Below are 144,179 nucleotides of genomic sequence, written 5' to 3'. Positions count from 1 at the left end.
TTTAGCATATGATTATTAAAGGGAAGTATGGGTTTTTATATAGACCCTTTTGTTGATTTACCTCTGTCACCATCCAGAGCTTTTTCTCTGTATAGTGAGTGGCTATTATGGTGGGTTCATCTTATTTTGCATTGGATCAAACACATAAGTAGTGTGTTTGATTCAACACAATATTAATGCGCACATTTGTGACAAAAGCTATAGTAAAGGCAAAATGTATAAGGCTGTACGAATTCTTGCTAGCTGCAATGTTGTTGCTAAAGTAAAGCATTGGCTTCTACTTCTGAAATTAAATGGGATATTTTTGTTGTCCCTTTTTGGCTTCTGTTAAACAAGAGTGTTTTGTAAATGTTTATGGACTCTGTGCTGAATAGATGTATAAGGTAGATTGTACAGCAATGGATGCAACTATGTCAGTTCAATGTAATTGTGAAATATGTGCTCAAACTATGCTGCTAGCATCTGAGGCATTACACTACCAAACCGAGAGGTACGTTGTAAATACCTGGAATTATATAAAAGAAATATAGGATGTTTATGTTTTCCTGTTATGTAGTATGGTAACATGAACCTCAACAAAACATAATTTAGTAGTTAAGTATACCTTGTTTTCAAGTTCTGTAAAGCTCCATTTTAAGCTTAACGTGGACTAAGTTACATTATCTGGTTTCCTGTTCTTTTAATGATTTTTTACACCAAGGGTTCTCAAACTGGGGGGTCGTGACCCCTCAAGGGGTCACGAGGTTATTACTCGGAGCATCGTGAGATGTAAGCCTCCACCCCAAACCCCGCTTCACCTCCAGCATTTATAATAGTGCTAACTATAACAAAAGTGTTTTTAATTTATAAGTTGGGGTCGCATTCAGAGGTTTGCTGTGCGAAAGGGGTCATCAGTACAAAAGTTTGAGAACCACTGCTTTACACAACCATTAATTTTAATAATTGATTATGAACTAGGGACCTTGTGAAGAGGTCTTTTTTGGTTAAACTTCTATATCTCTAAGTAAGAGTTCCCCAGTCCAATCGCACATGAATGTTTTGGGGATCTAATCCTTGCTCAAAATAAATGTCATAATTTCCTCTTTCTTTCCATATACTCTCAATCCCTTTCCCCTAAAAAGTATCAAATAAAGTAGTCATGACTCTTCTGTAGATTTCATTCTGTTTGAAGACGCAGACTTGAAAGATGTTCAGAATTCTAGCATAGACTATCTAATTAAAATGGACATATATTCACCTTTTTGTGGGAGGAACTCAGGATACAGCAGGGCTTACATTGGGCTCAAAAATCTTTCTTTTGTGGAAAAGTCCTGTTGAATTTAAGAAGGACGAAACCAAAAGAGATCTACAGAAATTATTCTAACTAACCTATAGAATTTGATAGAGAATTCTCTTTTTGTTAGAATTTTTAAATCAACCTATAGGATTCAATAGAGAATCATACCCGTGCTATAGGAATCCACAGATTGGTTTAAACATTTTGTAGAAGGAAGATCAATCTCTCTTACATTTTTTAAGATTATTCCACAGGGTCATTTTTGTTTCTCATTTCTTTTATTCAGAGGTAGGTCCAAACTGATACCTGGATCAGAATGCTGTGAATTTAAGGGGCACATGGTTCTGGATCCAGATGTGAATATATACTTAAAAAAAGATTCCTACTCCAAACACTACCATCTCAATCCTCAACTTGTGGGAAAATTCAGATTCTGATCCTATAATAGAACTCAGCATCATGAAAAGGCCTCATCGCTACTTTTAATTACATCTAATCTCATTATTACTTATTCTGGTCACTTTCCAGAAAATTGTGACATTATTTTCTAGCCACATTTGGTACATAACAATTTAAAATTAATTGTACAGGTCAAACTTATTTAATATGTCTAAGAACGAATGTTCCTAAAGATAGTCACACTTGAAGAAGCTTTCTACCTAATACAAGCGAAAAGTAAAAACATCAGTGAGACATGGTAAATGGTTTAAATCTGATAAATGAGAACCCATGATAACAATAAAAAAATCTCATGTAATTCTGGAAAATGGTGTTATTGTCCTAGAAAAAAGTCACTACAAAATTGGGTGCTTTTATTGTGGGAAAGTAGAACTGAACCAAAAACCCATACCTTCAAGCCCTCAAACTTCAGCAGAGTTTGATGTTTGAACCCAGATTCTGATTTGAACTTTGCAAAAGGCTCCTATCTATATTATGGGTCAGCCAAAACCCTAAATCCAAAATATCTTCCAATCCATTTGTTTCGGGAGAGTATGGAGTTGATGTAACCTGTTTGATACAATTTCTTTGTTAAACAGCTGAAATTCTTCTGAGGTGAATTGAGTTCTGTTCATACTGATAATCTATTCAGAAACTTCTGTCCATGAAAACAATTATCTTAACACTTCCATTGTGTGCAGTGAGTTAGTTGAATTCATACAGAATACTTCAGGCCATTTAGACTGAGCATCTACTGCAATTAAAAAAAGTGTATGTCCCATAAGTGGTCCAGTATAATCTCCGTGGATTCATTACCACGGTGACTCCCAAGAATTCAAAGGAGCATGTTTAAGCATGTGATACATTCGATGACAAACTTGACATTGTTTTGCCATTTCCTTCACATGTGTATCAATCTGTGGACACCACTCAAAATTCCTGGTAAGGACTTTCATTTTTAAAATTCCCAATTCCACTCTAGTACTACACATTAGGCAACCTTAATATATATGTATTTAACTGTTCTTTTCAAGCAAAGAAAGCTGGAAGTTGTTTGTGTGCATAAGCCATCCATTCATTAAATATTATAAATTTCAGCCATTACTGGATTACTTTTCAGTTTTGTGTTTTACCGTGGCATTTGTCACTGGCAATGGTTCAATTTGTGCCAGTTTGTGTGTCCATTGACACTGCAATTTCTAGCGTACATTTTAGAGTTAAATCAGTCTCAGTAAATTACTGGTTTTGGATTGCTTCATTCTGCATACCGCACTCTACCGATCCCTTAATTCATCATTTAAACTCCCTCCAAACTGGCAATGCTCTTTTAATTTCCAGACTTTAGCTATATATTCAGAAATTTTTACATTTTCTTTTTGATTCCACTTATAAAAGCAGAAACACTCTTCAATCACCAGTAGCTTTGTGGAGAAATGATTTTGTAGAATTTTAACAATCTCAGCAAATATTTTGTCTGAGGATTTAATCGGTGGTGTTAGGCTACATAGCGGGTTATACATTTTAATACTCATCACACTCAGTAAAACCACCATCCTTTTTCATCAGTTATACTATTAGTAATTCTATACTGTTCCAGTCTCTTAATACTAGTAGGCTGGTTCTCTACTAAGCTACTAAAGAAGTCTATTTTCCTCAAACAACCAGACATTTTTAACCTTTAAAATATAATGCAAATATGCAGTTAAATCTGAATCCCAAAGGCTGTAGGCTCCAGTTTCCTTTGTACTTTTACTGAGTTTCTGCAATCACTCTCTGCTTCACTGTATTCCTGGATTAGAATCCCATCCTCATTACCAAGTGTTGTGTCTTTTATTCTTTATACAATAAATGTAATATGAAGGAACCACATCAATACAATGGGATTCAGATAACTGGTTTTACCAACTATATACTTACTAGCATATAAATATTTGGGATTGGGAGGGAATTTCCTCCCCACCCCGGGTCAGATTGGCAAAGACTTTATGGGAGTTGGGGTTGCCTTCCTTTGCAGCATAGGGAACAGGTCACTTGCAAGTTTAAACAAGTATAAATGATGGATTCTTTGTAACTTGAAGTCTTTATATCATGATTTGAGGAATTCAGTAACTCAGCCAGAGGCAACAGGTCTATTACTGGAGTGGGTGGGTGAGGTTCTGTGGCCTGCAGTGTGCAGGAGATCAGACGATATGATCATGATGGTCCCTTCTGGCCTTAAGGTCTACATAAGGCCTACTTACATATAAACACTGCTGCTTTGGCAGGATTCTGGTTGCTCATATTCCTCTTTATAATGCTATGGTATGAGATCTCACATTATTGTCACTCTCAGATTTTAATTGAAGTCTAGTGTCTCTTATTAGTCCTTAGGTGTAAGATAAATCCTTTTCTTTATACTTTTTTAAGTGATTAATTTAAAAATAGTTTAATAACTGTTAAAGAACAAATGTCTATAGATAAGAACATCGTATTTCATATTCATTCAGTAACATTATGTTTCATATTCATAACAAGAGAAATGCCTATCTTTAAATAAAGTCAAAGTTGAGTAACAACATCCAAAGCTAGCAAATGTGAAATAAGGCTAATACTTAGAGCTCTGCGTAGATAAAAAATTTGTATCCACATCTGATCTGCAATCTGCAAAAAGATCTGCAGACATCCGCAGATTTTCAGGACTTTAGATATAAAATTTACATCCATATCCATCTGTGATCCACAAAAATGGTCTCTAGATATCCGCATATTACAATACAGTATCTCTTCTCTTAATGTTGTAATTATGTTCCTGAAAAATTATACTTTAAGCGAAATGATGTTAAGCGAATCCAATTTCCCCATAAGAATTAATGTAAATAGGGGGATTAGGTTCCAGGGAAATTTTTTTCACCAAAGACTATATATATATATATACACACACTTTTAAAATAAACAATTTAATACCGTACACAGCAATGATGATTGTGAAGGTTGGCTTAGGTGATTAAGTCAGAGGATGGAAGAGAGTGGGATATTTCCCAGGGAATAATGCCTTACTGCTAAATGATGAACTAGCACTTGGCTAAGGCCTCAAGGGTTCACACGTTGTTAATGTAGCCTCACACTCTACAAGGCAGCACGAATGGAGGGAGGGGAGACAGCATGGCAGAGAGAGACAGAGACACACACCGTGTGTGTGAGAAATGCGCATTGCCCCGTTAAGTACACTGACTCCACTCTAAGTACATTGCCTTTTTAAGTAGATCAGCAAGTTGAGACAGCATCTGCTGCCAGCAAGCTCCCTCTGTCCTGAGCCCTGTCATGTCCTCCCTCTGCTCTGTGGAGCTGAGGTAAAGGGGTGGGGTGGGGGGCAGGAGCAGGGGGGAAGGGGGACATCTTGTCATTATCACCCCTCTTTCCTCCACCTCTGCACAACAAATAGGAGGTTCCCAGGAGCAGCTCCAAGGCAGAGGGCAGGAGCAGCACATGGCAGTGGCGGTATGGACAACTGAATTGCCTGGTAATTGATAGCCTGCTTGGTGACTGCTGCACAGGGAATTTAGGGGAGCTGATAGGGGGCTGCCAGTCCACCCTGGTTCCAAGCCCCCACCAGCTAGCTCCAACAGGCTGCTCTTCCTGCAAGCAGTGGACAAAGCAGGCAGCTGCCAAACAACGTTATAAGGCAGCATTGCAGAACTTTAAACAAGCATGTTTTCTAATTGATCAGCAACATTACAACAAAACAACGTTAACCAGGACAAATTTAAGTGAGGTGTTACTGTAATGTGAAGAAAAGAAAAGGCTAGAAATATATCATGAATTAGGGGAGAAGCAACACCCTTAACATTGTCTCTATAATGGAATAATATCCTGCAAAATTTCATTTAAAAAATGAAGCAAGACTACAACACAGTAATAAACAGAGAAATATAGGTAACAGTGTAAAGATTTTTTTTTTGCATTGTATTGCAACAACTCAAAAATTACCATTTTGTTTTCAATTTTTTAAAACTGATCACCAAGTTTCATCCCGGAGAGAATTTTATAGGTGTTGCAAACCCAGAACATAGGACTTTCTAATGGAAAGGCTGATAAGATCATTAACTCAGGCTAGTTTAATAAAAATTAAAGAATATCCTTTGTTGGATATTTAGTCCTATTTGGGCTCATAAAAAAGGGAATGGGGAGGAAACTAACAGGGGAGAGAAGCCATGTGAGGTAAGATTTAGGAAGACACAATTTTAAGTATTGAAATATCTCTTTCTACAGATGAAAAGCAAAGGCTTGATGCTGCCCTCTGGTATGCAGTGATCACTGATATGCAAACACACACACACACACACACCCCTAGGGTGACCAGATGTCCCGATTTTTGGGACTTTTTCTCATATATGCTCCTACTACCCCTCACCCCATCCCGATTTTTCACACTTACTGTCTGGTCGCCCTAACACACACGGTGACTTTGTAAGACACATGAAAATGAGCAATCATGTATATGTCAAATGCAAATATGAATACTCACATAAGAAGAAAATATTCTGACTCACATATATGTACACTTCTGCCCTCTACTGGATACAGTATGTCAGATCTGCACATTTCCATATCAGTCCTCTCTTATGGCCAGGGCAGTTGAGCTGTTTCTTTAAATAACTTGGTAGAGGCCTGTGTTTCTGCCTGGTTCTAGTCCCATTACTGGATGTACTATATGTGGTCGGTAGATGAGAGTCATGACTATAGTCCCAATCTTGCAAGCTTTTGAGCACGAAACTTCTGCAGTGGCAGGACTGAATTCTGAATATTTAGGAAGATCTATAGCAGATTCATGTCATAATTAGGGCTGTCAAGTGATTTAAAAAATTAATCATGATTAATCATGTGATTAATTGTGCTGTTAAACAACAACAGAATACCATTTATTTTAAATATTTTTAGATGTTTACTACATTTTAAAATATATTAATTTCAATTACAGTACAGAATACAAAGTGTACAGTGCTCACTTTATTTTTGATTACAAATAATGCACTATAAAAAATGTTTTTTTCAATTCACCTAATATAAGTACTGTAGCGCAGTCTCTTCAGCAGGAAAGTTCAATTTATGTACAAAAAAACTGCATTCAGAAACAAACCACATAAAACTTTAGAGTCTACAAGTTCACTCAGTCCTATTTCTTGGTCAGCCAATCATTCAAACAAATAAGGTTGGTTACAATTTGCAGGAGATAATGCTGCCTGCCTCTTGTTTACAATGTCACGTGAAAGTGAGAACAGGCATTCACACAGCACTGTTGTAGCTGGCATTGCAAGATATTTACATGTCAAATGCGCTAAAGATTCATATGTCCCTTCATGCTTCAACCACCATTCCAGAGGACATACTTCCATGCTGGTGATGGGTTCTGCTTGAGAACAATCCAAAGCAGTGTGGACTGGCACATGTTCATTTTCACCATCTGAGTCAGATGCCACCAGCAGAAGGTTGATTTTCCTTTTTGGTGGCTTGGGTTCTGTAGTTTCTGCATCAACGTGTTGCTCTTTTAAGACTTCTGACAGCATGCTCCACACCTCGTCCCTCTCAGATTTTGGAAGGCACTTCGGATTCTTAAACCGTGGGTTGAGTGCTGTAGCTATCTTTAGAAATCTCACATTGGAATCATCTTTGCATTTTGTCAAATCAAATTTTTATCAAATAGAACCCATCATCAGCATGGAAGCATGTCCTCTGGAATGGTGGCCAAAGCATGAAGGGACATACAAATGTTTAGCGTATCTTGCACATAAATACCTTGCAACACCGGCTACAAAAGTGCCATGCAAATGCCTGTTCTCACTTTCAGGTGACATTGTAACTAAGAAGCAGGCAGCGTTATCTCCTGCAAGTTGTAACCAACCTTGTTTGTCTGAGTGACTGCAGAATAAGAAGTAGGACTGAGTGGACTTGTAGGCTGTGCTTTCACAATAAAGAGACTGCACTTCAGTACTTCTATGAGGTGAACTGAAAGATACTATTTCTTTTGTTTATCATTTTTACAGTGCATATATTTGTAATAAAAATAATAATATAAAGTGAGCACTGTGCACTTGGTATTCTGTGTCGTAATTGAAATCAATATTGAAAATGTAGAAAAACATCCAAAAATATTTAATAAATTTCAGTTGGCATTCTATTGTTATAAGTGTGATTAATCACAATTAATTTTAACCGTGATTAATTTTTTTGAGTTAATTGCTTGGGTTAACTACGATTAATTGACAGCCCTAGTCATAATGGATCTAGGATTCACATAGGCTATCTTTGAATTAATGAATCTGCTTGTTCACTTTTCTCCTCTAGATCATTAACAAAATGAACAAGACACTAAATAAACCTGAGTCTTTGTCTTCAGGCAGGATATCACACAGATCTATCATTTATTCTTCCCTCTCTATGCCCTGAATGGTGATAATTGAAATAGTTGCTCATACTTATTAGTGCGTTTATTAGTTGGTACCAGAAGAGCCCAAAATGAGTACATCTAATCAGCTGATGTCTAAATTAGAGAGGAATGTACCAAACCTCCCAGCTCTAAATGTCCCTGAACATTGAGAGAGATCCAGAATTTGAATCCAGATCTGAAATTTTCACCTGACTTTAACACTGCTATAAGTGGAACTAAAACCATGGAAAAAACTTTGGAATGTTCAAAGTCTGTCCTTGAATTTTGTAGTGTGAGCTCATCTTTACTTTGAAATTAGAAGAAATAATCACAGAAAGTAATTATGCTATAGACTAGAAAAAAATTGAACTGATGGAATCCACTCAGGAGATCAAGAAAACACTTGGAGAGATTTTTAGAAGCTGATTTTATTCTCTCACCTCATAATGTAGTAATATTATCTACAATTCATCTTTTTCACAATGACAAGCCTTGTTAAGACGCTGGCCATGGTCAGTGGGCTTGACCATCATCCAGGCAAACTTGCATAAATGTTCCTTATTGCAGTCTTTTTGCCAGTAAATAACATTCCTGCGGTTTAGATTTGCTCTGGCACAAGAATCATACCACCATCCTCCACCTGGAATGCCATTGTACTCTAGTTTGGCACAATTCTGAAAATAGTTATCATTATCTCTGTCTTTTGTAGTGAACTTCTGATTATCATGGAGATAAGCTTCTGTGTCCTGGGTCAGGGCATCAGCAGCATTGCCTTTGTATAGGCCAAGCCTGATCTTGTATTGAGACTCTTCATCTTCAATTTTGAACGGTTCATACTCTCCCCATTTGATTTTGGCATTTAGGTCTACAAGTTTGACCCTAAGTGTATATGGCCTTGAGGTGTTAGTTAACTGATACACATATTCATTCCCTAACCAGTAGTTGTCATGAACTGAGCCAAATCCATACTTGTAGTCAAGCCATATCCTATCAAAATCCACAGTGCTATTGGCTGTAATATGTTGAATTACCGTCCACCCACCATCTTGCATATTACAGTAAGCAACAATAGGCTCTTTCATTGGCTGAATGACATAAAGACCATCCTTGGCGCTTCCTTCAGAGTGCTGAAAAATCTCATAACAATCCCTGGCATATTCTATGGGGGGAAAAAGAAAAGCATGTTTAACATTTTACTCTGCTCAACTTGTAAACCTCTCAATTCTGTTCTTTTAACTTCAGAATGAATGAATTATTATCCTATCAGTATTTGACAAGGACATAATATGGTCACATACTGACTTCAGTCCATACATGGGACACCCACTAAAATCAATGGAAGTTGCACAGCAGATGTTCAGGGCAGAATGTGCCCATAAGATGGTGAGGGAGATTTTCAAAGGCAAAAAAGAAATTACTTGCTCAACTCCCATTGTCTTTCAATGACTGTATGGTACTTAGCTACCCTTTGTGTCTCTGAAAATCTCTCCTGTATAATACAGACTAATTGACTAACATAAGACATACTAATTGATAGGAAATAGGGTGTGGTATATAGAACTTAATTGGTTATTATGAAAAGGGCAACTGTATTCCTGAGATGCTGAGATAGTTCCGGCAAGCCATGTCTTCCAAAGACTTATCAAACACCAAACAGGAGAAATCTGCCCACAGCTAAATATTCAAAGTGAGAGTTCAGAAAAGACCCCCTTTTGCCCAACTCTCTAGAACAAAACAAAAGGATGGCTTTGTGCACCCAAAATATGAGTACTTCACAAAGATGTCTTTTCCCAGAAAGCATTTCCTTTTTCCCACAAGGAGAATCTGGCTTCCAGTAAACTCTAGCTCCAGATTATCAGAGTCCTCCACCTGCTGTTGCATAGTGTTCTGACAGGATGACATAATTCACAGCATCTGGGCCCCTTGTTTCTGTCCACATAAAAGTCCCTAACAATCCTTGCACTGACCATACATCTATGGTCTTTCCTTTCCTCAGGGAAAGATCAATTAATATACTGAAGCCTGTCAGGGTTGAGACCATCAACAGACCAGAGGGACACTAAAGAACTGAACACCAAGAAGGCGTCTGGAAGAAAACACATTCTGGGAAAAGATAGGGATTAAAACCTTTTGTAAGTAAAGTGGTTTTAGACTTTTAATATATTTCGAGATCTGTGAATAAGAGGCATTATAGAAGTTCTAACTAGTATTATGAACATTTATTACTAAGTACAGTCTTTGACCTTCAGATGCCTATTAATGTTTGTGAAGTACTCAAAGACTATGGTAGTGAGTGTCATAGAAAAAAAAGATAGTAAAGGCTATAAAGTAAAATAGTGCATACATCCCTGCCACTCCCTCTCTTGCTGAGTACCTTTCTCATTGTTGTTACTCAATCTCTGGTAGCCTCCTGGAGGGAGAAGGTGGGCATTAGCAAGTACCATAGCTTCTTCAGCACTTGTCCACACTGCACATTTAAAGAGTAACAGCAGAATAAATCCCACTGAACTTTTCAAATTCATCTTTCTTCTGAGTCAATCCCTCTGCAGAGATATACACTAAAAACAAAACACAGGCTGACATTTAAAATTAAATGAGTTTTTACCTGCAGAAAAATAAACTCTTGAAGGCGAAACAGAAACCCTGCTTTCAACACAGCCAGTCTGTGCCAAAACAGGCTTTTCACCTCTCACACTCCCTGCTTTCTCAATGTGTCCCATTGAATTTCTGGCAGATCATTTTTATGATGTGTAGTACTGTATCCCATCACTTAGAGTACAGCTCATCTTGTTCTTTTACACTATATCAGTCAATGCGACATAACACAATTTTGCATGTGATAAAAATAGATAGAGAATAATATAATGATAAAGTTTAAATTTAAAAAGCACCTCTCACATTTATCAGATCTGATGCTCGGTATTCCTTGAACCTGATCTGTACTGGTACTAGGGGACAGAAGGAAGAGCTAGCACATGCAAAACACCAGCTCCACTTGCTGTCTATGCATGAAGCAGTATTAGATAGCATGGTGTACTAACAGATGAGAATATTTTCAGGCACCAGCGCTCACCTAAGCACATTTGGACTATAATTTGTATAAAATTCCACCTGTGGCTTCAAGGGACATGTCAGGTAGGCTGAGGTCAGGTAAAGAAAAACAACCTGTGGATTTGGGGTTTGAATAAATGAAGCAAAAAGGGCTCCCCTTCAACCAGGCTTTCCCTAAATAAAACCACAAGGCGTTTCTTCCAGTCAGAATTCAATAGGTTAAATAAAGACTTTTTCATAGTCACATTTTCCCCTCCTCCCTGGGTTATCTGACTCCTAGATTAGTAACAGTTACTGGCCCTAGTTAAATCTAAAAGAAAACTCTGCATTATAAACTATTCAGAAAACAACTAAAGAAAAGAGCAGCAGGCAGACAGCTTACCTCTCGTTTCAAATGAAGCCTGAGAAAGAAATAGCTGAGCACCAATCAGTGAGCTAATTCTTTGGAACTGTACTTTGCCTGCTGCTGAAGTCCAGATGAACAGCTTGGCCCTATCTCAAAAATCAGAAAGCCAGCAAAAGTGCATCTTCATGATTTCATTGTGTGTTCTTGGACTAGTGGACTTTACTCTGACACATTGCATTTGCAAGCAAGCACATCTGAACTAAAAACCTACAAAGTTCCATGAAGCTTAAAATGCCACCATTAAAACTGAAACCTCTGTGATTAGGGAGTGTACACAGTGCTGGAGAACAGTGAACATTTAGGAGCCTATGCAACAAAGCGCTTAAGTTCATTCCTATTCAGCATAGCACTTAAGCGCCTGCTTCATTTTGAACAGATGCTTAAGTCTCACTGACTTCCATGATGAGTAAAGTGTATACTGAAAGTTAAGCATACACTTTGCTGTATCAGTAATGTTCCACATTTTCAGACTTTATTTGTAAAAATAAATAAATTCTGGGAATTTTTCAGTGGTTATTTTCCAAACATTAAAATCGGGATGAAATCAGGTTAAAAAAATGGGAAAATCAGGAGAAAAAATTAATAATAAACATTTTACTACAGTATAACTGACACTTTTTTTTATGTACAAAGATATATTTTGTCTCTCGCAGAGCTGTTAGTTTTTCCAGAAACCCTGGTTTGCATACACCCACATAATTTTCTTCACAGTATCTTCACTCATGTTGACCCTCTTGCTGTCCTGGAGGTAGTCTAACTTTGAAATAGATCCAGGAGGTACAGTCAAAGCTCACTGTGCCACTTTGCTGAAGTTGGGAAATGTGTCTTGCTGACTATTCCAAAAAACCAGCTCATCCAGTTTCACATTGTCAGGATTAGGCATGTTCATGTAAACAGTAAATTCCCCTTTCAGATTTGAAATTTCATCTTTAGTGGCGAAGAGTTGAAACACTGGCATAACACGAGTAATCTACTGCAAAATTCACCTGGAGGAAGGGGTGCAACACTCGGATGACATTCCAAAAAGAATCTTTGGCACCAAACACTTCAGGGTTCATATTACTGGCCATGGTTGTCTCTCATTTCTTGCTGAGCATTGTGCTGAAGGTTTTGAATATTTTTGAGGGTTTTCTCATGTTCCGGGGTCAGAAGGATTCTGGAAACAGCTGGGTTTTCTCGCCATATATTTCCCCTGCAGATTTTGGTAACTGGCAGTCAGCTCTGCACTCATTTTGACTTAAAAATGCAAATGCTTAAAAATGGCTCCGAATCCAGCGATGCAAGATTTCACGTCTTTAATTTCTTCGGTAGCAGTATTACTGACAGCACAATGTTAATCAGATGAGAAGGACAGGTAATATATAGCAGCTCTGGTTTCTGATTTGAATTTAACCTCTCGTGCAAACTTAGTCATGTAGGAAGCAGAATCAAAGTTAGTTGTGGCCACATATTCTCAAGTTAGTAGGTACATCTCAAACATGTCAGTTATTGCTGCATCGACAAAACATGTGTCAGCTGAGGGGATGAATGTCACGTCAGCACAAAACAATGCAGGTTTATTTGCATTGTAATAAAAACATGAAAACAAAAAGCCAATAATTGAATGGTCCAAAGCATCAGGAAACTTCTCAAAAATCAGACTAGACACCACATTTCTGTGGTAGAAAGGGAGAGCCTGAGACATAAGGCCGGTATAAGAGGCCCTGTATGAGGCCTGAACTAAAGTAGGGTCAGATCCAGGGCCGGCTCCAGGCACCAGCTCAGCAAGCAGCGCTTGGGGCGGCCAAGGGGAAGGGGTGGCACATCGGGCTCTTCGGTGGCTGGTCCCTTGGTCCCTCTCGGAGGGAAGGACCTGCTGCCGAATTGCCGCCGAAGAAGAAAGCGGCGTGGTGGATCTGCTGCTGATCGCGATCGCGACTTTTTTTTTTCCTGCCACTTGGGGCGGCAAAAACCCTGGAGCTGGCCCTGGTCAGACCCTGCTAATATAAAGCAAAGTTAGCAAAAGTCAGGCTGTGAGCAGAAGTCAGGCTCTGCCTGCGTGCAAGCTCACAGAACCTGGCAAGAACAGGGCTGGTATTGCAAAAACACACACATTCTTGAGAAATACTAGGCACAGGACACTCACTCAAACACATTCCAAAAGGGTGGTACCTGAACATCCTGATACCAAATATGGTAAAACACACTCCCCAAAGATAACAGGAACATGTTGACCCCTCCTAAAGATAGGGTCAAGATGACAGTGTGATGGACAGACATGTATTGATTGAACCAAAATGTACAATGCAAAGGGTTGGTAACTAACTACGTCAGAGGGATAATACATAACTTGTTTATATTGGTGCATAAAGAGGGGTCTCAGAGGGAGTGTCTTTGGCCAACCAAGGGGGGACTGGAAAGTCCTACCATTCACTGAGCTGAATCCATACATGTCTTAGTATCCCTGTAGAGTCTGCCAGATGATAGTACCGTGCTTTATCATCAATAAACCTGTCTGGGTGCCTTCGCTACTAAACCAAGTCTTGTGGTCTTATTGGGAAGTTCTACTGGATCCTGCTGTATGGGCTATCTGGCCAGAGCCAGTGCAGCATGCAGAAAGAACACACACACAGCCAACACCTGACAACAATTACTATCAATTTAGATACTAAAGCATTATCATTTTCTTTCAGATACTTACGAGTCAGGTTGTCTGCATTAGGAAGGGTTTTTGATGCTGGACAGTACTGATGCACAAAGTCACCAACTGGCCACTCTGCAATGAACCGTGGTTATCTGGCAAAACAAAGAGCACGCACAAATTCATTGACATAATCATGCTGTGTCCCCTCTTTCATTAAAGCCCTGGTGAAAGCTCCTGATATTGACTGTTCATCCTGAAGCTCACTTTCTTCTTTAAGTTTCTTGTGTCACTTGCTTTCAACATGCTCCTTTTTTCTGTTAGTGCAAGCACTGACCTCAATGCTGCAGTACTAGCAGTGCAATGCATCCTCTTCACTCTCATCTTCACTTTTTTTGAAAATTTCTAAGCACCGATTTTCTTGTTGGTATTCAGGCATAGATTTGCATTTTCACCCCATGTTTACCTTTTTACATTATCTTTATCTGTGGAGGACTGATTAAATTCAGCACTGCACAAAATGGATGCAAAGAAATAGGTGGACAGCATCTCCTTGTGAGTCAATCATAGCGCAATATTAATACTGTTTGATTTTCCAACCTCTACGGTGTGTGTGTTCTATGTTTTATGTTGCGGAACTGCTTTAATCTCAGAGCGGTAGGCCACAAGCATTAGTATTTAACAAAAATAAGTACCACTTTTTTTGAGTGGATTAATAAATGGGTGTAAATCAGTAAAAACTGAACTCCTTTTAAAAAAATGGTATTTTTTCAGTGAAAAATTGGTAAAAACTGAAAACACAGAACACTATGTATCAGGCATAGCCTTAAACAGGACATAAAAATTAAAAAGAAAAAAGAATAAGGGGTTTGACTAGTAGCTTATATTCTATTTTATTTGAAGTATCAAGAAATATATTAATTAAGGGTAAAAATCTGTGCCATAAGGTATGAAATAGATAACTTTTGTATTCTCTATACCTGGAAATAGTTCTGACCCTCCCTGCATCTCTTCCAGATTATCTTTAATAAAGCATTGTTGAAACCACACACAATTCTGTGCGCTCCTTGATACTGTCTGTATTGTAACTGACAAAATCCATCCTTGTGCAGAGGGCCAGTCTGCACAAGATCTATGCAACATGTAAGTCCTATTTAAACCCTATTTTGAGTTCTTGTTGTGGTCTATTTGAGTTAGATTGTTAGATTGCAGCAGTCCTTCTACAATACAAACAACTCGGGTATCATGTGAGTCGTTCTGTTTCATACATATATTAAGCAAAAATATATAAAAGATTGGTTCAGGAAAGGTTTGCTTATTTTTGCAGTTACATTTAAAGACACTTTCATTGGTTTTAATGTAATTTCAAGTGTGACCAAAGCTTTAATAAACACCTAGTTAACTTATTAGTTTTAAATTTTATAAGCTCCCTCTCTCTCGGTAAGAGCTATTGTCTAGTAATAAATAAAGTCTTAATAACAGGGCCAGATCTAGCTGTAATGATGCTATAGGAGAGGACTGGACTTGGTACCTTTCTCCCCTGGTCACTTCAGAGGCATCTTAGAATTCAATGCACAGGCTGGAGTGATGATTTACTGGTAATCCCTGTGGCAGCCAATAAAGATAACACATCTTTCTTTGTGTCTCCTCCTCCCCCACCTCTTCTATCATTATTTCTGTCTCCTTCCATCTCCACATTTCTCTCCTTCTCCACTTTTTGTGATTCTCTTTTTGCAAGTCTTTGTCATTGTTCCATTCCTTCAAGCTGGAAAAGCAGAAGTTAAGTGCGAAGCTTTGTTATATTAACTATAATAGACAAAGCATTTGGAGTCATCTGATTCCCAGAGAAGCAACCATTCTTGTGTAACAAAAGCTTTTGAAAACTACTAAAATAATCACTTATTTTCTTCTACTGTTTAAACTGAAAATAAGCAGGACCATATTCCCACCTCCATCAACTCTGGCCTGGACAAGTTTTAAAAATAAGTATCCATTCTTGAAAATGATGTATACAGTTTGCTTTAGGATTACTCCATTTACTACCGTGGCTTAACTGATGGTGTATAGATTTTATTTATGTTTTAAGTAAACCATTGTTATAGTGACCTACTGACAACTTTCAATAACCTCACAGCTCAACAACAGCAGATTTCTCCTCTGAACAGGATCATGGTAGGTGGAGGTTTTATTTATTCCTGGGATGCTTGTTTGGTTTTAATCAGACTGCGAAGAAAAATGACTAACGTTTCCAGTTTGCTTCTCTCTGCAGCCCAAACCATATGGAAAACTTAGGACCAAATTCTATCTTCAGTTCAATACCCTGATGTCTGCTCTTGCACTGCATGGAATCTGATTAGGATGGGTCAGTTTCTTTCTTCATTAAGCTCTTAAACTAGCTTCAAGGAGAATCTGACCAGAAAGTGCTACCCTAGTCAATTTTTCTTTGTAACAAGGATTTCCAAAGTCAGAAACTGACTAATCCTCTGTATGCAACGACCCTTCCACAGTGGCAGAAATGGTAGCAGAAATAGATTTAAGCATGGTTTTAACAGTGCAGACCAGCTATAACACTTAGCAAACTAAGGGTCTGAACGAATAAACCCTTGCTCATGTGAGGAGTCCCATAGAAGCACTGCTTTGAAAAGTGGGCCATGAAAACCAGGCCTGCATAGGGGTCTGACTCACTGAGTTGACTCCGAATTTTTTTATAGCTTACTAAATATATTTTTAGATATTGATGTTGTAAATGGAATCAATAAATTACATTTATTTCTACCATTTAAAATACGTTGTATTTCTCTCACAAACTTATACTAATCTTTTGAGTTTCAGAGAAAATGCATGTGCTGCCTTCTTTTCATTCCTTCTGTATTTTAGGACTTGCATGGGGCATTGTGACGGCTTGCATGAGACAGAAGAACAAAAAAAATGTCCCACTCACAGCAATGATTACTCAGCCTTGAATTTCTGAGATGACAGAGGTGTGTGAAGAACTTGCTTTGGTTGACACTATAAGGAAGTTGTTATTAAACTGCTGGAGCATGTTATACATATATCTAGTTTCATTGAAAAAAGAAGTCTTTCACATGCATTAATGATTTGTCAGATGAACCCTAGTTCCATATTTTACACTAAATTAGAAAACTCAAACCCTTCTCTCTTGGAAACATTTGAAATTTCAAATGTTAAGAAATCAACTTTTTTCTATCTTAAATTCTGAAATGTTCCAAAACTTGCAATGGGAACTAAAAACATGTTTCCCAACCTAAAATATTAGAATTATTTTCTTTGGTTCTTCAGCAGTTCAGCCTGGGAGTAGTTCTAATGCAGTGGGAACTCTCATATAGTTGTAAAGACCTCAATTCAGCAAAAAGCATTTAAGCATGCATTTAACTTGAAGCATGTGCTTAAGTCCATCCTTATTCAGCTAAAACACTTATTTGATAAATCATTGCATTATTAATTGATTATTTTATTTGGTAGGTAAGGATGTACGTAGTTCTGGCTGAATACCTTAAAACAGTATGTATTAAATACATTATTAATAGAAAAGCAGTCCATTAATTGAGCCCTATTTAACCAGCTCTGATGGTCAATTTAAAAAGTTCTACTCCAGGCCAGCCACACAGGGATATAAGTTTGAGTCTTTCATCCCATAGCAGCAGTGGCTGGGAGCTCTCTTGCACAGTCTGTCTAATAGCAGTGTGGAGAGCATCTGGAAGAAACTCGGTGTAGTCTTCCTCGTGGGGGACACACTGTCACAGGAAGGTCTTCGAAGGAGGTCGGAAGAGTAAGGTACCCATGAACATGATGGAGGTTTTAGAATCTGGTGCATTAATGTTTGTGAGGTGCTCAGATCCTAGGGAGATGAGCCCCTCAGAAAAAATGCATTTATGCATAAATCAATAAATGCTCTTTGTTGCCAGTCTCTATAACAGAATCAGCCAAAACTGCGTACGCAAACTTGGAACTTTAGGAGAGTTCACATCTGGATCTGACTGTTGTGGCTCAAGCTCTCATTTATCAGAATCACTTCAGCTGGGTCAGCCTAATGGTTGGGCAGTAGTAACTCTACCTGACTACTGGAGTTCCTGCCATACGTGGGGTCTTGGGTGATGATCGCTTGGAGGAGACTGCCAGTCGACCATTCTTAATGCAGAAAAAGTGCTGCAAATGCAGCTACCTGAAAGACAGGACCTAAGGATATGGAGAGAATAGTGCTTTTCTGTAATGAAAGGGTATGAATTTTTCACAATCCAATTTCTGCAAGCTTCATTTGGACTGGACATTAGGAAACTGGATATTAGGAAACATTTTTTCACTAGGAGGGTGGTGAAGCACTGGAATGGGTTACCTAGGAGGTGGTGGAATCTCCATCCTTAAAAACCTATAAGGCCCGGCTTGACAAATCTCTGGCTGGGATGATTTAGCTGGTGTTGGTCCTGCTTTGAGAGCGGAGTTGGACTACATGATCTCCTGGGGTCTCTTCCAAACCTAATTTTCTATGATTCTATGACATACCCTGTGTTCAGTGGCTGAGATGATGATTACCATTGAAGCCAGAAGAAAAATATCTGCTTGGGAAGCAGCATTGTGCAACATCACACTGATATCCTCAGATAGAAGATACTATAAAAATATGAAATATTAACACACTTCTAGTAATATATTAATATTGTTTTTTCTCTACCAAATCAGGGCAAAGAATTTTTTGATACAATTCAACACAGCTGTACTGTTGTTGCACTGGCATTTGGGGTCACAGTGTATTACTGTAAAGAAGTTAAATGAAATGTGTGCGCGCGCGCGCACACACACACACTTACAAAAAATGTAGCATTAATTTAAGTTTCCAGTTAAAAACAAGTACTCATAAGAATAAAGAAAACAGGTAGTTACTTTCACAGCTTGCAGGAACACAGGTTATAGCAGAAACAGAGATTATTTCATATTCAAACTTCTGATGATAAACTGTTTTAATACTCTCAGTAAAACACCCTATTAGTGTAGCAATATACTTGACTTTACATAGCTTATTTGAACTCCTGACTTGGAACATGAAAGAATATTAGGCAGTATAAGGATGCAGACACAAACTATAGGCAAGGTATTAAATATACATGAAGAAGCAGGTAATATGAACTCTATTTAAAGAAAAAAACAGTGCTTAAATCATGCTAGCAATTAGTCTTTGAAACTATAATTGTTTCCTAACAAGAGTGCAACTGAGAAAAGACAAAGTTCAGCCGGGAAAAACGAACGATGCATCTATTAACAATTTATTGCATGACAATAGTAATAGAGCAAATGAGTTCCAATGGGTATATTTGGCCTGTCATAAAATACTCATAACAAACTAAGTAGGAAAGATAGTGTAGATTTTCTACACAATTAGACTTTTTACTAATAATATTGAATTCAAAGGTGACATAACCTTAGTCCCAGATTTGGACTTTAGCGTCCAAAATATGGGGGTTAGCATGAAAACCTCCAAGCTTAGTTACCAGCTTGGACCTGGTACCTGCTGCCACCACCCAAAAAATTAGAGTGTTTTGGGGCACTCCGGTCCCCCTGAAAAACCTTCCCTGGGACCCCAAGACCCAAATTCCTTGAGTCTCACAACAAAGGGAAATAATCCTTTTTCCCTTCCCCCCTCCAGGTGCTCCTGAAGAGATACACAGACACAAGCTCTGTGAAACTACACAGAGTGACCCCCCCCCCCTCTCTGTTCCCAGTCCTGGAAACAAAAAGTACTTTCCTCTTCCCCCAGAGGGAATGCGAAATCAAGCTAGCAATCCAACACACAGATCTCCCCTGATTTCTTCCTCCCACCAATTCCCTGGTGAGTACAGACTCAATTTCCCTGAAGTAAAGAAAAACTCCAACAGGTCTTAAAAGAAAGCTTTATATAAAAAGAAAGAAAAATAAGTACAAATGTTCTCTCTGTATTAGGATGATACAACACAGGGTCAATTGCTTAAAAGAATATTGAATAAACAGCCTTATTCAAAAAGAATACAAATCAAAGCACTCCAGCACTTATATTCATGCAAATACCAAAGAAAAGAAAACCATAGAACTTACTATCTGATCTCTTTGTCCTTACACTTAGAAACAGAAGACTAGAAGGTAGAAAGTACTTCTCCAAAGCTCAGAGAAAGCAGGCAGGCGGAAAACAAAGACAAAAGACACAATTCCCTCCACCCAAAGTTGAAAAAATCCGGTTTCCTGATTGGTCCTCTGGTCAGGTGCTTCAGGTGAAAGAGACATTAACCCTTAGCTATCTGTTTATGACACGCCCCCCAAATTGCAGACAGTGGGGAAGCTCACTGGCGGCGATTTCCTTCTAGAACTTGAAAATAAACAGATTAATACAACACATAGACCTTTACATATACTCCTAAGTATATAACTAACAGACTTCTACATTTTAAGAACACTTTTTAACTACTGAATTCTGGGAAACTCTCACGGGAGAGTGCATCAGCTACTTTGTTAGAAGCTCCTGTGATGTGTTGAATTTCAAAATCAAAATCTTGGAGAGCTAAACTCCAACGAAGAAGTTTCTTGTTGTTCCCCTTGGCAGTATGAAGCCACTTTAGTGCAGCATGGTCAGTTTGTAGTTGGAACCGCCGTCCCCAAACATATGGGCGTAGCTTTTCCAGGGCGTACACAATGGCATAGCATTCCTTTTCACTGACTGACCAGTGACTTTCCCTCTCAGACAGTTTCTTGCTGAGAAACACGACAGGATGGAAGTTGTGATCTGTTGCTTCCTGCATGAGCACTGCTCCTATACCACGCTCAGATGCATCTGTTGTTACTAGGAATGGCTTGTCAAAATCCGGGGCCCTGAGCACAGGGTCCGACATGAGCGTTGCCTTAAGTTGGGTAAAGGCCTTTTGACACTCATCAGTCCACTTAACTGCATTTGGCTGGGTCTTTTTGGTCAGGTCGGTCATTGGGGCAGCGATTTGGCTGTAGTGTGGTACAAATCGCCTGTAGTATCCGGCCAAGCCTAAGAAGGATTGGACCTGCTTCTTGGACCGTGGGACAGGCCACTTTTGGATAGCATCTACCTTGGCCTGTAGGGGGTTTATGGTTCCTCGACCCACCTGGTGCCCCAGGTAAGTCACTCTGTTTTGGCCTATTTGACACTTTTTGGCCTTAACAGTTAGTCCGGCCTGCCTGATGCGCTCAAAGACCTTTTCCAGGTGTAGTAGGTGTTCGGGCCAGGAGTCTGAAAAAATGGCCACATCATCGAGGTAGGCAACTGCAAATTCTCCCAGTCCAGCTAGTAGACCATCTACCAGCCTCTGGAAGGTGGCGGGTGCATTTCGAAGGCCGAAAGGAAGGACATTGAATTCATACACCCCCGCATGGGTGACGAATGCTGACCTCTCCTTGGCAGGTTCATTTAGCGGTACTTGCCAGTACCCCTTGGTTAAGTCTATTGTAGAGATGAACTGGGCACGTCCCAACTTTTCCAATAGCTCATCGGTACGTGGCATTGGATAGTTGTCCGGACGAGTTACAGCATTTAGCTTACGGTAGTCCACGCAAAAGCGTATTTCCCCATCTGGTTTGGGTACCAGAACCACTGGAGATGCCCATGCACTGGTAGATGGGCGGATTATACCCATCTGTAGCATGTTCTGGATCTCCCGTTCTATAGCAGCTTGGGCATGAGGAGACACTCGGTAGGGTGGGGTTCTGATTGGGTGAGCATTACCTGTATCAATGGAGTGGTATGCCCGTTCAGTCCGTCCTGGGGTGGCTGAGAACAATGGGGCGAAGCTAGTGCACAGCTCCTTGATTTGTTGCCGCTGCAGACGTTCCAGGGTGGTTGAGAGGTTCACCTCTTCCACGCCACCGTCTTTTTTCCCGTCGTAGTAGACACCGTCAGGCCACTCAGCATCATCTCCCTGGACTGTAAACTGACAAACCTGTAAGTCTCTGGAATAGAAAGGCTTGAGAGAATTAACATGGTACACTTTAGGCTTTAGTGAGGAATTGGGAAATGCTATGAGGTAGTTTACAGCTCCCAGGCGCTCTTGGACCGTGAATGGCCCTTCCCATGATGCTTCCATCTTATGGGTCTGTTGCGCCTTCAAGACCATAACCTGGTCTCCTACCTTGAAGGAACGTTCTCTGGCATGTCTGTCATACCAGGCCTTTTGCTCTTCTTGAGCATCCTTTAGGTTCTCTCTAGCAAGGGCTAAAGAGTGTCGGAGGGTGCTTTGTAGGTTGCTTACAAAGTCCAGAATGTTAGTTCCTGGAGAAGGCGTAAACCCCTCCCATTGCTGCTTCACCAACTGTAATGGCCCCTTAACCTCGTGACCATACACAAGTTCAAATGGTGAAAACCCTAAACTGGGATGTGGTACAGCCCTGTAGGCAAACAGCAACTGCTGCAACACTAGGTCCCAATTATTGGAGAATTCGTTGATGAATTTTCGTATCATGGCCCCCAAAGTTCCATTGAACCTTTCCACCAGGCCATTGGTTTGATGGTGGTACGGGGTGGCAACCAAGTGATTCACCCCATGAGTTTCCCACAGTTTTTCCATGGTCCCTGCCAGGAAATTAGACCCTGAATCTGTAAGGATGTCAGAGGGCCAACCTACCCTGGCAAAGATGTCTGTTAGGGCCAGGCACACAGTGTTAGCCCTGGTGTTGCCTAGAGCTACTGCTTCTGGCCATCGGGTAGCAAAGTCCACTAAAGTCAGTACGTACTGCTTTCCTCTGGGCGTCTTTTTTGGGAAAGGGCCCAGAATATCCACAGCTACTCGCTGAAATGGGACCTCAATTATGGGGAGTGGCTGGAGAGGGGCCTTGACCTGGTCTTGAGGCTTTCCCACTCTTTGGCATACCTCACAAGACCGGACATACTTGGCAACGTCCTTGCCCATCCCCTCCCAGTGGAAGGACTTCCCCAACCGGTCCTTGGTTCTGTTCACCCCAGCATGGCCACTGGGATGATCATGGGCTAAGCTTAAGAGCTTCCCCCGGTACTTAGTTGGAACCACCAACTGTTTTTTGCGGCTGCCATTCTTCCCGGTGTCCACCAGAAAGAATTTCCTTGTATAAAAGTCCTTGGTCTATAACAAACCGGGATCGATTAGAAGAGCTGAGAGGCGGTGGGGTGCTCCGTGCCGCCGCCCATGCTTTCTGAAGGCTGTTATCTGCTTCCTGCTCAGTCTGGAACTGTTCCCTTGAGGCTGGGGTCACCAGTTCTTCCTCAGACTGTGGACTTGGGCTTGGTCCCTCTGGAAGCGATGTAGGTGATGGGGTTGTTTCCGTTGCTGGTGAACCGCTCTCCGCTGGTGCACCTGAGGGTATTTCAGGCTCTGGCTGAGCCTTTTGGGTATGGCTGTCTGTTGCTTCTGCCAGTTTTGGCTCGCTGGCGCCCTCTGGCGTTGAGTTTGAAGATGGGGTTGCACTTGCTGGTGCTGGTTGCTGTTCCAGTTCCGGGCCTGGGACTGGAGATGCTGGGTCTGTTTCAGTGGTAGGCATGGAATCCGGGTCCACTACCTCTGCCTGGGTCTCTGGTAACACAGACGGGGCCTCTGTGGACGGCTCAGGAACAGGAATGGGTCTGGAAGCTTGCCTGGTTTGGCTACGTGTAACCATTCCCACTCTCTTGGCCCGCCTCACCTGGTTGGCCAAGTCTTCCCCCAGTAGCATGGGGATAGGATAATTGTCATAGACTGCAAAAGTCCACATTCCTGACCAGCCTTTGTACTGGACAGGCAGTTGAGCTGTAGGCAAGTCTACAGCTTGTGACATGAAGGGGTAAATTGTAACTTTGGCCTTTGGGTTGATGAATTTGGGGTCAACGAAGGATTGGTGGATAGCTGACACTTGTGCCCCCGTGTCTCTCCACGCAGTAACCTTCTTTCCGCCCACTCTCAAATTTTCCCTTCGCTCCAAGGGTATTTGAGAGGCATCCGGGCCTGGGGATCTTTGGTGTGATGGTGGTGTAATGAATTGCACTCGCATGGTGTTCTTGGGACACTTGGCCTTGATATGTCCCAGTTCATTACACTTAAAGCATCTTCCATCTGATGGGTCACTGGGCCGAGGTGAGTTACTGGAGACTGGTGAGGTTGAAGGGTAGGGTATCTGTGGCTTTACTTGGGTGGTATGTGGGGTCTTTGGCTGTCCTCGGTTGTAGGGTTTATGGTCTGTGTGCCCCCTGGGGTAATCGTTCCCCTTGACAGTAGCTTTCTTGCTTTCTGCCAGTTCCATCCATTTGGCTCCAATCTCCCCCGCCTCAGCGATATCTTTGGGATTTCCATCTTGTATGTACCGTGTGATGTCTTCAGGAACACCATCCAAGAACTGCTCCATTTGTATGAGGAGGTTCAGTTCTTCCAAGGTTTGAATGTTGTTTCCTGTTATCCAGGCCTCATAGTTTTTTGCAATGCAGTAGGCGTGTTTGGGAAATGACACCTCGGGTTTCCACTTTTGGGTTCTGAAGCGCCGACGGGCATGATCTGGGGTTATCCCCATTCGGTATCTGGCCTTGGTTTGAAAAAGTTTATAGTCATTCATTTGCAGCTTAGGCATTTCAGCTGCCACCTCTGCTAAAGGTCCACTGAGCTGTGACCTCAATTCTACCATGTACTGGTCTTCGGGGATGTTGTACCCAAGACAGGCTCTTTCAAAATTTTCCAAGAAGGCCTCGGTGTCATCACCTGCCTTGTAGGTGGGAAATTTCCTGTGCTGTGGAGCAATATTTGGCGCCGGGTTGTTAGGGTTGGCTGGCACAGGCAGCCCAGCTTTTGCCAACTCCAGTTCATGTTTTCTCTGTTTTTCCTTCTCTTCATTCTCTTTTTGTTGTTTTTCCATTTCTTTTTGGTGTTTTTCCATTTCTTTTTGGTGTTTTTCCATTTCTCGGTGGTGGGCCGCCTCCTCTTCTTCTTGCTTCCTTCTGTGGGCCAACTCTTCTTCTTCTAGTTTTCTTTTGTGTGCTGCCTCTTGGGCTGCCTGTTCTCTTTGGAAGGCTGCCAGTTTCATGCTTTCTTCCTTTTCTTTCATCTCCATCTGTCGCCTGTGTTCAGCTTCTTTGATTTGTACTTCGGCCTCAATTTTTGCCTTAGAAGTCATGGTTCCTGTTTTCTTGTGTTGGGGTGCCCTCCGGTGTTTATCTTCTGAACTGCAGGTTCTGTTGCCTCCTGAAGTCTGCCTAGCAACAGTGCTTTTTTCCTTTTCTCTCTCTAGCTAATGTTCAATGAAAGGAAACCAGAAAAACCACTTTATTTGCATGCATATAAGTGCTGTTACTTGCCTCCTAATGGGAGGGCTATTGCATGACAAAAGACCCTCAACAGTTTCTTAATGGCTTCTCGCTTAACATGCAAGCCACAAACTGCCAGAGAGAGCAGAAAAAAAAAATCTCTCTGGTTCCCTTTTAAAACCAACTGTTTCTCTCTGCTAAAAAGCCCTTAGCAGAGAAGAGAAAAATATAATATTCCTACTGGCTTCTGGATTCTGTCTATATCCCACCAGCTGCACACCATGACATAACCTTAGTCCCAGATTTGGACTTTAGCGTCCAAAATATGGGGGTTAGCATGAAAACCTCCAAGCTTAGTTACCAGCTTGGACCTGGTACCTGCTGCCACCACCCAAAAAATTAGAGTGTTTTGGGGCACTCCGGTCCCCCTGAAAAACCTTCCCTGGGACCCCAAGACCCAAATTCCTTGAGTCTCACAACAAAGGGAAATAATCCTTTTTCCCTTCCCCCCTCCAGGTGCTCCTGAAGAGATACACAGACACAAGCTCTGTGAAACTACACAGAGTGACCCCCCCCTCTCTGTTCCCAGTCCTGGAAACAAAAAGTACTTTCCTCTTCCCCCAGAGGGAATGCGAAATCAAGCTAGCAATCCAACACACAGATCTCCCCTGATTTCTTCCTCCCACCAATTCCCTGGTGAGTACAGACTCAATTTCCCTGAAGTAAAGAAAAACTCCAACAGGTCTTAAAAGAAAGCTTTATATAAAAAGAAAGAAAAATAAGTACAAATGTTCTCTCTGTATTAGGATGATACAACACAGAGTCAATTGCTTAAAAGAATATTGAATAAACAGCCTTATTCAAAAAGAATACAAATCAAAGCACTCCAGCACTTATATTCATGCAAATACCAAAGAAAAGAAAACCATAGAACTTACTATCTGATCTCTTTGTCCTTACACTTAGAAACAGAAGACTAGAAGGTAGAAAGTACTTCTCCAAAGCTCAGAGAAAGCAGGCAGGCGGAAAACAAAGACAAAAGACATAATTCCCTCCACCCAAAGTTGAAAAAATCCGGTTTCCTGATTGGTCCTCTGGTCAGGTGCTTCAGGTGAAAGAGACATTAACCCTTAGCTATCTGTTTACGACAAAAGGAGAAAGAGACAGAGTTCCTCGTTGTTTTTCCTCTTTCGTCGTGTGTGCTACTAAAGAGGGTGTTTCATGTATTCAGGGCTGGAGGTGGGGTGAGAACAGAATATGACCTTCGGTATCATGTACTGGTACATACGATAAAATTTTGCATAAAGAGCTTTAAAAGCTCTACAGACATTTTATTCCATTTTTTAAAAGCAGAAAATGTAAACACTGAATTTTTTTATACTATTTTCAGTGAAATTTGGCTGATTCTGTAAAATGCTGCTGTATTTTTCTTATTGTACCTAGATCAATAGGGCTTTGGAGAAAGTAACATCTATCACAACATAAACTTCAAAGGCTAATAAGAAAGCACAGAAATCTGGACAGTTCCATTCAGGCCAGATGACCTCTTATCGGTAGGGAGGTGCCTGGTGATAAAAATAATTGGCTGACGCACTGAAAGAGTTGAAAGTGCTAGTAATACATACTTACTTTTTGCCAGCACTATCTCAATAATATGTTTGTCAGAGTAAGTCAAATGAGGCCCTTGTAATCTGTGTAAAGTGTAGGGCAAATCAAAGTGGAAAAGAAAGCTATGTACACATTATGAGTATGCAATCAGTAGGAAAAATTAAAAATATCAATTGAGTAGTAGCTTCTGCAGTAGAATCTCAGTGCTAATATAGAACTACCCTATGAAGTTTCCAAAGGGGCCTACGGGAATTACACATCTAATTCCCACTGACTTTCAATGGGATTTGGGTGCCTAACTCCACTGGGCCCCTTTAAAAATCTCAATCATGGATGTTACATTTAGGAAAGGATCTTTTGGCTCATTCAGCCCAATATACTACATCTAGTAAGGAGCCTGGACTCCTCTCTGTGTGTGGACAACCTTTCTCTGAGCACCTTTGGTAAATACGATAACCAATGCAGCTCACTAGGCAGTATTACTCTTTCTGTAATGTTCCACCTGATGGAGCACAGCTGTCAACCCTCCACTCTCTTGTAGTCTTAAGGGGCTGTGGAAAAGGGCTTGTCTACTCACTGTACCAGGCATTAGGAGTCCCAATCCTGTTCCCCAGCTTCTGTAAGGGCTATCTGCCACCTTATTCCACCTCCAGTTATGGTTTACCTGGGAACTGGCCTCAGCACTGATTGAGTACCTGCACTGGACACCTCACAGGTTGCAACTGCTTGAACTTTTCTTCTTAATCTACTGCACCAGCTTCCTGGGCTGTTATGAAGCCAAAAAACCAAAAACCCTACCTCATGCCAGCCAATCTAGCAGTGAGGGGAAAATTCCTTCCTAGTACCTAAAAGGTGACTGTCACAATAGCCACAGCAGACCTCAAATCCAGTCCTACTCTAATCCTATGGGTGGAACCTGATCTGGGCATGTAACAGTGCCTGAACTGGGGGAAAGGACTTATTTGAGCTCTCTTTGTGTGTGCAGAGCCAATGAGCTTGCACTGCACCCCTCAAACCAGCCAGTCAACTAGAATGCCCAGCCACTAACTACTGTCCCTCATCCCACACCCACAAGGAATCAGAGCTCCCAGAAGGTGTGTTTGTGGGGGGAGGAAGACCTTGAAAGCTACAGAGCCCTCTTTCCCCTTCTATCTCAGACACCCCCTCAGGCTGCAGGGGGTAAATGTATTCTAATACAAACATCCCCCAGGTTATGCAAACCCGACTTATGCAAATCTGCAATTACGGAAAAAGTTCCATAAGCTAGAAATAGGGTTGGTTTTTTCTGGCGCATAAGGCTGGGAGCGTCTGTATCTAGGTGAAGTGTGTGCCTTTAAATGTTCTCCCATTACTTGTTTTCATATTAGCATTCAGTATAAACAACTTCACCTACCTTTAGTATTGTTGCTCTTCTGATACCTGTAGTCACCTATCTTCTCTACATTCATCTTTAAAGTTTCAGTTCAAAGTGCAGCTATGATAAGAAAAAATGACACTTGAAATCTATTCCTTTTGTGTATCCTTCAGTGTTATCTGGGCCTACCTGTGTGGCAGAGTAAGTTTTTATTGATTTTTACTGTTAGCTGTGCATAGGCAACACATTTAAGAGGGATGAGCTGGGTTGGATTCTATTTTGTGCATCTATAACAGAATTAAGTATGTTCCAACTGCATGGAAAAATTCTGTCATTGCAGCTTCACAACGGTATTGAAAACAAAGGATTGTGCAAGTATCACTCGGGGCATAATTTGAAGAGAAAGGTGTTACAAGAGTTTAAAGGTGGGCAGAATTTGGCCTGCAGAATCAGTAACACTGATGATGAAATATGACTTTGGATCCCAGATTACTTTTGCAGCATTGGAAGGTAACCGCCTCCTCCCTCTTTTTACCTGGAAACTCAGCATACCTGTGATGGAGTCACAAGGACAGAATAAACATAGAACACTACAATGCCATTTCTACAATTACTTTTTTGAGTAGAACTGCACTTTAAGTGTCATTTTTTAAAGCTCAATAGATTTAAAATATGACAGGTTACAAAGATATTTATTAAATTTAAATATCCTTACCCAGATCCTTATAAACATCTTAGATTATTAAAACAAAATGTTTAAAAATCTAATTAACTTTTCACCATTTATGCCGTTTACTTACATTCTGCATTTCTCTTGGCTTTGACAATGCAAAAAGGCTTGCGAGTTTTTCACTGGTTAAGTGCATTTCTAAACAGTCACATTCAGATTAGCATGCACTAGCATGATCATGCAGGGATGGTTGCAAACACTGGGCTAAACTGTGCCATGTAGGCAGAGCCTTGCATTAAGGCACAATCTTTTTCTGAGTGACAGGTGCAGAGAGTGTCTCAACCTTTTAGGATGGTATAACAATACCTAGCTCGTATACAGTGCATTGCACCAGCAGATCTTAAAATGCTTTACAAAAGGTGGTGAGTACTGTTATCCTCCTTTTACAGATGGGGAAACTGAGGCAACAGGAGGGAAGCAATTTGCCCAAGATCACTCAGTAGCCAAGCTGGAAATTGAATCCAGATCTCCTGAGTCCTACCCCAGTGTCCTACTCACAGTCCACTGACCCTCACCTCATACAAAAAGGGGAGGCATGGCCACTGCCTCCCCCTTGTCCCATCTGGATGTTTTGCACCACCAGGCACACAGAGAGGTAACACTGCACTTTCCCAGGTGCAGGAACTATGACTGTGACAAGGTCATGCATGGGACTTGCCCACAAATACTTGCACAATGGCCAGACACAGTGTAACCAACTGTCAGTGAATATTGTTAGAACAAAACTAGTTCCTGCAGGAATTAATATTTCTTCAATCATGAGAATACTTTTATTGTTCTAAGGTTTTTTAAATCCCCAAATTTGAGCCAAATCTGACTTATCAGTGACCCTTTATATTCTTTGTCTTCCTTAAATCCTTATATCATTTTGGTGTCCTCAGCGTGAATTTTCTTGCCTTTCAATATCCTATTAAAGAGCAGCCTCAAGAATCAAATTTTCCCCTAAGTATATAATTTTTGAATAACTTAAAAAAAATTAAATCTCCTCACATTAGTTTGCCTGAAGCTCAAAAACACTTTGTTCTTTCTGTATTTACTATGCTCCCTACACCTGTCAGTTATGGATTTAATCATTTCCAAATCCATGCTCTCCTTCACTTCATTGACAAGTATATTTAACCGTGCTAGTCACAGTACAAGTCCTTTTGGGACCACCTTGATACGTGAGAATGGAAGGAGAGAGGCAATATCATTTATGTTTTATTGCTATCTATCTTTCAGGCAAGGTTTTTTTTACCTGTTAGAATCACAAAATACTTGCGACATTTCTGAGGATGATAAATATCACATCACATGTTAAGGAATCTCATTTATCATTTGAAAATCCTTTGCACATTAGGCTTCAAAGTGTCCACGGCAATAAGATCAAGGTCAGGCAAGACATTCATTTGCTCGCTGAAATCTCCTTTTTAGTACCTTAAAAATGCTGATACTGCCTTTAATTTCTAGTGAAAACACTGAGTTCCAGTTCTTTTCCATCAAGTCACAAGCAACTCCAGCACTACTGCAGCCTGTATGCAATTTAGTTCATTTTAATTCAAGGCTCCTACCTGACTGCACACCAGATTCAATAACACACACACACTCCAAAAAACACTTTCCTGGCTTGCATACAGAAGCCCATCCAAGACTATTAATTAACCCAAAAACATATATACTGTGTATGTATGCATAGAGTGACATTATTTACTAACCTTCTAAAAAAAAAATCAGACCTCAGAGACTTATAAAATACACGAAGATATATACACATTCTTAAAAGTGGTGGATACATATTTTATAAATGATTCATACATTATACATAATTTGTAGGAGATAATTAAAAGGACATAATCGACTTGAAATCCAGTCCACTAAGACAAAACGAATTAAAGCAGTCTTGGGTATTATGTATGGGTCAGATATCCTCAGTCTATTTTTGTGGCTTTACAATCACATTTGCTGTTTTTTTATACACTTTTCTCTGATCCCTTGCTGTTTAAAAAATCCCACAAAAAGAGAAGAGGAAACTCACTGTACAAGGGAATCAGGACTTTTTATAGTTGGGTTTCACTGTCACATGCATAAACAGAATTTTCTCAATATTTCAGTTATAGTAACTGAAGGTGTTACTTCTGATAATTGTTAAATAATTTTCAGACAAAATCGTAACTTGTTTTTTTTTAAGTTGATACTGTCCCAATATGTAAGCACACATAAAAACACAACAGAAAGCGGCAGCTGCGAATGATTCAATCTTTAAAAACTAGAGTTGTCAAGCAATTAAAAAAATTGATCGCGATTAATCGCACTGTTAAATAATAATAGAATACCATTTATTTAAATATTTGTGGTCGTTTTCTACATTTTCAAATATATTGATTTCAATTACAACACAGAATACAAAATGTACAGGTCACACTTTATTTTTGATCCCAAGTATTTGCACTATAAAAAAAAAAATGAAATAGTATTTTTCAATTCACCTAATACAAATACTGTAGTGCTCTCTCTTTATCATGAAAGTTGAACTTACAAATGTAGAATTATGTACAAAAAAACCTGCATTCAAAAATTAAAATGTAAAATTTTAAAGCCTACAAGTCCACTCAGTCCTACTTCTTGTTCAGCCAATCGCTCAGACCAGGGGTTCTCAAACTTCCTTGAGCCATGACCCCCTTCTGACAACAAAAATTACTATGTGACCCTAGGCGGGGATAGTAGGGGAGGGGGTCCAGCTCAAACCCTGTTGCCCCAGGCTAAAGCACTCGGGCTTTAGCTTCAGCCCCAAGTCCCAGTGAGTCTAATACTGGCCCTGGTGACCCCATTAAAATGGGGTCCCAACCCCCAGTTTGAGTACCCCTGGCTCAAACAAGTTTGTTATTTGCAGGAGATATTGCTGCCTGCCTCTTGTTTATAACGTCACCTGAAAGTGAGAACAGGCATTCTCATGGCACCGTCCTTGCCGGCATCGCAAGATATTTATACGTCAGATGCACTCAAGATTCATATGTCCCTTCATGCTTCAACCACGATTCCAGGGGATGTGTGTCCAAGCTGATGACGAGTTCTGCTCAAGAACAATCCAAAGCTATGTGGACTGACGCATGTTCATTTTCATTATCTAAGTCAGATGCCACCAGCAGGTTGATTTTCTTTTTTGGTGGTTTGGGTTCTGTAGTTTCCGCATCTGAGTGTTGCTCTTCTAAGACTTCTGAAAGCATGCTCCACACCTCGTCCCTCTCAGATTTTGGAAGGCACTTCAGATTCTTAAACCTTAGGTTGAGTGCTGTAGCTATCTTTCAAAATTTCACAGTGGTATCTTCTGTGCATTTTGTCAAATCTGCAGTGAAAGTGTTCTTAAAATGAACATTTGCTGGGTCATCATCCGAGATTGCTAACAACATAAAATACATGGCAAAATGCAGATAAAACAGAGCAGGGGACATACAATTTTCCTCCAAGGAGTTCAGTCACAAATTTAATTAACATTTAAAAAAAAACAAAAACAAGCGCCATCAGCATGGAAGCATGTCCTCTGGAATGGTGGCTGAAGCATGAAGGGACATAAGAATGTTTAGCATATCTGGCATGTAAATAACTTGCAAAATGCCATGCAAACACCTATTCTCACTTTCTGGTGACATTGTAAAGAAGAGGGCAGCATTATATCCTGTAGATGTAAACAAATTTGTCTTAGAGATTGGCTGAATAAGAAGCAGGACTTCTAACTTCAATTATGACACAGAATACAATATATGAAAATGCAGAAAAACATCCAAAATATTTAATAAATTTCAATTGGTATTCTATTGTTTAACTGTGATTAAAACTGTGATTAATCATGATTTTTTTAATTGTGATTAATTTATTTTAATCACGTGAGTTAACTGCAATTAATTGGAAGTCCTATTAAAAACATATTTTGGCTTCTGCATATTCACTGCTTACTAATCTCTCTCTTCACTCTTGGAAAACCACTTCTAAATTAAGCATACTCCAGCAACAATTTACGCATTAAATTTTTACACAAATTAAAAAACTCCCCATTTTCCTTCTTAAAAGATCCTACCAACATGAAATAATTGGATATTGAGTTCACTGTAGCTTTTAAGAGCAGTCTGCTACATGTAATCCTTATGCAATCATAGGCCCAGTAGCCACTGAGATTGAGATTTTCAAAGCATCTTCCTTCAGTTAAATATCAGAGGGGTGGCCGTTAGTCTGGATCTGTAAAAGCGGCAAAGAGTTCTGTGGCACCTTATAGACTAAGGTGCCACAGAACTCTTTGTTCCTTCAGTTAATGGAGGCTGTGTGTTTAAATTGGCTAGACTGCTTTAGAAATCTCGACCTGTGACTATGTAAAGGGCTGATTTAGTTAATGTTTGTACAGTACTTGGTATGTGTAAAGTGCAACATAAATGTTTAGTATAAATGTCTGATTTTATATATTTTTTTCGTTGAGAACTTCGTATTAATTAATGAATTTATCCTCACAATACTTCTGATAAGGAAAAAAATTATCTATATTTTACAGGTGTGGATCTGAAACACAGAAATATTAAGAGGCTGGCCTGAAGACACAGGAAGTCTGTAGCAATGTCAAGAACCCTTATCTCCTGAATATCAATCCTCTTCTCACCACTATCTTACTTAATCTCAGCCTGCCCTTCCTCTACTAAAATTAGTAATTAATCTTCAGAACATCCTTGGGAGGTAGGTATGCATTATCATCCACATTTTACAAATTAGGTAGGAGACAATTACAAATTGTTTAACACACAAATGTAACACTCAGTTTTGAAAATAAAATTTCTCCCCCACATCTAGATAACAGAAAGATCACCAGTGACATCTTTGGCAAAATTATTTTGTAAGTGCCTAAATCACCCATCACAGTAATACCCAGAGCTTCTTACATGCATGTCCAGTAGATAGTATGAGCCCTAACAGTTCTTCCTTCTCTCCTTCCATCCAACTTTTCAAAAGGGTCATTGAGAATATCCATAAATGAGATGGTGGAACTGTTCTGAAGAATGTCAGAATAATCTCCAGTTGAAACATGTACCATATCCACTGACTCTCCACCCCAACAGTCCTGCTGTTGCCAGGTGGTGACCCTGTTTTCTGTTAGTTCAAATAGCCTCACTGAAGGCAGCTATTATTCTGGGGGTATGGAGTAAGAAATAGTCCCTGAGATGGCAGGGTCACAGCCTATTCAAGGATTTGTATACGACCGCAAACTGGACAGATAATAGACAATAACTACAGATCACACAATATACTAGCAGTAATTGTGCAGGAGAAAGGCATTCTTGATGAAGGGTCTGTGACTATGAAATGAGCTTGTCAGATCACTTTTATGGACAGCTCCAAGTAAAACATGAGGTAAACAGTAACCAATGCCATCTCCAGATCAACTGGAGACAGGAAAAAAAAAAGGCATTATTTGCTACTTCTGTGTCTGGGGCTAGCTCAGCAGCAACCCAAAGATGGGCTCTGCATACCACCATCAGAACTGGGGACAGATGCCCTCACTTATGGGGAGGAGAAAACCATGCCAAATGGCAATTTTTATATTGAGCCTGAAACAGTGCAACTAACAGGAGTCTGGTGCCTCTGTCTCTGAGAAGGTGGAAGTGGCATGGGCCAAGGGATGTGCTGCCACTTCCCACAGCCCCCATTGGCCTGGAACAGCAAACTGCAACCAGTGGGAGCTGCGATCGGCCAAACCTGCGGATGACAAATTGCTCCGGCCCGCCAGCAGACTTCCCTGACGTGCCGTGTGCCAAAGGTTGCCAATCCCTGATGTAGGTCGAAATATACAGATTGAACAAATATTTTATTAGTTTCTAGCTTTTATGTTTCCTAGGCTATAAAGGTCTACCACAATAAGATAATTGATGTTTTCGCTTTATGCTGCCTGGCAGCTGCTTAAGTTTCAAGTTTATTAAAATCTAACTTTAATGTATGTGTGGACAGATGGAAAGAGTGAGCTTAATGTTTAACCACCCCTCTTATTCCAAGTACAGTTGAAAAGAGTGATTTGCAGTTACACAGTACTTTAAGCCTCAGTTTGGCTATGTTAAAGCACCTGTCAAGCATTGGCCCAGCAGTTTGGAAAATGCTGATTAAAGCTCAGAAGAGATATGAATATCAGGATTAATTTTACTTCAGTTGTACAGTAGTCAAATTTTAAATAACTGTTTTAGATACCAAACAATCATAACCACTGTATATGGGTCCTACTGCTTACGACATTAGCAGGCAATGAGAAACAAATGAATTATAAAAGCAACTGAAACTGATATTTTAAGAATAGCTAAATTGTTGAGCTCTTTCACTAAATTAAAATGTTTGGGACATGACATAAGTCCCTGCAAATATTTGCTTCACCTTGAAACAATTATTCTTTATAAAGCTTAAAAATGATTTACAGATAAAGCCACTAATGCAAGTAAGCAGGTGTTCCAATAATTTTAATTCTACAAAATGTTGGTAGAGTGGAGAATAGTCAATTGTTTACTCCATCTGAATTTAAATCACCTTTAAAATTTGCTTAACACTGAGCAGCTTGAGAAGATTCTCTTATTTCATTCATACAAAATGAATGAGTGATTCTAGAATAGCTTAGCAAGTCAGGATGAAGAAGAGGAGAGTGTTGTCAATAAACGACCACATGCAATTCCATTTACCTTGTAATACAATCATTTTCTATTGTGGAGTTTGATATAAACTGTTTTAAAAGTTGATATAAGTGGGAGTCAACCTACCTACAGTACTTGTAAAATTATTTGCCCTGTGTTTGGCTTCAAGTCTGCTTCCTAGACAAACTAGTAGCAAATACAGTAAGAGAACTGGTAAGAATCAAGTAAGTTTCAGAGATAAGGCATTCAGTGTGGCCAGTGTAAGCGGAAGGACCTGAGCTGCATTCTTCTTACTGTATGGCTATTGGAGATCCATAAATAACTTGACAGAGGTCATGAGCAGTTTTGGAAAAGGATGCTTGCCTGCTCTTGTGTTGAAGTTCTGTTGCAGCTGCTGAATAAGTAAAATGAAATGGAAAAACCCATGAACTACTATTCCACTCAAACAAACCTTATTAAATGTACATACAAAATAAAGTAACTAAAATACATAGTATATTCAAATACTTCTAGCTGGCAGAGCCTGTTCTTTCCTCGGTAAGCTCAAATGACAATTTCATTAAGGGAGAAACTTTATGCACTTGAGAACTAGATAGAAAAATGTTAAGCTCATTTTTAAAAACAGAACTCTTTCTTTGAAACCAAAAGTTGTTGTTACATATAGTGAGATTTTGTCTAGGGTTTAAAACATATTAAATTAATGCGTAGCACATCATATAATTTAATTACTTTAATGTCATTTTCTACAGAGCAATATAGTTAATTCAGTATCATCAATATTGACTTTATACACATACAAGATTGAAGCCATGTCCTCCTCTGCTTACTGCCAAGTACAAAACAGCTTAAATAGGCTAAAAAGCTACATCACACACAACAGCTGTAGCAGAGCAATTGTCATGTTGGATCAAGTTTACAGTAGTGGTGTTTTGAACTTCCAAGACCCATACAGATGATACCACACAAAAACAGTTGTGCAAACTCAGGCGCAGGAGGAAGAAACAACTACCTCCTTTTTCCAGCACCACTTTTCCCTGTTTTACTGCTCCCACTGCCAGACTTGCTGGAAGACTTTGAAGAGAAAAGTCTTGTCATGAATTCAGAGACATCGGGCAGTTCATGGTTGGAATTTAGCATATTCATTGACTGCTCCATTTCCTGCACACAAAAATCAGACAGACAATCTAAGTGTAAACTATTGACTATTTAAGGTTGTTTCTGTAACATCAGTTGAGCAGGCACATCAAGTAGCTTTGCAATTTCCTTGATTGTGTTGTGCTCACTAGAGAACTAGTGCATAGCATCACTATAAAGATAATTTATTTGTGCAACCACAGCCAAACCCCAAACTACACAAAGAAACTTGAAAAACAAAAAAACTAAAAGCACTCAGTATAGCCAAGGAAACCATGCCTCAAGTAGCCTTACAGGGCAGATACTATTATATAACAACTATCAATTTTTCAAAGCTTACTGTAGCTAAGATACACTGATCCTCTGCACAATACTATTTTGATTCATCTTAAGATTTAAGCTCTTTATATTTTACGATCAGTGTCCTCTTCTGGACTTTACATATTTTTAAGTTTTGCAGATTTGGCCCAAAGGTTTTGAAAACTAGTATTTACTGCACATCCAGCGGAAATTTTTAGAATTGCTTACATAGCTACCAACTGCTGAACAGCTAGTTTACAGCTCTGATCCACTGCCTTAATGTCTTCCTTTTCTATGTGCAGAAAAGGATCTTAATGTGAGGACATCTATCCATCTATGCTTACCATAGCTTTAGATAGTTTAGCATAAATATCCTTTCATTTTGAAAGAAACAAGTTATCTTCTTTTACAAAAGGAAATTAAATATTTTATTAATAAAGTTAAATTACTTTTCCAAAGTTCTATAACTTTTTATATTTTTATTATACCCTTAACATGAGGGACAGGAAGGCAATGCAAACATTCAGAATTGTCTTATAATTCCAAGTAAGAGCTAGCTAAAAGTTAGCTGGGTAGCCTGTTGATATTATACCTATTTTTAATACTTATACAAGAGCACAACTTATTACCTCAGCGTTACATATTAAGTATCACGCAAAGAAAACAAAAGAAGCTGTCAAAGAGTGTAGTAAAAGCTCCTTTTTCATAAGTGAATGAGTTTTATGTTTATACTGCAGGGCTTAATACGTAGCCACCTAAGGCAAATGTCATTTTTCATTTTATTCTACCTCTTAGATTTTAACTCTTTCCCATTCCTCCAAGATCATCTCAATGCCAATCAAGCTTCTTTCAACTTTGAATTTTTTATTAACAAGCCAAATTACCACGTTAATAAAAACTAAAAGATGAGAGTAGCTTATCTGCCCACAGCAGTGGATGAGTGCATGCACTTCATAAAGAACAACAGTTCTTGTTTTTTTCTACAACAGCTTCTAGGATTTAACCTACTTCAACAGCATTTCATAGGTAGTTGGTCTACTTTCAAGTTTTAGCTTCTATCAAAGTTAAACCAGAGGCATTAAACACCTTCTGATTTTTGCTTTTAATAGGTATCACTTTAAAGAGGTCTGGACACCTGCAAAGTGCTACTAAAGACAGTGGTTTCTGAGAAAGAGGAGTTGGAACCAACCGAATCCCAAAAGAAGCAGCCACCCAAAGACAGACAATGAACATTTCTAGATAGTAGAAAAGATTTAGTAAACACCTGGAATCTCCATTTTGTCCTAGCTTTCCGCTATTTGGCATTTTGCATGGTAAAAGGACAATAAATTAGGATCATTTAAAAATAAGTGGCTATATTAAGTGGCTCCATACCATAACACCACTGTGACACCAGGAGTAGTTAATAGCCCAGTAAACCACACATTTTTGGTGGTGGCACAGGAGGGTAAGAGAACACTAAGTCTTATGCCTCACAACACACCTACAGGATTCTATAAATAGTATACAAAAGCAAGCCCTGTTGGGTCTTCAATACTTCATTCTAACAGTGAAGAGTAAAAATCAGGAGATTTTCAAGAGAACTAGGTGGGGAGAGACTGGGGCATTAATTGCTTTTTGCAGAAGGTCTGTAAAATATCAGACCATAATACAATTCACAACTGTACATAATTAAATTAAACTCTGTGTTTTGACCCAAGTGCAGACTTATAGAACTGATACTAGAACCCAATAATGGTATTTGCAACTCAGGCTTCATCTACACTACTGGGGTAAGTCGACCTACGTTACGCTACTCCAACTATATGAATAATGTAGCTTAGGTTGACTTACTGCAGTGTTTACATCATGCTGCGTCAATAGGAAATGCTCTCCCATCAGCTTACCTTATTCGACCGGAGAGTGCCCTGCGGTCGATTTTGCGGGTCTTCACTAGACCTCATAGACTCAGACTTTAAGGTCAGAACGGACCATTATGATCATCTAGTCTGACCTCCTGCAAAATGCAGGCCACAGAACCTCACCCACCCACTCCTGTAACAAGCCCCTAACCTATGTCTGAGTTACTGAAGTCCTCAAATCACGGTTTAAAGACCTCAAGGTGCAAAGAAGCCTCCAGCATGTGACCCATGCCCCGCACTGCAGAGGAAGGCAAAAAGCCTCCAGGGCCTCTGCCAATCTGCCCTGGAGGAAAATCCCTTCCCGACCCCAAATATGGCGATCAGTTAAACCCTGAGCATGTGGGCAAGACTCACCAGCCAGCACCAAGGAAATAATTCTCTGTAGTAACTCATATCCCACCCCATCTAACATCCCATCACAGACCATTGGGCATATCTACCTGCTAATAATCAAAGATCAATTTATTGCCAAAATTAGGCTATCCCATCATACCATCCCCTCCATAAACTTATCAAGGTTAGTCTTGAAGCCAGATATGTCTTTTGCCATCACTACTCCCCTTGGAAGGCTGTTCCAGAACTTCACTCCTCTAATGGTTAGAAACCTTTAGACTTGAAATTAGATGAACTTCCTAATGTCCATCGCAGCAGCATTGATCTCTGGTAAGTGTACACATGGCTTCAGTTTTCACTGAATGAAGACAGCTGTCTATTAGTGCACCCCATAAGGCAACTTCCAGTTTGTACTGTGTTTCTTTTTTGTAACTTAATATCTCATCACCGTTGTTTGCTACAAATCTGGAATCCACCAATGTTTTTGATATCCACTCATACTGAGCATACTTACCCGTCTCATGTCAGGATCACTGGTGTTGACAACTTTAGGCAGCAATACAAATATCAGTAATGGAAGAACCATCATCATAACCTAAAAATGAGTGAGAAATTCAAAGAACATTTCCTTAGTTTGAGTCATTGCTCAAAATATTTTAAGACAGACCTCAGTAAGCTGGAAGACATCTGACACTGAACACCTGAGAATGAAGATTCAGTCTTAGTTGGAAATCCATATTCCAAAACTACTGAAGACTTGGCTCAGTAATCTAGTAGTTCTATAAGGGGCCAAGTAGGAGAGTTCAGTTTAAATTCTGGACTTCATGATTCATTGGCAGAGAACGGAATGTTTCAAATGGAATATTGTTAAAGCCTTCAACCCCTGATTGCTACAACAAAGCAGTGCACTCTAGGAGCGTGGAGGGCAACAAAAAACATCATGAATTTTAAAGACAACTGACCATGGGGAAGTTCCAGTGGATATAGCCCAGGGATTGGCAAACTTTGGCATGCAGCTCGCCAAGGTAAGCACCCTGGCAGGCCAGGATGGTTTATCTGCTGCGTCCACAGGTTTGGCCGGTCGCGGCTCCCACTCCTTGTACCACACGGCTTCCCACAGCCCCCAATGAGAGCTGTGATAGGCCGAACCTGCGGACGCGGCAGGTAAACAAACCTGAAGGGATGGGTGTGTGGGGAAAAGGAGGCTACAAAAAAACCTGTCATTTATTGAAAAGACAAAAACTGAAATGAAATTAGAATTTTGGGGAAAAAAACTATATCAGATTAATCTTTCGGGTACACTTGAGCAGGAAGCCCAAGAGATGGATGTATGTCAACTCGGATCCTACCTACACCTTTTATGTGGTGTGTGCACATTTGGCGTGAAGTTTTTAACACAAGTGAAAAGTTGGCTAATAAACGGACTGTAGTTGGGAGACTGTAAAAAGGTAAGAAATGAACAAGAAAGAGAGAAACATGCCAATTTTTAGAACTCATCACCTCCTAGAAAAGGTGTCATTACGATCTGTGACCTGTTCCATGGTAGAGAAACCCAACAAAATGGAGTTTCAGGGAATCACAGCTCATTCCCATCAGCAGTTCTATAGCAAATAAAAGACTTCATTTTCCTGAAAAGTTATTTCAGTGTTTTAGGATAGTCACAGAATCGGATGTACTGACATGTACACTGCCACATTATAGGTCACTAGGGAGGTACATAACTAAGGATTTTCAGCAGGACTGCAAAGAATTTAAATAAACTTTAGAAAGCAAGGTTAGAGTGCATGCCAAGTATATCAAAGTGGTTGAGCTCTCAGATTCTTTAGAGACTGAATTTAAAATAGAAGTGGATTCCTGAAACACTGGAAGCATATCTTTTGCCCAGTTCTGTTTATTATAATTCAGAAAGAACTTTGCCTATGAAAAGATCTGCAGGCCTAAAAGTAATCCAGACAGTACTAATTAGCTTAAATTTAAATCTACAGTCAACATCCTTTGAGGAGCAAAAGCAGCAACATGTGTGTGATGATGGGCGTGTCTTGTATTTCCCTTAGTACCCTCCTATTCTACTGAAGCATGGAAACTCTCTGGGATATTAAAAATAGCTAAAAGGATTTTGGTTGGGATTTATCATTTTTCCTGCTAGACTAATAATGATTAACCCAGGATATAACACAATACCCTAAAGATTTATCTATTTATACATAAGACACTATATATGTATAGTATGTGTGTTTTGAAACTTGAAGACACTATTTAGTCACCAAATTAGTTGTACAAAATGTAAAATTGCAGTTACACGTGCTTTGCAATGGATGCAGATACTTAAGCTATAGGTTTTCCCATCTTAGACTGTTCCAAGTCTTAATTCTTTTAAAACTCTATTAACGTAGAACTTAAGCATCCTGAGCATAGTGCACATAGAAATCCGACGAAATGGGTCTTCACCCACGAAAGCTCCTGCTCCAATACGTCTGACAGTCTATAAGGTGCCACAGAACTCTTTGCTGCTTTTACAGATCCAGATTAACATGGCTACCCGTCTGATAGTGCACATACAGAGCTTTGTTTATATTTGGGACTGACATTAAGAGAAATAGTGTGCATTCTGGTTCTTCTGATTTGAAGACTCTTTAAAAAACAAGGCTATCAAATTAAAATAATCACATTTACAACTATAACATTGTCCAAGACAAGAAAATATTAGTACCTAGAGAGCCATAGCATTCCTTTAACCTATTTTAATACAAAAATGAATGCTTCAGTGTTTAGGATGCATCATATTTTCATATATTTGTCTATAATCTCCCCCTAGATTGTGATTTTGTTCCCTGCATGTTAGATTTTAATATGTTCTCTTATATTCTAATTTAAAAAGTGTAGAGAAAAGAAATAATGTTTTAATGATTTGAACTGGGAAAACAGCAGACCGCTTGATCCAACAGGAGATTAATATTTTACTGTGAAAATTCATCATCTATATTGGTTATTTGCAATTACAGTTATGCTTAATGCTGCAATACCTGCTCTTATTAATGAAAAAAGCAGCAAAAGAATCTTGCTGCTGGCTGAGGTGGTGACATTTGAAGTCAATATTGCATCACCACCCCACAGGCTTCATCTAATTATCATCAGTAATAAGCATTTTTCAACAACCATAAGCCTGCAATTGCTGTCTGGCTGGTGTAACCATTCATCTCTAGAGATGCCTCTTTTCCTATCGACAATATATCTAAAAACCAAGATTGTTTTACTGAGATTTGCAAACTGATTATGTATTTTCTCCATTTCCACAAGTACCAAGAATTAATTTTTTTCTTTGCTTGGCGTTCCAACTGCCATGGATGGATGCTACCCTAAATCCACTCTTAAAAAGCTTTAAGGTAAAATCAGGAGCAAATAGATTTGTGTGCTGCATTTATACATACCATAGGGTTCATTAGAAAGTCTGTCCATCCCCAAGACTCTCTCTTTATGAAGTAAGAAGGGGGTCCAGAAGATTTCATCTGAAGTGGGTATGGCAGCCTGACTACTTCTGACGTTTTGATGTAATTCACATATCTTGCTCTAGTGAAAAAATGAGTATTTTTAAAGCATTTTTAAAACCCTCCCCTCTAACTTCACAAATCCTTATTTAATATTCCCTCTAGTCAAAGCTTGTAACAAGACTACAAACTTAAACTGCTACGTGAAAGTGTGAACCATAGAAGACATTTGTCCAGATGTTACTCTCTGAGCAATACTCATCATCCCATCCACTAATAATATCCCTTCTAATCAATTATGGTAGAATGTAAAATTTAAAGTGGACAGGTAAGAGGAAGGAAGGGAAAAAAAAAAAAAGATCAGAAACAGTAGAACCATTTGTTGGGAAGTGGTTGATGAAGAACTATTTGTGTTAACTTATTAGTGCTGGTCAGAAAAGATTAGTCAGCTAACTTTACCATGAAACAATTTGATTAAAGCTTCAGAAAAAAAAAATCAGCTGCGACTCTAAGGTCTTCTTCAATACAGTTATGGAGATCTCAGTAACCAGCTAACTGGTAAACTTGGCTTGTTAAATATAACTGGAAGAACACATTCTTCTGGGTACTCATTATCATAATCAGATCAAATATGGATTACAATGTTAACAATTTCTGAAGTGTTTGCTTAAGCCCCCCTTGCCGGGAAACAAGTACATTACATTCACCAAAACTCATTTTCAAGTCTGGCATTCGACAGGAACAAATATTGGAACAATCTAATTCAGTGATACTCAGACCTCAGCGGTTCAGGAGCCAAACTAGCAATCAACATTACCCAAAAGAATCACTGTAGTGTGAATTCATTGTTTAAATATAAATGTATAGTACTATAGAAAATGAAACAGTATGACGGGAAATTTTTATATCTTATGTATTTTATTCTCACAGCAAAATGATTGACCAAGTATTATTTTACCAACTACAGTTGATTAACAACATCATAAAAGCATCCTGATTGGTTAATAATTAAATCACACAGTGTTTTAATATCATGTAATGCAAAGAGCTACAGGAGACACATTAAAAGAGCCACTTGCACCCGAGCCTCTGTCTGAGTACCACAGATTCTACTTACTTCTAACAAACAAACAGCCCCACCTCAACTCGGGATTCCTTTTTAAAAATACTTTAAATTTTTAGAAGTAAAATATGTCATGGTTGTTAATAGGATGAGACATCTAATGAGACTGTAGGTTTAAGTTTTCAAAGTTTGGTAACAAAATCTTGAACTATTATGGTGAGTTATTCCAGTAAGACAGACAACATTATGATATAAGTAATTGAATGCAAAAACTCAGTTAATGCAATATTCAATTTGAAACGTTAATCTTTCAGAACCAGAAAATAAGCATTACAGTTCCCATAGGCACTTTTGTTCCGCCTCTTGCGCTTATCACTTATAACAGGGTTTTCCATTGTATGATCACTTAATACGTGAAGTTAAAGATGCTACATATGCATACAAATTAAAGAAAAAGTGCAATTTAAACATGTTTATTTCATTTTACTAGTTCAAATAAATCCCTCTTATTGGACAGGACAGCTATTTCTTTGTACTATTTGCTGAATAGTGTACAATAATGTACAGCAGTGTATTAGGCTATGTCTACACTACACAGCGTTTAGCGACACAGCTGTGATGCTACAGCCATGCCACTAAAAGGTGCGCAGTGTAGCCGCTGTCTGTCAGCAGGAGCAAGCTGTTCATATCAGAGCTTATCATCACCAAACATGTGTCTTTTGGGGGGTTGTTTTTTCAACACCTTTGAATGACAAAAGTTTTGTCTTTCACTTGCCAGTGTGTACTAAGATGCCCTATTGCAGGGGTGGTCAACCTGTGGCTCCGAAACCACAAGCAGCTCTTCAGAAGTTAATATGTGGCTCCTTGTATAGGCACCAACTCCGGAGCTGCAGCTACAGGCGCCGACTTTCCAATGTGCTGAGGGGTGCTCACTGCTCAATCCCTGGTTCTGCTATGGGCCTACCCTTCACCCCTTCCCACCCCATCCCCTGAGCCTGCCATGCCCTCACTCTTCCCTCTCTCCCCCACCAGCCTCCTGCTTGCCTTGAAAGAGCTGATCGGGAGGTATGGAAGGGAGGGCTGATTGGCGGGGCTGCTGGTGGGTGGGAGGCACTGGGAGCGGGGAAGTTGATGAGGGGCTGCTGATGTATTACTGTGGCTCTTTGGCAATGTACACTGGTAAATCCTGGCTCCTTCTCATGCTGGCCACCCCCGCCCTTCTGTAATGCACACAAACAAAGGACATAGCTAAAGTTGCTGTGGATGAGGCAAGCACAGACAAACAGTACAGGGATCTGTGCTGTGGTCTAGTAAGAGCACTTCAGAATTTAGGAACAAGTGTGGCCCTTCATTCTCCGTACTAACACGGCAACCTGCTCCACTCCTGGAGTAAGGATGTGCATTCTTAAACAACTACTTTAGGCTGACTGAAGGAGAATGAACAAAACAGCACAGAGACATTCCAGGGACAGAGAGAGGGAGACCATCTTCCTGACTCAGACAGAAAGTAACCAAGTAAGACAGAAAGGGGATACAGACTAAAAATGGAAAGAAAAGAATCTCAGAAGACCTCTGGAAGCCTCTCAAGAAAGAAAGGAGGTAGAGGTTTTAGGGGTAGATTTTATTTCACGTTTCCTGCTATCAACCCAATAAATTATTGAAATGGTGAAAGGAAATAAAACTCTTCCAAATCTTTTCCGGTCACTCATGTTAAAGTTGTAAGAATAGGGAGAAAACAAAAACAAAAATAAAATAAAGCTAAGCCTTTGAAGCTAAATTTCCATCAATAAATAACTTTTTGAAAAAAGATATAACAACTGAAACTTAAGATCTAAAATGGAAGCACCAACTGTGTCCTAACTACAGTGAGTTCATGCAACACTAATAATGCATGATCAGCCAGATTAAATTTGTTTAAATGGATCGATGCAGAAATAATCTGAAGGTCTCACCTCATTTTGCCTTTTGAAGTTATGTCCACTCGAACCGGTTCAAACCTATAAGCTGGGGATATAACTTCCACTACATAAGATCCAGAAGGTACATCATGAACCACAAAACTTCCATCTGTCCTGAGGAAAGAAAATATTCATCATGTTTCAATATACAAGAGAGTATTACAACTGACTGATTTTTAAAAAGTGATGTCACCTGATCATTGTCATTCAGGGACATTAAGGAGCAGACTATAAATTTCAATAGATACTATAGAGTTTACAAAAAAAATAATAATGATGGAATCACCGATGACATCACAATCAGGTTGCCAGAAATAAATTGGTGGAAGCTTTGCAACTGTGACCGACTACTTGTACTACCGTTTTTGACAGCTACTTTACAACATCTGTGGAACAACAGAAGGCAGCTCCCTTTGTCCCTTGCCTGCACAGCTTATCTGACCTCGTGGGGCACTGGGAAGGCTGGACAAGCGAGAAAGGTGGTCTGGTTCTGCCCATAATTGTGTGTGTTTTTCCTGCCCCGGGGAGGGGAGGAAGGATTAATACCAGCCTGCCAACGCTCATGACGAACCCTACACCATCAACCGGGGGAAGGTGTGTGGGGAGGGAAGTATGACTTGAGTGAGGGGGCGCAGCCACGGGCCAGGCCGCCTAAGCATCAACAGGACCAGCCGGGAGTGACGGGAGGGCGGCCCAGCAGGGCGCGCTCAGCCTGCAGAGGCCGGCCAAGTGTAAGGCGTGTGGAGACGTAAGAGGACCCGTGTCTGGGAGGGATGTTTGCGGCACGAGCCGGGCAAGCGTCAGTCCAGCCCCTGCTCCCTAGATCGCCCCTGCCCCGCGAAGGGCTGCGACGCAGCTGTGTGCGGGGGGCTCCCGTCAGTCACCCCCTGCCAGCCCAGGGAGAGGGTAGCAGAGACCGCAGGAGGGGCGATCCATCGGCGGGTACCAACGGCCCTGCTGACCCCGGCCTGGTCGCTCCCTGCGCCCCTCCAGCCGCTCACTTGAGGAAGCCGACGTGCTCCTCCCCGTCCACCAGCACCCGGGCCGCCGCGATCCAGTCCTGCGGCTTCACCCCGGGCACCACCGCCCGGCCCTCGATTTTAAACCGCTCCCCGGGGCCCGGCCCGCCAGGAGACTCCCCCGCCCCGGCCGCCTCTGAGCCCCACGAGCCGCCGGGCAGCACCGACGCCACCAGCAACAGCAACACCGAGTGGAGCTGGCCCGGCCCGGCCGCCATCACAGCCGCCGCTCCCGGTAGTAACGAGGGCGGAGCTAAAACAAGTGGGAGCGCAACGGCCGCCTCCCTCAGCGCATGCACCAAACAGAGCGACGGAGGTCAACGCATGGGCAAAAGAGTGCCGAGGGGGAAGAGGGCGGCCGCGCAGAGCATGCGCAGACAAAAGGACAGCCGATTACCCGGCAGCCAGAGACTGAAACTTATGGCGCATGCGCCAGAGGAACGCCTTTGCGAACTAAGCCGGCCTGCGAGTCACGTGGCGGAGGACAGTCTCTGGAGGGGTGAAACGATTGGCCGTGGCGGTTACGCTGGAGGACGTGTTGACGTTGCTTTACTGACGCGAGGTGGGTTTGTGGTGGGTGGGGTGTCTGTACCAGGCAGGGATGGTCTGAGAGCATGGATGTGACCCTGCGTGTGTCGTCATCAGGCCCTTTTAAAGCGCGGCTGGGCATGCTGAGGGTGACTCAAGTAGGGTCCTTCAGGGACAGCGCCACCTAACGGCTGAAGCTCGTAATAGTCGCCCGCTTTTCACATCCATCTAGTACCTCGCCCCCGCCAGGTTTGTGTCCCAACCGCTGACAGTGTTTGCACTGTCAGGCTGTCGCTGAAGCTGTACACGCGCTCAGTTAAGGGTCTCCGCATCGCACTGCTTGTGCGGTTGCACAGCCATAATGCATAACGCTTGGTCACCTGGCTGGGGTCAGGCTGGAACTCGTGACTTCTCTCCTTCAGCATCTGCCCTCCTTCTGGCTGCACCGCAGATGTCGATGGCTTCTGGTGAACTCTCCATGATGGCTGAGCTGGGCACTGAATTCCTTTTCTTTCTGACAGCTGGAGAAGTGGCCCATCCTTCGTCTTTGTTCAGTTTGACACAGGGCCGCCCAGAGGATTCTGGGGGCCTGGGGCCATCGGCGGCAGGCGGCTCCGGTGAACCTCCCGCAGGCGTGCCTGCCCAGGGTCCGCTGGTCCCGGAGCATCCGCAGGCACGCCTGCGGCAGGTCCACCGGCGCCGCGGGACCAGCGGACCCTCCGCAGCCATGCCTGCGGGAGGTCCACCGGAGCCGTGGGACCGGCAAGCGGCCCCCCGTGCAGCGAAATGTCTAGAGCCGGTGTAATGTCACTTTGAGCAACCCTCCCGTTTTCCAACTAGCTTCAGTTTCTGCCACATAAAGAAACCAGCTGTGCTCCTGCTCAGGAATTGCTGCCGCCTGGTCCATGAGCAGAAGTGAGGGCAGAGGGCAGCGGCGACAGCAAAGGTTATTGGGCATGCTCAATTCATCTGCGCATGCTCAGTGCAGCCAAAGTGGGGAAGCTGGAGCGGTCACTGTTTCTGTCGTTACACCGGCTCTGTTCGGCGGCGGGGCCCGGGCCCGGGCCCTCCCGTTCAGGGACCCGCCGCCGAAGTGCCCCGAAGACCCGCGGCGGGGGCCCCCCGCCAGCGAATTACCGCCGAAGCGGGACCCGCCACCGAAGTGCAGCCCGCTCTTCGGCGGTAATTCGGTGGCAGGGGGCCCCCGCCGCGGGAATTCGGGGCACTTCGGCGGCGGGTCCCTGAACGGAAGGGCCCCCGGCCGCCGAATTACCGCCGAAGACCGGGTTGCACTTCGGCGGCGGGTCCCTCCTCGGCGGTAATGCGATGGCGGGGGGTCCTTCCGCCCCGGAGGGGAAGGACTCCCCCGCCAGTGAAGACCGGGAGCAGAAGAAGCTCCGGGGCCCGGCCCCGCAAGAGTTTTCTGGGGCCCCCGAGCGAGTGGAGGACCCCGCTCCAGGGGCCCCGAAAAACTCTCGAGGGGGCCCCTGCGGAGCCCGGGGCCTGGGGCAAATTGACTCTCTTGCCCCCGCCCCCCCGGGCGGCCCTGGTTTGACATGAACACAGTGACCCGTTTCTAGACCCGGCAGCTATCTAACTGAGTGACGTCTCTTGTAAGAGTGTTCATAACGTAGTCACTTAAACATTTTCTTTGGCTAATGGAATTTGCCAGAATCTGCTTGAGGCAGCCAGTCTGGAGCATACTGTAGCTTCTTTCATTTTGGGGAGGAAGTTTTCAGGTGTTGGGAGGATATATTTCTCTCTCACAACTGCTTCATTATGTCTTTTAAGATCCACACAGATTCATATTTTTCCATTGTTCTTTATAAGTGGTACCACTGGGGCATACCATGTTGTTGGTTCAGAGATTTTCTTGATTATGCGAATCCACTCCAGGCTCCTTAACTAAGGCCATGTCTACATCTAAAATTTTGCAGCGCTGGTTGTTACAGCTGTATTAGTACAGCTGTATAGGGCCAGCGCTGCAGAGTGGCCACACTTACAGCAACCAGCGCTGCAAGTGGTGTTAGATGTGGCCACACTGCAGCGCTGTTGGGCGGCTTCAAGGGGTTTCGGGGAACGCGAGAGCAAACCGGGAAAGGAGACCAGCTTCGCCGCGGTTTGCTCTTGCGTTCCGCGAACCACCCTGCAAAACCGCAGGGAAGGAGACCTGCTTGCTCGGGTTCGGGGAACGCGAGAGCAAACCGGGAAAGGAGACCAGCTTCGCCGCGGTTTGCTCTTGCGTTCCGCGAACCACCCTGCAAACCGCAGGGAAGGAGACCTGCTTGCTCGGGTTCGGGGAACGCGAGAGCAAACCGGGAAAGGAGACCAGCTTCGCCGCGGTTTGCTCTCGCGTTCCGCGAACCCCGAGCAAGCAGGTCTCCTTCCCTGCGGTTTGCAGGGTGGTTCGCGGAACGCGAGAGCAAACCGCGGCGAAGCTGGTCTCCTTCCCCGGTTTGCTCTCGCGTTCCCGGAACCACCCTGCAAACCGCAGGGAAGGAGACCTGCTTGCTCGGGGTTCGGGGAACGCGAGAGCAAGCCGGGGAAGGAGACCAGCTTGATTACCAGAGGCTTCCTCAGGTATGCTGGGATACCTGCTTATTCCACGGAGGTCAAGAAAAGCGCTGGTAAGTGTCTATACTTGATTACCAGCGCTGGATCACCAGCGCTGGATCCTCTACACCCGAGACAAAACAGGAGTACGGCCAGCGCTGCAAACAGGGAGTTGCAGCGCTGGTGGTGCCCTGCAGATGTGTACACCTCCTAAGTTGCAGCGCTGTAACTCCCTCACCAGCGCTGCAACTTTCTGATGTAGACAAGCCCTAAGGTTCCACTTTATGAAGTAATGGGATAGGAATCCTGCAAAGTGTATGTACACTATATGGTTTAGCATTTTCTCTTAAGGTTATTTTTACTGGATCTCCTTTCAAAAGTTCAATATCACCAAATAGTCAATCGAGTTCTTTTACTTTTCTTACTAGGCCTGTCATGGCTGTCATGCTGCATCAGAGAAAGATGTTGGTCTGTGGTCCTTTCATCACATGTACTCTGAATGCATAGCTTTTGTCTTTACATTGTTTCTGTGGTGAACTGGCCAGTGCACATCAGAATAACTCCAGGGCTAGTCAGAGCTGCATCAGGTGACTTCAGCTCTGGGAGGGGTTGAAGATGGTTGTAAGTCCCATCTGAGATGACTGTGATATCAGCTCCTGACTCAAGTTTTAAAGTAAATAGTCTTGCTATGAATATTCAGTCTCCCCAGGCAAGCTCTGTCATCACAAATGGTAGATCCCAGAAAGAATGGCTTCTGATTGCCTGTAATATGAATCAACTACCTGACTACTTTGATGAGGTAAACAACTGTAAAATGTCCGTATTTTGAGCATTTATTACACCATGTGCCTCTGGGTAGACATGCATTATCTCTTGAGATATAATTTTTTCCTTCAAACCTGAAGAAGAGCTCTGTGTAAGCTAAATAGCTTGTCTCTGTCATGAATCGAAGTTGGTCCAATAAAATATATTACCTCACTCACCTTGTCTCTCTAATATCTTGTAACCAGCACAGCTACAACAACACTGCATACAAGTATTATGTTGTTCAAAGAGGATTAACCTGTCAATGACAAAATCTGACATTACATGAAAACACCATGTTTCATTAAAGCATCATTTTGAAATCTGATGACAGTGCGGTCCATGCAACTGATTTTGGGACTCCCAGAATTGTCCTACAGGCAGTGTTTATGAGATGTGAGTTCTATAAACTTAGCACATTTAGACAAAAGTGGGAAGAACTAGTAATCCCAGTGACTGACAACTTTGTTCCATCAGATAAATTCTTAAAAGATAGCACTCCAGCACTTCAGTGCTGACCAAACCTGGGAAATAAGGGCAGATCATTTTAGTCAGTTATAACTGTCAAACAAGCACTGGGCTGAGGGAATAAAGGCCAAGATAAAGAAGGGCCCTATAAAGTACTACTGATAACTTTAATTTGTATCCTTTAGTGTATTGAGAGGCAGTGTAGTTTGATGAGAACTGGCACAAATTTACATCAATCCTTCTCTCCAAAGGAGAAAGTGTGCAGCTGCATTTTTCATTAGTCATAGCCCCTGAATCAATTTAAAGAGAAACCCACTTAAGAGTGCATTGTTACATCCTAGGCCACTGCAAAGACATTAATGACCATGTTGGAGTTTCCATATGAGAAAAATTATCAAATTTTCCTGATTTAAACTGGAAATGTTTGTAACTCCTCTTGATCACTGTTTTCTGGGCCTTTATGTTGAGAGCAGTCAAGAGTGACCTCCAAATTCTACCCTGGTCTTATCAGTGAGGGATGCACTCTCTGGATAACAGACACGCAAACTGCCAACAAGCTGCACAAAGGGCTTCTCCAACTCACCAGTATATCCTCAGTCTTGTCTGACTGAGTCTTTTCAACCAGATGTTGCTCATTCAGTAAACTGTCAGCTAGACAGTCTGATAATCATCTGACAGTTTATAATCAGGAGGCATAGAATAATGTAATGTTAGCATTCTGACAATACTGCAACCTGAATCTCCATATTTTTGCCTCTAGCAGTCTAATGCACAGATTGAACAGCAGAGGGGACTAATAAAATATACAAGCGTAAGAATGGCTATACTGAGTTAGACCAATGGTCCATCCAGCCCAGTATCCTGTTTTCTGACAGTGGCCGGTGCCAGATGCTTATGAAGGAATGAACAGAACAGGGTCCTTTATCGATTGATCCACCCCATCACCCAGTCCCAGCTTCTGGCTGGTACAGGTTTAGGGACACCTGGAGAATGGGGTTGCATCTCTGACCATCTTGGTTAATAGTCACTGGTGGACCTTTCTTCCATGAACTTATCTGATTCCTTTTTAATTATACCTTTGGCCTTCACAACATCCCCTGGCAATGAGTTCCACAGGTTGATTGTGTGTTGTGGAAAGAAATAGTTCCTTAAGTTTGTTTTAAACCTGCCTATTAATTTCATTGGGTGACCCCTGGTTCTTGTATTATATGAAGGGGTAAATAACACTTTCTTGTTTATTTTCTCTACACCACTCATGATTTTCTAGACCTCTATCATATCCCCCTCAATTGTCTCTTTTCTAAAATTATTAGTCCCAGACTTTTTAAACTCTCCTTGTAGGAAAGCTGTTCCATACCCCTAATCACTTGGACATCCCAGAATGCAACATCAAAATAGTCTTTATAGTTCATGAAATCCATATTATTTATAATAGAAGGATATATTTTGGGATACTGTTGATGAACCAAGAAGTCCGAAGAGTCCTTCACAGGGGGAAAAATAGTATAGAAAAAACCTTAGTTAAAATTTATTTCTGTTCTGAATGTTCTTTGCAACCTGGTTATTAGTAACATTTGCCACATAAATATGGACTTAATTTTCATTTGTCGCTTGCAATTCATCTTTAATAAAGCAGCTATTTTTTAAATTCACTTCCAGACTTTTAAGTACTATAATGCCAAATACCTCTCTATGAAAGGGTAAGCAGCCAACAGCCTAACCCTCCTTGAGTTGACTCCCAAAAAGTTTGTTTATACTGAGAAACAGCATCTAAGTTGTTTGACACAGAAATCCAAGTAAGCACTTTTGGGTCATGAATATTCATGAGAAATTAAGATCCAGGACTGATAAAACAGATCAGACATACTTTTGCATAGAAATTTGTGTATAGTCACTCTAGAAATATGAAGAAAAATGAAAACGTTAATTATCGGCTCTTAATTAAAAGTAAAAGTGGCAGTCCATTCAATGCTCAAATCCTACCACAGGAAAAGGGTAGTTACTGTGGTTTTTTTATAATTAAAATACAGTTCTGAGTCCATGTCATCTCATACTTCTTGTGGTAATAAAACACTTCACCTGAAAACAAAAATATATGTACCTATCCTATCCCCTCTCCCCAGGCCTCTTGACTGGAAACAAGAAAGATTCCAGGTTAGACGGATATTGTTGGGTCTCTACAATTTGTTTCCATCATTTTACAAGCATTGATTGTTGTTATGTAAAGAGATAACATAAACTTTTGCCCATGGAGAAAGATACCATCAGATGATGTTTCTCCTTTGAAAATCTACTTCCTCATTTGTTATTTGTTGAAGAAGCTAGAGATTGTAGAGGGCAATTTGGCCAAAGAATTCTGTCTTGCAGGTATTCTTTTAGCAGGTTTTCTTTTAGCAGTACTCTTGCCAGCAAGTTAAAAAAGTATGGATTCGATGAATGGACTATAAAGTGGATAGAAAGCTGGCTAGATCGTCAGGCACAGTGGGTAATAATCAATGACTTAATGTCTAGTTGGCAGCTGATATCAAGTGGAGTGTCCCAGGGGTCTGTCCTGGGGCCGGTTTTGTTCAACATCTTCATTAATGATCTGAATGATGGGATGAATTACACCCTCAGCAAGTTTGCAGATGACACTAAGCTGATGAGAGAGGTAGATATGCTGGAGGGTAGGGATTGGGTCCAGAGTGACCTATACAAATTGGAGGATTGGGCTAAAAGAAATCTGATGAGGTTCAACAAGGACAAGTGCAAAGTCCTGCACTTAGGACAGAAGAATTTCATGCACTGTTACAGACTGGAGACCAACTGACTAAGCGGCAGTTCTGCAGAAAAGGACCTGCAAATTACAGTGGAGGAGAAGCTGGATATGAGTCAGCAGTGTGCCCTTGTTGCCAAGAAGCCTGTCAAGGTTCCTTCCCCACTCTGAACTCTAGGGTACAGATGTAGGGATCTGCATGAGAACCTCTAAGCTAAATTACCAGCTTAGATCTGGTTTTACTGCCACCACCTAAATCCTTTAAGAGTTATTTGGGAAACTCTGTCTACCTTCCCCCAAGACTATCTCCCTCCCAGTAGTCTTAAGAGACTTCTCCACCAAGTTCCTGGTGAACACAGATCCAAACCCTTGGATCTTAAAACAAGGAGAAATTAACCATTCACTCTTCTTTCCCCCCACCAGTTCCTGGTGAGTGCAGATCCAACCCCCTTGGATCTTAAAACAAGGAAAAATCAATCAGGTTCTTAAAAAGAAGGCTTTTAATTAAAGAAAGAAAGGTAAAAATCATCTCTGTAAAATCAAGATAGAAAATAACTTTATGGGGTAATCAGATTCATGGAACCCCCTCTAGCCTTAAGTTCAAAGTTACAGCAAACGGAGGTGAATCCTCTTAGCAAAAAGGAACATTTACAAGTTGAGAAAACAAAGATAGAACTAACACGCCTTGTCTGGCTGTTACTTACAAGTTTGAAATATGAGAGACTGGTTCAGAAAAATTTGGAGAGCATGGATTGATGTCTGGTCCCTCTTAGTCTCAAGAGCGAACAACCCCAAAACAAAGAGCACACAAACAAAAGCCTTCTCCACACCAAGATTTGAAAGTATCTTGTCTCCATATTGGTCCTTTGGGGTCAGGTGTCAGCCAGGTTACCTGAGCTTCTTAACCCTTTACAGGTAAAAGGATTTTGGTTTCTCTGGCCAGGAGGGATTTTATAGTATTGTACACAGGAGGGCTGTTCCCTTCCCTTTATAGATATAACAAAGCCTAACAGCATATTGGGCTGCATTAGTATAAGCATTGCCAGCAGATTGAGGGAAGTGATTATTCCCCTCTATTCAACACTGGGGAGGCCACATCTGGAGTATTGTGTCGAGTTTTGGGCCCCCCACTACAGAAAGAATGTGGCCAAATTGGAGAAAGTCCAGTGGAGGACAATGAAAATGATTAGGAGGCTGGGGCATGACTTACGAGGAGAGGCTGAAGGAACTGGGTTTATTTAGTCTGCAGAAGAGAAGAGTGAGGGGTAATTTGGTAGCAGACTTCAGCTACCTGAAGGGGAGTTCCAAAGACAATGGAACTCTGCTGTTCTCAGTGGTGACAGATGACAGGACAAGGAGCAATGGTCTTAAGTTGCAGTGGGGGAGGTCTAGGTTGGATATTAGGAAAAACTTTTTCACTAGGAGGGTGGTGAAGCACTGGAATGGATTACCTAGGGAGGTGGTGAAATCTCCATCCTTAGAGGTTTTTAAGGCCCATCTTGACACAGCCCTGGCTGGGATGATTTAGTTGGGGTTGGTCCTGCTTTGAGCAGGGGATTGGACTAGATGACCTCCTGAGGTCTCTTCCAATCCTAATCGTCTATGATTCTGATTCCTCAGCAAAATTGTTTACAATCAGTATATACAACCAGTGAGAGGAGTTTTATAGTATCTACCTCTTACGGTTTCCTGACACAATTTTTTCTTTTGAATTACCATCCTCAGTGAGACAGCTACTGACTGTTAAAGTTGCAGTCATCCCCACTAACCTTGGGGAAGTGTTGTTCTTATCTCCTATTCTACTGCTGGATTTCCCTGAAAGAGTCACAGATTTTTTTATATATAGGAGATTAAAAACTTTTGCATGCAGGCAAATCTCTCATGTAGAAAATCTAATTTCTTGAGCAGCTCATGTACAGCTATTTCCCAAGGTAGAGGACTAGATTGTGAAGGAAACAGCTCACAGTAAACATCAATTAGTGATTATTTCAAAAAGGAAACTTTCAGCAATGGTTAGTTACTTTGATAAGAAGGGAATCGGGAAATTTTTGAGTAGGAGAAGGAGAGAAGTCTTTTATTAAAAATATATTACAGTATATTACAATAACAGCCCAAATATTGTAATAAGAGCAATGTACACTGTACATTATACTGTACACTGTTTTGGACCAGGCAATTTTTTACTACAGAAAATACATAATTTCTTTTGTGGAACTAATCAGATGTGTGAAGACATCAAATCACCAACTCTCTTTCCTCCACTCCAAGCAGGCAATTTTAAAAGAACATGTAAAGTCTGAAATGGAGAACAGAGGTATGAGTCCAGAATTAGACACTGAATTACAAAAGGTATGGTGTTCATTTACATCAGTTCTCACAACCAAATAACTTTACTAGAAGTAGATCTAGTGTTTACACAGATACACCTCTATCCCGATATAATGCTGTCCTCAGGAACCAAAAAATCTTACTGTGTTATAGGTGAAACGGCGCTACATCAAATTTGCTTTGATCTGCGCAGGCCCCCCCACTCCCCCCGGAGCACTGCTTTACTGCGTTATATCCGAATTTGTGTTATAGCGGGTTGCGTTATATTGAGGTAGTGGTATAGTAGAAAAGAAATAATAAAAGTTGCCTACTAACAGTATTTCTCTAAACTTATTATTAAGAGAAATCATTGTGTCATCTACTGGCAGCTATATGTGTGTTCATTTAACACTAACATTCTTTTAAATTAAGAACAGGAGCAGAACAGCAAGTTAATATCAGAGTCTAGACACAGTTATAGTCTTTTTGCTCTTCTGAACACCTGTCATAAACAGATAGCTAAGGGTTAATGTCTCTTTCACCTGAAGCACCTGACCAGAGGACCAATCAGGAAACCGGATTTTTTCAACTTTGGGTGGAGGGAATTGAATGTCTTTGTCTTTGTTTTCTGGCTGCCTGCTTTCTCTGAGCTTTGGAGAAGTAGTTCTATTTTCTAGTCTTCTGTTTCCAAGTGTAAGGACAAAGAGATCAGATAGTAAGTTATATGGTTTCTTTTCTTTGGTATTTGCATGAATATAAGTGCTGGAGTGCTTTGATTTGTATTCTTTTGGAATAAGGCTGTTTATTCAATATTCTTTTAAGCAATTGACCCTGTGTTGTATCATCTTAATACAGAGAGAACATTTGTACTTATTTTTCTTTCTTTTTATATAAAGCTTTCTTTTAAGACCTGTTGGAGTTTTCTTTACTTCAGGGAAATTGAGTCTGTACTCACCAGGGAATTGGTGGGAGGAAGGAATCGGGGAGATTTGTGTGTTGGATTGCTAGCCTGACTTTGCATTCCCTCTGGGGGAATAGGAAAGTACTTTTTGTTTCCAGGATTGGGAAGGGAGAGGGGGAGTCCCTCTGTGGAGTTTCACAGAGCTTGTGTCTGTGTATCTCTCCAGGAGCACCTGGAGGGGGGAAGGGAAGGATTATTTCCCTTTGTTGTGAGACTCAAGGGATTTGGGTCTTGGGGTCCCCAGGGAAGGTTTTTCAGAGGGACCAGAGTGCCCCAAAACACTCTAATTTTTTGGGTGGTGGCAGCAGGTACCAGGTCCAAGCTGGTAACTAAGCTTGGAGGTTTTCATGCTAACCCCCATATTTTGGACGCTAAGGTCCAAATCTGGGACTAAGGTTATTACATGGTGGCAGCGGTGGGATGATAGACAGAATCCAGAAGCCAGTAGGAATATTATATTTTTCTTTTCTCTGCTAAGGGCTTTTTAGCAGAGAGAAACAGTTTGGTTTTAAAAGGGAACCAGAGAGAATTTTTTTTTCTGCTCTCTCTCGCAGTTTGTGGCTTGCATGTTAAGGGTCTTTTGTCATGCAATAGCCCTCCCATTAGGAGGCAAGTACCAGCACTTATAGGCATGCAAATAAAGTGGTTTTTCTGGTTTCCCTTCATTGAACATTAGCTAGAGAGAGAAAAGGAAAATTAGCTAAAGGCACTGTTGCTAGGCAGACTTCAGGAGGCAACAGAGAACCTGCAGTTCAGAAGATAAACACCGGAGGGCACCCCAACACAAGAAAACAGGAACCATGACTTCTAAGGCAAAAATTGACGCCGAAGAACAAATCAAAGAAGCTGAACACAGGCGACAACTGGAAATAAAACAAAAAGAGATGGAGATGAAAGAAAGAGAAGAACAGATCAAAGAGGCAGCCTACCAAAGAGAACAGGCAGCCAAAGAGGCAGCCAAGGAGGCAGCACACAAAAGAAAACTAGAAGAAGAAGAGGTGGCCTACCGAAGGAAACAAGCAGAAGACGAGTTGGCCCACAGAAGGAAGCAAGAAGAAGAGGAGGCGGCCCACCACCGAGAAATGGAAAAACAACAAAAAGAAATGGAAAAAACAACAAAAAGAGAATGAAGAGAAGGAAAAACAGAGAAAACATGAACTGGAGTTGGTAAAAGCTGGGCTGCCTGTGCCAGCCAACCCTAACAACCCGGCGCCAAATATTGCTCCACAGCACAGGAAATTTCCCACCTACAAGGCAGGTGATGACACCGAGGCCTTCTTGGAAAACTTTGAAAGAGCCTGTCTTGGGTACAGCATCCCCGAAGACCAGTACATGGTAGAATTAAGGCCACACCTCAGTGGACCTTTAGCAGAGGTGGCAGCTGAAATGCCTAAGCTGCAAATGAATGACTATAAACTTTTTCAAACCAAGGCCAGATACAGGATGGGGATAACCCCAGATCATGCCCGTCGGCGCTTCAGAACCCAAAAGTGGAAACCAGAGGTGTCATTTCCCAAACACGCCTACTACATTGCAAAAAACTATGAGGCCTGGCTAACAGGAAACAACATTCAAACCTTGGAAGAACTGAACCTCCTCATACAAATGGAGCAGTTCTTGGATGGTGTTCCTGAAGACATCACACGGTACATACAAGATGGAAACCCCAAGAATATCGCTGAGGCGGGGGAGATTGGAGCCAAATGGATGGAACTGGCAAAAAGCAAGAAAGCTACTGTCAAGGGGAACGATTACCCCAGGGGGCACACAGACCATAAACCCTACAACCGAGGACAGCCAAAGAACCCACATACCACCCAAGTAAAGCCACAGATACCCTACCCTTCAACCTCACCAGTCTCCAGTAACTCACCTCGGCCCAGTGACCCATCAGATGGAAGATGCTTTAAGTGTAATGAACTGGGACATATCAAGGCCAAGTGTCCCAAGAACACCATGCGAGTGCAATTCATTACACCACCATCACACCAAAGATCCCCAGGCCCGGATGCCTCTCAAATACCCTTGGAGCGAAGGGAAAATTTGAGAGTGGGCGGAAAGAAGGTTACTGCGTGGAGAGACACGGGGGCACAAGTGTCAGCTATCCACCAATCCTTCGTTGACCCCAAATTCATCAACCCAAAGGCCAAAGTTACAATTTACCCCTTCATGTCACAAGCTGTAGACTTGCCTACAGCTCAACTGCCTGTCCAGTACAAAGGCTGGTCAGGAATGTGGACTTTTGCAGTCTATGACAATTATCCTATCCCCATGCTACTGGGGGAAGACTTGGCCAACCAGGTGAGGCGGGCCAAGAGAGTGGGAATGGTTACACGTAGCCAAACCAGGCAAGCTTCCAGACCCATTCCTGTTCCTGAACCGTCCACAGAGGCCCCGTCTGTGTTACCAGAGACCCAGACAGAGGTAGTGGACCCGGATTCCATGCCTACCACTGAAACAGCCACAGCATCTCCAGTCCCAGGCCCGGAACTGGAACAGCAACCAGCACCAGCAAGTGCAACTACATCTTCAAACTCAACGCCAGAGGGCGCCAGCGAGCCAAAACTGGCAGAAGCAACAGACAGCCATACCCAAAAGGCTCAGCCAGAGCCTGAAATACCCTCAGGTGCACCAGCGGAGAGCGGTTCACCAGCAACGGAAACAACCCCATCACCTACATCGCTTCCAGAGGGACCAAGCCCAAGTCCACAGTCTGAGGAAGAACTGGTGACCCCAGCCTCAAGGGAACAGTTCCAGACTGAGCAGGAAGCGGATGACAGCCTTCAGAAAGCTTGGGCGGCGGCACGGAACACCCCACCGCCTCTCAGCTCTTCTAATCGATCCCGGTTTGTTATAGACCAAGGACTTTTATACAAGGAAATTCGTTCTGGTGGACACCGGGAAGAATGGCAGCCGCAAAAACAGTTGGTGGTTCCAACTAAGTACCGGGGGAAGCTCTTAAGCTTAGCCCATGATCATCCCAGTGGCCATGCTGGGGTGAACCGAACCAAGGACCGGTTGGGGAAGTCCTTCCACTGGGAGGGGATGGGCAAGGACGTTGCCAAGTATGTCCGGTCTTGTGAGGTATGCCAAAGAGTGGGAAAGCCTCAAGACCAGGTCAAGGCCCCTCTCCAGCCACTCCCCATAATTGAGGTCCCATTTCAGCGAGTAGCTGTGGATATTCTGGGCCCTTTCCCAAAAAAGACGCCCAGAGGAAAGCAGTACGTACTGACTTTAGTGGACTTTGCTACCCGATGGCCAGAAGCAGTCGCTCTAGGCAACACCAGGGCTAACACTGTGTGCCTGGCCCTAACAGACATCTTTGCCAGGGTAGGTTGGCCCTGCGACATCCTTACAGATTCAGGGTCTAATTTCCTGGCAGGGACCATGGAAAAACTGTGGGAAACTCATGGGGTGAATCACTTGGTTGCCACCCCATACCACCATCAAACCAATGGCCTGGTGGAAAGGTTCAATGGAACTTTGGGGGCCATGATACGAAAATTCATCAACGAATTCTCCAATAATTGGGACCTAGTGTTGCAGCAGTTGCTGTTTGCCTACAGGGCTGTACCACATCCCAGTTTAGGGTTTTCACCATTTGAACTTGTGTATGGTCACGAGGTTAAGGGGCCATTACAGTTGGTGAAGCAGCAATGGGAGGGGTTTACGCCTTCTCCAGGAACTAACATGCTGGACTTTGTAAGCAACCTACAAAGCACCCTCCGACACTCTTTAGCCCTTTCTAGAGAGAACCTAAAGGATGCTCAAGAAGAGCAAAAGGCCTGGTATGACAAACATGCCAGAGAACGTTCCTTCAAGGTAGGAGACCAGGTTATGGTCTTGAAGGCGCAACAGGCCCATAAGATGGAAGCATCATGGGAAGGGCCCTTCACGGTCCAAGAGCGCCTGGGAGCTGTAAACTACCTCATAGCATTTCCCAATTCCTCACTAAAGCCTAAAGTGTACCATGTTAATTCTCTCAAGCCTTTCTATTCCAGAGACTTACAGGTTTGTCAGTTTACAGTCCAGGGAGATGATGCTGAGTGGCCTGACGGTGTCTACTACGACGGGAAAAAAGACGGTGGCGTGGAAGAGGTGAACCTCTCAACCACCCTGGAACGTCTGCAGCGGCAACAAATCAAGGAGCTGTGCACTAGCTTCGCCCCATTGTTCTCAGCCACCCCAGGACGGACTGAACGGGCATACCACTCCATTGATACAGGTAATGCTCACCCAATCAGAACCCCACCCTACCGAGTGTCTCCTCATGCCCAAGCTGCTATAAAACGGGAGATCCAGAACATGCTACAAATGGGTATAATCCGCCCATCTACCAGTGCATGGGCATCTCCAGTGGTTCTGGTACCCAAACCAGATGGGGAAATACGCTTTTGCGTGGACTACCGTAAGCTAAATGCTGTAACTCGTCCGGACAACTATCCAATGCCACGTACCAATGAGCTATTGGAAAAGTTGGGACGTGCCCAGTTCATCTCTACAATAAACTTAACCAAGGGGTACTGGCAAGTACCGCTAGATGAACCTGCCAAGGAGAGGTCAGCATTCGTCACCCATGCGGGGGTGTATGAATTCAATGTCCTTCCTTTCGGCCTTCGAAATGCACCCGCCACCTTCCAGAGGCTGGTAGATGGTCTACTAGCTGAACTGGGAGAATTTGCAGTTGCCTACCTTGATGATGTGGCCATTTTTTCAGACTCCTGGCCCGAACACCTACTACACCTGGAAAAGGTCTTTGAGCGCATCAGGCAGGCCGGACTAACTGTTAAGGCCAAAAAGTGTCAAATAGGCCAAAACAAAGTGACTTACCTGGGGCACCAGGTGGGTCGAGGAACCATAAACCCCCTACAGGCCAAGGTGGATGCTATCCAAAAGTGGCCTGTCCCAAAGTCAAAAAAGCAGGTCCAATCCTTCTTAGGCTTGGCCGGATACTACAGGCGATTTGTACCACACTACAGCCAAATCGCTGCCCCATTGACTGACCTGACCAAAAAGACCCAGCCAAATGCCGTTAAGTGGACTGATGAGTGTCAAAAGGCCTTTACCCAGCTTAAGGCGATGCTCATGTCTGACCCTGTGCTCAGGGCCCCGGACTTTGACAAGCCATTCCTAGTAACCACAGATGCATCTGAGCGTGGTATAGGAGCAGTGCTCATGCAGGAAGCAACAGATCACAACTTCCATCCTGTCGTGTTTCTCAGCAAAAAACTGTCTGAGAGGGAAAGTCACTGGTCAGTCAGTGAAAAGGAATGCTATGCCATTGTGTACGCCCTGAAAAAGCTACGCCCATATGTTTGGGGACGGCGGTTCCAACTACAAACTGACCATGCTGCACTAAAGTGGCTTCATACTGCCAAGGGGAACAACAAGAAACTTCTTCGTTGGAGTTTAGCTCTCCAAGATTTTGATTTTGAAATTCATCACATCACAGGAGCTTCTAATAAAGTTGCTGATGCACTCTCCCGTGAGAGTTTCCCAAAATTCAGTAGTTAAAAAGTGTTCTTAAAATGTAAAAGTCTGTTAGTTATATACTTAGAAGTATATGTAAAGGTGTATGTGTTGTATTAATCTGTTTATTTTCAAGTTCTAGAAGGAAATCGCCGCCAGTGAGCTTCCCCACTGTCTGCAATTTGGGGGGCGTGTCATAAACAGATAGCTAAGGGTTAATGTCTCTTTCACCTGAAGCACCTGACCAGAGGACCAATCAGGAAACCGGATTTTTTCAACTTTGGGTGGAGGGAATTGAATGTCTTTGTCTTTGTTTTCTGGCTGCCTGCTTTCTCTGAGCTTTGGAGAAGTAGTTCTATTTTCTAGTCTTCTGTTTCCAAGTGTAAGGACAAAGAGATCAGATAGTAAGTTATATGGTTTCTTTTCTTTGGTATTTGCATGAATATAAGTGCTGGAGTGCTTTGATTTGTATTCTTTTGGAATAAGGCTGTTTATTCAATATTCTTTTAAGCAATTGACCCTGTGTTGTATCATCTTAATACAGAGAGAACATTTGTACTTATTTTTCTTTCTTTTTATATAAAGCTTTCTTTTAAGACCTGTTGGAGTTTTCTTTACTTCAGGGAAATTGAATCTGTACTCACCAGGGAATTGGTGGGAGGAAGGAATCGGGGAGATTTGTGTGTTGGATTGCTAGCCTGACTTTGCATTCCCTCTGGGGGAATAGGAAAGTACTTTTTGTTTCCAGGATTGGGAAGGGAGAGGGGGAGTCCCTCTGTGGAGTTTCACAGAGCTTGTGTCTGTGTATCTCTCCAGGAGCACCTGGAGGGGGGAAGGGAAGGATTATTTCCCTTTGTTGTGAGACTCAAGGGATTTGGGTCTTGGGGTCCCCAGGGAAGGTTTTTCAGAGGGACCAGAGTGCCCCAAAACACTCTAATTTTTTGGGTGGTGGCAGCAGGTACCAGGTCCAAGCTGGTAACTAAGCTTGGAGGTTTTCATGCTAACCCCCATATTTTGGACGCTAAGGTCCAAATCTGGGACTAAGGTTATTACAACACCAGATTCCTCCAGCTAGTTTTATTTCTGCTAGGGTGCACAGGGGTGCTGAGAGAGCCATTGAACCAAACCGCAGACCCTGTATATAATGGAAAGCACTTCGTGTGGCAGCACCTCCAGAATCCGTAATTCCAGCACCTATGCAGGTGCAGAGTAAGTGCATGCTTTATCTTTGCACAGGCTGCATAGTGGCTGTGCTCCTGTTTGCTCCTGTAGATGTACCAGTTTCAGATACTGTACAAAGCCTTGGAGCTCTTCACTGGGGATGTGAAAATACACCTACTTCCAGAGCTTTGCTATGCCTAAAAGGTACATTAGAGTCCTAAACTCTTTGTAAATTCTGTATCAGTCAAACAAATCTTTGCATTTCTAATGCGTCAATCACCATAGTACACAGGCACCACATAAAAAAATTTCAGAGAGTGGAGTAATTTCTCTCTGAAAGGACTATTTATCCCTCCCTTGTCTGATGCCACTTTCTGAAGTGGGATCATTCTTCATTCTTGTCTTGTACATTTACCCTTCCCTCAGCAGCTCCCATTTTTTTCTCTCACTTCATCTCTGTTTTTGAGGAAGGGAAGTGTTTCCGCTCTTCTGACTGGACACACTTGGGAAACAAACAACTATATTTAACCAGAAAAGAGAATATTTTAATATTTTCTTCATAACAAATAGCAATTGCTATAGTTAAGATTGCAAAATGCTTTCTATTATAAGACTGTTCTGAAGTGGTCAAAATTTTCTGAAATATTCAACTTCAATATACCTTTAGCAGTTTTTGAGTTATGGGTGAGGGAAAGAAAAATAGATTCCTTCTGTTTAAAAAAACCCAACCCCATATCACATACTAACCACACTACAGCCAAAATGGATAGATTTTGAAACATGGCATTGAAATAATCCTCACTAAGTACTGTGTGTCTTGCTACGTTTGAAAAAATGATTTAAACATTTTTTTTACTTTAGTGAGAAGCCCATGTGCCTGTACCTACTGTAGAATTATCTCTGTTAGAGACAGTGATTGTACATGCAGCAATTTAATAAATACATTATGCATCAAGCATCAGTTATGAAGCAAAAAATCTTAGTGTGTGGAAGTGCATGTGCACTGCACATGTAAACACATTGCTCTGTTGTTGCTTATACAGACACAGCATATGATGATTCACATAATGCTAGAATGATATATTCACTATTACAATTTGGATTTCCTAAAATATAAAAAATCTGACACTTTCATCTGATCATATGTATGTTAAATGATATGTTAATTTTATGTTCCATTCAAGTTCCAAGTACATAACACACATCTTTTGTGTCTTTAGCCACAAGGTGGCCTTACCATAGTACTATATATTACATCCTAACAGGATGATTAAAGTGCAATCCTTTCTGCTTTATTATGGTGTGTTGCATGTGCTACCTCGTAGTAAAAGATTTGTCTGTGTTTCAATTATAAACCCTGGGTGAGAGTCTCAAACCACTTATAGATCTTGTATGCTACATAATAGGACGGACTAGCTTACAGAGGCTCTAAAAGCCTCAGTTTTGGCCAGGGGAGAATTTCCCCGCAAAGGAACTGAGGAAAACAGACCCAGTCACTCTTCTGAAAATCCTTTTACAAGCCCTGGAATAGAAGGTATGTCCGGGCTGTGGCTGGCAAGCGTATCTTGAATATGGGACTGTAGTATTATACATTGCACAGAGTCAGGTCAGCATCAAGTAGGCACCCAGTCACAGGCTGCTGTAATTTGGAGAGCCCCCTTAGGGTTGTCTAAATCAGCAGTTCTCAACCAGGGGCCTGGGCCCCCCTAGGGGGCTGTGAGCAGGTTCCAGGGGGGCCACCAAGCATGCCCAGTGTTAGACTTGCTGGGACCCAGGGCAGAAAGCTGAAGCCCACAATGTGGGGCTAAAGCCCAGGGCTCCCAGCACTGCTACTTGGAGCTGAAGCCTGAGCAACTTGGCTTTGTAGGGACCCCTGTAGTATGGGGTCATGTGCAATTGCCCTGCTTGCTACACCCTAATGCTGGTCCTGGCTTTTATATGCAGAAAAACAGTTGTTGCACTGGCAGGCCATGGAGTTTTTATAGCATGGGAGAGGGGCAGAGACACAGGGATGGACTCAGAAAGAAAAAGGTTGAGAACCCCTAGGCTAAATTATGCCAAGGGCTGCTTCTGTCCTAGGAGCAGTTTAGAACTGGGAAGTACACAAGTGGCTTAAAGCCACATTAACTCCACCTCTCCCTGGATTGCAAATTTTGTGCCGCACTTCTCTTCTAGCAGCACAAAATCTCATCCTGTTTTCTAAGGTAAATTAAGGCTCAATCCAAAAGCTATTAAAATCAATGGGAGTCAGTGGAATTGTGCATTTACAAGTTAGACTATGACTCCTACCGTTTAATTCTTTACTCGGTCAGTACTTTGGTTTAGTCAGAAATAAAATAATAGAATTATGGATCAGTCACTTTCCTGAGAAGCAGCAAGGGCTATTTATTGGACTAAATTACATTATTACAGTAACCATCAGAGTCAGAAACTAATTTCTGCCATGTGAAAGACGTGTCACCTTATGTAATTCTGGCTCATATCATATGACTGGGGAGAAGAAATAAAGTTCAGGCTCTTACCAGGATGCCAGTGTGTCACTTTTATCACATGCTGTCAGATGAAAACTTAATCTCTGGCAAAAACAGAACAAATGAAGCCACTTCAATAGCTCTCTGATCACGTGGCCCTTTCTAGTTTGCAAAACAGTACTTTTTTCAGTATTCTGTTTGTCCACTGAATAATCTACCACCTAGAGCCTGTGTTAGCTGCTCCTAGAGCTTTTCAGTATCAATGACTGGGTGGGCATGAGTTACTTCTGTCCCTGCACAAGCATTGTCAGTAACATTCTGGATGTCCTCCTACTCCTTGGCTTTGTTTAGATGTCTTCTGTTCCTCCTGTAGGACAGGTTCTTAGACATGTGGATATACAACCTTGCTTCTAGTGGTGAGAATTTATCAGCCACTTTCTGCTTGGAATCTAACTCTTGCAATAGGACTAATTGTTTGACAGTCTCCGTGTTATATTCTGTGTCCCAGTTTCCTGAAGTATAGTTCTTTTGCAACTACTGTGAAGTGAATTATCTTTGGCTAAAGAAGCTTGTTAGATTTTGGCCCTAAGGTTTTGTTAATCGTTCTGGTCCATAAAGTCTTTGAACTGTTGATCTCAATGTGGCATTATGAAGTGTGTTGTGACAGTCTAACAATGCTAAGCATGGATCACCAGGGTTTTGTAAAAATCAATTTATTGTGTGGATTTTTCTGCTAACCAATTTGTCTGTGAATAGTAAGGGCTTGATTTGGTGTGACTGAACTGGTAGGTTGAAGATAATTGCTGAAATGAGCTACTGTTGTGTATTATGGGCCATTATCTATTATTAATACATCTGGAATCCAATGGCAAATTAACTAATTTACTGTGTGTTATTATTACATTGCTACTCGATGTATTGTGTTGGGCAACAGCTTAATTTAAAATGTGACTAGTAATCTATTAACTGGCACATGAAATTGCAAGCCCATTAGCAAGAATTTTTAATGAAGCTGTAAACTCAGGGGTTGTACCATATGACTTGAGAATTGCTAACATAGTTCCTTCTTTAAGAGAGGGGAAAAAAGTGATCCAGGCCTGTCAGTTTGACATCTGTGGTATGCAAGGTCTTGGAAAAAATTTTGAAGGAAAAAGTAATCAAGGACATTGAGGGCAATGGTAATTGGAACAAAATACAACATGGTTTTACAAAAGGTAGATCATGCCAAATCAACCTGATCTCCTTCTTTCAGAAGGCAACAGATTTTTTAAACAAAGGAAATACAGTGGATCTAATTTACCTCGATTTCAGTTAGGCATTTGATACGGTTCCACATGGGGAATTATGAGCTAAATTGGAAAAGATGGGGATCAATATGGAAATTGAAAGGTGGGTAAGGATCTGTTAAAAGGGAGACTACAACGGGTCGTACTAAAAGGGGAACTGTCAGGCTAGAGGGAGGTTACTAGTGGAGTTCCTCAGGGATTGGTTTTGGGACCAATCTTTTTATTACTGACCTTGGCACAAAAAGTGGGAGTGTGCTAATAAAGTTTGCAGATGACACAAAGCTGGGAGGTATTGCCAATACAGAGAAGGACCGGGATATCATACAGGAAGATCTGGATGACCTTGTAAACTGGAGTAATAGTAATAGGATGCAATTTAATAGTGAAAAGTGCCAGGTCATGCATTTAGGGATTAATAACAAGAACTATTGTTATAAGATGGGAAGGCATCAGCTGGAAGTAACAGAGAAGGAGAAGGACTTCAGAGTATTGGTTGATCACAGGATGACTATGAGCCGCCAATGTGATATGGCCAGGAAGACAGCTAATGTGGTCTTAGGATGCGTCAGGCGAGATATTTCCAGTAGAGATAAGGAGGTGTTAGTACCGTTATACAAGGTACTAGTGAGACCTCATCTGGAATATTGTGTGCAGTTCTGGTCTCCCATGTTTAAGAAGGATGAATTCAAACTGGAACAGGTTCAGAGACGGGCTGGTAGGATGATCCGAGGAATGGAAAACCTGTCATATGAAAGGAGACTCGAAGAGCTTGGCTTGTTTAGCCTAACCAAAAGAAGGCTGAGGGGAGATATGATTGCTCTCTGTAAATGTATCAGAGGAATAAATACCAGGAAGGGAGAGGAATTATTTAAGCTCAGTACCAATGTGGACACAAGAACGAATGGATATAAACTGGCTATCAGGAAGTTTAGACTTGACATTAGATGAAGGTTTCTATCCATCAGAGGAGTGAAGTTCTGGAACAGCCTTCCAAGGGGAGTTGTGGGGGCAAAAGACATATCTTTTTTCAAGACTAAGCTTGATAAGTTTATGGAGGGGATGGTATAATGGGATAGCCTAATTTTAGCAATTAATTAGTCTTTGACTACAAGCAGTAAATATGCCCAATGGCTTGTGATGGGATGTTAGATGGGGTGGGATCTGAGTTACTACAGAGAATTCTTTCCTGGGTGTCTGGCTGGTGAGTCTGCTCAGGGTTTAGCTGATTGCCATATTTGGGGTCGGGAAGGAATTTTCCTCCAGGGGAGATTGGCAGAAGCCCTGGGTTTTTTTTGTCTTCCTCTGCAACATGAGGCATGGGTCACTTGCTGGAAGAGTCTCTGTACCTTGAAGTCTTTAAACCATGATTTGAGGACTTCAGTGGCTCAGACACGGGTTTGATACAGGAGTGGGTGGGTGAGATTCTGTGGCCTGCGTTGTGAAGGAGGTCAGACTAGATGATCATATGGTCCCTTCTGAGCTTAAAGTCTATGATCTATGATTCTAATAAGAAGTAATCTGTCTTGTTTAATTCAGATAGACATTCTGTGACAAACTTGGACCAAGGGTTCCTTCTGCATTCTGTTCCTTCTAATTTATTGCAGATTTTGCACTTGAATACTTTATCTGTGGTTGACGTGTACATACCTGGCCAGAATTGTTCATCTTGTGATATGTTATATTTCTCAATATCCAGATGGGCACTGTGGATTAATCTTAGCATTTCTGATTTTATGTTGGGTGGTATTAAGATACAGTGTTCCAGGATCCCATCATATGCACCAGTTTCATTTCCAGAGCCCCAATAACATTTTATGCTTGGAGATACCTGGACTTTTTCAATTGGCTATCCATCTAGAATTATTCTTTCAAGCTGTTGTAAAGTTGGGTCACTCTATATTTTTAATAGGAGCTTGTAAAATTTTGTTTTAGAAATGAGTAGTGCTTGAGTCATGTTCAAACTCCTCTTTTTTCAGCTTCTTGTTTCCACTATATATAAATGTACTTGGAAGCTGGTTCACCATAAGAAATTCTTTCTGGTCCTCTGGTAAAATCCTGGTTTCATTAAAGTCAGTGAAAGTTTTACCATTGACTTCAATGGGGACAGGCTTTCACTCCTGTATTTCACATTTAACTTTTGCAATTTCATCATAATTTTCCAAATGGTTGGTAATCCTGAGAGCTGTAACATCTGTTTGATCATCTGCATTTGGAGACTTCAGCCCAAGAGCCTTCCTGTTCACTATTTCAAACTTTATTAAGTGGTATCTGCCTTTATACAGACATACCAATGTAGGTTTCCCCTGAGGGCTCATTTTGTGCTGACTGTACAAAATGAGCAGTTTTCAATTTTAACTCTGGGTAGTTACTACTAACTTTGTATTTGCACTCAGCTTCAGTGCCTTTTTTGGAATTTAATTTTTGTTAATGTATTTCCAGTGTCACAAACCAGTAATTCATGAGTTTTAATTCTGGTTCTGCCACAGACTTTCTGAGAGACCTTCATTTGAATTCTCTTTGTTTCGGTTTCCCCAGCTGTTAAATTAATTAGTCTAATAATATGTATCTATTGTTCAAGGGTGTTGTGAGAATTAATTTTTAGTTTGTACAGTAGTTTAAAAAAATCTAAGTGCTAAGAGTTATTATTCAAACAGGATAAGAACATTGCAGAGAAGCTAAAAGATAACTTTCTATCAGTCTTCACCACAGAAGGATGAGGAGATAACTACTTCAGAGATATTCTTTGCAAGTAATAAAGATGAGGCACTGTCAGAGACTGTGATATCAAAAGAAGAGATGTTGGAACAAACTGATAATTTCAGTTACAGTAATCAGGACTGGATGGTGTTCATGCAAGAGTTCTGAAAAAAAAATAAAGTGGCTGTACTGCTAATTAAAATATATAATCTATCATTAAAACCAGCTACTATACTGGAGGGCTGGAGAGTAACCAATACTGTACCTCTTTTTTAAAGAAAGATTTCAATAGGTTGTACTGGGAAATACAGACCAGACTTTGCTTCAGTATCAGATAAAGCAGTTGAAAAAAAATTGAAGACAGATTTGTAATTCATCTAGGTGAATATAATATGACAAGGACAAATTAGCACAGCTTCTGTGAAGGAAGATCATGTGTGCAACCTATTATAGTTGTTTGAAGGTATCAGCAAAACTGTAGATAAAAAAGAACTGGTAAAAACAGTTTACATGGACTTTCAAAAAAAAGTCTATTATAAAGACCCTCAAAAGAAATTACAAGGATATTGAGAATTCACAGAGTGAAAGGGAAAGTTCTATCTTGGCTTAGAAACAGAGAGTGGAAAGCAAAGACTGGAAATAAATGGTCAGTTTTCATAATAGAAGGTGGTTATTAGTGGATTGTCTCAAGGCTCTTTATTGGACTGGTGTTATTACCTGGAAGATCGTGGTGGTGTGTGTTTGTGAATGAACTGGCAAATTTTGTGAACGATACAAAATTACTTTATTTAGTCAAATCAAGATAATCTTTTGATAATCTGCAGATGCATCTAACAAAGGTAGACAGGCAATACAACAGCTGACATTCATCGCAGACAAATGCTTAGTAATGCATATGGGAAAGAACAATCTGAAGTACTCAGACAACCTGTTATCTTCACTGCTATAGTTACAGAGCCATATGTTACCAAAGTACCAGGCCTAGCTATGGTGACTGCATCAGTGGAAAGTCATTAATGCTAGAGTCTCAGGCATGGTCTCCTGATGGACACTGGCACTAGGTTGCTTGACCAGAAGGTTGAGAGAAGACAAGAACACGTGAAGGGAATGATTGGAGACACAAGGAGTAAAAAGATAGAAATGAGGTGAGAGAAGTCTGGGCTGAAAATGTCCTCCATATTATATTAGTGGGTAAGTCAAAAAATACCCAATGAACCCCAAAATGTGACATTATCAGCACAGCGAGCTAAGTAACTAGGGGAAAAATAGATAGTTGAAAGTAGTATTCAAAATTCTGGGCATTATTTTTAGTTAATAAGTAAAAATATTGTGCAAGAACTATATTGTTGAAGAGTATCACCCCCCCCCCTTTTTCTTTAGATAAGCCAATTTATAAAAAACCAAAACAACCTAAGTAAACATCCAGGAATAACATTCATCCTGTTAGTATGCTGTATTCATGCCTCTAGACTAGTGTTGATGCATGAGGAATACATGTCAGGAGAACATAAAATGACTAATGAACACACCACTGCCTTGCGTTATTTATATTTTTAGAACAAGATATCAACATGATAGAGTTTTGATTTGTAGCCATATGGTGAGAATTCTGAGATATTAAGGTGTCATTCTGGACACCAGGAATGCCACTTCTGAAAGCATTTTTTTTTCTCATTTGGGTGAATGACAAGGTTTGGTTGGAAGTTTGGAACTGAGCTGAGCGGGTGTGCTCCAGCTCAGAGTGGCGGAAGAATGTGGAGTGGGAGGAATTTGGGCTGCCTTGTAAGCCTGGAGGAAAGGAAGACTGGCATCTTATGTTGCACAATTCTTACCAAATATCACATGAACTACATCCACCCTTCTCATTTACATCAGATCCGAATCCTGTCTCGTGAGGGTAACTGGATTACTTGCATGAGTTAGTATATAAGGATTGTAAGGCAGTATGTAGAATTTTTGCTGTGATAATGGAGAACCTGAGGCACATAGCTAAAGATCCTAAAGTGAGACGAGGTGGTGACAGCCGCAAAGGGTAAGGGTGAATGAAAGTTGGTGATGGAATCATAACTGATATAGTTTTTTAGTTAACCTCCATATTTCCTGATTTGCATGTGTGTGTGTGTGTTTTAAAGTAACTACAACATTCTAATAATATTTTTGGAAGATAATAGGTATCAATTTACAACCTTAACTTTATCTTACTGAAGGTAGTGTGTGTGTCTGATAGACAATATATAGTGTATATGAAATAGACAAACATGTAAGTGATGGAAGAAGTATAGGCCTGATTGTCAAAAGGGCTGAACATCCCCAATTCTTATTTAAGTAAGGTGACCGGATGTCCCATTTTTAATGGGACAGTCCTGTTTTTGGGGACTTTTTCTTACATAGGCGCCTATTACCATCCACCCCCTGTCCTGTTTTTTCACAGTTGCCATCTGGTAACCCTACACTTAAGTGAATGAAAGCTGTGGGCGCTTAGCACTTCTTTAAAAAAAAAATCAGCTCAAACATATGACTTACTCTCATAGCTGTGGTTGAGGTTAAGATACTGTAAGAACAAAACACCATTGTCAAAAGTATAGTATTCTAAATACTGGCCTGGTTAATTGTATGGAATCCTGAAAAGTCACTGTGGAGAATAAAGGCGTGCTCTGTATTACTTTTTGTGCACATGATGTGCACCTAATTTTAGCTGCTTGATACTATCTTGTTTGACTGCAAGGAGTTAAATCAAAGGATGTGACTGGGGGAGATAAAATAGGAAATAAAACAATGGCAAAGATATGGTACCAGAGAGAATACCAAGATTCCTTCATGAAACAATAGGGTATTAAGTGGAGAAAGTGCACCTACCTGGCCCAAATCTAGGCTCAAAGGAGATACTCTCTAGCCTAGGGAGAAAGTGGGGAACTGAGTAGGTAGCAGTAGCTGGAGATGAGTCTCTGACCATTCACAGAGGCTGCCATGGGGGTTGTCTCACTCCCAGCCTAAAAGTAGGAATGTTTGGGGTGAGCACAATTTACCTAACGTGTGCAATGAAAGGATAAAGTGTAGGTAAGAAACAGATGTATAGGCCTTTTAAAAAAACCCTGTCCCAGCTTGCTATGTACCATTGGGTAAACAAACAATACATTTGTTTTGATAAAACTGTTTTGAGTCTCTTTAATCTGGCTGCTGGGTATAGGTTCCCAAAGAGAAGTTTTCTTGCAGGTGTCAAATAGTGTTGGGCCTCTTATGTTTACATGATGGTGGAGAAATATGGGGGCTGCAGCCCACAGATCCAATCCCAGAGAGCTTGAACTACAGGGTGCCACTACGGAGAAGTGGAGGAAGCCAGGCCGATTACCCAAAGAATGCATTCAAGAGAGACTAAAAAGGGTCTAAAGTGCAGCCCACCTGGTAACTCCCGGAGTTACATTTTGTTTATTCTGCAGAATTCAGTGAGTGTTTTAACAGCCATAATGGATGCTTGCCATTCCTAACAGCGTTGATATGAAGTCTCCTCTCCATTTCTGGGTGAATCTAACATATGTACAGTACTTATTAACTCACAATGGCTCAAGCTATAAATGTGAAACCTGAATTTCTTCTCTGTTTAGGGTAAGTCAGAGCTTTATATTTTAACAAATGTGTGTAAGAGTAGCTCAGACCTGAGTTAACAGTAACTAAGCTTGTTAATGCCTTGGCATGACTTTTATTACCAGCAGACATGCAAAGAACTGATTAAGGTTTTTCTTGGTCTCCATACCCTCTTCACATGTAGATATTCAGAGTGCAGTGAATATCTGACAAAGTAACACTCATTTTTTCCCCATTGATTAGAGCAGTCCAACAGGCCACTGCAGTTGGGTCTACTCCGACTCAGCCAAGCTCACAGGCTTTCATTACCCCTCCCCCACCTCATTCATGATGGAGTCCCTTATCATTCCTCTTTTTAACCCATACCATCTACCTTCTAGGAAGTTATGACTGTAGCGAACATTCTCTTACGAGCAGAGGCAGTGACATCTGCTGAAGCAGGCATCAGTGTTGCTCATTTAGTAAGTTGATAGGTAGTACTAGGCAATCATTATTGCTCTAGTAGTCCACTTGCATTCAAGCATATCACGTCCAGCAGTCAGATTGACACCTTTTGCACCCCCTACGCACAGCATCTTTAGTGCCCCCTCTGCCTACAGCTGACCTTTGTGTTTTCTATAAACAATGAAACTAAAAGAAATATAAACGATAATTTAAATACAGTAGAACCTCAAAGATGCAAACACCAGAGTTATGGACTTACTGGTCAGTTGGCCCCCTGTGGAACCGGAAGTCCTCAATCAGGTAGTAGCACAGACCAAACATTATAAAAAAAAAAGGCAACTACTGCACTGGGCTTCTGCCATTGGTGGCTGGGGCTGCAGATGCCGAATGGAGGTGGGAGTCAGGGCTCTGGCCTTCAGACTCTCAGGAGCACTGGGGCTCAGGGCTTTAGACAGTGGGGGAGTGCTGGGGCTTGGCACTTCAGCCCCATGGCTCTGTTCCCTTCAGCCCCATGTGGGGGACCAGGGTTTGGGGCTTTAGCTATGAGGGGAATGCCAGTTTCAGCCCCAGTGCTTGCTCTGTAGTTAAAACTCCAAGCAGAGAGCAGCGCTGCGGAGCTAAAGCCCTGACCCCTAGTGCTCCCCCTGGTATAAAGTGCTGAGCCCTAGGGCTCCCATAGGGCAGAAGACCTAAGCACTCCACCTGGAGTCCTAGCACTCAGGGAGTCAGAAGCCTTAACCTCTCCCCTCACCCCATAGCTGCACCCCCAACCTCCCATGTGGCTGAAGTCTGTAACCTCTTCTGCAGACTTATGAAACATTTCAGTTATGGACAACCTCCATTCCCAAGGTGTCCGTAACTGAGGTTCTATTGTATTCACTTTTAACTCACTTTTAACTTTTAGGAACCCCTAGAACACCGGTGCCCCTAGGCACGTGCCTACTGTGCCTAAATGGAAATCCAGCCCTGCTACAGCATGCATACAAATCCCATTGACTTCGGAAAGGCTGCTGACCCTTTAAGCAATTACAGCAACCCTTTCTAAACTATTTGTTTCACTTTTGCTGGTTATGTTTTTGTAATAAACTTTATACATACACATTTAAAGGGGTATTGTCAACTTAATCACATCTGCCAGTTGTTAAAGCCTATTACAATTCCTACAATTCTCTGTTCGATTTTTTTTTGAAAGTGGATTACTTTGCACATGTGACAACTTTTGTTGGATTCCTCAGTTGATTACATAGGTCTTTCAGATAGCAATACAAAAGAATAACACATTTTAAAGCCCACAAAAATTGGCTAGGGTATTCAGGAGCAGATCTAGTACTAGCAACCAATTTAAACTTTTTAAAAAGAGTAAATTTCAAGATTTTTAAGTTACATGATAGTTTAAAATGACTTGTAAGCAATTAAAAAAAAAGATAGTAGGGTGTGCACTTAGTCTAATAGTCACACACCTACAGTGGAAGACTTAAAACATAGCATTAGCTTGAGTTTTGCACTCACTTTAATTATTGCACAATACCCATGCACCTTATATCTCATTGCTTAAATTATACTACTCAGCTTTAAAGAACAGGGTGTTTGGATTGTACTGAAATTATTCTCTCTTTGTTAATGCATCACACTTACATGTAGAAATCAACAACTCGCCCTCTCACTTCCCAAAATAGACAATTAAAAGACTGTGTTAAAGAAACAAAGTACAAGGAAAATGTAAAGCAGGCCTATTTGCCAAAAAACAACTAACCAAAAAAAAACCAACCCCCAGTTAAGACAGAATTGCTGGAAAGAAAAAAGTACATGAAAGCCATGCTTACTATGCAGGAAAAAAAAAGTGTTTTAAAATGGTAACAACAGCTAGTGGTCCATCTACCCAACAGCTGCCTAAAGTTTAGCAGTTGAGCTGAGCCAGTGAAGTGTAAGAAATCTTTAAAATATTTCTTCCAAGTAGACACAACCCAAAATTGCACCGATTAGAACAGTTCTGTGATCTGCATTGTATTTGCATAAAGAGGTGTTACTAAAACCACAAAAGCTACAAAAACACTGCTGCTAGTGGAACAAAAAAATTGTCACATTAAAAAATACAATTTAAAACTAGAATTACTGTGAATAAAATGCTAATCCCCTTTTCATCTGAATAATTAGAAATTTTCATCTTCAGAATGCTTTGCAAATATTACCTACTTAAATCTTTGCAAACACCCCATGCTATACTCTGTTTTACACGGGAGGAAAATGAGGCAGAGGGTAAAAGTGACCTTGCCCAAAGCTGCAAAGCAAGTCAAGTGTCAGAAACTGGTTTAGAACTCCCAAATTTCTTGTGTGCAGAGGTATTCCCAAAACACAGGAACACACCTCCCTGTTTCAAACGTTCAAGTCCTGTGCGCAGAAGCAGACCTGAATGACCATTGCAAGGTTAATTAACATTTGAATATTTTACAAGTATATTTGTGGGTTTATAGGAATTAATTTCTAAATTACGAATGTAGTTGGTCTCTAACTACTGTTTCTAGTATTTTTTTTCCTCCGTAAGATTTTCATTTCCTCACTTTTTAGCCACTCAAATCACACAAATGCAATATCCTTACAGACTGCACAAACTAACTTCTTTAAATGGGTGCTAAATGTTGCATGTATGGATCGTGTGGTGTCACAGAACTTGCATCCTATGGTTAAGGCTTCTGATGGAGGAGATGAGACACTCAAATTAACAGCAGTTATTCTTGTATAATTAATTGTTTAAAATAAACATCTTGTAGAATATCAGATGTAGATTTTTTGGGGAGGGATTTAATAGTGGTAAGTACTATGGCAAATACTTTTCTCAAATGTATATTTAAAAGATCTATGTTAATTTAAAATGAGAAATTCTGGTGGAGCAGGGACCATCTTTTTTTCTGTGTTTGTATAGTGCCTAGCACAATAGAGTTGTAGGCCATGACTAGGTCTCCTAGGCATTATGGTAATATAGAGAACAGAATAGAACAAGGATCTTTCTAATCCAAAAAGCAGGGACCATATGAACATTGGCAATCCAAGTATTCCTATGGTTTTCTGCTAATGTACCCTCAGCTGTTATTCTAGAACAACTTCTAAGTTTGAGAGATAATTTAGTTTCCATGTTCATTCAATCCTTGTTCTTTGCCAAGGCTGCCAAAAAAGGTGCAATTTGTGTAGTTTTTATGATATGGATAGCTGTTCACTAGGAAGCTGACCAAGACATCTCACATCTGTTAAAGCTTCCCCCCTACCATGGTAAAGAACCTAAGCTAGATTTGAAGAAATCTTATACAGAAGTTGGAGCAGTTTTACAATGGTGGTCTAATTTGCATGTTTCTGTATTCTCTTGTCAATTTTTGACAAGAATATTTAGTCTGTGTATTTATTAATAACTGGATATAAAAAATACAGAAACAAATATACATAGCTACTACACTCCCAACTTTCTACCTTTGATATTAGCGTTGAGAGTTTGGACACCCTCTCACGTTGTCAGAATAAAATGTAGGCCTCTTTTAGATACATGTGGTGTGAAACAAAGCTGCAATCCTGGGCTGTAAATGACTAACACAACAGAGCAAGTGAATCTTTTCTGGTCATTACTCCTTTGTTCTTTCTGAATAGTGCAATACCAAATCAATAGGAATGCAGCTTATAGAATGGAAAAGAGCTGTCAGAAGGGGGCAACAGTCTAGTTAAAACACTCAACTTCGTAAACACACTCTTGGAAAAATCAGTCTTATGTTTTGGGATATCAAAACCACAGAAAAAATATTTATCTGTGATTTTAGGAAGATGTAAGCTACAGAATCTACCCTTTGAGGTAAGGGTTTTCCACTTCTAGATGTTTATTATTTTAATTGCTATTTAGGAAAAGGCATGTTCCCTTAACTCCTTCAAAATGAGTTATACAGTAAAGCTATTTTGTGCCCACTTCGTTAGCTTGGGAAAAGACAAAATGTTCAGTCCCCAGCAAAGTATTAGTAGAACTTAGACATGAATTCATACACAAAGTTTAAAGCGGTTCTTTGAGAGGTTGCTTTTGCATAGTTCTGAGTTTGCCCGAGGGCTTCTCCATCGTCAGTTTAGGGAATGAGCAAGCTGTTTTGCAATTCATGTCAAAACTCTTACTAGGATAGCCTCAAGCCCTTTCTGTCAACATTGGAGTGAAAGAACATTCTCCAATGTGAGGTCTTGTTTTTCAGACCTCATTAATTTCATATCAAGGGATGTAATATAAAGAACACATCTGTGTGAGAGCCTCAGTCCTCAAGTAGGTACATGCTTTTGTCACATGCTCTAAAACATTAATCCAGCACTTGCAAGTTTTCTCCTCAGTGAATCTGGTATGTAAAGCAAGTGTATGAAGGCCTAAAACATTAAAGAAGTGAAAGGGAAAAAGCTATTTCTTTTTACTAGCTGCAGCACACCTTGAGTAACTACTACGAGGAGGTCAGACTAGATGATCATAAATGGTCCCTTCTGACCTTAAGTCTATGAGTAAAAAGATGGCGGGGGAAAAGAAATGGCACAATAATGATAGGCTTGCAGTTGACCAATAAATATCAACTGAGGGCAACAGGGTGGAGGGAAGTTTATTTTCTCACTGAATTATTCATTGGTCCAGTGAGGACTCTTGAATAGATAAATTAAGACAGTTGCTACACAAGGATTTTATAAGTTTATACAAATGCTGACATTTTTACCCATTGTATCACTTTTTTGATTTGACATTACACACAATACATTCCATTATAGCACAACTCATTCCCAGCCAGTTGTGAAAAGCAAATTGCAGGCAGCAGACTAATCCTGATAACTTGCAACTAAGCTGCACCCCCCTTCACCCCCCCCTTTTTTTTTTTGAACATTTAACTAGTTCTGAAGCAGTCAAAATATTTATTGCTGGGTTGATAAATGAAGCTTTGGTTAGAATTCTGTTGATACCAGTGACCAAGAATTTTGCTCATTTCACAGTCTAGTAGCTCCCTAACAGTCACAAATTAAGAGATGCACTCATTCAGATAAGGCACGGATGTGAAAGACACTGCATTTTTAATACTGTACTCCCTTATAAATGCTGCGGAAGCAGAACTTTTGGTGGAAAGACATACATTGTTTACAAGTCAATTGCCCAAGTTGGTTCTCTAGGCAAGTCTTATCTTTACTGCTGGCACAAGGGATACAAGAGACAATCACTGTGCTCTTAATTAATCTGGTTAGAGATCGATGACCACCTGCAACATTCATTTGAAACCAACACCTTTGTTACTATAGTCAAGCTGGATACTAACTAAAAGATGTGCATTTTACTTATAGTAATTATCCCAGTCAGCCTCTGAAAGGCTTCTATCCATGGAGGTTATGGATGATTTTCTTTCTTGCCACCAAATCTAGGAGAAAACCTGACAGTTTTCATCTCTTTTAGAGCTCACTACCCTTGCAGAGTGATTCAAAACTCTAGCAATTGCACATCAAAACGAATCAGAAGAAAGGAATTTAAAGATCTTTATGCATAACAGAGCAGCAGTAAAGTGCACGAGAACATCTTTACTTTACAGTTTCGCTAAGTATTCATTCTATAATCCCGGTTAACATACACTGGAAAGTGACTAGTTTTAGCAGGAAATTCGGTTTCAAAATTACATGAGCATGAATTACAGTTCTTGATAAACCTCTAACAATAGATGGCACTCAATTCTTCCAGTAAAAGGAGAACTTTGGTTCAAATTAACTTTTTAAATTCTATTAGTTACAGTAATCTGAATAAATTACAAAAGCTCATTAGTGAAGAAAATCCAATTAAGGTCTACTTCAGAAATAACATCTCAAGAACAAGATCATTGGATGATGTCAACAGGTAAATTTAACTTTCCACAATTATATCTGAAGTTGTCCTAGAGCAATGTCAAGTTTGGGAGCTGATCTAAGTCTCTTGTTCCTTAGGATGATAGTGTTGTTGAGATGTTCAGAGCCTTTGGAGGGTTAAAGGGTATTTACCTATACAAAAGATAAACATCAGATTGATAAGACACTTTTCTCCTCTCAAAAGTTAGTGACCATGATCATGCACATTAAACTCAAAACGAAGTAATACTCTAGAGCCTTACGCTTCCCACAATGAAAATTTATACTCTAGTTGTTTCATTTGCAAAGCAGAGGAGCCTCTACGCATATAGGGGAAGAAAAAAAAATAAGTTGCAAAAACACACCTATGAAGCTACAGTAATTATAATTACTGATTTAAGCACAAAGACAATTTCCATAATATTTTTAATTAAAAAACAAATGTAGTCATTGGCTGGGTACATGCTACAGATCTACATTTCAGCTTCTCTTTTAAGTGCACAGTTGACACTTCATAGAATTTCATTGTCACTAGTCACAAAATACAAGAGAAAGTTGCCAGTCTAAAAAACCCAAGATTTTCCATAGCTGTTAAGTCAGAGCAGTTAAACTAAAACATCATAATCAGTAAGAGAAAATATAGCTGTAAACTGTGCTACTGAATTTGTTCCATTGTGGATCCATTTAGATTTAAGGTAGCCTGAATTTATCAGGAAAAAACAGACTTTTAACAACTAATTTTGTAAAAGCCATGTGTTAACTTTTGTTAGAGGAGGTAGCCTACAAGTTGTTAGATCTGAAAAAAATACAGGTCTATTCTGGCTGTAAACACTGCTAGAGCAGTAGATATAAATATCCATAATAAAAAGTAGTGTGGAAGAAGTTGTTCTAGGGGAAAAAAACAGGTAAAATGATCTGAGCTTCAAAAGGAAAAACTGTAGAAACATTTAGTACATTTACTCATCTGTGTAGTTTAAATGATATAGAACTGAAGATTAATATATTACAAATCCACATACAATAAAAAAGTGTTAGCTGTATAAATTCACCAGTCTGTTGACATTTGCAATGTGCATTTATCCAAACAAATTCAGGTATTTTTATATGCTAGTTATGTCATATACATCTGACGAGTCTCCAAAGAACAGATATAGTGGAAATATTGACTTGATTTTTAAAAAAAAATGTGCAAATGCTTCACAAATGAGTTTTACACAATGTGAACCCCTGATTTTTATAGCAGTTTTTCATCATGTCTTCATTTGTTATTCTAATAGATATATTTTGTATCTTAATAAATTGGCTTTTTCAAACGTTAGTAAGTAAGGCATCTTGCTGTATACAGTTTCTCAATAGTGCAAACAAAAACCATCTTTAATATTTTGATTAAAACAAGATACTAAAACATTTCAAAGTTTTTTCAACATAACTGGAAAATAGCTGCACATTTTAACTTTTCTTGTGAAACAGTTTAAAACCCTCTTATGCCGGCGACTGGTCTTGTTGGTTCCTCATAACTGGTTCTGTAGTTTTGTCTTCATGATGGTAGAATTTATATTCCTTTATGCAATATCGTAGTGAAACACAGCACCAATTAAAATGACTTTACCAAATAACTGAACAAATCCCAAATACAGCAAAAGGCATATAGTTTTCATAGTACACTTTCACCTCACTGAAGTAAAAGCTGCTCCTATTAGGCATTTTCCACTTCAATGTGAAGTAGATTGTTAGGATTTTGTTAGTGGTTTCATTAAACAGTTTTTGAAAGTCCATTCCTCTTCTGTCAATAGGTCTTAGAAGAGAGATATTTTGGAAATAGTGTATAAATCCACAGATATTTAAAAGGATTATTTAGCCAAATATGCACTCCTCAGTTCTCCAAGCATCTCAGTGTAGCTGTAATAAATAAGCACCTACATCCTGAAAAGGAGAAAGAAGAAAAAAGTTTTGTCACATTAATTCAGTACTGGAATAAAGAATGCATAAGGTAGGATGCATACTGTAATCATTTCAAAGTATGCTACAAAGACATTGTAATTTGCACTGCAGTAGTGCCTAAGAGCTCTAATCATAGACCAGGAGCCCTTTCTGTAAGATGCTGTACAAACATAGAACAAGTAAAAGTAAGGCCCCAGTTTATGACTACACCTCTACCTCGACAGAACGCTGTCCTCGGGAGCCCAAAAATCTTACTGTGTTATAGGTGAAACCGCGTTATATCAAACTTGCTTTGATCTGCCGGAGTGCTGCTTTATTGCGTTATATCCAATTCGTGTTATATCGGGGTAGAGGTGTATTTCAAAGTAAAGTACAGGCAGGACCCTGTCTGCTGAAAAGCACATTGGACCAAATTCCACAGCAACATCAGTGTGGTCTGTTTCCCTTCTCCCCCATGCATGCTCACATCTATGGCACATAGCTGAAAATACTCATTACGTAAAATTACTAGACTATTTTCAACAATATTTTTCTTCTGCTATGTTCTCCAGGCATCCTGGCTCCAATCCCTAGATGTCTGCTCCCCAGTGTTGTACAGGTGGGCTAAGAACTTCTTTCTCCCCACACGTGGCACAGAAAGGGGGCGTGTCTGTAGCCAGCTTCAACGGCTCATCTCTGAACTTCGGTTACTGAGCTGCTCTTCAGGTAGCTCAGCTGACCAGCTTAAACTTTTTTTTTTTTTTGCGCCTCCCACCACTCCAGGGCTGCAATCTGGACTCCAGTTCTGCCTCCTTGACCCCCTACTGCCTGGCTACATGGAATACTGCAGGGCTCATGCATTCCTTGTGGGGAAAGCTGGAGTGCAGCTACAGGCAGGTCCCAGCAGGGCAGGAAGACATAACATATCAGGAGCCTGCATGCATCAAAACGGCAAATTCCCCAATCATGAAACTGTAGAGTTCACAAGGCTCCGACTGAGATAAATGAGGTAGGTCATAGCCTAACATAATAGCTTTAGGGGTATCTGCAGACTCATGAAGACAACACTGAACTGATTTATGCTCTGGTCCTTTATGGTTGCCAAGATAATTTTGAAAACATTGAGTAAGTTTAAAAAAAAGATGAGCTTCTGGAATATAGTTTTATGACAGAGATGAATTCTACAAAGGGTCCTGACTACAAGCAAACACCAACACTGCTACCTCACAATAAAAATGCATATTCTTTTGTAAAAAGTCACTGCATCTCCATTTTTTCCACTCCAATGAACAGGCAGCTAGTGAAAAGTTGTTTGGTGGGTGGGGTAAGTACTATATGAAAAGCTCACAGCTATGCATTTCTAAATATTAGTCAGTGGAAACGTCCTCCCCTCGCAGATTTGTCCTCTTACCCTCTTTCTTGGGCTCAGGAACCTCTCCTTCACTTCATTGCTCAAATCATGCAGCTGAGCCAATGCCTACCCTCCCTCCTTTCCCATACTGGATCCATGTCAGAGCTCTCCTGGGAAGAGGGCTTTGGCTAAGTGCAGCCCTGTGGGTCCCAAATTGGTTTGTGTGAGGAGTACACGGTTCTACAGCTCTGACTGCCAAGAGCAACACCCGCAGAATTGGCTGCGCAGGCACTTTTCTCCTCAGTGGGCCTGTCACTGCCCTAGGCTGAAGAGTTGCAATTAACAAGCAGTAGGGGAAGGCAGATATTTAGCGTGCTTTAGAAAGCTGTGGGCTGCTTTCCCCAGCCCTGAAACATTTTAACTACCAAGCTTGTTACCCTCTCTCTTTGTCCAAACTCAAAGATGCAGCAGGTATTTAAGATTCTCTACCCTGCAGTACACATATATTGGTATGTCAATATTCAGAAACATCTCTCTCCTTTCCTGTTCTACGTACTAATCTGCATTTTTCTACTGCACTCATAATATCCAAGTGCCTTACTAGTATCAGATAAAAAAACCCAACATATCTCTCTCTCCCCAATTGCGAGGCATTTTTTTTCCTTTGTAAATAAAATGTTTATGGGAAAGCCAAACTAGATCCCCATGTCACTGCTAATAGATGAAACTGTAAAGCAGACATTTGAAATTTCTCCAAACAAACTTTTCTGATTTATATGAAAATTAAATGAAAAATATTTCCAGATTCTACATCCTGTAACACTTGTGGGATGCATACAAATTTGATGTCAAGTTAGATGGATATTCAGTGTTACATGGATTACTGAATATCTCTGGAAACAAATTACCTTAGCTATATTACCAGTATATCCTGGAACCAGAGTCAGATGATTTTCTTGTTCCCACAATCCACTTAGTTGTTGTTTTAAAATCTGAATATTTCTGGAAGAGAAATGTAGACACTCAGCCACAAGTGCACTTTGTATTTATCTAAATATCACTCTGGTAACAAGTGTTTTACGGTAGATATGCCCTTAGAAGACTCGGTATTAGAGAATGTTATTCTATATCACATTAGTGGCAATATCAAGGCAGAATGTAGACTTCTGAACTTATTGTTTAAAGTGAAGTTCACCAGTTTTTGTATTACTTTCATTTTTTGTATGAGTTTTGCATTTATTAAGACTCCAATAAAAAAATCACTGAGAACCTTTACAAAAGAAAGTTTTGAAGAACACTGCTTGCTTCACAAAAATATATCAACTTATTTTTAAAAGTCAGACAAAGTAATTAAAACATGCAATATTGTGCAGGAGTAAGATTCACAACACACATAAGAGGAGGTTACTTACTGTAACGGGATGTTCAAGATGTATGGCCCCTATCTGCATTCTACATGTGGATGTGCATGTGCGCCATACGCCTGAGTCCAAAAGTTCTCTCCAAGCAGTGTCCGTTGACCCGCACATCAACAGTATGTCTCCTTCTGTTCCTGACCAAGGGCATAAGGGGCACCGCGGGCGGACGCCACTTCAGTTCCTCCTTTCACCGCAGTGCAGTCAAGTCCGAAGCAGAAGGGAAGGAGGAGGGCAGGTAGTAGAATACAAGTAGGGACCACACATCACAAAGAACTTCCACTTACAAGAAGTAACCTCCTCCTCTTTGAGTGATGGTCCCTATGTGTATTCCACATGTGGGTGACTTGCGAGCAATGATCAGGATGGTGTTGGATGTGAGGAGGCTGATAGTAGAGCCACTTGCAATATAGCTCATCCCATGGCTATGTCTGCAGCTACCATGTGATCTAGGGCATAATGTGTTGTAGACGTGTATACAGACCACCACGTTGTGGCTTTGCCACAGAACGACAGCTAACGAAGCCAAGGAAGTGGCCTGTGCCCATACAGTATGAGCTGTAACATCTCCGGAGGGTGACTTTCGAAAGGGTTTAGTACTTCGTAGGTAGAACATCAGGGCCTGCCTGACATTGAGGGAGTGTAATCTCTTGTTTGTGGGGAGCCATGTGGTTTTGGGCAGAATACAGGTAAGTGGATAAACTGGTTGAGATGGAATTCTGACACAACCTTGGGGGGAAGTTTGGGATGTAGTCTGAATGAAAGTTTGTCTTTGTGGAAGACCATTTAGGGAGGATCTGCCATCATGGCTGCTAGTTCATTGATCCTTCTGGCTCAAGTGATGGCAACCAACCAGGAATGCCACTTTAATGGAAAGGTGGGTCATGGTACAGGTTGCCCAAGTTTCAAAGGTGGTCTTGTGAAAACTCAGAGGATGAGGTTTAGGTTGCCAAATCCACACCTCAGTGGGAACAATTAAATTTTGAGCAGGCCTTTCATGAATCAAACCATCATAGGGTGTGTAAAGATGGAGTATCTGTCCACTGGGGGAAAGGGAGAGGAAGGTGCTAGGTACCTCCAGGTGCACATGGATCAAGCTGAGAGCTAAGCCCAATGTTTCCAGGGCAAGGAGGTAATCTAGAATGATCAGGAAGGTCACCATTACTGGTGGTGTCAGTGGGCTCACTCCAGAAAGTGACGCCACTTCACCTGATGTGTTCTGGTGGATAATTTTCTGCTCTGGTTCTGCAGGATCTGGGCAGAATATGCACTATCTATGTCAGATGCTCATCCAAACACCAGACTGTGAGGTGACCTTTGAGCCTGCCCTGGTCTTGCGTGAGAAGATCCGGAAACAATCGGAGCATGAATGATGGTTGGGTAGATCTTCAGGAAGTTTGTGAACCAGAACTGTCAGGGACAGTAGAGTGTTATGGGGATGACGGTGGCTTTGTCCCGACACAACTTCCTGAGAACTTGAGGTAAGAGGGGAAAAGGAGGGAAGGCATATGGGAGGCCACCCGTCTCAAAGTGATGCTCTCTTGCTCCCGTAGAGTCTCTTCCCATGGTGCCCCTAAAGCAATACTTAGGGAGCTTCAGATTCACATATGACACAAAGAGGTCCTAGGTGGAGAGGGTGGTCAGTGTAGTTCCCATTGTGGAGAGTCCTGCTCAGTGCTTCTGCCAGGGAATTCTGGGTGCCTAGAAGATACACAGCCTCTATGGTCACCTGGTTTCTGATGCATCAATTCCACAGTCTGACTGACTCTGAGCAGAGGGAATGAGACTTGGCCTCCTCCTGCCCCCTGCTTGTTGATTCAGACCACCGTGGCAATGTTGTCTGAAAGGATTTGTATGTGGAGATCGCATATGAGGGAAAGGAAGGCTTTGCAGGAGAGATGGACTGCCTGTAGTAGTCTGGCTTCCCTCAGTGTCCATGTGACCTGCACCATGCCGTGGTCCAGTTGGGCACCCCATCCTGGAAGGGAGGCATCCGTCATGATGGTGGCCTTCGGAGTGGAGGATTGAAGGGGATCCCGATCATGACCTTGATGGGATTGGACCATCAAACAAGAGAGGTCAGAACATCCAACGGAACAGGGACTCTGGAATCGATGTGGTCCCTGGTCACTTGTAGGTCAGGTGGAGCCAGGTCTGTATACACCACAGGCGGAGTCTTGTGAGGGGCGTCATGTAGGTGCAGGCTGCCATGTGCCCCAAGAGAGGCATTAGCGGACTATTGTGTGTGGTTCGCTGCAAATGTAGCCAGTCAGGGTGCTCATCCTTGTAAAGCAATTTGCCAGGACAAAGGCCCATGCAGCAACTAAGTCCAGTCTCCAATAAAATTTATTGTCTGCATGGGTGACAAAACGGACTTATCTTCATTCACACAGATCCCTAGGGAAGCCAAGAGTTTTTGAAGAAATTGGATCATGGAGAAAAATTGTTGTCACACATGTCCCACTAGGAGCTAATCATCCAAGGAAGGGAACAGCACGTGACACTAACATCTCATCGGAGCCGCTATGACCGCAAATACCTTCGTAAAGACCATGGTGCTGTCACTATTCCTAAGGGAAGGATGCAAAACTGACAGTGTTGATGTCCCATATGAAACGAAGGAATTTCATGTCAGACAGATAGATGTCTATATGAAAGTGTGCATCTCACACAGAGAGCTGTGAACCAAGCTCCCTCCTGAAGGGAGAAGATTATCGATGAAAATGTAATCATGCGGAATTTCAACTTTCTGATTAATGTATTTAGCTGATGAAGGTCCAGGATTGATCTCTGCCCTCTGCTTTTTTTTTCAGGATGAAGAAATATGGTGCATAGAATCACCTTTCTTGGCATTAAGTGGGACAACTCTCTATCACACCCTGTTTCCCATTGAAGAATCAATTAGTGGGAGGGATCCCTTGAAGGGATGGGTGGGATCGAAAGACTCTATGGAGTAGCTGTGATGGATGAGAAAAAAAAAAAAAAAAGAGAAAAAAAAAAGGCAAAAAGGGAAGATGGCTCCTGAAGATGACTGGCAATGAGGTAGTTAGCATCAGAGACTGAAGCCACAAATCTCTGCGCAGCACTAGTCCAGTGGCCAAGAAACGGGAAGCAGTGTTGGCTGGCATCCACTGCTGTCTGGAGGGTCACCTTTGCCACCTGTCTCCCCATATCCACTAGGGCCTGGAACTGGGCCTGGTCTCACACAGGGAACTTCTCCCTAAACTCTGCCAGCCTGCCATATGTGTTGAAGTTGTACTTAGCTAGCACAGCCTGGTAGTTCATTATGTGGAATTGCAGACCTGCCGATGAAAAGGCCTTCCTGCCCAGGAGGAGTAAATTTTTTTTGACTCTTTGTCCAGTGGAGCGTGCTGATGGGCTCATTCTGCAACCGTATGAACTAGTGAGTTAGAGGCTGGGTGTGTGAAGAGGAAGTCAGCTGCTTTAGCTGGCACAAAGTAGCATCGCCCAGTTCTTTTCAAGGTGGAGACACATAATGCTGGAGTGTGTCACAGTGTCTGGGCCAGTTCCAGAATGGCCTCATTTATAGAGAGGACCACTCCGGAGAGTTCCTGTGGCTGGAGGATGTCCAGGAGATGATGTTGAGGGTTCTGGACTTCCTCCAGCAGAATCTGCAAGTTGGTAGCCATCCATTGCAGGTGTTCATAATACTGCTGATTATCTGGTAGAGAGTGTGACAGAGGGACGACTGCCTCAACTAGTAATGAGGCGGCTCTGGTTGGAACCAGCGATACCGGTTCCACGTCTTCCTCCTCAAACTGACAGAGTCAGCTGATGTGTGTGACAGGAATGATAAGAACCTTGAAATGTGCTGGGAATATGTAGTACAGGTCCCAGGGGATCCCGTAGGGCCAGAACAAGCGGTCCATTGGTCTGGATGGGCCCACGGGGAAGTAATACCAGGCTTCCCTCGGGGCTCCTAGCCGGGTAGGTAGGAGTGCCTCAGATGCCTGTTCAAGCTCCTGTGAGTCAAAGGTGAAACTAGCTGGTCTATGTCCTGGAATTCCTCAGAGTTGGATGACAGTTCCATTGGAAATGGTAGGATCGTTAGTACTGGAAGGTCCTAGTCTGATGAACATGGAAGGGACCTTTCCTGCATCAGGAGCAGCCATTGTCCTCTGGTGTGGGGATGTCCTGGAGAACGGATGGGCCTGAGAGGAGTAGGAACTGCAGCTGTGGCAGGAACACTGCCTCTGGAGATAAAAACATCTCTGAGTTTGTGGAGTGCCCACGGAGACTCCAGAGGGAACCTGGTTCCATAGTCAGGCCTGTTCTGTGCATGTGGTGGCAAAGTGGCACTGATGGAATACCCAGAGGTGCAATAATAGACAGGCATGCTAAATGTCCTGGTATTGAGACCACTGGTGGTACTGAGAGATCCTGCTGCTTCTTAGTCTTACCCTCCAGCCGGGTGGGGTGCGGTCTTTGACTTCAGTTCTGCAGGGTCTGCTTGTGACATCTCACCTGACCTGTAACAGCTCAAAGAGGGAATGCATCTCTTATGAGCTGTTTGCTGTGGGGATCTGCTGTTGTGCCCATAAGAGTGTTTCTTGTCCTTGTGGTGGGCCTTGTCCTTACTCATCAGTGCTGGTAGTTCTGTACCATGGCTTGTGCTCAGTGGGGCACTGCTGGGCTGTGGAGGCTGCTGGTCTAGAGGATCTCCTTGGCCAGGATCGGAGTGCATCTGTGGCCTCATTGCCTCTTCCAGCAGGAACTTGCCGAGATGGAGATCAAAGGTCTCTTAAGTTCTGGGCAGGAAGGACTTACAGATGTGTGCTTCTCCAGACAGTATAGGCACTGTTGATGCTCGTCACTGATGGAGAAAGAACAAGCACAGGAGACGTAGTTCTTGAAGCCTGGGATCCTAAGCATAGTCTCTGGGTGAGAAGAGGTTGAGTCCCCCAACTGGGGAGGGGTTATATTAAACTATTCACTATATTACAACCATAAATAACTATATTAACTATCCTAAGTATAAAAACTATTTAAAACAGTGAAAGGCAACTCTCTTATCTGGATAAGAGCAAAGAAGGAATACAGGTTTCGACTCAGGTCATGCAGCAGTAAGAGCGAACCGGAGTGATGTTGACTTGCACTGCCCCTTATACCCTCGGTCAGGAGCACGAGGATATGTGCGGGTCAATGGACACTGCTTGGAGAAAGCTTCCGGACACAGGTGCATGGTGTGCACGCATACCCACGTACAGAATACACATAGGGATCATCACTTGAAGAAGTGAAGTTTTTACTTTCAGGTTATCGTATGTTGCCTGAAGCGTTTCCATTTTGGGAAAACATGTATCTGAGCCCTTGTGATCATGGGACAAAACAGTCTAAATAAATTTAATGCAGCTTATGAATAACTACACAACTACAGTAATGAATGACAATACACAATATCATACTCACCCATCTTTTACTTTTTCCATGTGTGCAGACAGTTCTGACCACCATCTCTTAATGACAGCTAGGAGCCAGTTTAGACCAACTATCACATATCTGTAACAACATATTTAGATATTATGTACCTACCTCCCCTTTGGTGCAGATGGATGCCATATCCACCAACTGAAAGGAGAGGTAAACAGATTCCCTTTTACTTGAAAGTTAACTAAAAGATTATATAGGATAAAGCTCAGAAGGTGGCACAACACAACTGGGAAATCATGAAGGAAAATAATTTCACAGTTTAATTCACTGATGTATTTTCTATTTTGAAATGATGAGGCAAGCTCACATAATAAAAGGATGTTAAGATGTTCTGCATCAGATTGTTCTGTCAGTGAGTCTCATACCTTGGAATCAAGACTTTGGTGCTGGGTCTACAAGATCTTAGTGTTTGTGAATAAATTTTGAAACAGGGACAAAGACAGCTTCCTCCTCTACAACTGTGGAGAACCCTTGGCTAAAACAAAAACATAAAAAACTGCATTTTTTGCACCACTTGACTGGGCCTGGAGGAAATGAGGATAGGGATTTACATCAGAAGAGTAATCCCTACAGAGAGCTTCCTGCATGGAAGCAGTGGAGAAGTGAACAGCAGGAGGGTCCACTACTATGCAGGGATACTTCTGTGGTGGAGTTGATGGGAAGAAAAGTGTATCAGTGCCCATGAAGACTACTTTACTCACTTTGGATTGGAGTAGGAGTTCATGACCAAGAGCCTGGTCGGGAATGATTCTTTTGAACCATTCTGAGGGTTCTAATATAAAGAATTAAGTTGGTGATTCATTTTGATACTTACTCTTCATATTTGCTTTTAAGCAGTGATTTTACTAAAGGAAACAGATCTACACAGCAGCCAACTGAAATATATGTTTTTTCTTCCTGTAAACTAAAATAAAGTAGTGTTAAAGAAAATGAACTTGGACCAATTCATTTGAACCCTGTTCAAACTCCCTCCTCCTGAAAGTTTTTTTTTTTTTTTTTTTTACCTGCTAGTAAGTACAGGAAGGCAATCTACTACTACTCCAAGGTCCTGTATCCTAGAGATATTAAGGAAAAATAGGTTAGATTACTAGTTGATTATGTTACCCTGTGTAATTCCACTAGGATTAATTTTTTAAAACATCAGGAATTGTAGCTAAATTACAAGTTGATTCAAGTTAAGAAAGTTTACAGTGCTGCAGCAGCCTTGGGATGGCTACTGCATTGGAGAGGAATTTAAAAAATAAACTTAAAAAACAGAACACTCAGTTTACCTCACTAAATAGGCTATGAGTTCACTTATACTTCTTCTTCTCCAGAAGGTAAAAGCTACATTCAGTCGCAGGTTTCTACTAAAAAGAACTTGTGCCATAGTATCGTGGTCCTGAGAAACCTGTATTTAAGAAACAAAAAGGTTTTCAAACTTAAATATTGGTTAGTTATTGCACAATGAATTCCTGCAATACAATAAAAGCTATTACACTGACATAGTTTTTCTAAACAAATGGTGACAAATCTTAAAAAGAATTTAAAATTTTTGTAATACAGGTAAATTAAATAATCTTCAGAAGCAGTGGTCTAAAACACTAAGCATTTTTTTTTAAACCAACAACAGCTCAAAAGCGTCCATTTAATAAAAAATATGCAACACAAATAGATTTATTACTCTGGTCCATAATTTTCAAAAATGGGTGCCTAAAGTTAGGTATCTAAGTAAGTGACCTGACATTCAGAGGTGGCAAGCACCTGCAAATCTCCCAGACTTCCACGGGAGCTGCTTGATGTCCAGCAATTTTGAATAAAGTCATTGTACTTATTTAGGTGTCTAAACAAGGATTTAGGAACCTACTTAAGAACTCATTACAGAAAATCTTGTCCCTGTTCTGTAATTTAAACCAATACATTATTTTATGAACCTAGTTACAATACATCTTTGACTGTAACAAGAGAGAAACACTTTAAAAGATATTTACTGCATTACATCACCCACATCTCTCAATACATGACCACCTAGGAAGTAGTGCAGAGAAATCTACACAAATATAAAAGGGCAGCATTCAAGTGATTTTAATTATGGTTTTCTTTCAGATCACTCATGAAAATTTATTATGGCATACGTTATCTGGCCTTCTGAGCCAATTACAAGAAGTAACACTGAATGCCTTCACAGGGCTTGGTCAAATACTCCTGTGAAGGATACTGTTTTCATCTGCTTCCCACCCACTCATTCCCTGGCAGAAACTTACTTCCAAAACACTGTCTTTAACATTCACTTCTTTTATTGGTCCAAGAGATAAGAATAATTACAGTCTCTTTAAAAACATCTGCAGCTAATTTAAAACCAAAATGAAAATAATGGACTGAGGTGATTGGCATCAAATATATTCGAAGAAAAACTTTTGCAAAACTTGACTTACCTCTGAAAAAAATCCACTGTATTTTGATGAGGGACCTTGTGTTTGAGAGGAGCCAGAATCACTGGTATTTAATAAAAGCGTATGACTGTCGTGTAGTTTTGCCGGCAGATTATCTGCACAAGCCAGTTCATTTTCCTTATTTGCCATGTCACGGCCCCTGACTTTAGGGAACTGTTTTTTTCTGTAACAAGGTTTTGAAGTATAACAGTGAACTTTTTTTCTACAATATACTACTTTGAAAAAAAAAGGGGAGCTCGTCACAGTTTGTCCAACTGTTGTTCTGCAATGAGAGAATATTCGTAAGAAATCAAGTAAAATATTATGTATAATTCAGTCATTAAACACTAAAATATTTTAATGGATTTAAGCCTTAAACCTAGAGATTATTTTAATTAAATGATTTTATTTTCCAAAAACAGTAATTTGCTCTCTTTCTGAAGCTTTAAGACTTTAATTAGGTCATCAGCATAGTGACAACTTCTGTTAATATCCCTCCCTGTATTTATCTGAAGGCTCATCTCTATTCCAGGAATGAGAATAATTCAGGCAACAAAACTGAAGGGTTGATTCCTATTTTGGAACTAATCTGATGGCTTCCCCTTTGGTGTGGCAGAAAGCTCCCAAGAAAGAACTTAAAATCAACTCCACAATGGAGTTGTTGACCACTACTATTCCTATAAGCTTTTGAAGGACCTTATATAGATGTACAAGGATCCCAAATAATTTCTTGCATCTGAGGAAGTGGGTATTCACCCACGAAAGCTCATGCTCCAAAGCGTCTGTTAGTCTATAAGGTGCCACAGGATTCTTTGCTGCTTTTACAGATCCAGACTAACACGGCTACCCTCTGATACTAAATAATTTCTTGTTTTTAATCAGTATTTTTAAAACATCAAAACATTAAAACACACAGATCCAAGAGACAGTTCTAAAAAGTGATAGAATCTGAGGAGAAAAGGGGGCAAAACTATCTCCCAGATTCTAAACAGTAGCTCTCCTACCTGTTTGTGTAAGAAGCCAACTGTTTTGGAGATTTCTTACCCTATGGAAAAACAGTATTATAAGAAGGCTTAAAAAACAATTCCACGGTTTAACAGAATACCCCCACTTTTATTGCTTTACTAATGTTTTTCACCCCTCAACTGAGTACAGCAGTGGCCTCTGTTAACTTTTTTCCACTGGCTTGTACCTGTGAAAGATGCATAGATTTGAAAAGGTGTAGCTGCCTCTCCACAGTTATCATATGAGCATCTTATTCAGAGATTGGATTGTGATGTCTTTGGTGAGTGGTAGGATTGTGACATCAGAGATAATTTCCCTTTTTACAAGTGTGGTGGTGTACTGTGATCAATATAAATTATCTAAATTTGCTAGTGAGTCACCTATATCAAATTAATTTACAAGCCACAAACCTTTTCAATATATTGGTTGCCAGGATTGGGTAAGGATGGAGGCATAAAGACAAAACATACCAGTTTATAGCTAGCTGTATACAATATAATCTTGATTATTCCAGCTTCACGTACCAACATTCATACATTAAATAAGTATAGATAATCAAAGGAACTGCAAATATAGTTCAACACTAAATCAAGATTTTGCTGTATAGATTAGACAAACCTTTTAAAATTAGTTATCTTCAAACATTCACATATTTAATCTTAATTACAAAAACCTTTAAAATGAAAATCACATTCTTGACAATAATTTTCTCATTTAAAAATTAAACTTGTGACCTCCCACTTTATTTTAGTATTTGGAATCTCAATCCTCTTTGAAAATCTCTACTGGCTAAAGGCTGCAGAGTGATAAAGATTAATATTTTCATATGAACAGGTATTGGGTTCATAAGACTTGCAAAACTATATAAAGATTGTCCAATTGCTTTAATATTCTATTTAAACCTATTGCTCATGTTAAGTCTTCAGGAATGTTATGGATATATTCAATTTAAATTTAAAATTTATGTTAACATCCACTTAGGGTTTGTCTACATGAACGATTAGTTTGCAGCAAGCTGGGGTGTCAATATACCATACACTAGCCTCCTATGGACTAACAGTCCCTGTGGATCCTGGTGACATGCATTAACAGTTCAAGAGTGTGCTCTGAACTAGGGCTGTTGATTAACTGCAGTTAACTCGTGCGAATAACTCCAAAAAAATTAGTTGCAATTAAAAAAAATTAATCACAGTTTTAATGGCACTGTTAAACAGCAGAATACCAATGGAAATGTATTAAATATTTTTGGATGTTTTTCAATATTTTCAAATATATTGATTTAAATTACAACACAGAATACAAAGTGTACAGTACTCACTTTATATTTTTTATTACAAATATTTGCACTGCAAAATGATAACAGTATTTTTCAATTCACCTCATACAAGTACTATAGTGCAATATCTTTATCGCAAAAGTGTAACTTACAAATGAAGTTTTTTTGTTACATAACTGCACTCAAACACAAAACAATGTAAAACTTCAGAGCCTACAACTCCACTCAGTCCTACTTCTTATTCAGCCAATTGCTAAGACAAACAAGTTTGTTTACATTTACGGGAGATACTGCTGCCCGCTTCTTATTTACAATGTCATCTGAAAGTGAGAACAGGTATTCACACTGCAGTTTTGTAGCCGGTATTTATGTGCCAGATATGCTAAACATTCATATGCCCCTTCATGCTTCCAGAGGACATACTTCCATGCTGATGACACTTGTTTAAAAAAAAAAAAAAAGTTACCCTTTCCATAACTGGTGTTCTTCAAGATGTGTTGCTCATGTCCATTCCATATTAGGTGTGTGTGCTCGCCACATGCACTGGTGCTGCAAGTTTTTCCAATAGCAGTATCTGTAGGTGATTGGCTCTGGCGCTCTCTGCAGTGGCACCCTCATGGCACAGTATAAGGGGTGCTGCTGGCTCCCTCCATCCTCAGTTCCTTCTTGACAGAAACTCCGATAGCAAGGAAGGAGGTTCAAGGATGAGAGGGTGTGGAACAGCCATAAGCAACACATCTCGAAGAACATCAGTTACAGAAAAGGTAACTGTCTTTTCTTCTTCAAGTGCTTGCTTATGTCCATTCTATATTAGGTGACTCCCAAGCAGTAGCCCTGGAGGCATGTAGGACTTTATGGACGTGTAGATTGCAAAACAGCTCTGCTGAACCCGTCGTTGTCTCTGGCCTGCTGAGTGATGGCATAATGTGCCATGAACATGTGGACAGAGGACCATGTCGCGGCTCTACAAATGTTCTGGATAGGGATGTGTGCCAGGAAGGCGGCTGAGCTCTAGTCGAGTGGGTTCTGATAATCAGCAGTGGCGGGACCCCCACCAGATAGTAACAGGTCTGTATGCAAGAGGCGATCCAGTTGGAAATCCTCTGTGAGGACACCGGAAGGCCCTTCATCCTATCCACTGTGGCAATGAAGAGCTGAGTCAATTTATGTAAAGGCTTGGTACGCTCTAAGTAAAAAGCCAGGGCCCTTCAGACATTCAGGGCATGCAGCCACCTCTCCTCACTGGTCTTGTGTGGCTTAGGACAAAACACCGCAAGGAAGATGTCCTGGTTCATATGGAAGGTAGCTACCATCTTCCACAGAAAGGCCAGGTGGGGCCTCAACTGGACCTTGTCTTTGTAGAAGACTGTGTATGGCGGTTGTGAGGTCAAAGCTTTAATCTCAGAGACTCATCTTGCTGCTGTCACTGCCACCAGGAAAGTGACGTTCCATGACAGGTGGGAAAGGGCACAGGATCCCAGCGGCTCAAAGGGTGGGCCTGTGAGCCTGGAGAGGACCAAGTTAAGATTCAAGAGGTGGAGGGACACGAGGTTGGGGTGCAAGAGCCGACTGTGGTCCTGTGACAGCAGGTCCGGTCGCTTGGGTAGGGGCTGCTGCCAGGTTCATGTGAGTGCCGAACCAGTGCTGGCGAGGCCAGGCTGGGGCGATCCTCCGCCTTGTTCTCATAGTCACATACTTCCATTGGCCACTTTCCTCATCAAGCAGTCTACCCTCACAGTTCTACGGTCTAGCATGCATCTGCAAGTGTTGTGTTTTCCCTTTAGCCTCTTCTCTCCTTCCCTTCATCATCTGCTCTAATCCCCTTAAAAACTCAACCATAGTTTCTAGCTGCATCTCCAACCCTTAGATATTCTCTTCCATTGCATCTATCAGGTGGCACTTCATACGAATGAAGCACCTTTAGGTACCCTCTCCAGAATAATGTACATCCTGCAACTTCTATGTAGTCATCTTCATAGTCTCTTCATTTCAGTATAGTTGATATTCCCCTTTTGTGTCCAGCCTGAAGAGCATGGTGGAACATATCTCAGTGTTTGGGTGAGATGATGTCAGGAAACTGGCTGAGGCTCAATCCAGATGAGACTACAAAGGATTATGGTGGTTTGTGAAAAAACTGCCGGTTGATGTCTAAGGTGATGCCCACTCTCCTAGTTGAAGGCTTATGTCTGTAATTTGTTATAGAAGTTTTTGACATGGGGTCTGTTCAGATTCCCAGCTGCTTTTAGATTATTAAATTGCAGCAGTAATCAGATGACTGCTTTCTTCCAGACAGGTCCAGATGCTGACTCTGCTGTCAATGCCTCTCTTATCTCTAGATCGAACTACTGCAGATAGTGCTGCACCTTAGAGCTATTCAGAAGCTCAAGCTACTGTACAATGTGGTGGCAAACTTGTTAAGCTCCATGGTTTGCACTGGTACCTTTTGGCTTCTAGGTTTTACTTAAGGTGTTTTGGACCTAAAAAGCCCTATCTAAGAGACTGGTTCTCTTTCCACACAATACTACCTTGATCAGTGGATGTGTTTAAACTGGAGCTTTCTTGGTTTTATAAGAGCCTCCAGTGGTAGGAATCTCTACGAGACCCCTCAGGTTTGGACTCACTCCCCCATCTTGGTGGGAAGAGCACAAATTTGTTGACCTTAATTTAACGTTGCAAAACCCATCTTTTTATGCTGACATCTGGAGAGGGCTGAGGTGATTGGGGCTTGGTTTCTTTTGACTTTCTCAGCATAGGGAGATTTTGATTTTGTAATGGTGTCCTGTTGGCTAGCTGCTTTGTATTTGCTGCTTTTTTTGTTATGACTACGTATTATAATCTTGGGACAAAAAAAATCTCTGCATCAATTTAAAGTTACAGCTAAATTAACTACCATCAAATGTATAGTTTTAGGTAAATAAGTTTACCCAAGGAAATAGTAAAGTAAATAAACTTACCTCCTTCATGTTCTTATTAGTGGAATGAGAGATCCTTCTTCCCAGATCAATGTGACAACCCTTGGTATGCAACAGGTTCCATTTTCTAACATTGTGGGCTTCAGATGCCATAATCTCCTAAATCCCTAGTTTTCAAGACAATTTACAAATTAGGGAATTGAATTTTTAAATGTCAATGAATTTTAAAAATTCAGTTTTTACCTATAGATCTTGGAGATTGTTAGGACAATTAAAAATAACTACACAAATCCACAAAACATTCTGGGTAATTTACAAAATTTAGGGGTGCCATCATTTAGCAGACATTAAAATGAGGTCTTATCACTGGTGGCAGTCATGGAGAACATATGAAGTTCCACCCTTTGTCTACTTTATTTGTAAGCATTTAGTGGGAGGAACCTTATCTAAGGCACTTGGGAGACTGGTGCTGCCATACAAACCAACAAACTTTGGATAAACACCTTGCAACAATAAGTAATTAACAAAACTGCATGGCTAACATTTTATGAAAAAAAGTGTTAACTTGATTTCAAACTTCATTTCAAGTTAATCATTTCTGCTACTAGCTCACAAGTCTGTCATCTAGAAGAAAATCTAAACAATTCTACTAGAAAAGAAAACACAGACAGCAACTGGATGCACGAGATTCAGAAGGAAAGAAAGAACATCTAAGCTCTATGCAAGAGGGAAGATAAAATGGTGGGGGGAAGGGTGAGTGGAAGGGAAGGAGGAAGTTAAGTAGGGTCAAAATGTAAGTCACCCATAACAAAGACCTACCCACATTTGGTAGGTAGGTGCCAGCTTCAAGTTAACTGATCTTTAAAATCTTTTCACTACTAGTTTTTAGCATGCAACATTAACTTATAAATAGACACCGGGTAATGCATTTCATTAAAAACCTATAGCTTCCCCTCTGCCCCCCGACACATTGCCTAGAAGAACATGCCAACTGTAGAGGGATGCAAATATTTGTCAGTAATAAGTACAATAGCCAAACAGTTCTGTAGAAAGTGTTTACCAGGGATGTTTAAATTTTTACTTGCTGCATACAATACTACAGAAAAACGACAAGTTTATTATGAATAGGACACCACATCAAAGAAATCCATGAACCAGAGAATGTGGTATTTATCTACACACGGAAAATCCACTGCAGAAGAATGCATTCATAAGGTTACAATATCTTACAGTATGTTAGATACCAGCCCATAAGAACTTTACTGTTTAAACAAACTGAAGTCCTAATGATTAAAAAAACAAGTATTAAAAATATGATGGGAAATTAGTTTGTAATGTTTTATGAACAAATAACAATCAATATCTTTGTTAGCAGCTTCAACAGAGAAAGCTCACGGAGGCTACTCTCCCCCTTCACCCTTAGAAGGCAGTCTGAAGATCAGGGGGTGGCAAACTACGGCCCAGGCTCACCAGCCGTTTTAATCCAGCCCTTGAGCTCCTGCTGGGGAGCAAGGTTGGGGATCGCTCCGCGTGGCTCCTGGAAGCAGCGGCATGTCCCCCCTCTGGCTCCTATGCCTAGGGGCAGCCAGGGGGCTCTGCTCCGCATGCTGCCCCTGCCCCAAGTGCCACTCCAGGAACTGCGACCAATGGGAGCTGCAGGGGAGGCACCTGCAGATGCATCAGCGCGCAGCAGAAATGTCTGGCCTTGCCTCCATGTAGGAGGCGGAGGAGGATGTGGCATGCCGCTGCTTCCAAGAGCCGCTTGAGATAAGCGCTGCTTAGAGCCTTCACTTCTGAACAACTCCACCGCGCCCCAACCCCATGCTCCGGCCCTGATCCCCCTGCTGCCCTCCAAACCCCTTGTCCCAGCCCAAAGCATCCTCCTACACCCCAAACCCCTTATCCTCAGCACCACCCCAGAGCCTGCAGCCCCTGCTGCAACCTGAACTCCTCATGTCTGGCCCCGCCCCAGAGCCTGCACCCCTAGCCAGAGCCCTCACCCCCTCCCACACCCCAACCCCAATTTCGTGAGCATTCATGGTCCACCATACAATTTCTATACCCAGATGTGGCACTCGGGCCAAGAAGTTTGCCCACCCCTGCTGTAGATGAAGGTTGAAATGCTGTGGCAAGGTAGGCTGGTGATATTTGGACTTCTGCTGTTTGCACTGTATTCATTCTAGAGATAAACTGAGATCTGTGTCTGGCATCTTTCACTAGCATTAAATTAAGGCTAGCCTCTGCTGCGAGGCCTACAAACCCATGACAGCTGACAATATGTGGGCAGGAGGTGAGGTGTGACTACTGCTTAGTGTGGAAAAACTTGCTTGTTTCACTGTTAGATGTGAACATAAGCATCTTTGTTCCTTATGTAATTGAGTCCTGACAGTACTCTCACACAAATGGTGTAATAAAAATGAGCAATAATTAGATATTGCATTTAAATATACTGTTTAATAGTAGAGCCTTTTACATTACCTGTTATGTAAATGTATATGTAATATGAAAAAATTAAAGATATAAGAAAGCAACCAGTGGCACAGTTAGAAATTAATGCCCTACATCATAAACCTAATTAAGTAGTCTTAAATCAATCATAAGTATATTATATGCTGATCACTAAAAAAAATAAAAACAAACAACAACGCACAAGCTCTGTGAAAGCTGTTGATGCAATAGCATATCAGTTTGGTCAAAGACATCACAGTGCCACTGAAGTAGGAAGATAATCTGGGGAAATCCAGGAAAGCTAATCTGAAATAACTCAGAGTGTTAATCTGAAATGGACTAGTTAGACCATACTAAATCACTATGTGAACACTCTCACTCAGAATTAAAGTGGCTTTAATGCAGTTTAGCTTCATTCACTTCGTTATTCACTTCATACCCCTAGTTATTTCACATTAACTTTCCTGGGTGTTCCCATGTAGGTAAGCCCTGTAATAACCAATGCCAAATCTCTGGGTTAGGGAATGCAGTTCAGCAGTCACATTTCATGAAAAAGTCAAAAAGAAAAAACTGTTCACCTCGTAGTAATAATGGATCAACTTTCCATACTGAAAGATTTGCTGAAGATGAATATTTAAAAGAAAAAACGTAAGCAAAAATAAAAAAACATTCATCCAATAAAAACTGTCACTTTTAATAATGTTACATAGAGAATGAGCTCCACTAACATTTTGTTTATAAATTATCACAGTAGAATCCATAAGTACATCTTGAATAAATGGAACATTTCTCAGTTGCCAGACTTTAGACATTGTTTTTGAATTGCATTAATTGGGAATTTCATTTAATTATAATTCTGTATCTTCCTTTTGAGATGATCATATATTTATAAGTAATCTCTTGCTATCATAAATCTACTTTCTGAACCTTTTAACAGTTATAAAACTGCTCCAGTGTGAACTTTGGAATACAATGTCTGTGCAGAGAATCATGTTTTTTGAAGCTGTATGTTAAAAAAAAATGCAACTTAGAAACAAAAGTTAGGTCAGGGTTTTTAAGGGACTTTGGTGCTCGTAACAAACTATTATTAAAGCTAATCAATTTTCCGGACACTCATCTGATATTATTGTAAAATCTTTAATTCTTATCTGTACAAAGAAAAGTATGTTGATGCTCCAAACATCTAACTTTTCACCATACCTACTTGCAGGTCCTGCTCAGGTGCTACATTACCCAAGTGGATTACTCACATTTCATTTATTCCAAAACTAAGAAGTATTTACATAACTACAGCCATTCTTTAAGAACTATTAGTACCAAATGGATAAGAAGAAAACTAAACAAGTTAATATAAACTGAAATACTTTTATAAAAGACATACAAAATGTTAATGACCCTAATTATTAAGAGAGATGAATAGACAAATTATGAATACATACATTTTAGAACAAAATATTTGAAGAATCCATTCCCCTTTTACTTACACACTAAAATCCAAGTTCAAAGTTCTGTTCTCCCATAAAATCTGACAGCCTCAAAACAAGCATAAGACATGCAGGCTCTCTTCTGTTTATGCTGCTATTAATTTTTACAAGAAAGGCACACAACTGTACATGTAGGCCATGGCAAGCTTCTCCATTAAAGTATATTTATTGTAACTTTAAGATTATATTTGTGGTTTGGATTAAGATAGTAAGCCATTTTTTGCAACTATGCTTTTAAAAGAAGAAATTCAGTTCACCTTTAATCTAAGAACACGTCTACCTGGGTTGCAGATCAACAGTGCAATTGTTCCAATAGACCAAATGATGTCTTAATTCTATGATGAATAACTCATTCATTAAATAGAAAAAAAACAAACACAAAAAACTAACAAACTCAAAACAAACCCACATAACCCCTGCTTTGCCCCCCTCCCTCCCCACCTTCAGGGTGGATCTTTGGAATGTTTAAAATTTAAATCTAAAGTGACCAAATGCCATACTTTTATCCCTTCTAGTTAATGCTTACTGTTCCATTACCCTTCAAGAGGTAGCTAGTTCGATGCTCAAGTCACTGCTACTATAGTTACCTTGTACAGAATTATTAGTTTTATGTTTTGGTACATCATTTAGAAGGGTCACAGACAAGAGAGTGGAATCTTGACACTTGGATTATTTTTAAATATTCTCTTTGTGACAAGAGAGCAGCCCAGTCTTATTAGTTCAAAACAGTAACATCAATTAAAACTGATGAAAGTTACATGCAAGTGTCAGGGAGAGAGCACACTTAAATCTGAAAGCATCATCTTACTTCATCTATGCAAACATTTCATAATAAAAGCTGAAACCCACCTAAAGTTGTTGAGTTTTATTAACAATGCAGAACTAAACTCAAGTGCACAAACCTATTGAGCGTTGCATGATGTGTCAACCTCTCTTTCCTCATGTGGGACCTAAGTTTTTTGCTATCTTGAAGAGACAGAAGGGGTAATGGGCAGCAGCCTGAAGCCATACTTTAACGTTTGATGTCTTTAGAGGATAGTTGCTCAGGGATCTGCCACATCTTCCCTCTCCCCAACTGCCAGTTAATCACCAGCTGGTTTCATTGCTGTACACTACACTATACTCAGATTTTCTCTTGGTGCAATGCACTCTGGGGCCTAAGAACTCAGAATAAGGTACTGGAAGCCCGCAGCAGGGTTTCACTCCCATTGCTGTCAAATGGGGGCATCAGCAGGAAATCTATTCTTAGAAAGATCTTTTCAATTTGGGGTAGGGAGGGTACAAGAGTGGAAAGAGGAATGAGTGGCTTTACCTTGCAGGTTACTGGAAGTCCACATTTGGGGGGCAGGAGGTGGTCAGATCCCAGCCATGGCTTTGGTTCTGATGCATAAAAGAAATTAAGCAGCTTGGGCAGAGTTTCACATATGTAGTCTATTCAGTAAAACTCTAAGGAAGTGATCTTCGAGATGGTATCCACTAAACTAAACAAACTGCCAAGTTCTACATAGTTCAATTTATCAAACAAACATTGCCTCTCTCTGGCCTGGTCTACACTATGAATTTATGTTGAATTTAGCAGCGTTAAATCGAATTAACCCTGTACCCATCCACATGACAAAGCCATTTTTGTCGACATAAAGGGCTCTTAAAATCAATTTCTGTGCTTCTCCCCGACGAGGGAAGTAGCACTGAAAATCGACATTGCCAGTTTGAATTAGGGTTAGTGTGGACGCAATTCGACGGTATTGGCCTCCGGGAGCTATCCCACAGTGCACCATTGTGACCGCTCTGGACAGCAATCTGAACTTGGATGTACTGACCAGGTAGTCAGGAAAAGTCCTGGGATCTTTTGAACTTCATTTTCTGTTTGCCCAGCGTGGAGAGCTGATCAGTACAGGTGACCATGCAGTCCCAGAATTGAAAAAGAGCTCCAGCATGGACCATACAGGAGATATTGGATCTGATTGCTGTATGGGGAGACGAATCCGTGCTATCAGAACTCTGTTCCAAAAGACAGAATGCCAAAACATTTGAAAAAATCTCCAAGGCCATGATGGACAGAAGCCACAAAAATGACTCAACACAGTGTTGCGTGAAACTTAAGGGAGCTGAGACAAGCGTACTAGAAAGCCAAAGAATCAAACGGACGCTCTGGGACAAAGCCGCAGACATGCCGGTTCTATGCTGAGCTGCAGGCCACCACTACCCCACCCCTGACCATGGACACTGATGATGGGTATTATCAGTCACCATGCCTGAGGATTTTGCAGATGGGGAAGATGAGGAGGAGGAGGAGGAGGACGAGGACAACGAGGTTGAGGAGCCACACAGCACACCGTTCTCCCCAAGAGCCAGGATCTTTTTCTCAGCCTGACTGAAATACCCTCCCAACCCGGTACCCGGGCCATGAACCCGTAGAAGGGACCTCTGGTGAGTGTACCTTTGTAAATATAAAACATGGTTTAAAAGCAAGTGTTTAATGATTAATTTGCCCTGAGGACTTGGGATGCATTTGTGACCAGTACAGCTACTGGAAAAGTCTGTTAATGTGTCTGGGAATGGAGCGGAAATCCTCCAGGGACATCTCCATGAAGCTCTCCTGGAGGTATTCTAAAAGCCTTTGCAGAAGGTTTCTGGGGAGAGCAGCCTTATTCCATCCTCCATGGTAGGACACTTTACCACACCATGCTAGTAGCAAGTAATCTGGTATCATTGCATGACAAAGCCTGGCAGTGTATGGTCGCAGTGTTTGCTGGCATTCAAGCAACATCCGTTCTGTGTTATCCTCCGGAGAGTGATATCATCCATGGTAATCTGGTTGAAACACGTGAATTTAATTAAGGAGACATTGATAGGTGGCTGTTCCTACTGGGCTGTTTGCCTGTGTCTGAAAAGAAATCCTCCCCACAGTTAGCCGAGCGGTCCGGCGGGGCATCGGCACTGAGCTGTTCATGTTTGGCTGGCAGGGATCTTCCCTGATATCAGCCATGTGGTGCGGTGGGGGGAGGGTTAAAGCGATCATGCCAGAGAAAAGGGAGGGGGGCAGTTTGGTTTCTGCTACTGCATGTTAACACGAAAACCACAGCCCTAAATGGACAACTCAACGGGCTTTGCTTGGTATGGGAAAGGAGGGCGCTGCTGTTACGAAGGTTGCAGAAGCCAAAAGACTATGGCTTCCCATGGCCGCCTGCAAGCCGAATTCTGTTGCCCAGTGTGTTTGATGTCTAACACCAAAGCCGCAGCAACTCAATACAAGATGCAAAAAATCACCTTGTACCGAAATCACATGTGCTATGTAATGTGAATAGTGTTCACCGTGAAAGAGTATACCCATTGTTCTGTAAAATGTATCTTTTAAAATACTTCTCTCCAGTTATTTTCTGGTCTGGGAAGTAAATCCCTTCCTGCAGCCATTTAAACAGACCCAAGTTCCTGAAGACGCGAGCGTCATGAACCTTTCCCGGCTATCCCACGTTGATGTTGGCGAAACATCCCCTGTGATCCACCAATGCTTGCAGCACCATTGAAAAGTATCCCTTGCAGCTTATGTACTGGCTGCCTTGGTGGTCCGGTCCCAAGATAAGGACATGGGTTCCATCTATGGCCCCACCACAGTTAGGGAATCCTATTGCAGCAAAACCATCTACTATGACCTGCACATTTCCCAGAGTCACTACCTTTGATAGCAGCAGTTCAGTGATTGCATTGGCTACTTGCATGACACCAACCCCCACAGTAGATTTGCCCACTCCCAATTGATTCCTGACTGACCGCTCTGGTGTTGCAAGCTTCCAGAGGGTTATTGCCACTCGCTTGTGAACTGTGAGGGCTGCTCTCATCTTGGTATTCTTACGCTTCAGGGCAGGAGAAAGCAAGTCACAACGTTCCATGAAAGTGCCCTTACGCATGCGAAAGTTTCACAGCCACTGGGAATCATCCCAGACCTGCAACGCTATTTGATCCCACCAGTCTGTGCTTGTTTCCTGGGCCCATAATCAGTATTCCACGGCATGAACCTGCCCCATTAACACCATGATGTCCACACTGCCAGGGCCCGTGCTTTGAGAGAAGTCTGTGTCCATGTCCTCATCACTCTCGTCGCTGCGCTGCCATTGCTTCCTTGCCTGTTTTTTCAGCTTCTGGTTCTGCATAAATTGCATGATAATGTGCGAGATGTTTACAATACTCAGAATTGCTGCAGTGAGCTGAACAGTGAATGCTTGCCGTGCTATGGCATCTGCTCGGGCAATCCAGGGAAAAGGGTACGAAAGGATTGTCTGCCGTTGCTTTCATGGAAGGAGGGTTGGCTGACATTTATCCATAATCACCTGTGACAATTTTTTGGTCCCATCAGGCATTGGGAGCTCAACTCAGAATTCCAGTGGGCGGCGGGGACTGCGGGAAAGCTACCACAGTGCACCACTCTGAAAGTTGATGCTTGCCACACACACCGGACACACACTGCCGAATTAAATGTGCATGAGTGCACTCGACTTTATACAATCTGTTCCCAAAAATCAACTTCTGTAAAACTGTAGTAATTTGGTAGTGTAGACATACCCTCCTTCAGTGAGTGCTTTTGAGCTAAAACTTTGCCCTGTCATTTTACCCAAATTGGTAACTGTCTGTGATCTAGTCAAAATTATCTGATATGTAAAGAAATAAAATATATTTATTGCTTTCCCCCTCTTTTTTATAATTAGATTTCAGGTACTGTCTATTCTGCTTTACATGAAAGACTATGGATAACTGGAAAGCTAGTAGGTTTAAATATTGAAAAATGAATGAGTTTATGACAATATGCAAATGAAACCCGATTAACTGAATGGGGAGTGATTTTTATTCTCACTGTTAAAGTTTCAATTTTGTTTTCTGGCAACACCAACATCTGACAACAGCTGTAAGAAAGCCTCTTTGTTAAAGACTCAAAACCCTCACCCCTTCAGTTAAGGGCTAGGAAAGCTCACAAACTCCTTAGTTTCAGGTGGGCAAAACTAAGACTGCCAGCCAATACACGTCAGATATTTCTAGGGTTAAAAACCAGAGTTTTTTATTCTGATGTGGGCAACAAGTCATTTTGGGCCTTCTTTATACATCATGTCCTCTTTCAGGGGCAACAGATTCTTCCTCAAAATGGGGTGGGGGGCACGAGGCACCACCCCCTCTGTGGTCCCAGCCTGTTCCCATCTTCTCCCCAAGACCCTGCCCAAGCCGGGCTAGGGAACCTGGGGCCCACCACCTGTCCGGGGGGCCTCGAGCAGCTGCTGGCCTGTGTCCCCCACCGAGGACAGATGGAGGGTCTGCAGCTCGTGATAGCTGACCACGTAGCTCTTACCATGGCCCAGCGGTGGCTTCCAGCCTGCCTAGGGGCGTGTGTGTGTGTACACATGCATCTTGCGGGGTGAGGCGGGGGAGAGGAGGGGCAAGGGGCTGGCCTGTGGCAAAAAGTAGGAGAGCCATGGCCCTTGGCCCCGCCCCCCCGCCTTGGAGATACTCCTGGGAGCCTCCTGCTTGCTGTGCAGAGGGGGAGGAGTGAAAGGGGTGCTAATGAAATATGTGATAATGTCAGGGTATCCCCCACCCCATGCTCCTTTACCCCATCTCCACAGGGTGTGTGTGGGGAGGGGCGGGGGGGACGGGACACAACAGGGTTCAGGATGAAGGGAGCTTGTTGGCAGCTGTTGCTGTTTCAACTTGCTGATCTACTTAAAAAGGCAGTGTACTTAGAGTAGGGTCAGCGTACTTAAAGGGGCAATGCGCATCTCTCTCTCACGTGCACACAGTGTGTGTGTGTCTCTCACATGCTGTCTCTCTCCTTCCATTCGTGTGGCCTTGTAGAGTGTGAGGCTACCTTGACAACGTGTTAACCCTTGAGGGCTCAGTCAAATGCTAGTTCATCATTTAGCAGTAAAGCATTCCCTGGGAAATATCCCACCCTCTGACTCCCACCACCTCAACCAAGCTTCACTATCATCATTGCTGTGTACAGGATTAAATTGTTTGTTTAAAACATATACTGTGCGTGTGTGTAGTCTTTTGTCTGGCAAAAAGAATTCCCTGGAACCTAACCCCCCCACCCCCCATTTACATTAATTCTTATTGGGAAATTGGATTTGCTTAACAATGCTTTGCTTAAAGTAGCATTTTTCAGGAACATAACTAAAACGTTAAGCGAGGAGTTACTGTATATCGGTCCTATTACAGGAAATAGCTGGTTGACACTTATTGCAATAGAGAGAGTCCCCTTTCATTCAATAGAGATTAAATTAATCCATGCATACAAGTGTGAAAGTAGAATGAATTATATTGTGAAAATAGAAAGGATTAAAGAAATGCTGTCTGTACCTTTAAGAAAAACTGTTGGAATGCTGCAATCCAGGTGTCAGGAATACAGACATTCACATAGAACAATTGCACCATTTAAGGGCAATTGGTGAAGTATTAGCCTCAGATCCATAAAGAGTTAGTAAGGAAGTAGGATATGCATGCTGTGCCCCAGGTGAATTTTACAGTTTTGCTTTCTTTGTTCCTTTGTCTGATTCCCGCTCTTTTATCTGCATAAATAAGACTGTTTTGGCCTTGCATGGACACTCACATATTCTGAATGTTATTGGCGAAGCGCTGCGCTAATAAACAGAGTGGTCTGACAAATTGTGAGTCTTGATTCTAACTTTGACAATTTGGAGGTTCTACCGAGATGGCAACCGTCTTCACTGGGGCTGTGTGATTCCTGACTGTTTTTGTGGGATGACCGTGGCAGCCGGCACCTGGGCATTTGGCCCAAGCGGTCCCCCACTAGAGCGGAAAGGCGCACAGCCACAGTGAGGTCTACGCCATCGAACCTGTTGGTTCCCACTCTGTTCTGGTAGGGATCCCGGGATCTGACATCAGGAATCTGGTCAGGTAATTATTTCTGTGTTTTGTCCGGAGTGAGGACTGTCCTGTCTCTGTGTCTATCTGTCCTCTTGTGGAGTGTTTGAGTCTGGGTGCCGTCTCTGTCTGGGGATCGGCCGACCAAGGGGTTCCTGTCCCCGCGGTCTGAGTGAGTGAAATCTGCACAATTGCAGCCGCACCAAACCTTGGGTAAAACCCTTAGTGTGAAAGCAAGGGCAATTGAGGCAGTAGCCTGTGGGCTCCTTTTGTGTGTTGCAGCAGGCATCGCTCTGACGAACCTGAATTTCCTTCTTGTGTGATTGGTGTGTGAAAGTCCTCCTGTACTGGTAACCAGACGTCTAAGTCGGGACAGTTCCCTAAATGAACGCCGGCTCATTTTATGTATTTAGGATGGGTCCAGACTCCTGTAAAAAGGGTCCAGACTCCTGTAAATTTATGGGAAAATGGTCTAGGCTAACTCAGGGGGATCCCAAAACTCAGTGGCCACTGTTAAAATCTTGGAACAAAGACTGAGTGGACGTCTTAAAGGACAAACTCGGCCAACCTAAAACTAAATTGGCTAAAGGAGAGGTTAATTGTTTCATGCAGTGGTGGGAAGAGGCAAATCATAGGTGGACAAAATCAAAACTGGCCTCTCTCAATTATTCAAATAATAACTTAAAAGCTTTATTAAAAGCCTCCTCTCCCACCACTAGACCGAGCGCTCCCCTTTACCCCGTTCTCCAAACCCCGGATCGATCCAACCCGCTTCATACTCCCATCTCATTGTAAAAAGGACAAAAAGCCCCTTGTTCTGTTCCCCTTTGTTGTCTGCCTCAGAAACTGATTCTTTATAGTGTCCCACTACCAATTCAGCAAGGCTTGGGGGCGGGGGGGGGGGCTCCTCAACTAGCCCCCACCCTTCCTGGTCCCTTTCCTTGAACATTTCTTTCAAAATTGTGAAATGACCACAATATCATTCACAAACGGTTCATTGAAAAAAGCAGGATCGGGCCCAGACAAGCAGGCAAGCAACAGATAAAGAAACAGGTTGAAAGCCCTAAGGGAATAGTGTCAGGAGTAAAAAAAGTAGTAAGTGCAGGCATGAACCCCTGGAACAATACTTAAAAGGGTGAAATCTAAGGTGATAAAGGTGTCATTTTGGAACATAAACAAGTGATTTAAGAAAAGAGAGTGAAAAGTTAACTATAGAGGCTGGAGAGAATTAAGCCGTTAAACTTTGTGGAAAATGTTAAAAAGGACCATGTTAAAGAGAGAGAATTCTTGGTTTCTTTGCAGCCATTCTGAAGGGAAAATGGGCCCTTTTCCAGAAGAGTGCCTGTAAATAATCCTTATATATATATATATACAGCTATGCAAAAACAAAGCAGTGTAAAAAAAATGTTAAGGAAAAGAAAATGTGTATGTATCTATTTGTCTGTGTATGTAAAGTTCTAAGAATCTAAACCAACACATCTGGTTTGTAAAACTACTGTTTTGTAGGTATAAGATAAATTGATTTTGTTTTTGTTTTTAATGCCACTAAAAATTCATTTAACTCTTTAATTCAAAGTTGCAAAACTGACAGACCTTTTTGCAAGACACAGGTAATTAGTGTTGTTTGGCTTTGGGATTTAGCATTTAACCCTTAAGGGGTAACTTGATTCTTTACAAAAATTAAAATGTTTTTAAATAAAGACCAAGTCATGGCTGCAATAGGGCAGTCAGAATCAGGAGAATAGGTAGAGATTCTGGAGTCTTTTTGTTTGTTTGGTTTGGGTTTTTTTTTGTAACAATAGTAGATAAGAGCTGTAATGACAGAATAAGAAATTAACAGTGACCCTCTGAAGCAACAGCAGAAGTGAGGTGCACAAAACAAAAAGAAGCAATGTTAAAAACACTGAGCCTTAAAATGACTCTGTGTAATCAGACTGTCACTTTAATAAAAGTACATGAAAACTCTGTAAAAACAAAACAAACAGTTATACCTTATGTAAAAATTAATATGGCTAATGTTTTTAAAAAGTTATAGTATAGAAAGAATGTGCATTTTCCGTAGGACATGTGCAGCGTATATTGTAGAAAGGGATGTAAAAAAAAATGCAAATGAAACATGCTGCTGAATTAAAATCCTATTAGGGCTCCAAAAAGAGCCGCAATAGGCTGTGTTTTCTTTTTCAGATCCCTGTGTGTTAAGACAGAGTCTCTGAGCTCTGCTGATGGCTTTGAATCCAAAAGCCAAGCCTGTGTTGATGCAGATTACCTAACTGATAAAGAAAGGTGAGAACTGCCAGCACAAACGAAGCTGCAAATAAAGAACATACCTGGTCAGCAAACAAACTGCCTACATAAAAGGCATGGTATAACAAGATACCTTTAATAGATCTGATGCTAATGTTACTGTTAATATTAAACATTAAAATAACTTTAATGTTAGTGAGTACCCCTGTAACAACTTGTAGTGTGTATGATTTTTGGAAAAATCCTTTAAAGTAATATGGTAATGATGCTTCTCAGCTATTACCTGTGAATAAACTTAAAGCTTAACACAGCAGGGAAAACATTACAAACTTGGTCTGCTATATAAGAGGCAAAACTTGAGGTACACCACCTCATGAATTTAATAACTAAACAGTGGAATAATTTCCGCATAACCCTTAAAAAGTAGAAGCCATTAAAACCTGGCCTGCCTATAGAACAAAAAAAAAAAAAAACACAGGAAAATATGGGGGTAATTCCTCTGTTTTGCCTGCAGTCAGGAAGGGTATTTGTAAAAGAATGAAATCTTTAAGCAATAATCAATGCCACCCCAAAAGGGGTAGAAAACTGTTCTTTTTGTCTTTCAGATAATCCAAAGTACTGTATAATGGACTATGTGTATGTGTTAATTCTTGGGGAAAAGTGTTTAAAAAGTGCTAGCAACCCACCAGAAGACAAATGTAAATGTAATGTAAGTACTGTGTTTACCAATAATCACATTTACTATTTGCCACAACAACAACAAGAGAGTCTCAGCTTACTGTAAGCACTGATTTAGCTGAGTTCCCTATCAATCTTGGCATTGAATGGCAAACAGTTACCAATCATCTGTTAAAAGGTAAAAAGGTAACATGGTTCCTAAAAAAATAAAAACAAAAATGTGGAAAACTGAACTATTCATATTATACACGCAAATGGGGACATGTTAAAAATTGCCACTGCATAAAAGCATAACAGCTTACCATTGGTATAACATTTTCTGGATGGTCTCCCACAACTACTGGCATACTAATATTACTACCCTAATTGTTTTTGGTTTTACATTGTATGTGTTTAATTGAAATGTTTAAAATGTGCTGGTGGATAAAACAAATGTATGTAAAGCTAAAGCCACAGGCCCAAATCACCTCCCAGTATTTTCTATTACGTGGACTAAATAAGAAGTGACACTGGCGATTAATAATCTTAGTGTCAAAAGGGGGATATGTAGGAGCAGGATTTTATAATATCCCATAAGAATTAAAGTATAATTTGATTTCATCCTGCTAGTCACTATTTTTAAATAGCAGAAAGAAATGACCCCCTGGGACTATAAGATTCTGTTTTCCCATATGCATTACAAATTGGGCCCTCTCTAACTCTTTGTTTTAAGATTTAGGTAGTAAGAGACAGGATTCTCTATTGTGTCTGTGTTAAGTAAATTAGAGAAACATTGAAGGCCTGGGTCTCAATGTAAATTGTCTTAGTTATCAATTGTAAAACTTAGCAAGGTTTAATTTGCAACGTTTTTTTTTGTTCAATATAAAATACTACTGTTTGTATTCTCAACTCTATTTGTGTGAATGAGGAATGTATGCATCAGGAAAAGATAAGGTGTGAAGGCCATTGTTACAGCCAGAGTCAAGGGACGGCTGTTAAACTGTCTGGCATTTCAGAGTGGATACATGCTTCGCAGTGTAAAAATGCACAGACCCCAGTGAACCAATCATCACCTCAGGACCACGCAGAGTCAATTTTTTTGACTCCAGAAGAAGACGTAGAGGAACAGCCTGCAATACCTTACAATCTACGCTCTCGTAAGGGTTGCCAGAAGCAGATGACTACATAAAGCAAGGCCCAAGAAGAAGCAGTAGTGAGCCGAGGGCCTGGTGGACATAAAACTGTGAGTGCAGTTCCCTCAGTTGAGGTTGTCAGAACCAGAAGGGCCTTGCCTCCAACATGCAGCTCTGGTAGCGCCTGTTCCTCGGCTGCTGGTATCTTAAGGTCTGGGGTGCACACAATGACAATTCTTTTATCCAGCAGCAAGTGTGGATAGCTCAGACCCTTATTATTTCTAAATGCTGGGTCTGCAGCAACATCCCAGCCCACTCTCAAACTGGTGTTCCTGTCCTGGCTATCCCACTCAATTCCCCAGACCTCACTGGAGGACCTTGTCTGTTTAACACAATATGGAACAGTAATGACACCTGGGAAGAGGCTATTGGCAGTTCCTTTACCCCACTTGGGGGAGCAATACACCAGGCAAAAAGGCTCCTAAGTAGTTAAATAATGGCAAATAAAACCAGAGAAAGTTTAAGAGCCCTGGCCAAAGAAACAGGGGCGATCGGACAGGTGGCCCTCCAAAACCGTCAAGCATTAGACATAGTGCTGGTGGCCAAAGGAGGGACCTGTGCTCTCACTGGAAAACAATGTTGTGTGTTTATACAATACCAATGAGGTAATAGATCGCTATAGCCACTTAGAACAAATCGCATATCTTCCCCATGAAGAGCTGAGTTCTTTATGAAAGTGGTTAAGTAACCTGTTCAATTTCTCTGGCATAGGAAACTGGTTGTTTCAGGGAGCCCTAACTATCCTGTTTGGAATCTTGGTGATTTTTGTATGCTTTCAGTTAATCTCCTGTTGTATTCACAATTGTGTCACCCAGATGACTGCCCCAAAACAGAGTGCTAATATGATGATTTTAAATATCGCTGATGAACTAAAAGATAAGGAACAGTTAATTTGTGGAACTCAGTAATTGTTGGTCATGGCGTGCGCTTGACCAAAAGGAGGGATTGTGAAAGTAGAATGAATTATATTGTGAAAATAGAAAGGATTAAAGAAATGCTGTCTGTACCTTTAAGAAAAACTGTTGGAATGCTGCAATCCAGGTGTCAGGAATACAGACATTCACATAGAACAACTGCACCATTTAAGGGCAATTGGTGAAGTATTAGCCTCAGATCCATAAAGAGTTAGTAAGGAAGTAGGATATGCATGCTGTGCCCCAGGTGAATTTTACAGTTTTGCTTTCTTTGTTCCTTTGTCTGATTCCCGCTCTTTTATCTGTATAAATAAGACTGTTTTGGCCTTGCATGGACACTCACATATTCTGAATGTTATTGGCGAAGCGCTGCGCTAATAAACAGAGTGGTCTGACAAATTGTGAGTCTTGATTCTAACTTTGACACAAGTCACTGGAAAAATTAAATTTATCAGTTCACATGCTGTACTGATGAGAAAAAAAAACTTCATAGCTGAGGATACTATTGATAAACCAAGGCCAGGCACCTTGTCAGATAATTAACAGTGTAAATCTGGTGGACTGGATGTACTGTAATGGGGGTATTCCACTTTATTTCTAAGCAATTATCTGAAACCAGACCACATCAGTAAAGACTGAAACTGTTACATCTAAGGCCATCAACAAGCTGTCAAATGGTAATGCATATATTTGATATCTCAGTCCAGTTTTGGGGAAAGTGTCCACATTACAAAAAATACCCAGCCACAACTTTCATTTTTTTACTTTGTGACAGTGTTCTTCTGAAAGCTCCATAAAACCACCTGCTTTAAATGCAAAGAAAAAAGTACTTTTAATTTTCTTTAGCAGACCCCGTAATACATTTAAGTCTTCTTGACATAAGCTGTGCTTTGGATAAAAAGACAATTCAATCATTTGTCCATATTTTCAAAACAGTAAACTGATGAAATGACTAAAAATTCAGCTTCAACATTTGTATTATTAACTTGCAGTTCTTTTGGGACAAGGTTGTAAAGATTTGGATACATGTAGAGTACTCTGTAAAGAAACTACCACAGCCTTATCTGGTGGTGTTTCTAGAACTATTAATTCAACCAAAGTACTAAGTTGGTAAGCAGGATGTACAAAAGTGATTTTATTTTGTTACTTGAATTATAAATTTTCTTTTTTAAATAAACCTGGTTTAAAATGAAATCTGAACTTAATACAAAATGCTCTAAGGCCTAAATTTACAATCTCTTAAAATATTTAAATAAAAAAATATGCTCAATCCATGAGATCATCAAAAAATCTGAGTTAAAGGCAATTTTTCTATAAAAAGGGAAAAACTTTTAACTTTTGTGGCCAAGCTTTATAAATATGGCACAACAGGTCATGTACTGTATTAAGGGATTGTTTTTGATAAAAATAAAATTTAGATGCTATTTTGTATGTTTAATTACATTCCAGTTACCACCCTAATGCAGCTTGATGTTATACTCATACAAAGCACATGGGATCTTTTCAGGAGAAGGCAAATACCCAGCATTTATTGAAAATACAACAGTTAGCATATGCTTTTCAGACACACACACACAGTCCCACCACTTGATGTTTATAGTTACCAGTCTGTTGTAGCTTGAGTCAATCTAATGGCCAGTTAGATTGAGCACGAGTGAGGAGCTGGGCTCTTGTCGGTTGCAATCTGATGCTCCGAGGCTTTACAGGACTTAACCCAGAGTTCGAAACACCCCAGCTTTATAGTTGTAAATTCCCATTTGAGTCCATGCATTTTGCAATGTCATCGTGTAATCATTAGTCCTTAAGTGGTGTTATCATTTGATGGTTATTGTCAGGCTTCCCATCGTTATTTTCTATTTGCTGTCTCGCCTTCGGTGGTGTTTGCCTCACCTCTGAGGTTGTCAGTGCTGCTAACATGTTTAGCATCGGATACAATGGATGTTTTCTGATTGTCTTCTGGTCTTCCAAGTCTCACTTTTTCTTGATCATCTGGACATTTGTGATGGCTTTCAAACCTTATCTTTTCCTGATGCATGCATTCCTCATTCACACAAACAAACAATCTCTTACAGAAACCTTCAAAGGTATACAGACAGCAGTATTGTATATTCAGCAGAATACATTGTAAATCAAGCCTTGCTAAGTCTTATAACTAAAACAATTCACATTGGTTCTTCAGGCCCTCAACATTCTTCTAATCTCCTTAACACAGATACAATACAAGATCCTGTCTCTTACTTAATAAACCATAAAACAAAAATGTATATTTAACTAGAGTGCCTAATTTGTAATACATACAGGAAACCATAGTAGAGATTATAACTCATCCTGAAACAAAAGGGTGACCATAATCAGTCATAAGGATTGTTCTGGTCTGTCATTCCTTTCTGCTATTCAAAAGGGGTGGCTGACAGGATGAACTCAGATTATACATTAATTCTCATGGGACATTATAAAATCCTGCTCCTACATTAACACAAATCATGAGCAAAAAGTACTTCCTGCCAGAGAATAGGTGAGCAGAGCTATGATAGCTGGATGCAGAGTGTTCCCTGTGCAGCTGTCGGGCTGCTGACATTGGATTCCTGCAAATGCAAGGTGCAGAGAAGGCTGTGGTTGCCAACTGTTACTGATGGATTATTTTTTCGCTAATTTCAATGTGTCAAGTAAAATTGACATTTACTAACTATTTAAATCAAATCCTGCCAAGCCTATTTATAAGCCAGCAATTATTTTTGTGATCCATCAAATGATTATTTTGTGTGTAAAACTAAACAGCATTCTTCCAAGACTTTACCAACCTTTTGTGGCTATGCCACTTATGAGTCAGAGAATTACTCAGTGTTCTGGATGTTTGCAATCTGGGACTAGCTCAATATATTAAGTCATGAATCTCACCACATGCTCCTAAATGGAAGGTGACCCAGGTGGATGACTGAACTAAGTATGTGCAAAGAGCTTTGCTGAGGCTATAAAGGGGAGGCAAAGACTCAAAGGCTGACAAATGACAATCCATACTCTAGCCAATTGCCTTTAAAAGGAAATGGGTTTATGTTAATACTTGCCAGCCCTCTGACTTCTAGATCCAGGCTCTCTCATAAATCAGACTGCAGTTATTTTGATATTATTTATCTCTGACCAAGATGAAAAGGAGCACTTTCCTGTAATATTACTTTCACCTGTAATTATGTCACAGAAGCAGGTAGGGTTGTGTCCTTTTTCCCCCCTCACACAAATAAGTTTGGGTTATGGGCTGTCAATTGCCTATTTCATTCAGCATGTGCTAAGTGCTTTTAAAAAGGGATGCTCAACTTGAAGTTATATCTATCTGAAAGTGCTGCTCCTATTACTGTTACAAACAAGATTATTAAAACAGAAGTTAGTGAAAAAAACCTACTTGTTTACTTTGTGCAATTGACAGCACTTTGTATAGTCCGTTAACAAGGCAGAAAGACTGAGGAGATCCCACTATAAATAAGGAGCAAAAAGTATTTCTTTAGTTTGTTTTTTAAATTCCAAAAAAAAGTGAAGTTGATAGTACACCTTTCAGCTTCCTGATTTGAAGGCAAATTTCCTCCTAGGACCATTGTCTGCTACAGATTACACCTGCAAGTGACACTAGTGCAATATTTTTACATGCTTTCTTGCTCTTCCTTCCCCCGTTCCCCCCCTTTTAAAGTTACTTGCTGCCTGCCTGTGAGTAGAACTCCCTGCCAGTCCATGTCTTTTATTTTCTAGTTGTTTGAAGTTCCTATAAAAAGACAACTGTACACTCCATGCCATTATTTAATTACAATAACAAAGGACAAATATTCACATTGATATTAATTATCTATGTTTAACATTCCAATTTAGTAACTGCTTCATAATAGATAGGGCCCTACCAAATTCACGGCCATGAAAAATGTGTCATGGACTGTGAAATCTGGTCTCCCCCCTGCGTGCTTTTATCCTATACTATACAGATTTTACCGGGGATCCAGCAATTCTCAAATTGGGGAGCCTGACCCAAAAATTGCAGGGAGGACTGCAAGGTTATTTGTGGGGGTGGGGGGGAAGGTATCACTTCTGCGCTGCTTTCAGAGGGGCGGCCGGAGAGCAGTGGCTGTTGGCTGGGTACCCAGCTCTGAAGGCAGCACCGTACCAGCAGCAGTGCAGAAGTAAGGGTGGCAATATCATACATACCATGCCACTCTTACTCCTGCGCTACTACCTTCGGAGCTGTGTTGCTGGAGAGTGGTGGCTGCTTACCGAGGGCCCAGCTCTGCAGGCAGCAGCGCAGGAGTAAGGGTAGCATGGTATGGTAATACTATACCATGCCATCCTTACTTCTGCGCTGCTGCTGGCGGGGGGTCTGCCTGCACAGCTAGGCTCCCACTCTCCAGCTGCCCAGCTCAGAAGGCAGCTCTCCCCGCCCCCCTCCTTTTTGGGTCACGACCCCTACAATTACAGCACCTTTAAATTTCAGATTTAAATAGCTGAAATCATAAAATTTATGATTTTTAAATTCCTATGACCATGAAATTGACCAAAATGGACCATGAATTTGGTAGGGCCCTAATAATAGAAGTTTATTTACACAAGGAAGTGAAGGCTCCCCACTGGTTTTAATTTACAGTTCCTGCCTCGCTCTTTTACTAAGGGCTAAGATTTACGCACATCCCAACATGGAAGAAGCTGGGAGTTCAGTCCTTCAAACCAACAGATTGCTTATAATTTACTAGTGGCAAAGGGCACAAAAAGAGGCTCAGTGCTTGCACACTGCTGCCCATTTGCCTGCAAAATCTTAGCATCATGGTTTCTCTGTGAGGGGCTCCTCCAATCACCAAACCACAGCTATCTCCCCAGGAGTGAGCACCAAAGTTTAGACAGGAAATCTACACAAGTTTCTGTAGATATTTGCACTGTTCTGTCTTATGGGCCAGAGGGTGGAGGGCAGGGATATGGCACAGCCAACAGTCACTCTTGGATCTAGATTCCCACAAAACACTATCAGAGGGCCCTACAGGAAGGATAAGCCTTGTTACAGAGGTAGTATTCCTTCCCTTTGATGCCTCTACTGACATAGATTTTGGCTTCTTCAACTTGAGAAAGATACCTCCTTCTAGGCCAGTAGAGCTAGCAATGCAGAAACACAATCCACATTTGAACAACGCTGCATTTTGCCACTGCAATTATGTGATGAACACATGCAAAATTTTGTCTTTATCTGAGATTACATAAAAATCTGTCTAAAAGTAAACATTGTGAAAGAAGGAGAAATTGAACATACCCAGAGTGATATTTGCGTGGGTCTCCGCCATTCTAGCTATTGTAGTTTCCTCCTGTGGCATTATTACTTTTTTCCTTTCTAGGCCCAAAGACCAGTGTTAACTTTTATTCATCTGTGGATCTGATGGTCAGTATAACACAGAATTCAAAAATTCCACACTTGTTATGAGAGCTCAGGCTCTGTCTTGATGGCACACCGGGGATGTTTTGCAACAGAGTTTACTTAGTATGACTAAAAAGGCCTCTTAATGCTTTTAAAGATGCAGGCTAACATAGCTGACCATACAGTATGGTTTCAGACAACACATGCTTTGTCTACACACAAAAGTTGTACTACTTGGCTGTAGTTAAGGTGGTACCACCCGACTGGTGATGATGTAATAATACTCATACAGTCTATGCAGGAAGGAGAATAAGCTATTCTGATATAAAGCATCTTTATACCAGCACAATTATGCCCACACTACATGTACAAATATAACTATATCAGTTAAAGAGTCACATGCCTAACTGACAGTAATACTGATACAGAAACTGTACAGACCAAGACAACTTCAAATACTTTAGCCTGAGTTTAAGGAGCATTCAGGGTCTGTTACACAGCAATAAAACCCCAAAGCACTGAAACTTGGTCTTATCTGCGGAGATAAAAACAGCGGTATAGAAGATGTTCAGACCCAGGCATAAATATCTACACTGATATTTTTAGTCCCACTGGCTGAGTTCTGTAAGCCTGAGTCAGTTGACCAGGGCCAGCTGCAAGTCTTCTACTGCACTGAAGACATATCTTAAAAGAGCTTTTTAGTCACATTAAGCCAACTCAATTGAAATATACCAAACCAACACTTTTTGCATGTCACTGATTTTAAGTGCTACATATTTCTACATCTTTCAGTTTGACCCCAATTAAACACATTCCAGCTCTAAGTACGTATCACTAATTAAGCAAGATCCTACTTAGTGTCAGTGCATTGCCATTTAACCATTTAAGTGTCTGTGCACTTTTTATAAGTTAGGTTAGGTTTAGCTGGAGGTTGGGGTGATGGATGCCTCCTGCAATTTGAAAGTATACTGATAAAAGCCCTACCTTGTCAGGCAAAGTGTGTATTTTTCAATTGTGTTAGCTTAATACAATTGAAAAGCTCTGTTAAACAGAAGCCAACACCTTTGAAGCAGCATTAGCTGGCCATGTTGTAGCCTTGATTCCCCCACCGTGATCCTGGCCCACGTTGGCACTGAGCCATTCCCCCTGTGCAACTTAAGGAGTCTAATGGCCCCTCTGAATGCATCTGGCTATCCACCGCCACAAGGGACATTCCAGCAGCCAGGAAGTTAACTGTACTTTATGTCCCATTTCCCTGACGTGCCTCCAACAGGGGCCAGCACAGAGCCAATAAACCACGGTTTTGCAAACTGAGGGTTGGGATCCCTGAGGGGGTCATGAGATTATTATATAGGGGGAGGGATCGCAAGCTGTCAGCCTCCACTCCAAACCCTGCTTTGCCTCCAGCATTTATAATAATGTTAAATATATATTAAAAAAGTGTTTCTAATTTATAAGGAGGGGGGGGTTTACAAGCAGTGGTTTGTTATGTGAAAGGGGTCACTAGTACAAAAGTTTGAGAACCACTGCAATAAATCATCTTTATACCACCCAAGTGCTCTCTTTTTTGCAAATCCTCAATGATGAGGTTAAGAACATAACATAAGAACAGCCATACTGGTTCAGACCAAAGGTCTATCTAGCCCAGTATCTACTGACAGTGGCCAATGCCAGGTGCCCCAGAGGGACTGAACCTAACAGGTAATGATCAAGTGATCTCTCCTCCATCCATCTCCACCTTCTGACAAACAGAGGCTAGGGACACCATTCCTTACCCATTCCGGCTAATAGCCATTAATGGACTTAACCTCCATGAATTTATCTAGTTCTCTTTTAAACGCTGTTATAGTCCTAGCCTTCACAACCTCCTCAGGTAAGGAGTTCCACAAGTTGACTGTGCGCTGTGCAAAGAAGAAGAACTTCCTTTTATTTGTTTTAAACCTGATGCCCATTAATTTCATTTGGTGGCCCCTAGTTCTTGTTTTATAGGAACAAGTAAATAACTTTTCCTTATTTACTTTCTCCATATCACTCATGATTTTATATACCTCTATCATATCCCCCCTTAGTCTCCTCTTTCGCTGAAAAGTCCTGGCCTCTTTAATCTCTCCTCACATGGGACCCATTCCAAACCCCTAGCAGCAGTAGTGTAGTGGTTCTTAGCCAGAGGTACACAGAGGTCTTCCAGGCAGTACATCAGCTCATCTAGATATTTAACTAGTTTTACAACAGGCTATATAAAAAGCACTGGCAAGGTCGGTACAAACTAAAATTTCATAGACAATGATTTGTTTATACTGCTCTGTATACTATACGCTGAAATGTAAGCACAATATTTATATTCCAATTGATTTATTTTATAATTATATGGTAAAAATGAGAAAGTAAGCAATTTTTCAGTAATAATGTGTTGTGACACTTCTGTATTTTTCTGTTTGATTTTGTACGTTTTTAAATGAGGTGAAACTTGGGGTATACAATACAAATCAGACTCTTGAAAGGGGTACAGTAGTCTGGAAAGGTTGAGAGCCATTGGCGTAGTGGAGAACTAGAGCCACAGAGTTAATACATTAACCACATATATGAACTTAGAAAGTAGCCTATACCACAGTTTTTTTGCTACAATTTGGAAAAGACAATTCTATTCAGTGTGAAACATTACATTCCTGGCATAGAAAGTCTAAAAACAAGCTTTCTCCAGCCAGCACTCAAAGCTTTTTAGGCTTCCATGTTCACCCAACTTCACATAAAAAGCTTTGTGCGCCACCAAAGAAAGCTGGCACATCGGTTGAATCTTTCTCTGTCTGGTGCACAGTTTTAAATGGAAGAGATCTGATTACTTTCCTAGCTCCACAGACAGCTCCTCTTTCCCCACATATACATGTAACATTAAGAAAAGTAAAAATGGTCACAGAAAGCTTTGTTAACTTTGAGTTAAGGTTATTTGAGATTATTTCCTCACAACACAAACACTAAAAAATCAAGAATATCATAAGTTAAGGGAACAGTCCCATCTAACCCAGCAATCTCCAAGCCCCTGCTACCACAATGACACTAAATTCACACTAAGTCTTTCTGGCAATACCATCACCCTCAGCGCACACATCAAGAAAGTGAAAAAGGAAAAAAAAATCCCACCACAGCGCATCACTTATGATATTATGAATGTACATAGACATTTAAGCATAAATTTGTTTATTAGTCTGATTTTACTAAGGTAATAAATTGAATATGTAATCCACTTCGCCTTCTTCCCCCACCTAGTGCAATATGGTATTTTAACAGTATAATTGGTATTACTTTAAATGGTGTGTTCCAAGGCTGTGCACTGTAATGTTATTTTCAAATTGTTTGATGTGCATACACTGACTGCAGTAGTATTCCTGAATTAAAATTCAGCATTTTAAAAAGGGCATTCAGTACAATGGAGTATTGTAGACCGATACTGTATTACATATCACTGCAGCTGTAATTCCTTGCTTTTTAGTGTTTGCATTGCAAGGAAAGATATTTGAGTGACCGGGTGAGTCCACATGGGGGGAAGATGAGGAAGGTGTCTTTTTACCACATAGTAACCAACAAGGAGTAAAATTCTAGAAGACTAGCGATCTGTAGTTTTCACGTGTTTTAGGAAACATCTTTTTTCCTAGCAAAGACAAGGCCTAATTTAACAAAGTTTGTTTGGGAATTCATGCTATTGTAGGTACCTTCCCAACACACAGAAAGACAGTCATTGCTTCAAGTAGCTACACAGATCTTTTCAAACATGTATTAAAAAATGAAACATTCTTAAGCCCACTCAATATGAGTACATATTTCTAGATTAAAAACCCTTAGGCATTATAGATAGCAAGCAACTGGTCACTTAACAAAACCAAGAGAAAATATTAGTTATTGCTTCATATTGTTGATTGTCTCCAGTATTCTAACTGAAAGAAACCTATGATTTGTTTTATAATATATAGAACAATATATCTAATTAGTTTATTAAAGAGAGGATAGTGGCCTTTAATATGGAATTTTAAGAGATTTTTCTCCCTCTGTTTTAGGAATTTGTAGTTAAAGGCTTCCAGTTTAGAAGATTAGAAGCCTGAGATATTGAAATTACAGCGACGAGAGAACCTTCAATCAGCCTATCTGCAAGACTGCACACTTTGATATGATAATTTATTGGTTCAATGCACCTTAATTAAAAATTATTAGTGTGAATACTTGCATTAAGGTAGGAATTTAGGTTTAATTTTAAACATGAAGCAGAGAGAATGTCACACTTCTCCTTGGCCCTCAATGTTTACAAGAAAGAACAATACTAAAACTAAAACTAAAAGATTGATTCAGTCTGCTTAAAAGAATACTGATAAGCAATTTTGTGAGCTGCCAGTTTCACTTTGTGGCTGTTTACACTATGCCAAGGCAGATGCACTTTTGTGCAGGAAAAACAAGATCATTCTCTGTTTAATCCTTCTTCAGCAGAGCCCAATCTAAATCCGACAGTGTTCGTGAGCACCCCCTCATAACAAGTTCCACCCCTATGACTAAACAAAATGAAAAATTACTCTCAGTAGATTGTGACTGTACGTGTTCTCAGCATTAGCGGGTTCCTTTATCTTAGCTCCTCCATGGTGGGAATTGAGTATATAAGTGGCTTCTTGGGATCTTTCTTGGTTAGGAAAAAAATAAGTGGTACTATTCTCCAATATGCAACCCACACATGGCACCGATATAAGATCAACTCACAGTAAACTGCACAGATCTGTGATCCTCTCTCTCTTCTTTCTTATATAATGAAATAATTAATACCAACATTTAAAATCACCAGTAAGCATCGGTAATACCCCACTGAGATCTCTCAAAGCTATTGTTCTAGGCTCTCTGAAGACTCTTATGGGCCTTGTCTTCAACATGTTGTATTCAAGTCTTGGATTACTATCTATCAGCTCATATGTGAAAATACAAACTGCTTTGTCTACACAAAGATTTACATAAACTTAAATTAATCCATTTAAAATAATAGATCTCTGCTTGTTAACCTCAAAAATATGAAGTGAGCTTTAAATTTCACCCGCTTATTTAACTATCCTGAATAATTTTGTGTCATCTGCAAACTTTGCCACTTCACTGTTCACTCATTAATGATCTGAGAAAGGAAGTATGTTGAACAGCACAGGTCCCAGTACAGAATCTTGGGGGATCCTACTATCTACCTCTCTCCATTGTGGAAATGGACCACTTATTCCTACCCTTTGTTTCCTATATTTTAAACCAGTTACTGATCCACAAGAGACCCCTCCCTGTTATCCCACGTTTCCTTAAGAAACAGTTTCCTTAAGAGGCTTTGGTGAGGACCCTTGTCAAAGGCTTTTTGAAAATCCAAATACCCTATATACCTCTACCCCTATATAACGTGACCTGATATAACCGAATTTTGATATAACGCGGTAAAGCAGTGCTCCGGGATGGGGGGGAGCGGAGGGACTGCGCACTCTGGTGGATCAAAGCAAGTTCGATATAACGCGGTTTCACCTATAACGCAGTAATATTTTTTGGCTCTTGAGGACAGCATTATATTGGGGTAGAGGTGTATCAACTGAATCATCCTTATTTATTTCAGCATAAACTTTCGTGGGCTACAGCTCACTTCTTCGGATGCATAGAATGGAACACGCAGACAGAAGATATTTATACACACAGAGAACATGAAAAGGTGGAAGTACACATACCAACTGTAAGAGTCCAATCAATTGAGATGAGCTATCATCAGCAGGAGAAAAAAATCCTTTGAAGTGATTATCGAGATGACCCATAGAAGGTGTGAGGAGAACTTAACACAGGGAAATAGATTCAATCAGTGTAATGACCCAACCATTCCCAGTCTCTGTTTAAACCTAAGTTAACTGTATCTAATTTGCATATTAATTCAAGTTCAGCAGTCTTATCCACATGTTTGCTGACACGCTCAAAATGTTTTAAAGCTTGGTGAGGCATGGCTTCCCTTTACAAAAGCCATGTTGAATCTTCCCCAACATACCATATTTATCTGTGAGTTCAATAATCATGCTTTACTATAGATTCTACCAATTTGCCCAATACAGAAGTTAGGTCCACCAGCTACAGTTGCCAGGATTACCTCTGAAGCCCTCAAAAAAGTAAATCAGCATTACATTAGCTACCATCCAGCCATCTACTACTGAGACTTCTTTCAGAGATACTTTACATACCAGTTAGTAGTTCCGCAATTTCATATTTGAGTTCTTTCAGAACTCCTGGGAGAATACCCTCTAGTCCTGGTGACATTACTTTTTATCAATTTGTTCTGAAACCTCTTCTATTGACACATCAATGTGGGAGAGTACTTCGGATTTGTTGCCCAAGAATAGCTCTGATATGGGTATCTACACCACATCCTCTGCAGCGCAGAGAAGCTAAACATTGGTCTTCAATGACCTTATTTTCCCTTAAGTGCTCATTTAACACCTTGGTCATGTAATGGCCCTACTGTCTGTTTGGCATGCTTCCCGTTTCCGATGTACTTAAAGAATTTCGTTACCATTACTTTTTGCTTCTTTAGTAAGTTGCTGCTCGAATTCTTTCTGGCTCACCTTAGTATACTTTTACACTTTACCTGCCACAGTTTGGCTATGTCTACACTACGCAGTTTTTAGTGACATAGTCCTGTCACTACAGCTGCATTGCTAAAGGGTGCTCAGCGAAGCCACTGTTTGTAAGTTCTCCTGCCGCCAAAACACTTCCACTCCCAACAAGCGGTTTTAAACTAAGACAAGGTCTTGGTGGCTGCAAGGTACCATTCAGTGCCTTACTAGCAAAAGGGTAGACAGAGACTTTTAACACATTATTTTTAAACTAATTAAATGCCATGTTGATAGCTTGTCTCCTTTACAACAGGGTTTGTTCTGGTCTGATTTCAGCTGTAACACAGACAAGACAACTGGGTAGAAAAAATACACATAGATGCACCATGTCTGGCCCTCCTGCAAGCATGATTATTATAACTACAATTCTGAAATACAAGTTTAGGAATTCAAACTAATGCTCGTTTTACTAATTCAATAAAATTCTTTGTACAACAGACCTATCCATAACATTTAAGACTATATATCAATGTTTTTTAGACCTAGAATAGAACTATCTTGAATGGAATAGTTTTGATAATGGCTTTTATTTATTCCTTCTAACAAACACGACTAACAAATTACAAATTCCCTTTGAAATCACATTTAGTTTTCTATGGAACACCCAGCATAGCTAGCAAATTCTCTGTTTAAGGCAGGCAGTTTAGGAAGAATGGAAAGGGAAGGGGTGGGGAAAGGGGAAATTCATCTATAACCAAGAATGTGCCAGTCCTAAAAAGTGTAACATACATTACAGTGAAAAAAAGTTATTTTTAGAATTTTTTTTTCAAAAGTCCTAAAAATGTTGATATTACAAATTAAATAATTTCTTTGGATTTTATCTAAACTTGTTCAGACATTAGTAATTAAACCTAAATATACTTAATGACTCCAGCACAAGTCATGTATTTTCCTCAGAAAACCAAAAATCCCTTTAGCAAAGCAATGCACGGTTCAGCCACAAACTGTCCGTAGATATCTAAAGACTTTCCTCCTTTTTCCCAGGAGTAAAACATCTATTCCACCCACTGAACAAAGTAAATACCTGCAAAACTCAGGATACGCTTTTCAGCAGTCCTGGTACCTCTCATGTCTCTTTTTAAATTGGAGCTTGTATCATCATCCTGTTAGGAAACGCAGATCTGCCCGATCTTGCTTATCTGGGAGTGCAACTATTTGAAGATACTCTCCCAGGTAAAATGAAGGGGCTGATCATGTACTTAATGGCACAGGTAACGTCTCCTTCCAAGGGGCAGCCAATGCGCACGAAAGGCACAGCACGGGCGAGGAGAGGAACGTGGCCAGGTCGCCCACCGGGCGGGTAGGAGACGAGAGGCGCAGGGCTGCTGCCAGGGGGCAGCCCACGCCCTGGGAAAGGCCGAGCTGCGAGAAGTGTCACGAGAGGCGCGCACCCCCCCGCCAGCAGCAACACCTGTCCCGGAAGAGATACGGCTGGAGAGACAGGCCCTGTCAGCCCCTCCCCCACGGATCTCACCTGGCACCAGCCGGGGCCTAACACTGACGGACAATCTCGCCGTGCCCCGCCGCAAAGGCGCCCCCGCCCCAGGCAGATCCATGCCAGGGATCCCGACTGAGCCGCGGGCTGGGACTCCGCGCTGCCCGGCAGAGGGAGCGGCCCCGGGCTCAGCTCCAAAGCGGGAAGGGCCGTGACCAGGAGCGGTCCCGAGAACCCGGCTGCCCACTCACCCGCTGCTCATGGTCCCGCGCTGCCCGCGCCACGCCGAGCCGAGGAGGCGGCGCTGATCCGGGGCAGTCCTAGCGCCGGGGCCCACTCCGCAGAGCCTGCGCCGTTCAAACTGCGGCGCGCTGCATGCCGGGCCGGAGACAGCCGGGGCTGGCCACTGCAGCCTGCCCCTTCCCACCCGGAGGCCTTGGCACCGCGCAACGAAACCGCCTCCCCTGGTGGTGACCGGGGGAACTGCACGCGCACGTCACCCGGCAGCCTCAGCCTCTACCTGCGCACCAGTGCTCTAGTGTAAACCCACATCCCCGCCCGGGGCAGCCCGCAGGAAAAGCAGCATCCCTCCCTCGCCCTGCTGGCTCCAGCCCCCGCTGGTCTCACCCGTCCCCGATTTCACTTCCCCATCGTCACCAGCCTTTAGCTAACGCGTCCCACCACCCCTCCACAGCGATCCCTGCTTCCCCAGCCCTGCGAGGTTCACCAGCTTCCCCATTCAGTGTCCTCGCCCCAACTCTCCCCTCTCTCACTGCCACCCCAACCAGGGCTGGTGCAAGGATGTTTTGCGCCCTAGGTGAAACTTCCACCTTGCACTCCCCCTCGCATCCCCGCCCTGAGGCGACCCTCTGCCCCCCCACGACAACTCTCCGCCCTGAGGCACCCCCCCCCCCGTCCCAGCTCACCCCTGCTACGATGACGAGCACCCTGAGCATGCCGTCGCTGCTTCACTTCTCCTGCCTCCCAGGCTTGCGGCGCCAATCAGCTTGGGGGGAGAAGTGAAGCAGCCACAGCGGGCTCGGGGAGGAGGCGGCGCAGGAGTGAGGTGGGGCGGGGAGTTCCCTTGCTTGCCGCCCCCCCCTTACTTGCTGCAGGCTGCCCTCCTCACACTCCCTTGCCCTGGCTCCCTCCGCCTAAATGCCGGCAGCTACTGAGGCGGCCGAAGATCCTGCCGTCGCAGCCACTGCCAAAGAAAATGGCGCCCCCCAAATCCCAGCGCCCTAGGCGATCACCTAGGTCGCCTAAATTGTTGCACCAGCCCTGACCCCAACCACTTCTGCCCCTCAGAGTCACAGCCTCATCACTGCCCCATCTCTACTCCCCCCTCCATCTCACCATCCCTACAACATACCTTACACTCACGACCGGCTCCTGGCACCAGCCTAGCAAGCAGCTGCTTAGGGTGGCCAACGGTGAGGGGCAGCACGTCCGGGTCTTTGGCGGTAATTTGGCGGCAGGTCCCTTGCTCCCTCTCCGTTTTTGGATAGAGAAGTTTTGATGATGTTCCTTATCTGAGTGAGAAAATTAAAAATGTATCTTCATGCTTTAAGAACTTTGAGAACCTTTGGTGCTTGAATAACTCAAAGACTATTTGCATTTAAACACAAGGTAGGCTTATCATTTTCCTGAGTGTGTTCAATGTAGGTAATAACCTTGTGACACTGTGTTGGCATGTTGCAAAGCAAGATGATGTGTAAAATATCTTTCACGTTGCAATCCAATGTCACAAGCTGATAACATTTCACAAGTGACTTGGGGAACTGTAAACTTCCTGCAAACTGTCTTGATGTATGTATAATTTTTTCTTACTGAATTAAGAGCATATCAGTTGTGGATATCTGGATATACAAAACTATTACAGGTCCTTTTTTAATGACTTACTTTGTACTATGTTGAGAAATTTGGTGCCATATTGGCAAAACCAGTACCAAAAGAAGGGAAAGTATCATATTACCATAAGTCCTTCTAAAATATCTGGGTATTATTTGACTGCACAACACACATCTGGAGATGCTGATCTTCCCAAGCAGGGATCCATGTCCTGAACTGTGTCCATAACACATCATGGTTGCAAAATACATTGTTAAAAGAAACCAGCTAAATACTTTTTGATGTTTGGTAGTGATGATGGTGGCAGGGATGCTTCCTTGTATATTTTTTTAATAGCTGTAGAGAGAATCTCAGAGAACAGTGTGATGTCTAGAGCACTGGTTCCCAAACTTTAACAGCCCGTGAACCCCTTTCACTAAATTGTGAAATCTTGTGAATCCCCTCCTAAAAATGAATATTCCCAGGGTTTTAAGTTTAAGTTCCTCAGTGTGATGATGTGCTTGCTTCGCTCTGCATAGCTCTTGGAAGTCTGGAACTACTGCCGGCTCCCCTGCTGATGGTGGCAGGGCTGGGGCTGCCAGCCCCAACTGCCTAGCCCTGGTCTTCCTGGGGCTTGGGCTGCCAGCCCCATGTGGAGCGCTGGGGTTTGGGCTGCTGGCTCCCCCCAACGGGCAGGGTTCAGGCTGCCAGCCCCAACTGCCTGGGCCCGTTCTTCCTGGGGGGGCCTTCTGCCCTGCAACCAGGTCCCACCTGCTGCTCCAGTGCTTGGGGTCCTCTGGCCTCCATTTGTGAAATTTTTCTGGCGAACCCCCTGTAACATTCTGCGAACCCCTACGGGTTCGCGAACTCCCCTTTGGGAACCACTGAGGGTCTAGAGGGATTCTTTTTGTAACACAGTAATTAATTCCCATCAACATCTAGTGACTAATTAAAGCAAAACAAAATATAAAAGGATTGTTAGTGCTTGGAGAAACTGCAGAGACTTCCAGGAAAATTATCAGGCCCTGTGGTATTGTATTAATTATGATTATTAATTTTTATTTTATTTTCTTAATTTGTATTAGAGTAGCACCTAGAGGCTCCAACCAAAATCTGATTCCCTTTGCGCCTGGCAGATAGTAAGAGACAGTCCCTACCCTGAAAATCTTACAATCTAAATGGACAAGACAAAGAGTTTGAGAGGAAACAGAACTGAATTTGCAGGTTACAGGCCAGCCCAATCTCCTCCTCAACATTATGAAGGGTGTGTGTGTGTGTGTGTGTGTGTGTGTGTGTGTGTGTGTGTGTATGTATGTATGTATGTGTAACTAACTACTAGATATATCTCCTTGTGCAATGAGACTGGAATGGGAAGGTAATTCATCATCTAATGCTTCCTTCTGGCTGGAACATCACAAATCATAAGGTGGATCTGATATTCAATATAATTTTGGCAAAGGCTGTGGATCTACTATTTAATAATTCTACTGTGTAATTTACTGGGCTTTTCATCAGCCTCTTTTCCTCCTTTAAAAAAAACCTCACTTTGTTCCTGTTCAACCTGTTTTTCAAATCATGTCTGTTAAAGGAAAGTATGGATCTCTCCAGTAAAGATTATTTAATATTGTGGATTTAGCAGGTACGTAGTGCATTACATCTTCAAAGCACTGTACAGCTATTAATTTACTGGTTCTCACAACACCACTGTGAGGCAGGTAAGTGGGTCAGTGGCAGAACTAGTGGCAGATAAGACTCAAGAGCTCATGGCTCAGAGCGCTGTGCTCTGACTACTAAAGAACACTGCCTTACACATTTTATACTTCTTTTAAAAAGCATATATAAAAAATGTTATATTTGTCATGTTTCGAAAACAGTACAGCATGTTTTTATGGGCAGATTCTGTACTTGACATTTTTCTTTCAGATTAAAATCTGAGGGAACAACTCCACAGCTTCCATATCCATATGCCAGAACAAACAAAACTGTAGAAAAGCAACATGATGGAATATGTGTTGAAATGAAATAATTGTACAGTAATTCTACCCCAATAAAAATAATTGTCAGTGTGGATGAATACTGAATAGACCTTGTACTTCATCCCACTACCAACATATTCTCTTGTATTATTACTAAAATATATCTCAAAACAGTGCCATCATCAACTGGAAATAAAAAAGACTGTACTGACATGAAGAAGAATTAAGTATATTACTGCAAAAAAAAAAGTGTAATTTTATTTTAAACAATTCTAACTTCCTGAAAATAAGTGGTGATGAGTAAGTAACTTGTCGTTATAATGTATGTATGTTGCAGAAATGAAAAAAAATATAACTATACAAAAGGTTAGCAGCACTCAGGATATTGGATGTACAGATAAATCAAGATTTTGCAGTACCAAATTATTTTATTTAATAAAAAAAGCCACATGACCGTGTATGTAGCTTTTAGGATAGTAGTGTAACTGGTTTGTTTAGTCAGGGCTGCCAAATTTAATGTTTTTGCTACTGAACAGTATCAAATACCTCTAGTGAAGATAAGCTGTTTTTCATCACCACCTAGGGGTCAAAAGAGGTAATAGCACTATAACTTCTCAGGGCGGGGTGCGCAAACTTTTCAGTCGGAGGGCCACATCGGGGTTGCAAAACTGTATGGAGGTCTGGGTAGGGAAGGCTGTGCCTCCCCAAACTGCCTGACCGCCACCCCATAGCTGCCTCCCTCTTCCCCTGACCTATCCAACCCTCCTGCTTCTTGTCTCCTGACCGGCCCCTCCTGGGCCCCCACCCCCTATCCAACCCCCCTCCTACTACCTGTCCCCTGACTGCGCCCCAGGATCTCTCGCCCTCTATCTAACCCTCTGGCCCTCTTGGCCCCCTTACCATGCCGCTCAGAGCATCATATCTGGCAGCTGCACCGCTCAGCTGCCATGCTGCCCTGCAGGAGCACGCAGCCCTGCCACCCAGAGTGCTGACCGCATGGTGGCATGGCTGCGGAGGAGAGGGGACAGCAGGGAAGGGGCCAAGGTCTAGCCTCCCTGGTCGGGAGATCAACGGCTATACTGTTAAAGTTTGATCATAGCTTATGCTGGTAAAGCTGTTTTTTGAAAGCTTAGCTTAGCTTATTCCAAATAAGTGAAATAAGCTATGCCAGCAAAAGTGCAGTTTTTGCAGGATAACCTCATTGACACTAGGGGCTTTTGCTAGCACAACTATTTTGGTCAGGGATCACAACTTGTGACATAGCTATGCCAGCAAAAGTTTGTAGTGTAGGGTAGACAGTAAGTCCTTTTGGGACAGCATTAAGTCCTGTGGCATCCCCTCCACAAATTAGTATTATTTATCATTATTTGAATTAGCAGTTCCCTTAGACACTCCTGTTTCCCAGTATTACCACCAGTGCCACTTGTTATGAGGACAAATGGTTATGAAAACCAATACCACAGTAAAAAAAAAAAATGTTCTCTTCATCCCAAAAGACAAAGCTCCTGACCCAGGTCAATATACAAATCAGATCTTACCCACAAATCATGTTGTTGCTAGTTCTTTATAATGTAAAATCTAAAGGTTTATTCATAAAAGGAAAAAGATATAGGTGAGAGCTAGAACTGGTTAAATGGAATCAATTACATACAGTAATGGCAAAGTCCTTGGTTCACGCTTGCAGTAGTGGTGGAATAAACTACAGGTTCAAAGCAAGTCTCTGGAGTACATCCACAGCTGGGTTGGGTCATCAGTCCTTTGTGTAGAGCTTCTGTTTGTAGCAAAGTCCCTCCAGAGGTATGAAGCAGGATTGAAGACAAGATGGAGATGAGACATCAGCCTTTTATAGTCTTTTCCAGGTGTAAGAACACCTCTTTGTCCTTACAATTACAGCAAAATGGAATCTGGAGTCACATGGGCAAATCTCTGCATGCTTTCTTGGGTTACAAGGTGTATCTGCCTTGAGCTTCATGAAGCACTAAAGAAATCACCTGGAAGAGAGACCTCACCAGGGTGGCTCTGCTGCTAAAAGCCATGGCGGGTCTGTCGGCCATCAGGGTAATGATCTAGGAGAAGGGCTGCAGTGCCGCACTGAGTGTGGGGAAAGCTTCACAGGGAAGCCTGAGGTAGAAACACACCAGCAGGTCCATGTCAGGGAACAGCCACATCAGTGTGGCATGTGTGAGAAAAGCTTCCGATACGAGAAATCTCTGAAAGAATATCAGAGTCTCCACAGCACAGAGCTAGGTTTCTTGGAGCCCAGGACAGGGAGCAGAGGCCGTACTCCTGGTTGTAAAGATGGAAGATACATGGTAGCCAGTGGAGTGAAAGTACAGAAGGTGAATTAGTCAGATGAAAGGCAAGAGGAGGAGTTGAAATGTCCATGGTTTAGAGAGAACATCCCATCAAAACAGACTGTGTGTCTGAGCCCCTGGAGGAGAGATGGAAACCCAGCCAGTGGACTTCCTTCTGTCACCACCTGAAAGGGGAACCAGGGACACTAGCTGAGGAGGATTCTTCTCTCTCAACTGAAAATGCAGGAATGGCACTGTGGGGACATGCAGGGGAACCAACTTCTGCTTGGGAAACATCCCCACACGATGGCAGGCTGGCAGCACTGGGAGAGGTAGAACTAGAAGGGACATGAATGACTGGGAGTAGGAGGGGGATAGGCACTCTGTATAGAAGGCCTGTCGCTGGGCATCACTGAACAAGACTGAATTGCAATTGCCTGGGATATAGACATCTCGAGTTCAGCTCCTAGACCCATGTCCAACATTGTTTAGGAGGTCTGATCTGCTCTTGTTACTAATGTGACCCCAGCTTTAGCCTTCACTCACCTTGAGGTCATGAGAATTCTCTAGTGACTCCAGCAGAAGAGGGATTCAGGAGTAAAATAAAAAAGGGGAGATAATGAGAAATGCCCTGAAAAAGTTGGGAACACATGGGAAGTTAGTACTCCAGGTAAATTCAAAGAGATGTTCTCCCTGAGTCCTGACCCAGGAACTATCTGGGTAGGTCACCACAGTGGAGCTTTTCACTTGGGCAGGTGGGGTGCGTCTGTGGGAGGGGGAGGGGAGAATAGTTGAGCTACTTCTTATCATGTAACATGTATAAAGCTGATCATGACTCTTAACACAGTCACCTCATCCTTCAGAGTGAGAAGGCGGTTGTTCCTACTTCCCCCGCACAGCACCTTGGCCATTTCATTTTATTTTATTTTGATGTACGTACTGTAATTAGCATTGTCCACTGTTAACCAAGGCTTAACAGGGCCTCTTGAATGAGCCCAGCAATAGGAACACGTACTGCTACATCACAGCGAGCTTGCAGTTACCTGCTACAGTGTTCAGATATTGTAAATATCATTAATAAGCAAATCACACTTTTAGCATGGACCCTATTGCACTGTGTAAAGACAGGCAGTAGGGTGAAGAGTGCTGTTGCATTCTCCTTCCAGGTGCTCATGTGCTTCTTCAGTCCCCACTGTACTGGTTTTCTCCTTACTGATTTTTAATATGTTTATACTAATCAGGAAACAGAACCTTCACTCTCACCCAAAAGACACTGCTAACTCTTGCAATCTTGTGTTGAGTCTTGGGATATTGGGTGTTTTTCAAGACTCATCTTCTAGAGGCAACTGATTACAGGAGCCTCTCAGCTTTTGTTTAAATCCCACCTTGCACACCCTCATCTCCCACATTTCTGTTCCTTGTTGTGGTCCTTAATGGGCCATCAAGCAGGTTAGGCAGAGCTGACACCAACTTGTCTGGGGTGTCACCCAGAAGCATAGCATAAGTTTGAAATATGGACGGTATAGAGCCAATATTCATAATTTCAACTACAAAAATGATACACATAAACAGACAGCATAACCATAACCAGCAAACCATAATCTTGTATAAAGGGGTCTTAGACACACTATTTGAACTCTTTATACAAGATTTGGTGCCACTACAGGACTTTGGTTGCAACAATGATCTATACGGTCCCAGTTCATGTCAATAACTTGTTCCTGCTTTGCCCCCAGCCTTGCCACAGTCCTGCCCCTGCCTCGAACCTCTCCTTGCCTGATACCCTGCTTGCTCAGTTCCTGCCTTCCGATTTAACCCATAGCTGAGTACTGAATCTGGCTCAACTCTTAGCTCTGGTTCCCAGTCCTGGCCTCCAGTATGACCCTTGGCTTTGGCTCCTGACTACTGATGCTTTCTCAGACCACTAGGTGAGACTGTCCCCTGATTGAAATTGGCCTCATTAGCACTGACCCCCCACTTGGTAAGGCAACTATCATCTTTTATGTGCTGTATATTTATACCTGCCTACTGCATTTTTCACTCCATGCATCTGATGAAGTGGGTTATAGCCCACGAAAGCTTATGCCTAAACAAATGTTTTAGTCTCTAAGGTGCCACAAGGACTCCTCCTTGTTTTTGCTGATACTGACTAACACAGCTACTCCTCTGAAACCTCCCACAGGTGGTGCGTCTGGGATATGGTCTAGGAAGAGGAATTTGGCTAGATGGGCTGTATGCTCCATCCAGTATATTCTAGATTGCCCAAAAGCTGCTCTAGCTTACGCTGAAGGCTGAACCAGTTCCTGACCAGTCCTGGAATCAACTAGCCACAAATGTAGTATATGTCCATGATGTCACTCTATCCCAGCCAAAGCTGCACTGAGCTCAGCATGACCACAGCTCGAAATTGGAACCAAAGTTCCCAAATGTGTGCTAGGTGTTTTGCAGACAACTAAGGAGACAAAGCTTACAGCCTAAATAGAAAACATACAAAATATAATATACAAAGTACAGGAGGCAGGACAAAAGCAGCATAAGACAATTAAGAATTTTTTTAAAAATCCACCTTTGTTAATTGCTTTTGGTTCTTTGAACTGTGTGAATTTGCAATTTTATATGGTTATATAGAGAATTGATTGAAGAAAGAGAATTACAGAACATTTCAAATCATTTTAACGTTTTTGTTTTGATTTTTCATGTAATCAATATTTACTGAAATTGTATTGGATTTTTTGGTTTATTATTTTCCTTTTCTATTTTAACTGTCTAAATAAAATAACATTTAATATTTTTTGTCAGTCATGAGATTTCCCCCCTTAAATTGTATATCAAAATTAAAGTATAATTTTGAATATTTACTATTTTTAAAAAGGAAGACAAATGAAAAAGAGACATTTTTGATAAAAAATTAATAAAAATTCACAAATTCTAAAGCCCACCAATTTTAAATTCAATTTTTGATGTAGAAAAAGTTTTTAATTCAAAAAGTTTATTCACACTTCAATTATATATTTCTAAACATTTTTATTTTTCAGATAAAAAAGTATTATAAGTGGGAACTATGGTTTATAATATCTTCCTCAGAGTAACATTTACTACAACTGCACATATAGGAGATGTGATAGTGTGATATAAAAGTTTTATCAACAAGTGGTTGGGATTATTTCATTACTTATGAGTGGCAGAGCCATGAATGAGTTATGCAGGTAATTTTGAATAAGTGCTGGTCAAACCTGCAGACCATACCATCAAATATTTTGCATATGTCATGATGTAGTCATGATTTATGATTTAGTTACCATAAATTCAACTGCACAAAACATAGAAGGAATAAAAAAATAAAACTAATAAATGCAAAACACCCTCCCAAAATAGTAGTTTTCTCCTTGCCACATAGGTCAGTGAGACCTTGTATTTAACTTACTGGTATACACACATACAATACATATATGTATAGTTAAGGGACTATAAACATACCTACCAGCAAAGGGAAAAATAAAAAGCCAATTTTTTTTCCTTGTCTTATTTAATCCCTCTCCCTACCATCTTGCATTTGCTCAAGGTTTCTCTGTGCTGCTTGAAAAAATTGACATCACATATATTCCTATTTTGAAAATAATGAATTTAATTAAAGTAAGTGAATCTGGAAATGAAGGAGCTCAAGAACTCAAGGGATGTCTCTTTCACAGCAAGTTTGTACTATATATTTAGCATCATTTTCACAGCTGCAGCAAATAATTTGCGGTATGTATGGCTACAGCTTAAGATTTTGGTGTTGATTTTGGAGACTGTTTTGGGGTCCTGGGAAACACTCTCCAAAAAGCCTGATTCTCTGGCAAAAAGCCTGTAGTTAGGCAAATGTGACATATATTAGGAAAAGGAAAAGGTAGGAAGTGGCAGTTCAGTTTAATGAGAAAGCAAATTTCTGTATGGTTGAGATTCTACCCAGATGTAGTGCATGTACAATGTTATAATATATTATTGTTTTGAGTCTTAAATCTAGGATGGTGTGTGTGTCTTACTATTTTTTGCCTTATAGTTATATTCATAATAAGGTGTATTTCCTTGTCCTAGTGTGTCCCTCTTTTTTCCGCATTGCTTTTTTTCACAACAGCCTACTTGTATTTTCCATTTTCACTGGTATTCTTCTATCCTTTGCAAAATTTTCTTTGTTAATTATTTGTATAAGGCTGCAGTATGACAGCCCATGTTCTTATTTTTCCAGCCTGACTGCCTTTCCTATTTCTGCTGATGTAGGATTCAGATGCAATAGCATGTTTTGACAATAATGTAATATACCTTATCTTAGAGATACACTGTAGATCTATGAAATGTGTAGTAAATTAGGTATTTGAGGGGCTGGAACTTAAATACTTAATCTTTAGCTCCCTGGTTGGAGACAGGATGACTCAGGGGACTGGTAATAGGATAAAGCTTTTCACTTCTAAATTGCCAAGTCAAATCTAGCCCAGATTAATAGAGACAGAATGTTGTTACCATCTGGTGTCTGTTCAGTGACCTATGTAGAATAAAGTAGTAGGGTCAGTACTGTTCCTAGTGGCCAGGTATCCAAATCACAGAAATGCTATCAGAATTAGCACGCAGGTGAAGATCAAAGATTTAATGGGAAAGAGGACTACACTCTCCTCTGAACCTTAGAGGTTGGATGTAAGTACATTGATAAGAAAGTGGAGAAAGCTTGCCTTGCAACTGCTAGGGCTATCAGTCAAGCATCTTTCAATACCAGCATTAAATGTATACAAATCAAACAAAATATTTGACATAGCCTGAGTTCCCACATTGTAACAGGCTGGTAGGGTTTGCCTGAAAACCATTCCAGGTAGGGAGATATGTTAGGCAGGAGTGACTAATCCCAAGGAAAATAATTAGGCTGAAGTGTTAATGTAGGATAATTTTGAAAGAATCTTTTTGCTAATAAATGAGACCCCAGGAGAGAGTACTTTATTTTGATTCTACGAGAGTGCAGGGTTGTTTGTGTGGGAATGCAGGTGCTAACACTCTCAGTATACTGCCATTCTTAAAAAAAAGCAAATATCCCGATTTTAATGGCTTGTATGGTGGGGTTATGATGGTGGATCTTCGAAGGAGAACATGATTCATGTATAAGGTACTTTACTTAAACTTTTAAAGTAATTCCATTATTACCATGTGAAATGGGTTAACTCAAGCAGCCAGTTTAATGAGCAACAAGTTACAGATGAATGTGCAAGGTCTGATTTTGCACAGCGTAGCACCTTCTGATGTGAAGTCAATAGGAAACTGTCTGTGGCTATATTTAATTTTATATTTCTTGAAATCAAATCAGAGATTTAGCTAGAAAATTTATTACTCAGGTGTACTATGTTGATGTATGACTGTCTTTGGAGAATTTGCAATCTGAAATAAATGCACAGATTATACCATTCCATTACCCATATAAATAGCTCTCAAAAATCTAATGTTCTCTACATAAGGAGTTACTCCAATGAAACCTCAATGTATCCAAAAAATTCTATTTTAAAGTGGAAAAGAAATCATGTACTGCTACTAGTGAAACCACTCATAAAATTGCAGTTTTAAATAACCATTTCAAGATAAACTAAAATAGACAGAGATCCTTTAATTATAACATTTAATCTAGGTTAAACAAAATATAGGAAAAATGTTGCAGCATTTCAGGGCACATAGATTCCTTCTCAAGAAAGGTAAAGGTATGTTTTGCTGCCTTTTACTGCATGATTTACAATATAAGGTCTGATTTTGTGAAGTGCTGAAAGCCCTCAATTTCATTTGAAGTCAGAGTTGAGAATGCTGAATGCCTCTCACAGGATCAGACCCATGATGAGAAATACTCATTAATCTTAATGGAAAACCTATGTTGTTGTATACTCCATCAATTAAAAATGACTAGGAAACTCATTCAGGACTAAATAGCCAGAACAAAGAACGTGGTAAACAGAAAAAAAGTTTTAGACCCAAATGTGGGCAAGTGTCTAGAATTTTTTGAAAAGTTATTGCTGTAGTTTTAGTTGGTGCTGCTCATGGAGATGTCAGGCAGTTGTTAATTATGAACTATGATCTCTTGGGAAGATACCAAAAACCATTGTTGGAACTGATTGTCAATGTGACCATTTGGGAAATGAAAATGCCAACTTATTTTAAAGAAGTCATTGTTGGATTCTTGATTAAAAAAATATTGATATTGACAGTCTCCCATTATCATCCTGTCTTAAATCTTTATTTTCTGGTAAGATTATTGAGAAGGGTTATGGCAGAATAGGTTCTGCCGCATTTGGTGTTTTCAGGCCTCCTCAACCCTATATCGTTTGTTTTTCTACCTGGGCTTAGAGAATATATTGGTTGTGTTAGTTGCCCTTCTCAGGATGGATGATAGTCCAGAGATGTATTAGCACCATGTCATGGACCACAGTATGAAAGACAGCAGACAGATTTAAAAGAATCCATCAACCCTCATCAGGAACTGGCTGGAACATTTTTGCTGAAACTGTTTTGTCAGAAAATGCATTTTTTGACAGAAATGTAATTTTCTGCAGAGACATATAGATTTTGATGAAATTTCCTGTACATTTTTGTGAATGAAAACTTTTTAACTTCAGAAATTTTATTTCAGAAATTTTTCAAAATGTACCTTTCAAAATGAAATTTTCATTTCAGAATTTGTTCTTTTCACTTTTTAAATTTTAATTATTTTTACTTTCTTTAATGACACATCAATAATCGTGCATAATATAACATGTTATGTCATAATGACATGACTTGACATGATATGACATCATATTATGCATGGCTATTACTGAGATGTCATATTATGACATAGTTGAAATATTATTTTTAAAATAATAAGGGCAGCTGCTCCTTAGTACTGATTGAACATCTAATCTTATTTTCTAGATCAAAGATTTTCTTTTTCTGTGTTGTAATGAACCAGTTTGACATTGAGACACTTGAAACAAGAAAATTAGATAAGAGTTCAGTGTATTAATTAGAGGAACAGCTCTTTTCAATATCCTTGTGTTGGTTGGGAATCATTTTTCTATGATATGCCCAGATACGAAAAAATTAAAAGGCAGAAAGTGGTAAAAATTTCACTGCTCTCTCATAAGAGATCCACTGAATTTTGGAAATTAAATGTGCACAACTGCAACAGAGTATTTACACAGGTAATAAATCTGTTAAACTAAAATTGTGAAACATACCAAATAATCTTTGAAAAAAGGAACAGAATAGCACTAACCACAAATTTAAAATTAATTTTTCTGTTTTCTCATTCTCTTCTTCTCTTCTTCTGCCCTAGCATCATGTTTTGAACCCTTTATCTAGTTGTTGTATATATTTACATATTTATTACATTCCTCACCTCCTGTTTGTTTTATTTCCTTTCTCTGTTTCAAAAATTGATTCCTCCTATCAGCTCTTTCCCGTCCTGTTTTGTCCTGTTCCTTAGCCTCTCTCTTCTCTGAATTACCTCAATGAACCTTCAAGCCCATCTTTCTTTTAAACGTGATCAGAAAAAATATAAAAAAACCTACTTTATTTGTATGTTTTCAATTACCTCCTTTCAGCATCCATGGGGATTTCAGCTCTCATCCTTCAAATGTTACTTTCTTAAATAGCTCTATTGACATTAATGTTCAAGTGCATGACAGATGCAGAATAAAGCCTGATGTCATTCAAACTTAATATCCTCTGTTTTTGTTCTTCTTTTGTTCTTCTGAAATTCAAGCATGCCAGGTCTCCTACTTCATGAGATATGGATCATCACATCATGCTCTTTGGATGATATTATATGAAGTATGGAAGCTGCTGTTGCTACAGTGGCAATATACCAGCACTGAAACCTTCAAATTGTCCTTTCAGGACAAGGTAAGTCCCACTATTATTAATTTTTACAGTAATTTTCTCTTAAAAATACAATTATTGAAAACTTAATTTATTTTTTTTTAAAAGTCCAGGATAGAAGAATAATGTAAAGATTCGGATTCACCTTACTTCTATGTACAGGTTCCAGTGATAGTCAACAGTGAGTGTAAATTTCACCAGCAAACCGTATTACATGCTGGGGTTTCATATCCAATGGTAGCTAATGTGATGCACAGTGAGTGTAGACTTTCAGATCTGAGAAAGCTGAGGAGGTGATGGAAGCATTGTCAACTGACATATCTACCTTTTTTACTTAGAACTTTCAGCCCCTGTGACATATTGATAGTGTTTTTTGAACAAGGAAATCATCCTAAATCTAATTTTTCTTTAAAATGTTCAGGTATTGGATAACCAGCAGAATAGAAGGAAAGAATATTTCCTGCAGTTTAAGTCTTTGATTCTAAATGCTTTTATCAATTCTTCTTATGCATATAGTCTTGTTGAATTTAATTTCTTTTCTGACCTCCCTTCCATAGCTTCATTCTGTTTCTTTCTTTTTAATTTCTTGGTTAATCCTTCTATGTCCTTAAATCTTTCAGTTCAGCTTAATCCTTCAAATCCTATAATTATTCAAACAAAGCATTTTAACCTTTTGGCCTTTCTGGACCCTTGCCTATTACATATGACGTGTAGGTCTATCTTGATTAACAGTGGTTACTGCTGCATTTTCTTTCTTAGGATACTCATAGAAAGATTCATGCCACTCAGTTCCAATTTCTAATAGACTCAGTGTCATCATTATTACCATGAGCATTATAATGATTGTAGCAGCTACTTTTTACTGTTAGGACAATTCTTTCGTTCAGTCATTGTGTAAGGATGACATTGATGGAGCTGATGTAATCTCACATAATAGGAGGCCAAAGCCCGGTTCCTTATGACAAAACACCCTTTACAATTCATGTGTGTTCCCACTGTTCACTCTAGTGAATTTTTTTGCAGACTACATAATTAATGTGTATCTGTTTATTTCAGATATCTAAGAGCTTAAACAATCAATTTAGCTTGTTATTTTGTCCGAATGTTTTAGATGACTCTTCACACTCACATTGTATTAAATTGCCTTCGGGGATGAAGTAAACTAATGTGACAACACTGTACATTGTTTATTTTATTTTTCACATAAGGTGTATTAGTGAGGGCGTGACCTTTATAGATGAGAAGCATTTTCTAGGAACATAGAACTGGAAAAGACCTTTTGGGTCATCAAGTCCAGTCCCCTGGTATTGTAGACAACCCCTCACATAATCCTATTCATAAATTTATCAAGCTCCAGTTTAAGACTAGTTAGGTTTTTGCCGCCACTACTTCTACTGTAAGGCCTTTCCAGAACCTCACCTCTCTGATGGTTAAAAACCTTCTAATTTCCAGACTAAATTTATTTATAGCCAGTTTATATCCATTTGCTCTTGTGACAGCAATGTTCTTTAGCTTAAACAGCTCTTTTCCCCCGTGTTTACTCTCTGATGAGCAATCACATCTTTCTCAGCCTTCTTTTTGAGGCAAACAAGCAAAATTATTTTAGTCTTCTCTCATTAGGTAAGCTGTCCATTCCCCTGATCATCCTAGTAGCACTTCTCTACACCTGTTCCACTTTGAATTCATATTTCTTGAACACGGGTGACCAGAACTGTACAAAGTATTCAGGATGAAGTCTTACAAGTGCATTGTACAATGTCATTAATACTTCCCTATTTCTACTGCCCCTATATCTAGAAGTTAGAACAGTCCAATATATTCTTTCTGTATTAGAAATTATTTCTGGACATTGGAATCACAGAGAATACAAATAATAAATAATTAGGGACGTCAAGTGATTAAAAAATTTATTGCAATTAATTGTGTTGTTAATAACAGAATACCATGTATTTAAATGTTTTTGGATGTTGTCTATGTTTTCAAATATATTGATTTCAATTATAACACAGAATACAAAGTGTACAGTAATCACTTTATATTTACTTTTAATTACAAATATTCACACTGTAAAAAACAAAAGAAATAGTAATTTTCAATTTGCCTAATACAAGTATTGTAGTGCAATCTCTTTATCATGAAAGTTGAACTTACAAATGTAGAATTATGTACAAAAAATAAACTGCATTCAAAAATAAAACAATGTAAAACGTTCTTGGTCTCTCTCTGCCTACAAGTCCACTCAGTCCTATTTCTTGTTCAGCCAATTGCTCAGATAAACAAGTTTGTTTACATTGCAGGAGATAATGCTGCCTGCTTCTTGTTCACAATATCACCTGAAAGTGAGAACAGGTGTTCGCATGGAACTGTTGTAGCTGGTGTAGAAAGATATTTACATGACAGATGTGCTAAAGATTCATAAGTCCCTTGATACTTCAACCACCATTCCAGAGGACATGCATCCATACTAACGATCAGTGGTGGCTTCAGGCACCAGCGCTCCAAGCACGTGCCCAGGGTGGCAAGCTGTGGAGGGTCCCCTGCTGGTCCCTGCAAAGGCAGCAGTCAGACTGCCTTCAGTGGCTTGCCTGCAAGAGGTCCCTAGTCCCGTGGATTCGGCGGCTTGCCTGTGGGAGGTTCTCCGGTCCTGCGGATTCAGCGGCAATTCGGTGGCGGGTACACTGAAGCCATGGGTCTAGCGGACCTCCCACAGGCAAGCTGCTGAATCCGTGAGACCAGGGACCAACTGCAGGCAAGCCGCCGAATCTGCGGGACCAGGGACCTCCCAGAGGCGCGCCACTGAAGGCAGCCTGACTGCTGTGCTTGGGGCGGCAAAAAAGCTACAGCTGCCCCTGCTAATGATGGTTCTGCTTGATAACAATCCAAAGCAGTGTAGACTGACACATGTTCATTTTCATCATTG

The 144,179-nt window shown here is 41.2% G+C and overlaps 4 protein-coding genes across 9 annotated transcripts in view; 1 reads left to right on the top strand and 3 right to left on the bottom strand.

Annotated features, from left to right (window-relative positions):
• The window catches only part of CHRM5 (cholinergic receptor muscarinic 5), an 82,604-nt gene extending 79,843 nt beyond the window's left edge, over positions 1-2,761 (top strand). For both annotated transcript variants that reach the window (XM_050954836.1, XM_050954835.1), the window contains one exon: positions 1-2,761. This exon is cut by the window's left edge and continues 3,734 nt beyond it. The gene's annotated coding sequence lies outside the window, so the exon portion shown is untranslated.
• Positions 2,762-8,558: 5,797 nt separating this feature from the next.
• LOC127051903 (fibrinogen-like protein 1) lies at positions 8,559-14,740 on the bottom strand. Of its 2 annotated transcripts, none has more exons than XM_050954873.1 (3): positions 14,255-14,740; positions 10,492-10,675; positions 8,559-9,276 (listed from the first exon to the last, which is right to left on the bottom strand). In XM_050954873.1, exons 2-3 carry the CDS (start codon positions 10,637-10,639, stop codon positions 8,579-8,581), a joined length of 846 nt encoding a protein of 281 aa, XP_050810830.1. In that variant the 5' UTR covers positions 10,640-10,675; positions 14,255-14,740; the 3' UTR covers positions 8,559-8,578. The 2 variants fall into 2 exon arrangements, with proteins under 2 accessions (XP_050810830.1, XP_050810831.1); XM_050954874.1 differs by lacking the exon at positions 14,255-14,740 and adding an exon at positions 11,551-11,862.
• A 16,681-nt stretch (positions 14,741-31,421) lies between these two features.
• On the bottom strand, positions 31,422-47,292 carry EMC7 (ER membrane protein complex subunit 7). Its single transcript, XM_050954884.1, has 5 exons — positions 46,930-47,292; positions 45,923-46,042; positions 42,851-42,989; positions 39,937-40,017; positions 31,422-36,912 (listed from the first exon to the last, which is right to left on the bottom strand). The coding sequence occupies exons 1-5, from the start codon at positions 47,163-47,165 to the stop codon at positions 36,760-36,762; spliced, it is 729 nt and encodes a 242-aa protein (XP_050810841.1). The 5' UTR covers positions 47,166-47,292; the 3' UTR covers positions 31,422-36,759.
• A 33,406-nt stretch (positions 47,293-80,698) lies between these two features.
• On the bottom strand, positions 80,699-127,711 carry KATNBL1 (katanin regulatory subunit B1 like 1). Of its 4 annotated transcripts, none has more exons than XM_050954867.1 (10): positions 127,551-127,709; positions 98,073-98,197; positions 93,842-93,882; positions 92,841-93,120; positions 91,698-91,816; positions 91,431-91,481; positions 91,241-91,330; positions 90,406-90,495; positions 84,483-84,562; positions 80,699-82,212 (listed from the first exon to the last, which is right to left on the bottom strand). In XM_050954867.1, exons 2-10 carry the CDS (start codon positions 98,181-98,183, stop codon positions 82,163-82,165), a joined length of 912 nt encoding a protein of 303 aa, XP_050810824.1. In that variant the 5' UTR covers positions 98,184-98,197; positions 127,551-127,709; the 3' UTR covers positions 80,699-82,162. The 4 variants fall into 4 exon arrangements, with proteins under 4 accessions (XP_050810824.1, XP_050810825.1, XP_050810822.1 ...); XM_050954868.1 differs by having other exon boundaries at positions 84,469-84,562; positions 127,551-127,706; XM_050954865.1 differs by lacking the exon at positions 80,699-82,212 and adding an exon at positions 82,227-82,621 and having other exon boundaries at positions 127,551-127,711.
• Between the last annotated feature and the right edge of the window lie 16,468 nt (positions 127,712-144,179).

Source organism: Gopherus flavomarginatus, chromosome 5 (assembly GCF_025201925.1).
Source record: "Gopherus flavomarginatus isolate rGopFla2 chromosome 5, rGopFla2.mat.asm, whole genome shotgun sequence".
Taxonomy (NCBI): Eukaryota; Metazoa; Chordata; order Testudines; family Testudinidae; genus Gopherus; species Gopherus flavomarginatus.
The sequence above is the reverse complement of the archived record's forward strand: the minus strand, read 5'-3'. Positions and strand labels throughout refer to the sequence as shown.

Excerpts from the sequence above, each read along its gene's own strand:
- LOC127051903 (XM_050954873.1), bottom strand. The coding sequence starts at position 10,639 with ATGAATTTGAAAAGTTCAGTGGGATTTATTCTGCTGTTACTCTTTAAA. Across the intron at positions 9,277-10,491 it reads GAGTAACAACAATGAGAAAG|AATATGCCAGGGATTGTTAT; the intron begins GTACTCAGCAAG and ends TTCCCCCCATAG.
- EMC7 (XM_050954884.1), bottom strand. The coding sequence starts at position 47,165 with ATGGCGGCCGGGCCGGGCCAGCTCCACTCGGTGTTGCTGTTGCTGGTG. Across the intron at positions 46,043-46,929 it reads GAGCACGTCGGCTTCCTCAA|GACAGATGGAAGTTTTGTGG; the intron begins GTGAGCGGCTGG and ends TTCTTTCCTCAG. Across the intron at positions 40,018-42,850 it reads ACTTTCTAATGAACCCTATG|GTTATGATGATGGTTCTTCC; the intron begins GTATGTATAAAT and ends ACTCATTTTTAG.
- KATNBL1 (XM_050954865.1), bottom strand. The coding sequence starts at position 98,183 with ATGGCATCTGAAGCCCACAATGTTAGAAAATGGAACCTGTTGCATACC. Across the intron at positions 90,496-91,240 it reads CTTAAAAGCAAATATGAAGA|ATATGTGATAGTTGGTCTAA; the intron begins GTAAGTATCAAA and ends ATGTTGTTACAG. Across the intron at positions 82,622-84,482 it reads TCTGGTTCCAGGATATACTG|CAGACAGGGTCCTGCCTGTA; the intron begins GTAATATAGCTA and ends TGTGCTTTTCAG.